The sequence below is a fragment of the Convolutriloba macropyga genome, chromosome 5 (genome assembly GCF_964194025.1).
Source record: "Convolutriloba macropyga chromosome 5, txConMacr16.3, whole genome shotgun sequence".
In the NCBI taxonomy this organism is placed as follows: domain Eukaryota; kingdom Metazoa; phylum Xenacoelomorpha; order Acoela; family Convolutidae; genus Convolutriloba; species Convolutriloba macropyga.
The window spans coordinates 27,987,921-28,120,102 of NC_134472.1; the positions used below are offsets into that span (position 1 = coordinate 27,987,921).

At 35.1% G+C, this 132,182-nt stretch overlaps 3 protein-coding genes across 5 annotated transcripts; 2 read left to right on the plus strand and 1 right to left on the minus strand.

Annotated features, from left to right (window-relative positions):
• Positions 1-29,892: 29,892 nt before the first annotated feature.
• Positions 29,893-74,921, plus strand: LOC142339283 (cyclin-dependent kinase 18-like). 3 transcript variants are annotated; one of them, XM_075389189.1, is made up of 12 exons: positions 29,893-31,611; positions 42,279-42,299; positions 45,846-45,980; positions 46,491-46,547; positions 47,026-47,140; positions 56,133-56,227; positions 61,639-61,701; positions 62,438-62,561; positions 67,530-67,650; positions 67,838-68,041; positions 69,942-70,147; positions 74,326-74,921. In XM_075389189.1, the coding sequence occupies exons 1-12, from the start codon at positions 31,582-31,584 to the stop codon at positions 74,391-74,393; spliced, it is 1,239 nt and encodes a 412-aa protein (XP_075245304.1). In that variant the 5' UTR covers positions 29,893-31,581; the 3' UTR covers positions 74,394-74,921. The 3 variants fall into 3 exon arrangements, with proteins under 3 accessions (XP_075245304.1, XP_075245305.1, XP_075245307.1); XM_075389190.1 differs by lacking the exon at positions 42,279-42,299 and having other exon boundaries at positions 29,896-31,611; XM_075389192.1 differs by lacking the exons at positions 29,893-31,611; positions 42,279-42,299 and adding an exon at positions 42,595-42,690.
• An 8,525-nt stretch (positions 74,922-83,446) lies between these two features.
• On the plus strand, positions 83,447-97,733 carry LOC142339284 (armadillo-like helical domain containing protein 1). The gene is made up of 11 exons (XM_075389193.1): positions 83,447-83,700; positions 84,254-84,322; positions 84,518-84,684; positions 85,281-85,477; positions 85,764-85,848; positions 91,648-91,770; positions 92,739-92,823; positions 93,797-93,842; positions 95,017-95,100; positions 95,480-95,639; positions 97,539-97,733. Exons 1-11 carry the CDS (start codon positions 83,459-83,461, stop codon positions 97,556-97,558), a joined length of 1,278 nt encoding a protein of 425 aa, XP_075245308.1. The 5' UTR covers positions 83,447-83,458; the 3' UTR covers positions 97,559-97,733.
• Positions 97,734-112,340: 14,607 nt separating this feature from the next.
• On the minus strand, positions 112,341-118,979 carry LOC142339923 (uncharacterized). The gene is made up of 4 exons (XM_075390283.1): positions 118,407-118,979; positions 114,068-114,224; positions 113,398-113,514; positions 112,341-112,530 (listed from the first exon to the last, which is right to left on the minus strand). The coding sequence occupies exons 1-4, from the start codon at positions 118,581-118,583 to the stop codon at positions 112,427-112,429; spliced, it is 555 nt and encodes a 184-aa protein (XP_075246398.1). The 5' UTR covers positions 118,584-118,979; the 3' UTR covers positions 112,341-112,426.
• Between the last annotated feature and the right edge of the window lie 13,203 nt (positions 118,980-132,182).

Below are 132,182 nucleotides of genomic sequence, written 5' to 3' on the forward strand. Positions count from 1 at the left end.
TCAAAATAAGCAAAAAATTTGAATTGAAATCGGAAATTAACTTCAGACATTTCAGAGAAAGCGCTAGAAAATCGTATAGATCATCGGACCTTTGGCCTGCGCAGTATCCGGGAAAGGATGAACTAAATAAGTTTAGCAGCAATCTGGTTGAAATAATACACAAATCGTTGGAAGACTCCTATGTCAACAAAAACAAGCTTCCTTACCGTATTGAGACACAAAAATTGATGAAACTGAAAAGGAAAAAGCAAAGAGAACTCAAAGGTGCATTAGACGATGAATTTAGGTCTCTAAAAACCGAGATAAATTATCTGCAGAAAGAAATCAAACGATCAATCAGGCAATCAGAGGAACAAAAAAGAGCTAAAATTTTGGCACGTGCAAGAGACAAAGGCAGCAAAAGTTTTTGGAGAGCAACAAAAGAACTAACAAGTGACCACGAGTCAAAACAAAAAACTTGCGACTATCCCGATTTAACATATAAAGAGTCAAAGGCAGTCACAGATCATGAGAAAAGCGAGCTTTTAAAACAACTCCTAAAAGACACAATGAAAAACCACACAACAGTACCAACAGAAATTGCCGAACACTACGAGAAAATCGAAAAAGAAACCAAAGCATTTCTGAGTACAAAGGTCGACACCGAGGAACTTTGTATTGTGAATAAAACAAAGGAATTCGATGAAATATTGAGAGTATCGAGAAAGTCATGCCCAGGACCAGACAAAATCAGCTACAAAGTGCTCAGTGAGTTACCACGGAGTATAAAAATCCTAGCCTGCCTCCTCATTTCTAGTTCAATTAACAACTCGTATGTTCCAGTAAATTGGAAAGAATCACAGATAACAATGATACCAAAGCAAGATAAAGACAGATCAAAGGCTGAAAACTATCGACCTATTAGTCTTACAAATTGCCTGGCCAAAGTTTGCGAAACTGTTGTGAAAAAGATTGTCTTAGAACATTGCGAAAGTCTAAATGTATTTGGCGAAACTCAGAGCGCTTACAGGAAACATCGCTGTACCACAGACAATCTTATCAAACTCACTCAGCACGTTAGTGAAGCTTTCCAATGGTCTGAAATGGTTGGTTTAGTTTGCTTGGATGTTGAAAAAGCATTTGATGCCGTATGGCGTCTAGGATTGATCCACAAATTGAATTCAATTGAGTTGAAGATCCCAATCATTAAGTAGATAAATTCATTCTTGTCACAAAGGAACGTTTACGTAAAGATAAATACTACTGTTAGCGCCAGTTTCTGCCCGACAGCCGGTGTGCCCCAAGGCAGCGTAATTGCTCCCATTCTCTTCCTTATATACGTTAGCCGATTGCCAAAAATGAAAGCACAGATTTCACAGTTCGCTGACGATTTTGCTCTGTACTACAGATCTCGCTCAACACAACTAATTCAAATCAATCTGCAATGATCACTGAATAGCCTTATAGACTGGTGTGACCACTTGAAAATTAAAATAAATCAGATAAATTAGAAGATCAGAAGATTAAAAAATCAGAAGATTAAAATAAATTAACAAAACTCAGTACATGATTTTTAAAAACCCATCTAAGAAAAAGTCTGAGCTCAATTTAAAAATAAAAGGCGTACCCATCGGAAAAACGCAAACGCTAAAGTTTCTGGGTATTACTCTCACTCCTCATCTCAGATGGAACGATCACTGCAATAGCCTAATAAAGAGAACAAACAGCAGGTTATTTCAACTGTGGAGACTTAGCAATCTACACATCAACGAAGAGAGTCTTTTATTGGTATACAAATCTTGGATCCGGCCTCTTTTTTTGTACTCAAATGCCTGTTGGATTGACCAATCCCAGCACTCATTAATAAAATACAATGTGTCCAGAATAGAGCCTTGAGGATCTGCCTATGATAACCTAGATTTTACAAGGTCCAAAAACTTCATGAAGACGCAAACATGCAAACAATTAGAGAAGTTCAGATTAAACTAGCAGACGGGTATATTAGTCGGGCAATTAAACCCAACACACAGTCTGTAGTGGAACTAATCCACAAAAAGGGCAGTGCCCGCTTAATAATTGCAAAAGTACTCTCGATCACCTTCAATACTAAAAAAAAGAAATGACAAACTGGTGCACACTAGCCATCCAGCGTAGGTAGCAGCTCAAAACACTGATGAATGACAGAATGAGGATCGAGCCCCAGTGCATCCCACACTTCAAGGCCATAAATTGTTTTCCAAGAAAAATCGGCAGCCGAAATGACATCAGTAGAAAACTTGGGAATTGAATAAATAGGAATACGAAGACAAAAACGGGAAAACAAGGAAGTGCAACTTTATATTGAAATCTCAGCGAAAAACATCACACAAATTTAATGACTAGCAAACGAAATAAAACAAAATATTAGCCAGCAGCGCAGTTATGAGGAGCAACGAACACGAAGATCTCTATACCTACAGCTACGGTTCGACTCCAACTTTGTTTATTTATCACTATGCGATTTTGTTTTTTTTTCTTCATATATCAGTCAAAGCGTTTATTACCTACAGCCAACCCAAAACGATTTAGTATAATTGTTGAAGCCAAGCCGATTGGCTCAGCGGAGAATTACGTATACACGTAACTAACAAATCGAACCGATACGAGTTCGAAGCCGAAAAGTGTCACCTTCCTTTTATTTCCTTCTCTTATTTTTTTTCACATAGGCGTCTTTTTATCCGATCAGAAATATTATGAGTGTATGGCCAGCCGCTCGCTTAGTCAATTCGGGGCCAGACACAAGTTATTTTTAATCCACTTCATTCTTTTCATTCTATTCAGCCAGCCGCTCGCTTAGTAAATTCGGGGCTGAACAGATCACCAAAAACGCCAAAACAAAGGCTAATTACGGCAATTATCAATTTAATCAAGCTTCGTTTCCTTTTGAAATCTTCATTTCAATCTTTTTACCATCTATTTCATACTCCACTGAATTAAATTAATCAAGAGAAACACTTAATCATCTAGCTTTGTGCTGCGCGCGGTTTGGTTTCAGTGGTTTTATGGTTAGGTCAGCGTAGCACTTTTAATCAAGCTCTTCTTATATTTCGGCAGTTTTGATTTTTTTATTCACTTTCCTTTATGAAATTAAAACAAAGTTCATTTTAACTTTTTCAGTCCTTCCTTTTCGAACAGAAAATTTTAGCATTTGTTCTCCTTAGACTGACGACTATTATATTATACGAATTAAGACCATTTGTTTTATACTACCTATCTGCTTTAATTGGTTGGAAGTTAATTCGTATTGCGATCGAAAAAGTATTGGAAATATTGGCCATCAAACATGGAACTTAGCGCGGACAGCTAACTCGATATTAACAATGCGAGCGTGGGTTCGACTCAGGATGAGCCAATTTCATCCGTCTCAATTTTTCAGACAGTTCTAAACTGAGAACAATGAAACTAGAATGCCAAACACCTCCAAAAACAGAAGAAAATTTAGTACAATGCACTAATATCGGTTAAAATTCTGACATCCACAAAATGAGGTTCGAGTCCCACCAACGTCATCAAACATTTAATATCCTGAAAATTTATTTTTTTTGTTTTAATTAATTAACAGTACTTGTTACTTACCTTGTGATAATGAAAGTTGCCGATCACACCATCTCCCACGAGGCTAGCCATGTATCCGATCCATTATCTTTTTGAAATGCCAAGTTCAGCCAGTAGAAGCCCACCATGGTGCTTGAAATGGCTGAGTGCGCCTGATGCAAAAGAAGTCTTTAATACAGCAGGAACAGAAACTCAGTTTTAACGAGAATTTTCTGCTTCAATACTTCTTTTTAAACTGAAACTCTTTCTTAATATGTATTAAACTTCTTTTAACGAATGGTTGTACATAAATTTTGTAATTGTTGGGGGGAAACGGGCACAATCGGATAGTAATATAAAGAGAAACTTGACTCCAGTCAGTTCACAATGTAGTGACTGAGAAGTACTGTCGCCCAATCAGTAGTTGACAAAAAGAACAATTTCTGACCCCATTTATCATGTGCAAAAGAATTAAACGTTCTCTTTGTTTATAACGGAAGTTTTGTTGAAAAAATCAAGCTAATGCATATCTAACTTGTTTAAGATATCGTAAAGAGTATTTGCCGATTTTGGATACTTGGCAAAAATAGTGGTCTACGGTAGTAGCAAATATTGATAAATGAGATCTTGTCTGATTGGTCAAAGACAACAAAACGGCAAGAAATAATAATTTGATTGAAGTTTTGCAGACTGCTGAACTGTCTGTCAATGAAATGCCATAAGCGAGTGGCCAAACAAACAAAGGGAAAGGAAAAAGCTGCTAATGTACTTCGCTTGTGTACTAGCAAATAGAAATAAATTTTTCCCCAGGGAAAATAGCACTGGCGAATATGGATTCAAATTTAATTCTAACCCAACGCATTCAAGCTCGACTTAGTTCTGATTCGCAAATTCAAACAATGAATAACTAATGCTATTTTGAAATCAATGCCGAGTATTATAAGTACATGACTACCACCATTAAAACTTCATTGGTCTCACCACAATTGCTTGCAAAAAAAAAGTTTGGTCTTTTTTGCTTGAGAACATTCATAATAAATGCCAAACTGATAACATATTTCCTGAGAGAAATCAATGTTATGCAGAAAAATTCTTGATAGACAATCTGCTCATCTTCTACCCGAAATCTTCAAAAAGAGCAAAAAAGAAGTTAAAAAATGTAAATTTTGTGACGGGCAAGATTCATGGAGTTAAACAACTGCAAAAAAATAGCTGTAAGATTTATCATCATTTTTTTAAGAAACAATTTGTATCAAAAGTTATTCACACTGAACGGTAAAAAAAACTTTCTTCTGCTAAAAAAAAAGTTCAGATTAAACTAGCAAACGGGTATATTAGTCGGGCAATTAAACCCAACAAACAGTCTGTAGTGGAACTAATCCACAAAAAAAGGCAGTGCCCGCTTAATAATTGCAAAAGTACTCTCGATCACCTTCAATACTAAAAAACAGAAATGACAAACTGGTGCACACTAGCCATCCAGCGTAGGTAGCAGCTCAAAACACTGATGAATGACAGAATGAGGATCGAGCCCCAGTGCATCCCACACTTCAAGGCCATAAATTGTTTTCCAAGAAAAATCGGCAGCCGAAATGACATCAGTAGAAAACTTGGGAATTGAATAAATAGGAATACGAAGACGAAAACGGGAAAACAAGGAAGTGCAACTTTATATTGAAATCTCAGCGAAAAACATCACACAATTTTAATGACTAGCAAACGAAATAAAACAAAATATTAGCCAGCAGCGCAGTTATGAGGAGCAACGAACACGAAGATCTCTATACCTACAGCTACGGTTCGACTCCAACTTTGTTTATTTATCACTATGCGATTTTGTTTTTTTTTCTTCATATATCAGTCAAAGCGTTTATTACCTACAGCCAACCCAAAACGATTTATTATAATTGTTGAAGCCAAGCCGATTGGCTCAGCGGAGAATTACGTATACACGTAACTAACAAATCGAACCGATACGAGTTCGAAGCCGAGAAGTGTCACCTTCCTTTTATTTCCTTCTCTTATTTTTTTTCACATAGGCGTCTTTTTATCCGATCAGAAATATTATGAGTGTATGGCCAGCCGCTCGCTTAGTCAATTCGGGGCCAGACACAAGTTATTTTTAATCCACTTCATTCTTTTCATTCTATTCAGCCAGCCGCTCGCTTAGTAAATTCGGGGCTGAACAGATCACCAAAAACGCCAAAACAAAGGCTAATTACGGCAATTATCAATTTAATCAAGCTTCGTTTCCTTTTGAAATCTTTATTTCAATCTTTTTACCATCTATTTCATACTCCACTGAATTAAATTAATCAAGAGAAACACTTAATCATCTAGCTTTGTGCTGCGCGCGGTTTGGTTTCAGTGGTTTTATGGTTAGGTCAGCGTAGCACTTTTAATCAAGCTCTTCTTATATTTCGGCAGTTTTGATTTTTTTTATTCACTTTCCTTTATGAAATTAAAACAAAGTTCATTTTAACTTTTTCAGTCCTTCCTTTTCGAACAGAAAATTTTAGCATTTGTTCTCCTTAGACTGACGACTATTTTATTATACGAATTAAGACTATTTGTTTTATACTACCTATCTGTTTTAATTGGTTGGAAGTTAATTCGTATTGCGATCGAAAAAGTATTGGAAATATTGGCCATCAAACATGGAAATTAGCGCGGACAGCTAACTCGATATTAACAATGCGAGCGTGGGTTCGAGACTCAGGATGAGCCAATTTCATCCGTCTCAATTTTTCAGACAGTTCTAAACTGAGAACAATGAAACTAGAATGCCAAACACCTCCAAAAACAGAAGAAAATTTAGTACAATGCACTAATATCGGTTAAAATTCTGACATCCACAAAATGAGGTTCGAGTCCCACCAACGTCATCAAACATTTAATATCCTGAAAATTTATTTTTTTTTGTTTTAATTAATTAACAGTACTTGTTACTTACCTTGTGATAATGAAAGTTGCCGATCACACCATCTCCCACGAGGCTAGCCATGTATCCGATCCATTATCTTTTTGAAATGCCAAGTTCAGCCAGTAGAAGCCCACCATGGTGCTTGAAATGGCTGAGTGCGCCTTATACAAAAGAAGTCTTTAATACAGCAGGAACAGAAACTCAGTTTTAACGAGAATTTTCTGCTTCAATACTTCTTTTTAAACTGAAACTCTTTCTTAATATGTATTAAACTTCTTTTAACGAATGGTTGTACATAAATTTTGTAATTGTTGGGGGGAAACGGGCACAATCGGATAGTAATATAAAGAGAAACTTGACTCCAGTCAGTTCACAATGTAGTGACTGAGAAGTACTGTCGCCCAATCAGTAGCTGACAAAAAGAACAATTTCTGACCCCATTTATCATGTGCAAAAGAATTAAACGTTCTCTTTGTTTATAACGGAAGTTTTGTTGAAAAAATCAAGCTAATGCATATCTAACTTGTTTAAGATATCGTAAAGAGTATTTGCCGATTTTGGATACTTGGCAAAAATAGTGGTCTACGGTAGTAGCAAATATTGATAAATGAGATCTTGTCTGATTGGTCAAAGACAACAAAACGGCAAGAAATAATAATTTGATTGAAGTTTTGCAGACTGTTGAACTGTCTGTCAATGAAATGCCATAAGCGAGTGGCCAAACAAACAAAGGGAAAGGAAAAAGCTGCTAATGTACTTCGCTTGTGTACTAGCAAATAGAAATAAATTTTTCCCCAGGGAAAATAGCACTGGCGAATATGGATTCAAATTTAATTCTAACCCAACGCATTCAAGCTCGACTTAGTTCTGATTCGCAAATTCAAACAATGAATAACTAATGCTATTTTGAAATCAATGCCGAGTATTATAAGTACATGACTACCACCATTAAAACTTCATTGGTCTCACCACAATTGCTTGCAAAAAAAAAGTTTGGTCTTTTTTGCTTGAGAACATTCATAATAAATGCCAAACTGATAACATATTTCCTGAGAGAAATCAATGTTATGCAGAAAAATTCTTGATAGACAATCTGCTCATCTTCTACCCGAAATCTTCAAAAAGAGCAAAAAAGAAGTTAAAAAATGTAAATTTTGTGACGGGCAAGATTCATGGAGTTAAACAACTGCAAAAAAATAGCTGTAAGATTTATCATCATTTTTTTAAGAAACAATTTGTATCAAAAGTTATTCACACTGAACGGTAAAAAAAACTTTTGCAGTGTAATATATCTGTGAAAAAATCATTGCACAGCGAAACTAATTTAGACTTTTGTGAAGAAGCCTTCTGCTATTTCAACCCATTTTTTCTGAAAAACTATAAATCCCAAAATAATTGAAACGTTGTATGAAGTTTTAACAGAGTTTGTTTTACTGGTTATACCGCATCTGATTTCAGTTTCGACAAACCACCCAGCATTGAAGTCAATTGAGAAAGAAACTTTGGTTATAAGTTTAAATTGAATTAATTTTTGATTAGTCAATCTGCATAGAAAGTTGCAAACTGTAGCTGACTGAAAACTGGCCCCATTGCACTCCGGCATTGGCACTGAAAATTTTGACTATATATAAAAGAGTTCAGTTTACTAGCTGAAAAACTTATAAGGAGTCTTTAAATGGTTTTTCAATTGAAGGTTTCATGATTTTCTGTACGGCGGAAAAAAAGTATTTTTCAGCGAATCCACACAATTACTCATTGTGACCGACTGAGTATCAGGTCATTCAACGGTATTATATAAAAAATTGAAGATTAAAAATCAAAACAGCCATGCTCATGACACCTGGACAGGTTTGAAAAAACTACAAAAAAAACCAAAAATGGGAGACCAAAGCTTCACAACCCGCGTTGCGTTTTGCTGTGCATTGATTTAGAAAACAGACAGCCTGCTATGTCATCCCAATGGCAAAAGATTGGATTGCTTCAGCTCTCCAAATTACACTGAAATGCACTTGAATCCTAGTTAACCATTTATGTTTTTTAACTGAGCAGTTGAACAAAACAAATCCAAGCGTTTTTTACAAAACCGACCACCAAAAAACCTAAACAAAAAAATTGCAAATACTCTGTCACAAAAATTTTGTTGAAAATCAATCAAAAACAAAGTAAGGTTCAAGATTGCCAAAGTCCTTCACATCATCCTCTCTTGGATTCTGGAATTGGGTTCCCATAATGAAAGCGCTGTTATTTGACAAAGATAAGCCAGCATTTGAAACTCGCAAGGTCAAAATATGACAGCGATATTTCAATAACAAATACTCTGTTTAGAGAACTTGCCTGCTTGATTAATTGCGACTTTTTCACCGCAAAGAGACAACGGCCCTTCGGGAACCTTCGGGAAACTAAAAAAAAACAAGACATGGATGAATTTGATGAGTTAAAACCATAGAGCCGGTTAGGATATTGCTTGGATATAGCTTTTAAGATCCGTTTGACAGCATGAAAAAAGCGATTTTCTGTAGAGTGAAACGTTAAAAGCGACGCCACAATTCAACTCACAAAGGCAGTCCAAAAACCAACGCAACGCATCTAGTAATCAATCTGAAAAATCTGAAATTAAATGCTCCGCCCTTCTAAGTTTAAGAAAAAAGAAATAAAACTTTCCGAACGAATGGAAAACATCATCCATCTGTAATTAAGGCTGAGGTGTTGAGAAAGTGTTTGATATCATATAACTCCTTCTCACACAAATCCTTCTGCCGTCGGAGAATTTCGTCTGAATTTCTTGAATTTTTATAACGCTTGTCTTCCTATTGTACTTCCTTAATATCGGAGATTTGACCAACGGCCCTTGACAATGTATTGAAAAGATTTATGTGTAGGATCAATTTCATGTGTGGTAAACGAGAATTTCAACTTGTTGTAGGAGATTTGATGATGTGCCTTTGCAAAAAATTGGCGTGTATCAAGCTATTTTTGTTTTCCGCCGATATTTCGGTAAATATAAACCGAAGCAATCATTTTTGTTTAAGCCAAGAACGCATTTTATATCCGAAAAAAAATATTGCTCGAAAGAACAACAGAAGTTTTTACCCATCAGCTGATACGTTAATCAAAACATGTAAAAGACACCACCGGGCCTTTTTCTTTGTGAAAAGCTGTCAAACTCCAAGAAGCTACAACATAAGGTGATTTTTACTATAGCTTTGTACAGCAGAAAATGTCATCACCTTTCAAAATAAATATCGCCGGAAAGCCAATAAAAATGCCTAGTTCTGATTTCAATTTTTTGATAAAGACAAATTTGAGCATACCTGATGCTGCTGATTGAAAACCAATAGTTTGCTGAAGGTTGTAAATGTCAGCAAAATTGTTTGTATCTGAGTTCGTGGCTGAGTAATTGAGCCGTTGTTCCTGCAGATTAAAATGACCATGTCCAATTGTAGAATATGGGGATCTGAGAAATCGCAAATCGGAGAGAACGAGCTACACGGTTCTATCAAGGATATTTTATAAAGGAACTTCTCCAAAGACATAACTATCATTCTTAATAGCTATCAAAACACCTCTTTGCTTTGATATTTAATTATTAGCCTTTTATTCTGATTGAAAAAATGCGTAAATGGGGAGAAAGAGCTCGTAATAGTTAGGTCAGGTCTCTGTAAACATGGAGATTACTGGACTTCCTAAACAGACGTAAAAAGCAACTTTGGTGCTTTTTTTCGGTTATTTATTTTGCGTATTTTGAATTAAAATTACTTGAGATAGTTCTTGGACTGTTGATCGAAAACTAATTGCCATTGTGATTCGTCAATATCAGTCATTCCTTCTGTTTGAGTTCTTCTTCCGTGATCACAGATTTGCTCAAAAAGTCTTTGTTTCATTGTTTTCATTGAGTGATTTTGTGAGTATTTGCCAGCAATCTTCTATCGTCCAGGAATTGCTGAAGTTCAATAAGAGCGGTCCCAATAAGAGTTGGAACTTGGTAAGGTGAATTTATCTAATTGGCTGATATTTGAAACTCTGTTTTCTTTTTCCGTGAGAAAAGGGATAACTCGCTGAGCCCTTTAATTTTATGCTGCTTTATGTCCCAAGATTTTGAAGTCTGATGCTCGGGAAACTCTGTTATAATTGAAATTTCAATTTGCAAACTTTTATCTATCTTTGGGAAGCGATCAGTTTTGACAAACAGCACTTTAATTTTGATTCCAATGTAACTTGTAGTTTCATCAACTGATGACGAGCAATATTGACTTGCTAATTCTTAACCGATTCAGGCTGACTTTGTCCTTGCCTTTTTCCGCCTAAAATACATGAAAATTTCTATTCTGATAAAACTTAGTGTGAGTAAAAGTTAACGATTATGACGTTGCATTAATGACTTTAAAGCAATCAAGCAGTTTCTCTCGCAGGAATTGAACGGTCCAATCTCACCACAGAAGGGCTGATAAAATAAGAAGCATGGAAAAGAATTCACTGCAGAATTTGTACCTAAAGCAGTGCCAGACGCGGTTGAAAATGCAGGCACCCAACAACCCAAATTTTTAGGCAAAAGTTGTCCTGGTGAACTTATAGCATACAAACGGTGGTACGTTCAGGATTATTTTATGTAAGTAAACAAAAAAACTGATGCAGAAGCTCATCTGCATATGAATCAGTTCAGCGAAAGAATTAGATAACAGCTCAGACCACTCGTGTTCAGAGGAGTTTCACAAATCCATAAGTTCGAGGTCGGTCAATTGGCCGAAATATAAATTAGCCGTCTTACCTTTTAGCCGACATTAAGATTTTGAAATCTGATGCTCGGGAAACTCAGTTATATTTGAAATTTCAATTTGCAAACTTTTATTTATCTTTGGGAAGCAATCAGTGTTGACAAACAGCAGTTTTATTTGGGTGTGGAACTATAGATTGAGTTGACTTAGCTTTCAGATCTGACGGTGTGGATTTGATTTTAATTTTGATTCCAATGAAACCTGTAGTTTCATCAACTGATGAGGAGCTATGTGGACTTGCTAAGTCTTAATCGATTCAGGTTAAGTCTTAATTGACTTTGTTCTTGACTTTTTCCGCCTATAATACATGAAACTTTTTATTCTGAAAAAACTTAATGGAGTAAAAGTTAACGATTATGACGTTGCATTAATGACTTTAAAGCAATCAAGCAGTTTCTCTCGCAGGAATTGAACGGTCCCATCTCACCACAGAAGGGCTGATAAAATAAGAAGCATGGAAAACAATTCAGTGCAGAATTTGTAACTAAAGCAGTGCCAGACGCGGTTAAAAATACACCCACCCAACAACCCAAACTTTTAGGCAAAAGTTGCCATGGTGAACTTATAGCATACAAACGGATCAGGATCATTCTATGTAATTAAACAAAAAAACTGATGCAGAAGCTCATCCGCATATTAATCAGTTCAGCAAAAGAATTAGATAACAGCTCAGACCACCCATGTTCAGAGAAGTTTCACAAATCCATAAGTTCGTGGTCGGTCAATTGGCCGAAATATAAATTAGCCGTCTTACCTTTTAGCCGACATTAAGATTTTGAAATCTGATGCTCGCGAATATCAGTTATATTTGAAATTTGAATTTGCAAACTTTTATCTATCTTTGGGAAGCAATCAGTGTTGACAAACAGCAGTTTTAATTGGGTGTGGAACTATAGAGTGAGTTGACTTAGCTTTCAGATCTGACGGTGTGGATTTAATTTTAATTTTGATTCCAATGAAACTTGTATTTTCATCAACTGATGAGGAGCTATGTGGACTTGTTAAGTCTTAATCGATTCAGGTTGACTTTGTTCTTGACTTTTTCCGCCTATAATACATGAAAATTTTATTCTGAAAAAACTTAATGGAGTAAAAGTTAACGATTATGACGTTGCATTAATGACTTTAAAGCAATCAAGCAGTTTCTCTCGCAGCAATTGAACGGTCCCATCTCACCACAGAAGGGTTGATAAGATAATAAGCATGGAAAACAATTCAGTGCTGAATTTGTAACTAAAGCAGTGCCAGGCGAGGTTAAAAATACACCCACCCAACAACCCAAACTTTTAGGCAAAAGTTGTCATGGTGAATTTATAGCATACAAACGGATGTACGTTCAGGATTATTCTATGTAAGTAAACAAAAAAACTGCTGCAGAAGCTCATCTGCATATGAATCAGTTCAGCAAAAGAATTAGATAACAGCTCAGACCACTCATGTTCAGAGAAGTTTCACAAATCCATAAGTTCGTGGTCGGTCAGTTGGCCGAAATATGAATTAGCCGTCTTACCTTTTAGCCGACACTAAAGCACTTAAACTAGGCGAAAATCAGTGTTCATGATAATTATCAGAGAGCTAAGCGGGAAAATTAGCGTTCCCTAATTCTAAAACAAACATTATTTGTATATAACTAACAGATGTTTTGGCAATGCCTCAGCGTACCGCGGGACTTGACATGAAACCATCACAACCGAATTAAGTATCACCACCGACAATATTTAAAGCAGAACATTATTTGAATTCAAATAATTTTATTTGAAACTCATTGTCTTGATTTCTGTCATTTCTGCATAGTCGTGATGACATCTGTCAATCAGCTAATTGACGTGTCTTCTAATTTCGGCGGTGACTAATACTTCTAACCCGGCAAAAATTATTCAAATTACCCAAACATCCGTTTTGTAGTGACCCATAAGATCAAAATGTATGAAATGCGTTTAAATAACAAAATGAAGGTGTCATTAAAAAAATCATCACGTATTTTGATTTTGACAAGATACGTCAAAGAAAGTTTGTTTTTGGCGGTATTCGCCATGCAGATAAACCTGTTATCTGTGTGTTTAACTAACATAAACCCAAAGGAGTGAACAAGAGGAAATCCTAATCCAATTTGAGAAAATGGTAATAATACCCCGAGATAGATTAACTTTTAATATGACCCGTACCAACGATCATATTCGAAATCTTGTCTTGGCTGAGTTCTTGGCTGTGTAATTGCGCCATTGTTCCGACAGATTAAGATGACCATGTTCAATTGTAGAAAATGGGGACTTGGGGGCATATAAACAATTTTGTAAAATATCCAAGTGGTAAATCTGAGAGAACGAGCTACACGGTTCTATTAAGAATGTTATAAAAAGGAACTTCTCCTGAGACGAATATTTTATTCCTAATAGCAATCAAAACACCTCTGTGTTTCGATATTCTAATAATGGCATTTTTTCGAAAAGAAAAAAATTAGTAATTGGGGAGAAAGAGCTCGTAATAATGAAGTCAGGTCTCTGTAAGTATGGAGATTACTGGACTTCATATACAGACATAAATAACGACTTTGCTGCTTTTTTTCGTTCGATTAAACTGCATATTTTGAAAACAAATTACTTGAGATAATTCTGGGACTGCGAATCCAGAATTAATCACAATTGAGATTCTTCAATATCAGTCATTCCTTCTGTTTGATTTCTTCTTCCGTGATCAAAGATTTGCTTAGAAAGATCTTTGTTTCATTGTTTTCATAAAAGTTCTTAATTTTGTGAGTATTTGCAAGCACTTTTGCTTTGTCCAGGAATTGCTGAAGTTCAATAGGAGTGGTCCCGAGTTGGAAATTGGTATGGTGAGTTTATCTAATTGGCTGATATTTGAAACTCTGTTTTTTTTCCACGAGACAAGGGATGACTCGCTGAGCCCTTTAATTTTATGCTGCATTATGTCCCAAGATTTTGAAATCGGATGCTCGGGAAACTCTGCTATTTTGAAATTTCAATTTGCAAACTTTTATCTATCTTTGGGAAGCGATCAGTGTTGACAAACAGCAGTTTCAGTTGGGTGTGGAACTAGAGAATGAGTTGTCTTAGCTTCCAGATCTGACGTTGTTCATTCGACTGTAATTTTGATTCCAATGTAGCTTGTAGTTTCATCAACTGATGACGAGCAATGTGGACTTGCTAAGTCTTAACCGATTCAGGTTGGCTTTGTCCTTGCCATTTTCCGCCTGTAACACATGAAACTTTTTATTCTGGTAAAACTTAGTTGGAGTAAAAGTTAACGATTATGAAGTTTTATTAATGACTTTAAAGCAATCAAGCAGTTTCTCTCCCAGGAATTGAACGGTCCCATCTCACCACAGAAGGGCTGATAAGATAATAAGCATGGAAAACAATTCAGTGCAGTATTTGTAACTAAAGCAGTGCCAGACGCGGTTAAAAATACACCCACCCAACAACCCAAACTTTTAGGCAAAAGTTGTCATGGTGAACTTATATCATACAAACGGATGTACGTTCAGGATTATTCTATGTAAGTAAACAAAAAAACTGATGCAGAAGCTCATCTGCATATGAATCAGTTCAGGAAAAGAATTAGATAACAGCTCAGACCACTCATGTTCAGAGAACTTTCACAAATCCATAAGTTCGTGGTCGGACATTTGGCTGAAATACAAAATAGCCGTCATATCTTTTAGCTTTCAGTGTTCATGATAATCAGTGTTCAAGATAATTATCCCTACCCATAAGATAAAAATGTATGAGATGCTTGTAAAACACAAAATGAAGGTACCATTCAAAAATTTCACAATTAAAAGAACATCAAAAAAGATTGTAAACAAGAGTCAACCTGATTAAACATGATGAAAAGCAACATAATTTTTGATGGGAATCATCACGGATTTTGATTTTGACAAGATGCGTCAACGAAAGTTTGCTGTTGGCGGTATCCGCCATGCAGGTAAACCTGTTATCTGTCAGTTTAACTAACAGAGACCCAAAAATATGATAATGAGAAAATGAGAAAATCCTAAACCAATTAGAGAAAATGCTAAAAATACCCCAAGAAAGATTAACTTTTGAAACCAGAACCAGAACCAACGACCATATTCAAAATTCTTAACTCATAAAATCGAGCTCCCCTGAAGAAATTAAAACTCGCCCATCTTCGCATCTATAACAACTTTCTTATAAATTTCAGTTTGAAAACTAAATGTAAATTTACTTTGTAACAAACCGCTGAATATTTCTAGAATGCATTATAAATAAACGCTTTGCCTCTGAACTTTTTCTTCACTTTTCACTCAAGACGCAAAGTGTTTTGGAAACCCACCCACAAAAACTATTACATCTTAAATAGCATGGATATTGTAGTGGCGACAGAGGTTTTATATCAACAAAGTAAATCAAAAACGTTTACAAACTTGTCGAAAGCCACAAACAAGAAGCGCTCCTTATTTCGAGAAAATTGAATTTGAAAATTGAATGGAAATCTGAAAAACACCAAGATTCAGGATAACAAATCGGAATTCAAAACAACTCATCGTTATTCTCGCATACGTTACTGGTACCAATTTTCTTCGAATGTCAGTTTCCCAACGAAACCCTAGTGATAATTTATTCGTGAAGGAATTATCACTTACTAGTTCTTTAATTCGTTTAACTCCTGGGGGTAGAGGGCAACCTTTCAAGTGAGTTGAAATAACAAAATCACACAGTTGTTGTTGTTTATGTTGAAAACTTAGAGTGCGCACTACTCCGGTCGTTTTGTTAGTTTTGGAAAAATTTGGTCGGCACTAGTTGTGACTGTTAGTAAATGAGTACGAACAACAAACGAAAAGAACCAAAATCATGAAACTGCACGATAAATTTTTTCTGAAAAGAACTCGGTTCCTGAGAACAAAAAACTTTTGAAAAACAATCAACTATAAAAAGAAACGGAGTATTAATAGAAAAGTATTGCAACTAGTTTCGTTCTAAATATAAATAGAGCAAAAATAGAAACAATTTTTTTCTTCCTGATTGTGAACAATCAGACTGGATTTCAGTGGAAAGAAATCTGAAATTTTACGCCTAGGGAGAGTCATCAAAAAATATTGTATAAAAAAATTTTTTTTTAAACAACAGAAGAAATAAGATAACTTTGAATATTAATATAAATCATTAAGCAGAATTTTTCAAAAAAAAGGAGAGATCAGACTTCAGTGACAATCAACTCACTAAATAATTTATTGAAAAAAGTATTTTGAACAGCAAAAGAGGGTCTTGAAAAGCATAAAATTCTAGCGTTACAATGTCAAAGAGCTCAGCTTTAAGAATTCCGGTACCAGAGGCGTTCAACGGTTCAAACAACTCGAGGAGCTACGTGACGCACTGTGAGCAGCTTGTGGAAATACAAAAGCGGGGAAAAATAGAAGAAGATCCAGCCTATCACGTCGACGATCGGACCGCATTACTTTGCACTTAGGGTACAAAAATATTCCAAAGAGTTCTATGGGAAATTACGTTGCAACTTTTGGAATCCATTGCAACTTTTGGAAACAACTATGACCGAAATTGGTCGGTTTCGGGAAGCAATTAGCTTGCCGCGTTTATCAGCCAAGAACAAAAATGACATAATTTTTGGGAGATCTGAAGCAGTTCGCTTTGAAGAGGAAACCAACGGAGTCGCAAGATTTTTGAAATCTTCTGGTTTTGAGAAGATTTCTTAGGAGAATCAACAATAGTCAGGTAAGGTTATAGATCTCAGGCAGCAAACTGGTCACAGAGATAAGAAATTGAAACAGTTTAGGAACGAGTGTTTCATCTGAAGGCTGTTACCGGAATAGAACAAGAAGAGCAAACACCAAAATTGCCGCCAATAGACGGGATGGAACGAAGTAATTAATGGAGGTTGTCACCCAGCTGTTGAATCAATTGTCAAAAGATGTCAAACTGCATGAAAACCGTCCGAATCATTAGAATCGAAACCGTCCGAGAGGAGAACGAAGCAGTTCTCGGGGACAGTGAGTTGAAGACCGACCCGACATGGTTGAAGACAGCATCGAGATTGCCGATTCAGCGATAGGGGCCTTTTCCAACGCCAGGAGCTGGCGACAGGGACAAATTTTTTGGAAGAGATGAACCATCCAGGATAAACGACAGACTGTGTTTCAATTGCAGAGATTGTGGACAATCAGGACATATCGCGATAAAATTTCGTAACTGTTCTCTATGTTGAAGTTCCAAACACTTGAAACAAAACTGCCACTTAAAAAAACGAGCCTCAGCTCGTTTTTTGAAGTGGAAGTTTTGTTTCAAGTGATGGGAACTTCCACATCTAGTGTTGGGAACGCTGAATCGGCGATCTTGATGCTGTCTTCAACTGTAATGTCATTAGAGTTTGTTCCACCAATGTTAAATGTCAAAAAGAAATCTTACTTCTTGTGAACAGATGCGTTGGATTAATAGACAACAGAAGTAGTATATCGTTTTTGAGCTGGTCTACGTTCGAAAAATTGGGAAATCCGGTAAGTGTGCAAACGTACACGAAACGAGTGTTAATAACAGCCATTAACTCAGCTTTGAAAACTTACGAAAAGGAATTCTGTTGGTACGGTTACACTCAAGGCACAAGCAACAAGAGTTAATGGTAGCGGCAGACAAATTTATAGAATATCTGCCCGGAATTTATTTTCCGAAAAAACGAATGTGTCTTGACTATACACGATGAGAATTTGTTTAGTAGTCAGTTTAAAACTTCAACACCCCTTACAACAGTGAAATTGCAAGGTACTCAAATTGTTTCGATTGCGCGAGAAAACACTTATATACAGAGTAAAAAAGAATGTTAGCTGATATACAGAGTAAAAAGAGAATTAAGTTAGCTGATGAAAACGGAGAAAAAATCCAGAGTGGAAGGATTATTGGAGGCAATGGATGATTTTAATCTAAAAAACCGGCTTGCTTTTAGCCGCTTGTATGATAAAAGAGAAAAATGGTGCAAGTTTTAAAAAAGTGTTAAATCTAACGGACGCACCGATGACCGCGTATAAGAGCCCAAAAAGGGGAATCTATATCAAAAAAGAAGACAAATTTTAGTTGTGAATGGAATTTTCACACCTCAACATAAACCAAATCATTGGAAAATTCACAATTGGAAAACATATCAGTTTGGATAGACCTAACCTAAATCATCAGCAGAAAGAAGGTATAGAAGTTGTTCATGAGAAATCGACAAGTACTCTCCTGAAACAGGAATGACATGAAATATTATGACAAAAATAAAGAAAAAATTTTGTTCAGCATAGATGTACAAAAGAAATAAATTCAGTGAGAGATTTGATTAAAAAACATTGAAAAAAAAATCCGTCGAATACCTAGTGGATGCAAAGCTAATGGAACCAACCCATTCGTATTTAGCCGCACCATTAATATTGGTGAAAAAAGATGCTAGCTACAGACTAGTTGTGAATTACATGGCTATGAGGGAAACCACCAGCTGGCTGCTACTAAGAATAAATGACGTTATTGCTCTCTAGGCCAATTTTTTTCCATAATCAATTCAACATTGGTTAAAATCAAATAGAGCTGGATGAGGAATCCCAGAAGGGGACAGATTTTTTAACACAAATGGTACTCTACCAGTGGCAGAGACTGCTTATGGCTTTTTGAAGGCTCAATGGAGCTGATCACGGCCAAACCTTCCAATAAATTGGCTTTAGCATAGCTGGACAAGATAATCATCTTCAATAGATCCTTCGAAGAAGATCCTTTGAGAAGCATCCCAACCGTCTAGAGCACTCAACTTTCAGTGATTGATCCAGAGAAAGTAGCGGCAGTCTATAAAATGAGAGGACCACAAAGAAAAATTGGAGAGCTATTTTGGAAATAGTGCGTGGGTTTCTATAGAAAATTCATAAAAGAATTTGGGAAAAAAGCAGTGCCCCTTTATAAGCTATTAAACAAAAAAGAACTTATGGAGCGAAGTGTGTGAAACGTCAGTTGATCAACTACAGCAAGCACTAAAAAGACCAATGTTTTTGGATTATCCGACTGATACTGACCCCTATACGTTGATAGCAGGCGCCTCTTTCTCGAATTTGCCACAATTATATCCCAAGGACAGCAATGGGGTGAAAGAGTGATTGAATAAGCAAGCAAAACGCTCAGTAAATCCAACGAAACTACTCTGCGACAAAGCAATCATTTTTCGCAATAATCTATTGCACTCAACATCTCAAAAATTATCTTTCGGGACAAAACTTTATAATTGTTTCTGAAATTAGGGCCCTTACGTGGTTATATAGTTTTGGAGAAGCAGTCGGACTGTTAGCGAGATAAATAGAAAAAGTCGGACATTTTCATTTTCAAATCAACACGGAGCTTAAAAAAATTCCTCAAGCAGACTGTCTGTCTCACAGACTGAAGAAGAGGACAACGATTGCAATCAAGTGAAACAAGTAAGCACGGGATGAACAAACATTTGGTCCACTGGACTAGGGCAGCCTGAGGAACAATTAGTTGAACATCAAAACCGAATCCGAACTTATTGTAGTGAGAATCTGGATTGAATGCGGGAAACGTCCTCAAGAAAAACATGGCAGGAGCTTCCAGGGCATTTTGTAATTTTTAGAATACTTTAAGAAACGTCGCAAAAGAAATGACCTTATTAGAAGAAAGAAACGTGTAGACGAAATTAATAATAAAGAATGAACAGTGATTCAAAGACCACTTTTAAACGAAATTTTACTTTTCTTTCATAGACATTTAATTGGGTTCGAGAGCGTTTCCATTGGCCGGGTCGTGAAAAAAAAAATTCACCATTTGGGGATTTGTTTCGAAGTATTTAGCCAAAAGAAATCTCCACGGCAGAAAAACATACAGAACCTGGCAACTTGGAAATAAAACTACGGTTTCTGGCAAGTAGCCATGGACATTATTGTACCTTCAGCTGTGTCAAATGGGAACACATACTTTCTGTTAATTGGAGATCAGTTTACGAAATGGTATGAAGCGAGTCCAATTAGCAACCAAGACACCTCAATGGTAGCTAAAGTTTTTTTAAACACATGAATTTCAAGATTCGGTTGTTCGGTAAATCTCCATATTGACAGAGGCAGTAAATTCATGTCAAAGTTTTCAAGAACATGTGTGAAGACGTGAGATTTAACTGAAAATCAACACCAGGTTATCTATCTCAAGGAAACACAATGATAGAGCGTACTGATTGCACAATTAAAGAGAGTTCGGCAAAATAAGTGGGCAAACATTACAAAATCTGGATTGATTAAATTCTTGCTAGTAATGATGGCGTATTGATCATCAATTCACTAAGTGACCAGTTATACACTTCTTAGCTCTTTTTTGGAAGATCATGAGCTCTGCCGATTGATTGCTTGTATGAGACATTACAAACAAAATTCTACCCGACATTGAGTGATTATGTTGGTTTAATGTAAGACGAACAACTAACGTACCATGAAACTGGTACAAGAAAGGATGAACGTGGCGCAAGAAAGACAAAACGCCTACTATGATCGTAGCACGTCTCAGGTGCAATATGTAGAAAGTGACTTATTAATGGTGTCCAATCCCACCATAAAAAATGGTCAGACAAAGAAATTCAGATCTTTTTTTAATGTACCACAAATAATAAGTGAAATAATCAACAATCTTAATTTTGTTTTTTAATTTGTGAAGACTAAAAACAACAAAAAGTCTACCAAAATCGACTCAAACATCTTAACAGTAGAAGTGCTAACACTGACAAAAAAAACTTAGAAGGCAAAGAATGAATCTACGATAACAGAAACAACCTTACGGAGGACAACCTTTTTGTGAAACTTCAAGTAAGCACTCCAGGAGTGATTAAATTAAAAAGAGCTTATGGAGCGAAGTGTGAGAAAGGATAGTTGATCAAATAATGCAAGCACTCAAAAAGCAATAATTTTTGATTATCCGACTGACATTAACAACTATACGTTGGACTAGGGAAGTCTGTGGAACAATAATTTTGAAATCAAAAAAGCGGCCAAACTTATTGTACTGAAAAACTGGATTCAGAGCGTTGGTATTATTGGACTTCTTTCAGAAATTCCACAAACAGAAAATGATCTATTTAGAAGAAAGGAATGTATGGACGATTTTGATAACTAAACACGAAAACTGATTAAACGACCGCTTTTAAGTGAATTTTTTTCCTTCATTGAAATTGCGGATATTTTGGAATGGCTAAGACCTTTCATTGGGTTCGAGAATGTTTCAATTGGCCGGGACGAGAAACGAATTTCACAATTGAGTCATTTCTTGAAAAGTATTCAGTCAAAAGAAATCTTTACAGCAGAAAAACAAACACTACCTGACAACTCGGAAACAAAATTACACTTTTTATGCAAGTTGCCATGGACAATATGGTACCGTCAGCTGAGTCAAATGATAAGAGAATTTTTCGTTAAGAGGAGATCAGTTTACAAAATGGTATGAAGCGATTCGAATAAGCAACCAAGAAGCTTCAACGTTAGCTAAGGCCTTTGTAAAGGTATGAATTTTAAGATCCGGTTGTGCGGTAAATCTCTGTAATAACAATGGCAGTAATTTTTTGTCAAATTTTTCAAGGAATTGTGTGAAGATATGAGAATTAACTGGACATCAACAGCAGATTATCACCTCAAGGGAACGCAATGATAGAGCTTACTAAGCTCAAAAGTTGAGAGATTGAGGCACAATATTTGGGTGAACATCACAAAATCTGGAGCGATTAGCTTCCACTAGTAATGATGGCGTACTGATCGTCAATTCACTCTGTGACAAAGTATAGCCCTATTACCTTTCCTTCGGAAGTTCATGAGCTCTACCGATTGATTACATTTATCAAAACAGTACAAACAAACTTCTACCCGACATTGACTGCTTATGTTGATTGCATGTAAGACGGACAACTAACGTACCGTGAAACTGGTACAAAAAAGCACGGACGTGGCGCAAGAAGAACAATATGAAGAAAGTGGCTAATTATCGGTGTCCAATCCCATGATCAAAACTGGTCAGACAAAGAAATTAAAAACCTTTCTATAGTGGACCACAAATAATACTCGAAACAATCAACTATCCTAACTTTATTATCGAATATGTGAAAACTAAAAAACATAAAAAAGCACTATGATTGACTCAAACATTTTATCAGTAGAAAAGCTCACACTGATAAAAAAAGAAACTTAGAGGGCAAAAATTGAACCTAGAATAACAAAAAAAAACTATACGGAGAACAATCATTTTGTGGAAGTTGAAGTAAGCACGCCAGCAATGATTGAAAAATAAATCAGAAAACTTACTCCTGAAGGGGATAATAGTCAAATTTACCATAGTACTGACACTCGTAATGAGACAATCAAGATGGACTTTTGAAAAATTACGAATTGGGAGTACAAGAGAATGAATAGTTACTAACACAAACAACAAGAGCAGAAGCACAAAGACACCTGTGCTCAAATTAGCCAGTTGGCAAAAGCTGATTACATAGCGGAAACAATCAAAAGAAGTGAGGGCGAAGAATTTTTGAATAGAAGCACGGTTTCTTCTTGGCAAAATGTTAGCGAACCACGAAATCAAACAAGAAGTGCGTCAAGAATAATTGGACCACGTAATTTGATTATTACTTTTTACTCAATGATAACGGTTCCGAGGAAAAGTTTGATTATGACGTTTTTTTAAACAAATGATACGACAAACTGATATTGGAATCTGCAGTTGGACTGGAAACTCCTTCGCTTGGTTAGCATTTGGTTTTCTCAATATGCTGAGAATGTGGGGTATGATTTTGAGAACATTCTGCAGACGCAAAACTCCTATTATCGAATGAACGAAATGTGAAACGTTACATATCAAAGAGGAGCAGGTATACTAGGGAGGACTCAGCTACTCTGAGAACAGCATAATTAAATTAAAATACAGCATACACAAAGAGCTGTCACAGAGAATATTGTAACTGCGCTGAAAATATGGGTTGGTAGGATGTTGCAACGTACCTAAACGTAAAAACACTAAAATTGCCGAATTTTAACCCAAAAATCCGTCTGCGTTAGCTTATGGCAGGGACATAAAACGTTGTTACCGGGGCTAGATTATTATGAATTCAGTACTCCTAAAGAAATCCTTATCGCAATTGGTGCTGGCGGAAGCGACTCAGAGTTCGTGAGAGAGTATCAAAAATATTCAAGCATGACGGAGATGATAGAGGAGAGGATTATCTGTACCCCGTGGACCGCGTCCTTCCAACAGGTGAAAAACAAAAAGGTGACATTATAAAAAATATCAAAATTTTAATTGAAACACTGTTCATTGAAACTATGGAAAAACTAAAAAATATGGATATAATTTCAAGACCCTCTGAAACAAGAGCAAGCTTTGTTTTCCCACGGAGCCACAATTGAGTAGGAATCATTTCAATTTTTTTAACCAAGGCTTAAAATCAAATATGTTTACGACATTTAAATTTTTGGACTCGACGGAAAAAGTAGTCAACGATTGAAATATTAGATATTTGGCCAGCAAAATAGACGGGAAAATAAATTCAGTTGTTCATTTGAAAAATAATACCAAACAGGTGAAAAATTTCCAACGTTTTGAAACAAACCACAGAGAAATTTTTTTGTACCGCGGAAACACAACTTAGGGTGTCATCTGACAACAATTCAGGATCAGATACATGGACACTGTTTCTAAAGTGCTCAACAAAAATTTACAGTAATGGATTGGAACTTCTTGTACCCAAACGCACTTGAATTATACCTTTGAATTGTTTGACGGTGACACAAACATTGTGCTTGTAAAAACAAAAAAACTAAATCTCTTCCCGAATCAGTGAAAACTGATATTGATTCACCGGATTAATTGTATTTCATAATATATAGGAATGCCAGAACCAAAAACGGCGACTACTGCTCTTTTTAGCTGAATTATACGAAGTCAATTCAATAGAGTGGCACCAGGTTTAGTGGATTGTCAGAGTGATGTCCAATGAAAGTTATGTGAAACCATTGATTCAGTTTCAGCCCACTAATATTGTGGACAGAGCTCCAATCAGTGTGATGCAGGTGAATGAGCAGCAGGGAAAAATTGAAGAGCAACAGAGAAAGATAGACAACACCAAAATGCTAGGAACTGCCAGAGCTCAACTCGAAGAAAAACTCCGACAGTTAAAATTGGAAGGTCATAGTTTACGTGACCAGCTTTTCTAGAGACTAATTTGTTACTAAAAAAGGCTGGAAATTAGCACAAGTCCTGCAGGAGGCGAATTGAAATGTTGAACGAGGAGTTGGAAGAGGCTACAAACGAATCAGAAACCAAAACATTTATTATCAGCTTCTATTCTGGCCTCAGAGTCAACAACGACCACAAATTTGAAACATTTGAAAATTTTATGATTGCTTTATGAACCGTACAAATGTGGTCGAGAGGACGTTTCTAAAAACATTTGGTGGACAAAAAAAATGTGATAGACGGGAAAGCCCGGAGCAGAAATGATGAATACGGAATAGAAAAATCAGAAGAATAATTGAACTCAAAAATGGACCTAAAAAATCAAGCTTCTGAGCGATTGGAAAACACATTTTTTTAAGAGGAAGACAATGTAGTAACCTATAAGAAAAAAATTTATGGCATGCTTAAAAAACACAAAATGAAGAGACCATTCAAAATATTCACGAATATTAAGAGCGACAAAAACAGATTGTGATCAAAAGGAAAAGAGAATTTAACAAAGCAAAATAAAAAGCATCCTTAATTGTGATGGGAATCATCACAGAGTTTGATCTGGACGAGATATGTCAAGGAATGTTTGTTCTTGATAGGATTCGTCAAACAGATAAACTTGTTATCCGTATGTTCAACTAACAGGGACACATGTGGTTAAGAATGAGAAAATTTAAAACCCATTAAAGGTATTGGTCGAAAAAAACCTAAGATGAATTAACCTTGATATGACCACAACGAACAACCATAAACAAAAACTTTATATTATAATTTTGAGCTGCTTTTTTCTTAAGCAATAAAACCATTTCATTGCATCTGTAACAATTTTCGTATAAAACCGATTTAGATTTAAATAGATCTTTTTTGCAACAAACCGCTGAATATATTTATTTCGCAAATTAAATGAAGGCTTTGACTAGTTGAAAAGCAAAAACCAGCAAGTTGAAACAAGCCAAAGAGAATTTTGGCACACAAATGAAACAATGAAAATCACCGAAAGTAGTTTGTCGCCAACAGAGACATCTGAGACAGACGTCAGGTACACAAAGCTAGAGCAAGTCTTTTCGTGAGGTTCTCGAGGTTTATTTAAAAGATGAAGTAAATAGAGTTGTGAAATTGTTGACTGGAACACTTCAGAGAGCTACCATTCTAACTACAACGATTAGTGGAAATTTTTTGAATTCAACGAAACAATCTGTGGTTTCACGCGGAAGGACCAGGAAGAGTAATTTATTTCCATAATTGCGCTACGATTATCGACCGTGCCGTAGAAAATTTGTTTTGTACCGCGGAAACACAACTTAAGGTGTCTTCTGACAACAACTCAGGATCAGATACATGGACCCTGTTTCTAAAGTGTTCAACAAAAAATTTACAGGAACGGATTGCAAGCTCTTCTACCCGAACGCACTTGAATTACAAAACGGTCGTGAGTTACAGATGGCCGACAACTTGAACTGATTGGTGAGCCCAATGACAACCCCAATCACAGAGTTAACGTCAACTGGTCAAGTACTGATGCAATGGTAGGTTTTTTTTCAATGACCATTACCTTAACTTAAGACGACAGCCCTAAGGTTAAGGCATTCGAGAAAAACGAATAAAGGAATAGATATTTTCCTGCAAGAGGGTGGCTTATATGAACATGAGACTTATCGTATTTTAACATGGACTTGAGATACGGGCGCCAGACGAATAGAGTTTTTTGTAGTAAAGTGAAAACATTTTGGCAGGTTGACGACTGTTTTCATTGGATTGATAATCAAATTTTGTGTCATGCATGTGTTCCTGTCAATTGATATGCTACGCGTTGGCAACAATCGTGTGCTTTTACTACAAGCTATAAACGCAATGAGGGAATTAGGCTATTTTCGTCATCTCAAACAATGTTATGGGGAACAAAATTTGACATCAAAAAGAAACAATGTTGAATTGTGTGACTGCTATACAAACATAGTGAGTGTGAAAACAAAAAAAATAAATCTGCGCCAAAATTAGCCAAAACTGAAATTGACTCACCGGACTGATTGTATTTAATGATATGTAGGAATGACAGAACCAAAGTTGGAGACTAATGCTCTGTTTAACCGAGTTATACGAAGTCAATTCAATAGTCTGGCACCAGGTTTATTGGATTGTCAGAGTGACGTTCATTGAAAATTAGGTGAAGCCATTGATTCACTTTCAGCTCTCCCCCCCCCCAATTATGTGGACAGAGCTCTAATTAGTGTGATGCAGCCGAATGAGCTGCTGTGAGAAAGTAAAGAGCACAGAAAGATAGACAACAGCGAAATGCTGAGAATTGCCGGAGCTCATCTCAAAAAAAAAGTTTTGGCAGTTACAATTGAAAGACCATGGAGTACATGACCAGCTTCTTGAGACAAATAGGTTACTAAATGGTTGGGAATCAGCAGAAGTTCTGCAGGAGGCTAATTGAAACGTTGAATAAAAAGTTGGAAGGGGCTACAAACGTAGCAGAAACCAAAACAAGAGAATGTATCGCAATGGTAGATTAGCGGGATTTTTTTAGCTCAGGAGCTGGAGAATGCCGTGGAAGATGTCAGAGAATTTATAAGTAGGTTGAAAACGAAAAAAACGTCCAAAAGTTATACAGATGAGTCTGGAAGCAATAAGACCACGGATTGCGTTCAGTTATCCTCAAAATCATTATGAGCCTCTATTCCTGCCACAGGGGCATCAACCACCAAAAATCTGAAACACTTCAAAATTTTATGAATGCTGTTTTGTTCGTGCAAAAATTTTCCGGAGGACCTTTTAAAAATCATATTGCTCGTAAAGAAGATCGTGAATGGCGGGAAATCCTGGGCCAGAAATGATAATTTTGGAACAAAAAAGCCGAAGAAAAATTGAACTCATAAATTGACCTATGAATATCAAAATTCTGAGTGAGTGGAACACATATTATTTTAAGTGGGAGGCAATGTAGTAACCCATAAGAACAAAATTTATGACATGCTTGAGAAACAAGAAATGAAGAGACCATTCAAAAATTTAAGAAAGAGCAAGAGGAAAAAATAAATTTTGATTAAGAGCCAACCAGATTTCGACATAACAAGAAAAACCATTATTAATTATGATGGGAACCATCCAAGAGTTTCATCTTGACGGGATTTTTCAAGGAATGTTTGTTCTTGATGGAATTTGTCAAGCAAGTAAACCTGCTATTTGTTAGTTTAACTAGCAGTGACCCGTGCAATAAAGAATCGACATGGTAAAAATTCAAACCCGTCAAAGATATTGGTAAGCAATAACCCAAGGTGAATTAACCATTGATATGACCACAACCAACTACCAAAATCAAAAACCTCACCTTATAATTTTGAGCTGCCTTTCTCTTGAAAAAAAAAGAATTTATTCGCATATGTAATAATTTTCTAATATATTCATTCCACACTTTATTCGATCTTATTTTGCAACCATCCGCTGAATATTTTTGTTTTGCACATTAAACAAAGGCTTTCACTTTGAACATTTTCTTCAATTTACCCTCGAGAAGTACAGTGCTTTAGAAAACCCCAAAGAAAAATATACCAGCATAAAATGCACAAATACGATAGTTTCATGTTTTAGCTGTGTTTTAAGTTTAATTCTATGTTCAAATAATTTTGAGCACTCAAATCAGCATAAAATTGAGCCTAATGTATAATTCATTCAAACATATTTCTATATTGGCGTAATCCACATTCTTTTTTCAGTAAGTTTTAAAGCTATTTGTAAGTCTCACCCCTGGCAAAACTACACAAAAATTCATGTAATTAGGTTAATTAAGTGATTGAAAAGTAGAACTTGTGAACAATTTTTGAAGAAAAACGTCCTTATCTTTATGCTATCTGATTTAATAAAATGCGTGTTCTTCTGAGTACTTGAGATAAACTATAATATATTTCCTGTGTATCTAAGGTCTTGATGAATTTGGAATTTCAAAATGCAACTAAGATGGTGTCTTTTTGTTAATTTCAAAAAACGGTAATTAAAATTACGAAATGCGAAAGTTAATTAAAATTAAGTATCCATCCCAACTTTTAATATAGTTTGATACTGTTCCTCTTCGTTGTTTCCTCTTCATGTCAAACTTTTAGAGCTAGTTTTGACAATGGTGTCGCATCGTTCGAATACTGGAAAGTTTAATAGCATAGATTTAACAAATGGATTTATTGAAGGAGTAAAAACAAATGAACAGTTCGTACTGCATGGGAATTGAATAGTTTTTAATGATTGTTTCATCTGGAAATTTAAATACTTTATATTTAAAGACTTCGCATACTTTCCAACAACAAAAACAAATTAAATATTTTGAAATTCGAAAATCTGAAACTGAGAAGAGTTCTTTTCATAATCATAACAAAAGTGAATTGCAAAATTTTTGAATTGGAAAATTTTTGAGACTACAAAAACATTCAAGTGTTTCTTGATTTCCTCTTTTGGTTCTTTTCCGTTTGTGCCCCCAGCTTAGTGGGTGCATATTATTTGCACCCCTCAGAAGCACGTGCAATATTTTACATAATGTTTTACCATGCAATGACACGTGCTCTGTAATTGGGGGGAGCATAACGTACTTGGGGCACAAACGGAAAAGAACCCTTTGTTTAAATATAGTTTTTATAATTTATCGAGTTTTTTTAGAAACGTTTTGATTTATATGTGTGGGTGCAACAACTGCATGAACGTGAATTTTGTTATCTAATAAGCTGAACGAAACAAACGGGTTAATGTAAAACCCTTGGACTTTTTCCTAAATTTTGTTTTATTATTATTATTATATAAGTTATATTTTTTCCTGGAATGTGAGACTCAACAGCGATGAAAATCAAACATTAAGAGATTTATCAGAAAGTTCTGGAAATCAATTTGACAATTATGTCTTCCGGCTTAAAAAACGGAACGAATTTAGCTGAGCTCGGCATATTTGAAATACATTATTTCAATGAAACCGGTTGTCTTCGTGAATTCTACTTTAAATTTGATTTGCCTGGAAAGTGTAATTGCATTTAATAACAGAGGGGTTCATTTGAAGCTGCAAAATTTTCTGGAAATTTAGCTCTTCTATTTTTTTCTTCAAAAAATTTATTCTTCTAACATGCGGTTACAAATAAAATAAATTTCTAAAAATGATCATTTGGCTATCAAGGGGGTTGTTACATGTTGCTGAAAGAACAACGTAATGGGCACTTCTCCAGAGAAAATGCAACTTTTCCAATAATCCAGTAATTACTTTTTCGCATACAACTGAAACGTAGCATAGAATGTTCCAACTCACGTCTCAAGGTTGGCGTTAGAATATTCTATGTTACGCAAGTCGCACGAGGCATGTTGTTTTGATCCCTGCGTAATAATATAGAAGAATTGTCTCAAGTCTTAAGAGTAAACACATGATAGAATTGATAGCGTGCTGCCGTTTTTCCGTGCACCATGAGAGTCATAGTCCTATTTATTCTCGTAAGTATTAAAGTACTTGTGTAAGCCGTATGGATATCCCAAGCTGCAAAAATTGGATGCTAATATTTTTTAGGACTTGTACTGGAGTGCGTTGCCCGTATTTCTAGTTTTATGTTTTGGTGGCATTGTCAGTAACATTGCCCCTTATTTACCGAAACTAAGTTGTGACAAAATGCTGTGTTGCGTTGAATTTGCTGCTCATCTGTAAGGAAAATAGACAAATATGAAACATAGTATACATAATGATGAAAATACGGAAGTGAATTATCCATTCGCTCCTTGCAGAGAGGATGCGTTTAAAAGCGGTAAATGTAGTTAAATGGGACAGCGGGAGATTTTTGTAATAGCCGTGATATTTAAATTCATTTTACGCTACTACCTCATTGTTTAAAAGGTTTAGATGGTCCAACGGTCGCCTGTTTGCTTGTGCTGCAACATTGAAAAATTGTCACTTAGAACGAAAGTGAACGTGAGCAGTTTATCCATTTTCATTAACGATTTGCGCAATTTTTGACAGAATTTGAGTTGTACTGAGCCTGAATTACAGTTAGCATTTTTGTTGCGTTATTTTGCGTTAACGAGCAGGAATATTACATTACCTCCTGACATTTTTCCTGTTCATTTTGGCAAAATGGGAGGTTCATTTTCCGTTTCAGTATAGTCTTCTTTAGCACTGCTGTTTGAAATATCACCGCTGTACTCTGACGCTTTTAAAAGTCTTCTCTCGCTCTTGCTGCTTTTAGCGGATTTGTTTGCAATGGTATTGAAGGAGGCTGAGGTGGAGTGAGGAAAGGTTTTTGTAGAGCAAGATTAGCAAATAGCTGCAGAGAATGTTTTTAGGGTTGCTTTACTGGAACACGTTAATGTGTTCCTAACCTCGTTATAAACTGTAGTGGCCGCTACGTACCAACCGAGTAGTGTTTTGCAGTTTAAGCTACAACAATCTTTTCCCTCAATTATTATGTTAACCTTATAGCCTTAGGAGCACTACTGGTAGAGCATTGAGCATCACAGCGCCACTATTTATACTGACGCGCACAATTTGATATAAAACTGTACCTAGATGTAATTTAAAAATTGATGGCAGGAATGAGTAAAATTGTTTGCATGTATTGGTGGTTATTATAAAAGTTGGCGCTGCCGTTGTATTCGTTTGTGCGCTACACAACAGCACAGCAACATTGTTTGCGCTCTTTTCCCCGCTCTTCTGTTCTATTATTGTTATTTTTCTTACCTCTTCCGCCTAATTTATCTGCTTTTTCTCAATTTGAATCCACTCTACCCGTCTCAAAGTGAAAAAAAGGGCTACTATCGCAATGCGCCCCCACTCGCTGGCCAATTGATAGGGCTTAACTGTTGTGGTAACTTTTCCACCCATTGTGACGGTGCCGGCTATTGGTCCCATGTACGCCTGGAGGACCCTTGGGTAGTTGCCCCACATCCCTAAACTCACCAGACCATGAAAAGTTACCTCTGTTGGCAACAGAACAATAGCAACTTCATCCCGTCACGCGTCCCATCACCCATTTTGCCTCTTACAATTAAATTGTTGTGAGAGATTCAAAAGGCTTTATAAACAGTACCTGAATTAAATCAGGGTAGAGCATTTAAGTACAGTTTTACTCCAATAGGGCACATGTACATATAGTTACCACGTGCAGCAATGGACTACATCCAAGTTCCAGAATGGCTGGTAAGTCTATAACTTTCCTAATTTGGTAATTCAATTAGACTGGCCTGTTTCATTTCTGAAGGGATTGCGTAATGGTACATGAAAGCGCATTTTAGACCATTATATACTGTGGGTGATAAGGATTAGCTTATAGGAGTTGCATTGTTTCTCATTGCTGTCGAAATTTAGAGCGTGGGGAATGTAGCCTTGGGGACATTTTTATGCGAGATTCTTCGCTGCAAAAAAATTCAAAATGAAGAATTTAACAATATATAATGGACTAAGCTGTATCCGTTCTTTTTTAATCTTTTAATAATAAGAAATGAGGTTTTTGAACGGCTAAAAAGCTATTTGTGGAAGGATTGAGATCATTTTTCTCAACAACTGCTTAGGCAATCTAGCTTCTCTTTGCATCAAGTTGATCAAATTTTCCAGTGACACTCCGGCAGTTGTTCCGGTCGGTTAGTTTCTGAAGCGGTTTAAAATTCACCGATCTATGTTAAACATATTTATATATCTTCCTGTAACACATTTTCTGGTTTTTGTAGGCGACGAAAAACAGTGATTGGTATAGTAACCTTTGATGTTCAAAGCAATTCAAGTCAAGACGTGGAAACCTCCTTGGCTCGATACTTGTATGCGGTTTTTGTCCTTTGAAGTCGCAATTTTTTTCTCAAGTTGAATAGCATGCGTTGTGTTTTTAGTGATCTGCTTTATCAAAAAACTAGCACATTTTTTGTTCAATTTCAAACCGCCGTTCCGTGATTTCCCAGTAGATGGCAGTCTATTGCAATACTCTCAAGCGCTATCTTAAAAATTTATTGGTTAGCACGATCTTTTTTTTTAAAAAAGGCCACCATTTGCATAGCGAGTTTGTGAGGAATACATTCTGTCATGTTGGGATATTTGATCTCTGAAGACTTAATTAGCATCTTAAATGGTTCTTCTCTCAGAGCCCCTGTGGTCTTTGGGGGTCGATAATTGAAAATCGATGATTGTGAGTGAACCCGATTGTGAGTTGCAGGTCATTAGTGCGAGTAAGCAAAAGCACTCAAATGCAGTAGGAATCTGTTCAGTTTCAAAGCTATGTCCTTCATTTTATGGCGTTATGTACTGGTACAATGGCTCGATTTTTGACGTCACTTAATTTGATTCAATTTTTCTTGCATGTTTTAAGTTTTTTAGTCACTTAGAACAATGTAGGTGAGGAACAATGTACATCAGTTTTAATAAAATAGTGAAGTGAAAAATTAGCGTTATCAATCAATTGTACCTGCGGTGTTAGTGATCTCAGTTCATGAAAAAGCACTTTAACTAAAACAGCAATAATTAAGTTTGATGTTGCGTCCTCGTTTCTTGGCTCGAACACAGCCTACTTCCCGAGGAAATGCAATTTGATTTTCTACAAGATCTCCTGCCTAGTGAAGCTATTGCAGTCATCGTCGTAGTTTTTTATAGGGCATCATTTCAAAAGTCTTTGAGTTTAGCAGCTTTTTTCACTATTCGACTTTTTGGAGTCTTGAGCCAATAAAATTTTCACACTTCAATCACCCAGACAACAAATGTGAAATACATCACTTTAGTTGCTCACAATCAACACGGTATCAAAACCGTCATATTTTGCTATTTGGGGCTGTTTTGTCTGAGACTGTTTTCTCCGGGTACAGCAATACATTGCTATATGATTGCCAACTAGATGCAGCAGCCTCGTTAGACTTAATGCTACCGGTCCAACGCTGTTAGAATACACATTTTTGATTTCTTGCTTCTGAGCATGGAATAGTTAATCTGAGGGTAGCCCCATAACCTGGGCAAGGAATGGGGTTTTAAGATGAAAAAACTAGATTTAAGTAAATTTAGTGCTATTAAAATGTTTTTATGGGCTTGCAGAAAAGTGAGAAGTGGAAAAATAGATCAAAATCTTTAATTATTTACAAACAATTAACATGGAAATTGACTGTAAAATTTCTTTGTATCAATACACTCAATGTAGAACGACTAATACGTTTTTGCAATACAAAAGTTTCTGTGTACGAACAGTATCTTGGAGAGAGTTCATAGTTACTTAGATGAGTTTTGACACTGAAATTAGTTTTATATTTCTAAATACACGAATTTGCAGAACTTTTTTTATCATAGCTGCTGTGGAAGTTAAAATAATCAATGAACAAATTATCCCTGTTAGCATTTTTTTACTTCGTCAGAAAGAAGTTAGTTTCGCAATTCGTTCAAAGATTGTTTTTGCTCTGACAATTACTACAGTTATCCATGATTCTCCGCAAATTGGCATCTGTTACTCGAAAATCTTGCCAAGAGTTTGCATCAATTATTTTTGCCCATGAAACCTTGTCATACAGTTTTTTCCTGTATCATTGATAGTATCATTGATGGACAGTAACCAGATGCCAGTATCGACAGCAACTGATCGGCAATAAATTGTTCACAATGATTCTAACAAAAACCAAATTGTTTCTGACTAATACGAGAGTTGGATTTTAGAAGAAAACCATTTGGCGCTGTAAGAATTTTTGCCGTAGTTTCCTATCACTTCCGTCACTTCCCCTTGCAGTCAAGTCTTATTATAAATGCGTCGGAGAAGAGTTGTTCCGCCCTGTCAGCTGCTGAGGACAGGAAGTACGCCCAGAAATGTAGTGAAGTCGGAGTTCAATTCATTCCTCTGGCTTTCGAGTAGTTTGGGGGATTTTCAGAGACAGTTCTCAAGACCCTCAAACTAATCGCTACTGTGGTTGATAGCAGACGTTTGCAGGCGGCGGGGTTGTTGTTAGTTTTCAGTAGGATATCTTAATCAGTCTCTGTTACAGCAATTTGGGGGTCCGCAATCATGCTCCTTGCAAGGGATGCGAGATTATTAGTCTTGATAAGTTTTTCGCGACATATGAAACGCGAGCAAGTCTTTGAATCCTTATCCTACCAGTTAAGAGGCGAGTCGGCTTTGAGAAATGGGTCACCCATGAGCGGAGACAATCTATACTAATAAGTTTTCACAACTCACCCAATGAGTGGGGAACTACTCAAAATATTTTAATTTATCATACGGGTTGTAATTCAGTGGCGGGAAAATTCTGAATGCAAGAACAGGAAGTATTACTTCAAACAATTTTTTTAAAGAAGGAAGCGACCGTGATTCCATTGGTGATTTGGGCTGAACTCGTGTTATTAACAATGGTCGTTTATGAACCAAGATTTTCTAATTGTTAATAGTACCCATTTTCCTATGGTTACTGATTGACCTAAAATGTTCTGGTACAATGAAGAAGCCCTCGTGCCGTTTTCGTTTATTGTTGATAAATTCTGTGGTATGCAGTAATTCAGAAGTTCAAATTTGGATTTCTGGGTTTGCTTTTCAGGAGCTACTATTTCGATTTTTTTCTGAAGATACCATTATGATATTCATTTGTTTATTTTTAATTACTGAATTATGATACACCGACAATTGGGCGTACAATACATTACGGCTAACTTGAAAATCACTGGCAGCTGCTCTCAACGTTTACAGATATGAATTTACAGGTATCAGAAACCTGTCATAACGCTCAAAAAGTACCTTTCGGAACATTCGAACTGCAACGTTTACGATCTAGCGCAAAGATTGGCAGTCTAAAAATTTAAGATGAACTGTGTCAATTATAGCGTTATCTTAATTTTTGTAGGAAATTTTACTGATACATTACCAATACATTAATATTAGGGTGTTATATATACTCAGCTCTCTTGATATCTCTTCAAGGTCTTGATCGAGGCAGAAAAGCTATGTTCCAAAATTTTTATCGGAAGAATGTTTGATTTACTTCTGTTGTAAATGATCGACACGAAATGACAGTCAATCTAAATGACTGTACAATACTTCAGCTTCCTAACAAATTTAAGAAACTGTAATGATCATGAAATTTGTCGATTTTTTCTTTTCATCGATCTTGATGAAAACACTAATTGCCCTAAAATGGCGTCTGAATTCTTCTAACATTCTGCTGACTATATTGATCGCAAACTGCTAATTGGCGATTTGTAGTGTACAATACACAAGTTGATGCTCCACAGAAGCTGGTTGATCTTACTGAATATAAAAATGCGCTTTCTTTGCAGGTCGCTTTTGGATGCGAACTTTTCCAAGTGAAGCATTTAGTTTCTTCCAACCAAAATTTGTAGTGGTTTCAATAGAAATTTTGTCACGTGTAGTATTCCGAGGATATGGTTGTAATGATGGCACTTACGAGTCTGTCTTTATCATGTTAACGTTCAGCATGCATAATTTTGTTTTATCTTGCTCCTTGTTTTTCAATTTTTGGGTCAGTGAAAGTTCTACTTTCGCTGGTCAGAGTTAGTGTCCGCGTGCTCCGATGCTTCATAAAATTTTGAGATATTATGTTAAAGTCGACCCAAGTCTGTGTTTTTACGGTGAGGTATGTCTTTTGTGACCCTCTGAGCGCAGAAACAAATGTGGTAATTGTAATTTTGACGGCTTGAGTTTGACTGTTGTCGTTGAAATAATGTTTTTAACATTTGTAGGAAACAGCAATTAAGCTGTGGAATGAAGGGTGAGTTCATGTTTGCTGTGGGTCGTTGCTGAATCTTGTATTGCTGAAACTTTTATTCGTTGCTGAAACTTTTATTCTGATCGATTTAAATTAACCATGATTTGTTATTGTGGGATCAAAATCTGGAACATTTAGATTTTCTCAAAGTACATTGTCCTTAAACGACACCAGAAATAATTCCACTTTATGTTGAATAGTTTTAAGAAAGGCTTCAGCTATTTTGGGTAAATTTCCTTGTTCTTACAATTCTATATTTTCTGTTAGCATGTTCAAAATAACGAAAAAGAAGGTCTCATGCTTAATTTTTCAGCAAATTTTGATCTTCCCAAATATTCATAGCAGAAAATTTTGAGTTAGCAGTTCAAATTCCTTGAAAAATAGAATTTTAAAGCAAAGCAGTATTTTGGTTTTGTTTTCTAGAGAAAGCAGGTTTTAAAAATCTGTTGAAAAATTTTACCTATAAAGTTTGAGATAACTATAGGATATTGCCCAAATAAAAATGCGTGAATGCTAACAGTTTTTAATTAACGGGCAGAAAAAAATCTATAAGCTCTCAGATTTTATGTCCTCAAAATAATAGAATGGCATGTTTGCTCGAATTGGAAAAAAAACTTTCCAACCTAATTATGTTGAGAATTTTCCTTCACGTGTTCAGAGCGTCCTGGAACTATAACGATCTTCAAAACTGTTGTGAGGAAACCATCTCCTTCAATGAAAAGTTGTTGAGTTAGATCAAGTTCAAATAGGTTACCCAGGCTTTATTTATAATCATGCGGTAAGTCTTTACTGAGGTCGTCAAAGTTTCCCAATCAATTTCTCTAACGATTGTCCCAAAAATTTGGTGATCAAATTATTATAGCACATATGCGAAGAAAGAAAACAAAAAAGTCCTAATAAAATGAACTCAATTTCCTAAAAAAAAGTTGTGTGCCAAATTTATGAAAAACGAAATACAACTATAGCCAAAATCTCAGCTCTTAATTTATTGTTTATTTGAATGAATCAAAAATATGCCCTATATTGAGATACTTCTGTCGAGATAGCTATTTTAACACTGGAATTGCTAAAATTGTAACCTTTTAACTATTTTCCAAATTACCTTTGAGGGGAGGGTTGGAAATAGTGGTCGAAAACTTCAGATATGCGAGTCTTGATGAAGATTTTCAAGTTAAATGGTTGTGTCGGTATGCCCTCGATTATGATTTAAATAGATTTTGTGTACCTTGTCTTCCTTCAGATAGAAGCTGCTAAATTTTGAACAAAGAGGCTTGCTAATATGTGATAGCATAAAATGTCCTGACTCTGCTCATCCACATTTTTGTCTCAATTGTCGACCAATCGAAGCAGAGCCTGTCTTAAGGAAGTAGTTCATATTTTGTTATCTCAATTTTGATAGATTCTTCAAAAGGAGAGTTTTATATAGAAATTGATAAATCTTCTTTATTTCATTAGAATTAAAAAAATTGACCTCTGCACTCATAAATTGAGAATGCACTCTTCATTATCACGCGGTTAGTCTTTACTGTTTAAATCAAATTTGCCCATTGAATTTCTCAAACGATTGTTCCAATAATTGTTCCGACCCCTCTTGAGGGGAGGGGGGAGGAACTATATACTCAAATGGGTTTTTTTTTGTTAGTCAATTTTGGCCGATCGATATATTCATCGTAGAGAGTTGAGACTGGTATCATCAGAAAGCTTGTCCAGCGTAGAATATGGAAATAAAAAGATTTTTTGATTTTCGTTTTCTACAGGGAGATATCGAGGTTTAAACTTTCAAGAAAATAGTGAATTCCGTTGATTTTATTCACCTTTTTTTTGGAATTTTGCCAATTTTGCTAAAATTTAATAATTTTTTCAAGAAAATGTTGTTGATTTTGTTTTTAAAGACAAAATATATTGTCGGCTATTTTATTGAATTTTTTTGTCACAAGTTCCGGCTAAATATTCACAAAAATCAGACTTTATCATCAAAAACAGCACGAAATAAGTTTTAGTCCACTCTGATTAAATTTGCAGGAAGTGCACACTCACACACCACTAACACAATCTTTGTGGACTGAAAGGGGGCAAATTCTACTTCAACTTCCGTTTAGAGTGCTCTGTAATTAAAACTTTGCCGGTTTTTGCTAACTTTATTCATTGATTATCAAAAACGCAGCATTTTTTTTTGATTTTATAACTAACAAAATATCTATATCTATGACAATCGAAAAATTGAATATTCCTGATGTACAATCAGCATTTGGAGGAATAGTTTTGTACCAATCTTGGACCGTTACAATCCAAAAATAATTCGGATTGTCATCAGTCGGTTTTTTATATAAAAAATTAAATCTTTTTTATATTATTTAAATAACAGAACATCTCAAATCAAAGCTCACTAGTGATAGGTCATATTGGCTACCTAATAAGCTCCAAATTAATTTATCTAGTTGATTGTTTGAAAGCTTATGGTCGCTTTGACTTATAAAATATTTGATTTTTAAATAAAAATGGCTTATTGAACTTTGCCTACATTTTTCTCTTAATTTAGTCAACTTGTAGCTTGGTATGAGCAATCAAAGAGTGCTCCTTCTTTCTACTGATTGTATATATTGCTGTTTTACGCTTTGAGTTATGGTGTTCTGGCTTTGATACTACTAGATTTCACATTTTTTTTTAATTTTTAGGTATTTGCCCATTTTTCATGTTTTCTAGTTTTGTCAAGTTGTCGCGTTACTGGCAGTTCATATATCACATTAATCGCGTTAATAATAACGCACAATTGATTTTGATTAAATCCTTAAAGATATAGATTGTGGTTCTTTACCGCTTCGACAATACGTTCTCGAAGAACTTAAATGAATTTTTTAATTTTGTCTTTAACTGTAGTTTTTACTTTGTCTTTTTAGTCTATTTAATTTTCTGTTTATTGACCTGGTTTGATTGGCTTCTCATGGAATAGTAGATGAGCCGATTTTCTGATAATAGTAGATAGCTGATGGCTTTCATGACTTTGAAAACAATTGTTTTCCAAAATGAAAAAAAAAACACTTTGTAACTTCGCATTTTTGTTCCTTCTATTGTCTGTTTGTTACCTCGTCTCATTAATTAAAGTTTAAAGATGACTTTATTTTTGTCAGGGGAAGGTGTCAAAAGTTATTGATGTAACAAAATCTAATGTTTTTAAAGAGTTCGTTATGACTTTACTGGCTTCGACACGGTTTTTTTTTTACAAAAAAAAGTAAATTAATTTTTGATTTTTGTCACATTTGACGTTCTTTTTGTCAACGTAAGACATGTTCTGGATAATTGCAGGTCTCAAGGGCTTCCTTTGGAAGAATAAACTATTCTATTCATTTTTCATTTTGTAATTAATGGCTTTTCATGTCTTTGGAAATAATTCTTTTTCGATAAAAACAAGTATTACATAATCTTGCCTTTTTTCTTTGTGGTCTATTTGTTACCTGGTTTCACTTAAGAGAGGTCACATAATACATTTCAAGGCAAGTTGTCAAAAGGGATTGGTGTCACGAAATCTAATGTTTTTAAAGAATTTGTTATGACTTTACTGGCTTCGACATGGGTCTTTTACAAAAAAAAAGTAAATGAATTTTTGATTTTTGTCACATTGACGTTCTTTTTGTAGACGTAAGACATATTCTGGATAAATGCAGGTCGCAAGGGCTTCCTTTGGAAGAATGGACGAACCTATTCAAATTTTAATTTTGTAATTAATGGCTTTCATGTCTTTGGAAATAAATTTTCTTGAAAAAAAACAAGTATTATATTGCATTTTTTTATTTTTTGTGTAATTATTACCTAGTTCCATTAATGAGTGGTCACATAATACATTATTGGTGTTCGACGAAGGTGCAATCGAACATATTTTGAGGGCCAAAGTAAGGCTTTACGTCTTCGAAAGCATTTTCTGGTAAGTTTTAATTGATTTTTTGTTAGTTGTCTATTTTTTGTTCTTTTTGCAACTTAAAAAAATTGAATACCGACAGTTTTTAATTCCCTTCTGTAGAAGCATTGATAATTGTAAACGTATGTGATATTTTAGTTAATTCCTAATGGTTTTCGTTTCTTTGAAATTAATTTTTTTTCAAATTCAGCGATTTTTCTAACTAAAGTTTCTGTTCTTTTTTGTCTAATTATTACAAAGCCTTATTATGAACTGGTGCATTACAATCTGACGCTATTTTGACTTTGTTATTAAGTTTTGTTTTTTAAAACGGACATAAATTTTTTGATGTAATTAATGTTTGTTGTTGTTTGATTTTGCCGTTCGTCTTCGCTCTTTCTTAATATCGGCATATCGCATCAATCTAAAGCATCATGTTTTACTCCACTGAGTTATTTGATTTGGAGGCTATGTTTTCGTTCATACACCAGTTTTGAAAAATATTTGAATTTTTGTGTTTTTCTATCTGTTCCTCATTTGGTAGACAATTATGCCAAAATTGTGGTTGAGCGGGGTCGGAACCTTATGTGCGATCGCACATTACCGAACCTCCTTGTTTGGTTATCAAATCGTTAACTCACATGCAACGAAAGAAAACCGAAACTGTCGTAATGAAAACAACTGCGATTTCTTCAAAGGGTTTGGTTTCAAATCTACTGTAAACAAATGCAACTTTAGAGAAAACTTCAAAAACCACTAAACGTGAACGCATGTTTCAGTATGGAGCAGCTGGGATGTCTTGTTAATATTATTTCCAAGTCGGCCAAACAATTGTGAGGTTCAAAATTTTTTTCTAAATTATATTTTTGAAAAAGTTTCAAACCCATTCGTTTTCAAATGGACATTTTCAGACGTTTCAATTATGCCTGTTTAGAAGGTCATCTGGACCTTCAGCAATCGGACTAATTGATAAGTCGATTGTATGCACTCGAACTTAAGAAATAACCAAATATCTACAGATTTATAGAAAACAGATTTGCAGAAAAAGCTCAGCATGTGTTTTATCAATTATCAACTTTTGAAGACTAAATAAATAATTTTGAGGGCAGTATAACAAAAATGGCCAGATTTCGTGTCCAGGAAACCTGTCAGAATTTTGGAATTCAGGAGCGATAAAGCATAAAGGAAATATCGAACAAGTTTTATTGCAAAAATGCCCACAGACCAATTCAAACAGCATATATGCATCATTTAAACAAATGCACGCCATTTATTATACTTCGCCGAGAAAAAAGAATAGAAAATGGCTGTAAAAATCTAGATTTGTTTTTTGAATTAAAATCACGATGAGACAGAAAAATAGCCTCGATATCGCTTCTGGGATGTTAGTGTAATGAAATATTGAAAACGTAACATATTTGGGAAAAATTAACCAAAATTTTAACACAATTGGCCCAAAAAGTAAAAAATCAAGGTTATAATCACAAAATTTTTAAAACTCGAGAACTCCTCGACAAAGAACTCGAAGTTTTTTTAAAGAGCTCCTCAATGTTGCGCTCTACGCTTGGTTGGCTTTCTAGCGACATCACTCACAGCTCTCTATGATAATTATATCGATCGGCCAAAATTCACTGAATAAAGAACCAAAAAACAGTTGATTGTATTTCCTCCACCACCCCCACTAAACTGGGGTCGGAACAAAAATAATGGTCAAACTTTTATTTTGCATTGCAGAGTACTTAGCACTTTTCTTCAAGAAATCAAAAGATAGTCATGGTCAACAAAGATCAATCAAATTGTGCGATCCGAGAATGAATCTAATTCGTCGAGCCTGAAGCTTGTCCTATTTCCTAATTCTGTAAAGAAACTGATAACATTATACCAATCATTCTTAGTAGCGGATATTAGTTGCTTCTTGGTAACTGGTATAATCAAAATCCTATCTCTTAAATTATTGTTTACTTCAATGAATCGACAATAGTGCCTTATATTGAGATACCTTTGTTAAGCCAGCTAGTTAAACGCTCAAATTTCTAAAATTGGAACGTTTTAACTATTTTTCAAAATACCATTGAGCGGAAGGTAGAAAATAGTGGTCGAAAACTTCAGATGCGCGTGTGTTGATGAAGGTTTTAAAGTTTTATGGCTCGGTCGGTATGACCTCGATTATGATTTATATTGATTTTGTGTACCTTGTTGACCTTCAGATAGTACTAAAGTTATTACCTTTCCAATGTTTAAAGGTTCCACGAGCACGAGAAACGGTTGGTTCATCATCAATTGCTGCAATTGTTTGCTTCGGCCTATTGTTTTCGTAGTTTGTTGTCAATGATAAATTAATTTTGAAAATTAAGATGCAGAATTTTATAACGTCATTTTGGAAACGTAAATTTTCATACTGTTGCTTATAACAGACCGAAACTAAACGTAGGGAAGAGAAACTTCAGCATTGATGCTTTTTAAATACTGTAAAACAAGCACCCATTGCAGATAAAATTTGGTGCTTTGCAACTGTAACCTGCTTAAATCGATCTAGAAAGTCTGCTTTGTGCTTCATTATTAGACCAAAACCGGCTATATTTAGAATCAATATTTACTATTGTACAGTTATTGCAAACTATGGGTTTACTGCAATTTCTACCATAATAAATGGAGGTTATTATTTTACTATAATCAAAATAGGAAGCTAGTTTTGTTATTACTTAATTTTGAAGTGTCCGTTTATCAACGTAGGGGATATCATTAAAGATTGATTTCATCATCCCTTGTCAGTTATTTCAACATTTTATTCTTAATGGAATGGTTAGAGCCACCAGAAACCGAAATTAGTTGTATTTAGTACTTCCAGTGTTAGTCAGAAGAAATGATCAATTTATTAATTGCTTCAAAAGAAGTAAGCTTTTCATCGCTTATTGTTCCCACTCTTGGGGGGGGGGGGGGGGGTGGAGCCGATAAAAAACTATGAATGCTATCATTAGAGAGTTCGTGAGGTGTAGAAATTTTAATTGGAGGTTTTTCTAATATAATTTGGCTAATATTATTTTGTTTATTTTGGTCAAATTTTGACATATTTGGCACTTATTAATTTTCTGCCGCCCGGATCACTAACAAATGCTACCTGTTAGGCACGAAGCAGCGTGTACAGTTTGGGCCTAATTTGTAGCTAAGTTAATCAAAATTCAGATAGTTTGGCGACAAATCAGCCAATTTCAGCTCTATTCGTTTAATTTTGTACCAGGATTTACCATCAAACTGCTGATGGTATGTGCATGAACGAACAGTTGGAATTTCGGGGTTTTTTTCCAGCTGCTGCTGCTTTTGCTAGGAATCTTTTAGTGATGCTTTGAGCCTCATTTCAGCAGTTTTTTTAATTCTGATTTTTGTGTGTAGTGAGGTTGTCAGCGTAATCTTTATTTTTATGCTCCTTCGTTTCGACAGTTGACATTAGCTTATACTGTCAATTGACATTTATATAATTTTTCTGTATTTATTGCGTGCTTTCAACTTATCGCAAATTAAAAATGAAGTTTGAAGTTATTTGCAAAATAAACATCTCTTCTGTTTGATCTGTAGACGATTCTTTAATTATATATGACCATTTATAAATTCAGCAGGTCAAAAAAATAGGACAAGGATTCGAGCTGAAGTAGCTTTTTTTATTATACAATTCTTTTTCCAAGATTTTTTTCAAAAATTTGAAATAATTGGAGGGCTTACTTAAGTTTCTGGAAAATGGTGAATTGGGTAAATTGTCAAGCCAATTTACCCAATTCCATTATACCAATGCATTTTGACTTTTTGGTTCAATAATCACACTAAAAATTAACAGTCGCTAATACACTTATGTTTTAACATACTTTATGGCCATGTCCATGCCTCAATGGCCCGTGGCACTTGATATGAAACTTCACAACCGAACATGGGATTAAGTTATCGCTTGAGTGTGGATTGAACGACATTATTGAAGTGCATTGGGTATAATGGCATTGGGTAAATTGCCAAATAGCCGAAACAACAAAAGCGAGGATACTTGAAATCTAAAAATCTTGAAAATATTTTATTTCAATTAAGCATTTCCATTTCAGATTAATTAGAGCTGGTGACAACTCCGTGCTACAAAAGCAATGATTTGGTGATTAGCAGCTTCAACCGACACGCTCTCTAAAACACTAAGTGTGGAAAATTAGATAGGATATAGAAAGAAACCAAATGGTTGAAAAGAATCAACGACCATTTATCGGACAGTTATTGTTCATAAGGCATTTAAATTATGCTTTTGTGTTCATTGGTTAACCCATTGCAAATGCATCCGATGCGGTTTAAGTCAGAATTGGTGAACTGTGTGCAATATAAGATCCTTCTTTTTGCAATACAGGCAGATTAAATTTTTGTCTTTTAAATGCCAGTTTCCGTTTGGTTAGTTTTCTGTCGTTGGCTCCAATTATTGTAAACGTCTCGGTCACAGAGATTTAAGCTATGTTGTTTGTTCCGGTTTTGCTAAGATATGTGAATTTCCATGATCATTAAAAAATTGTTTGTCCTTTTTGATTTTTTATCCTAGAATTGTTTGTTTTTCATATTTGACAATTGAGTATTGCTGCCTTGTTCAAAATTGTTTTTTATCTAGGAAACGTTTAGCTAAATATCGATATGTTAAGTTATGACGACTGAGCACGCGAAAGAGTTGATTTATTTAATTTCGAAATCAAATTAGCAATGTACCGTTTTCATTTTTTTTCAGAAAATCTAATATACTGTCTATGAAAGCTCCAAAATGCTGAAGAAAGCTGCTGTTTTGTTTCTCGATACTACTTCAAGGGGAAAAATGTTACACTTTTCACTCGATAAATGTCTCAATTGTTAAAGTGCCTATCCTTTTTCTAAGAGTGTCTAGCTTAGATTTTTTCGATTGTTCGTTGATCAACTTCAGTATCTTTGTGTCTCTTCAGTTTCTTCAAAAGTCGCCCTGTTCCATGTTAATGAAGTTTTTGTAATTGTAGGGCTTCCCAAATTTGCCTTGATTTTGTAAAGTGACGAGACTTGGCGCGTGTTAGTGTTCAATTTATCTCCAACGAATTATCAATTGATGTTGTTCAGAACATTAAAATTTCCATAAGGCTAGCTGCAAAGTCAGTGCACGGTCACGCTATTTGTGTTGTTAAAAAGTGGTTTTTTGCTGTCCGGATTTGAGTCTCAGCGCGTTTCAGCGCTGAAATCGCACATTTCAAGAATACAAACAATTCAGTTCTGAAGCATTGCATCTCCAGAATATTTTAAGTTTCTGTATGAGCAGTTTTTCCTTCATTATGACTGTATTGAAATCATAGAGTTAGCCCAGGCTAACCTTATCCTTTATAGCCGGAAAATTACTCACACCCCAAAATTAAGAAAAATAAAGACTGGCCGGTGTAATTTGTGACATGAACAGAGTACTGGCCATCATAAAAACAGAATATCTCTAGACTGATTGAGCGCTGATCTACTCTGCCACCAACCTCCGGGTGGCTATTATCCTATTAGTTTTATGTAATAATTATTTAGTAATTATATATTTAGTATTAATATAATAGTGTTCTTTAGATTACATATGCCCTAACGAAGTATCTAAGGGTCTCGTTCTAGCTATTCCCATCAATCGGTTAGGATTGAAAAGCTGCCATAGTTTGAAGCAATTTTTAATATGAGTCTGCTACCTCGTCACATTCACATTGAGCCTGATCTTGTCACGCGTGCCTTGTTTTTTTTTTAGAAGTTTCGGTATACAAAATTTTTTGGACATTCAATGTTTTCATTTTGACGTCTATTTTCAGAATGTACAGAAAAGGCTTTCTTTGCCCTTTTCGATGCGCATATCCCAGAGCAGTCTGGAAAAAGTGGCCACCAAAAGTCCGGAACTGCTCGATGTGGAACAGCCGCTATCTTACACTGTCCGGCGAAATTCACTGGTATGCGTTTCTAAATTTCTAACTGGTAGTTGAACGCTTGATATATAAAACACAGTTGATTAAGATAGCATCCTCAGTAATATACGGGACCAGAACCAGTTCGTTATCTATTCTACGATTCGAGATTTTTACCCCCAGAATTTTTAATTGACTCGTGCGGAGTCACATTACGTTGCTGAAAACACGCGTTTGTTCATTCACGGAATTTTAAAGTCTGGCTACGCATATTGGAACTATCTTTTTCTCTCTCTCATTGTAATATCTGGCTCCAAAGACTTTGGCGAAAACGGAAAAGATCCCTTTCGCCATTTGAAAGTTTGCGCGGGTGTTTTTATTGGTATTGAAGAATAGCGAAGCAACTGCCGTTTTCGTCTTTATTGTGCCATAATGTAGATTGTCGTAATCATTATTTCTGTCGATTTTTTTTGACGAAGAACAGCGTGGATTAGGTAGAAAGTATTTTCATTAAATCATGTTTATGAACAGTGATCATTCAGAGTTTTGCTTTAGCAAGAGCTGGGATTTGGAAAGTCAGAGTCCTACTGCAGACTGGAAAAGCTGGGAGAGGTACGTAGCATATCAAACAAGGAAATTTTGGTCATTATGGTAGAATTAGATTACATGTACTATAATGTGTCAAGCGCATGCTGTACCGTGTCTACACGGAGTCAGGGGATATAATTAAGATAACGCAGTCCTGAAAAACAATTCGTCCTTTTTGTTTGTGCTGTGATGCGTTGTTTCAGTTCATTCCGTCCTTAAAATTTGTCAAAAAATTGTGAACTTTTCACCTCAGCCAAATTGTACGCTTTTGCGATGTGCATATATTTGCTACTTTCTTTTAGCCCTTAAATCAATGCTAAAAGGAAGTGAGATTTTCTTAATATGTCTTATAACGGATCAGATGGTTTTGTTTCATAAATCATTGACAAGATGACCTGAGAGTTTCTTAAAGTGTCTTATTACGGTTTAATGTTTTATCATAAATTATCATCGCAAAGACAAAGTGAGAGTTTCTTAGAATGTTGAAATGATTGTTGTTCAGGGCACCTATGCGACAGTCTACAAAGGAATGTCTCGTCTCACTCAGTCGATGGTGGCCCTCAAGGTGATTCGAATGGAGAAGGACGAAGGCACGCCTTGTACTGCCATCAGAGAAAGTACGTAGTACCAGAGGTCACGGTTCAATCATTAAGTTCCGCGAAATGACAGAGCCAAAGCAAACAAATGACAGAATTTTTCTGGTTTAGCACCAAAGGTATACGTCAGAATATTGGATCAGATATTAGTCATCTCAACCTCACCCCGATTGGCTTTCACCTCAATCTCATTCGTTCCTTTTTCTAATGCACTGTTTTCACGAACTGTTTGCAAAAGTTTTTTTTCCAACACTTCGAATTACAAACGGACTTGCAAAAGTTGTACTCAATTTTTGTTCCAACCTCATATAATAAGGCAAGGAAGCGTTTGATTATTTGGCTGTTTTCTTTCATTTTAATGTTTAAATTTTCATATGAGAAAGATATCGTTAAGCCTTAGCCTAGAAAATGTACACGAAGTTGTTATTCGAATTTCGTTTTGAAGAGATTTTTGAAAATTCAAGTTTCGCTTTAAAGTGTAAGTAAAAATCAACCGAAGAGATGACGCTCATTAGAATTCTCATATCTTAGGACCAATTTCGCTCCATATAGTAAATATCAATTATCGCTCTGCGTTTTTAATTTATACGAAAAGCTTTCATTGCATGTCCCATTGATAAGATGTAGCCTGGTTATATTTATGGAATTAATATTAAAATGCTTTGCTTTAAAGTTATTTCCTAAATCCTGTGCTTTGGAAAAAAATGGTTAACATAAATTTTTGATCCAAAATCAATCCTTTTGTAAACTGTATTTAGTCAACACTTTCAAGTAATTGTTGATGTTGAGATTTTTGACAACTCGTGGATTTATTATAGACTCCCTGGGTGCTCATAAAATAAAAACATTGCATGTCAAGAGTTCTTGAATAAAACCATCTTTGTTTTAACTATTGTTTAACAGTATTCAATGTTCAATTCAAGAATAAGATTTCAAATTTTCTGTTCTTGGTAAGCAGTTGTGCAGTTTTGTTCAAAGGTCTTGTTATTTTAAGAGCTCTAGGGGGTCAAAAACGAAATTGTTGAAAAGCTATCAAATATAGTATAATCAGTATCATAATCAAAATCAAATATAATTTTTTTGAACGCAAGTAATTTTATGAACATTTTTTTAGCTGTAAAAATATCAACCATTCACACATCTTTAATTGCGCTCAAAAAAAATTTGTAGCAATTATATTAGCCATGCGGTCTTTTTTAAGATATGAGTGATATCATTAAAAAGCCTACCTAAACAATTTTGCACGAGGCTGTTATTCGAATTTCGTTTTGAAGCGATTTTTGAAAATTTAAGTTTCCCTGAAAATTTATGTAAAAATTAGCCGAAACGATTGTTTGTGTGACCGATAAAGCGAGAAGGGCATTGAGTGTCTACGCAGCTTTCTGCGAGCCTTACTAGTTTCTAAGTTTGTGGTTCGCCAAAACTGTTGACGAACCATAAGTTCGTGGTGATGGTGTGAATGGTGAAGAGTGGTTCCTTAATATTAATACCCCACCTTAGTCACCCCTCCCCCCATGAGCACTCTTCTCGTCCACCCTTCTCCACCTGGCGATTTTTCCCCATCTCGCCTTGCCCCCCCCCCCCCCCCCTCCCTTACTCCGCTCCGCTCACCCTCCCCCGAATGCGCTCTAACGTTAGCATCCGTAAGCCCTAGCTGGCTTCAACCGAAGCCTACCATTCGCTGGTCCTTTGAGAGTAATTCGACCGACGTTAGTATACCGACCTTATTCGTAGCCTGCGAGAAGGAAAAAAGTCGTAATGTAGAAATTTTATCAGTGACCAACTTACTAGTTTTGAACCAAATTTTATCTTCCATTTTAACGAAATATCGCAGAGGTTACTTTTTCTTTTGTCATAACCTTCGTGAATCTTACGCGTTAATTTCTGACAAAGAACTCTTTGAAATTGCTTCTTTGGTTGTATTTAAACTACAGAGAAGTGGAGGCTCTCAGCGGACTATTAAATAATTGTTGTTCGGTCCCAAAGTGTCAAATAATGTTTTTCTAATGTCAAAAATATTGAGAAGTTTGCCTTTTATGCTCTATTCGCTGGAGAATCAGGCAGAGTTTGGGGTTCAGAGGGATGGGAATATTAAATGCAAACGCTTATTGACGATGTTTTTATTGGCATCTAATGCTTAATTGCTTATGCATTTTATTTTACTGTTTTTGTGCTTTGCAACTGCTTTGCATTCTTTTTTTGAGTTATTACAAAATTTTATGGTTGTGTTTACGCATTCTAATTTCAGCTCGAGAATGTGTGTCTACTTGAACTGGCGATTGAATATTGCTGTAAATTGTTATAGACTGCAGATACATAAACATATGTAAAAATCATAAAATATATTTGAAATGTGCAAGTTATGTAAACGGCACAATCATCCTGAGTTGCTTAAATAATGAAAAAAAATCGGAGTGGAAAGTGTTACAAGTTCTCATAATTCCGAAAATGGCAATCGAATCTCTTAACTCCTGTTCTGCTTTCTAGGCTTCGTTTTGACCCCTGTTAGCTGTAAATATAAAAAGATTTTAATATCAAAGCAGTCCATTGCCTGCCTGTTAAAAATTTGCGTAACAACACTCAGTTGTCAAACTTCCGAACTGAAGCAACAAATATCTGCGTCATTGTGTTCTAATCAAAATGCAAGTTCTTATTTTTGCATAATTGATACATTTGCATAATAAATGTCGCACGTACGTATATACTTATTTGCTATATGCGACAAAAATTCTGGCGGACTGTTAATTAGGAAATTTTTACAGCAGCAGTGACTTTTTGGGGGTTCAATGACATATGGGGGAAATGTATATGCTGAATAGGAAATAATTGAATTTTTATGATAATGAATTTTATTATTCGGTTTCCCAGCATATATGTGAAAATGTAAAGAGGCCCTTGTTATCTGTCAAAAAGATGGTTTTAATCAGTATTTTAGAAAACCGCGTACAAAATTTGTCTTGACAAATAAACGCAATTAACTTTCCAATACGGAAAAATGCATTTTTGCCATTTTCCGTGTCTTTTTGTGGCATTTTTCTCTGCTTATTATGCCGTTGGTTTTATGCGGAAGATTCAAATTGCATTAAATTTAGGCTAATAAGATTTCTATTTGTTTTGTATTTGAGGCGTAAAAGTACGCATGTTACGTCATATGTAGGTAAACAAGCTTTGAGGAAAATGTTTGACGTCATTTAATGTAAGTGCAGCCAAATACGCTGATCAAGGAGCCAATACAATCAGCAGCAGAAGCTCTTGAGGAGTAGAATCAGAGGAAGGATTTAAAATAAATCTGTAGCACCTTTGAGGCTTGTTCAGAATAGTCCTTTTGAGGCTTTGTTAGCAGTCGCTGCAATTTTAATGGAGATATTTGTTTGATAATGCCTCGCCTAAGAGGACCGACGGTAGCTACTCAAGTTTTTTTTCTAATGAATGTTGCGAAGGTCTCCAAACTAGAGTGGTCGTTATCGATGTGAGTTATAAATGCAATTCAATGGTTTTTAATTCTAACTTAATTAAAGACACAGACAAAATGTTCTTCAATTTTGTCAAGTGTATTTGCTAGTCGCGAACACAACCTTATTTAAAAGATGAGTTTGTGAATGCTGCCATTCTAGACTACAATGCATAAATAGGAAAATTGGCTCCGTTGGCTTTGATGACGTATATTACTTAAGCCCGCGAATTGAACGTGTGACGTATTTTACGATGCTGACAACAGTAATCTTTTTGACCTGTGGCAGCTTTTCGACGTTGTTGTAAGCGTTGGGAGTTGATGCTAGAGTATTGCTCGGTGGTCACATGTTTTGTGAACTATCTTGGAGCAAAAATAATTTAGAACATAAATCGTAAATTTTTGGTGCAATGATTTACACTTCTCGAGTGACTACTATGAAAGCTCGACCAGCGTTCTTTGCGACACATAAGTTGCTCTCCTGTAGAATTCGAAGGAATTCAACTAAATTGTGATCGCTAGTTAGGTGGCAGTGGCACTACTAAAAGTCAAGTAAAATTGAACAGTTGAAAGAGTCATTTCACCTTCATTTCGAATATTGAAGGGTCTAAATCTTGTGAACTTTTTTGAAGCCCTGTTTCGTGTTAGGTTGTAGCTTACCTCCCCTTGGTGAATTTTGGTAATGCAACATCTGGTAGACAGCGAACATTACCCGGGTCGAGACAGGATGGCTAACTTACATGAACTTACAAGTTTCTTACGAAGAATGGTTAACTTGTAAGAACTTACAAGTCAGATCTCTAACTTGTAAGAACATACAAGTCTGATGGTTATCTTGTAAGCTTCTTCCAAACTTCACCATAAGGGTAGAAATAGTGATTTTTTTCATTTACGTTTTCAAATATTATTAAGTCATTGATTCGTGTGATAAAAAACATCAAGAAGACATGACTATTTGGATCTTTTCCGTTTGTGATCCCAGCTTAGTGAGTGCAAAAAACAGCACATGATCATAATTGACCTTTGTGCGCTCTAAGTATTGTTAAAAGTTGCTTATAACGTATTAATTTTCCCGAATTTCGTCATGTTCACTGATGCGTCACAAAAGCCAACAATCACAAGGAGGCTCAGTAATATGCGTTCGCACATAATGTTCCGACCCCGCTTATCCACAAGTTTGGCTTAATTATCTACCAAATGAAGAAGAGATAGAAAACTTTCAGAAAGTTCCACATATCGATAAAAAAAATTGGTGTTTGAATTTAAAAAATGCTTCCAACTCTTTTCTCTTAGTAAAAAAAATAATGCCACTTTAGGGGGCTGATGAGACCTGCTGTTATAAGGACTACGAGACCAGACAAAAAATCAAATAACAACAAAGATTTACATCCCAAACTCCATGTCTATGTATTTGAAAAAAAACTACATAATAACAGTCAAAATAGTGTCGAATACAACCTAGACTAAGCAAACTTGTTTATGTTTCACTAGAAAGAACATGGGACCACTCTTTGATGAGACTCGGTAACAAGCAGACAAAAAGAACAAAAACGACAAAGTTAACAAAAATTATGTTTGCTTGAAAACAAATTATTGCAGTTAATGAAAACCATTCAATAGCAATTCAAATTTTTCAATAGCTTTATGTTTATTCATACCTCAATATGAAGTCATTGAGACCGGTCATTGTCTAGAATATGTCGTACGTCTACAAAAATAAACGACAGATGCAAACAAAAACGAATTCCATTAAATTTTACAAGAAAACGGCGTCGAAGCCGTTAAAACCATAATCTAAGCAATTGCGATCCGTAAAAATTGCAATCCGTAAAAAAAAGTTATGTTCAATTGCGCCAAAAATAATTGCATTCCGTAAAAAATAAGATATGATCAATTGCGTCTTCTTTGAACACCAATAATGCGATATGTGACATCTGAATAACGAGACTAGGTAACAATTAAAAGATGAAAACAAAAGAAAAAGTTTTAAAATAATACAATTTCATAGTCAAAAACATTAGCTAGCAACTGAAATCATTAAATATTGAATATGTTTTTTTCATATCTCAAAAGAAAGCCATTGGGATCTTTCATTATTCAGATTTTGTCATATGTCTACAAAAAGAGCAATAAATATACAAAATAAAAAAGCGAAAAACCGGTATCGAAGCCGTAAAAACGATAAGCGATGCACTAAGAACATTCGATATGTTCAGTTGTGCCCTTCTTCAACACAAATAGTTGATATGCAACCTGTAATTAGTAGACAAAAAAGTACAAAAATCAGTACATAGGTTCTTTGTTCATCCATAGGAAGCCTCTAACACCTAAAATTATCTAGAATTTTTCAAACATCAAGAACGACAAATAACTGAAAAAATAAAAAAAATTCCATGAAATTCTGCTAGAAAACGGTGTAGAAGCAGTTAAAGCCATAACATGTTCGAAATAGTTTGTTCAAATTGTGTTTTAATACCAATTGTTTCCCGAAAATTTCATTTTGTGGTCTTCATTTTTGACCAGCCAAAAAATATATTGCAATGTGAAAATTAGCTCATTCAAATTCAAGAATTATGAATGAAAACCGGCTCTTTTTCCGCAGTGCAAACATGTGACAATCAAACATATTTTGTAATTGCTATGAAATTCTTCCGATTATATGTTGCAATTGCTATGAACTTCTTACCATTATAAGTTTGCGATTCAGGACGAAGTTGTAACGAAACTCAATTTATTCTCAACAAAAACTAGGTTTAAAGAAATCTTGGTGTTTAATAAAAAATGTCAACAAACCCTTATATGTGCTGGCATTTTAGCGTACTGTTCAAAGGATGGCATTGCAGGATTTGTCTGTTAAAAAAACAGCACGTAAACAACGACGTCGTGTCGAAAGTGACTAAGTGAAGAGCACGAATTGTTTCTGACTTCCCATGGTGATATGGAGGATAATCGTGATTTGATTTTTAGTTGACCAGAGTTTTGTTGACCTTCCACTGGACTCTACTGTGTTCCATAGTTTTCTCAGCCAACCAGTTTTTCAGAAATTGCCTTGAATAGAATTATAAGAAATTTGAAAAACAGATTCTAGAGTAAAGTTTTTCTTTCAACAATTTTGCTCTTTCATTTTTGATGTTAATTTGCAAGATGAACAATTAATTGCTTTTTCTTAATGTCTTATTGACATTTCGAACCTCAATAGCAGACACAGAGATGATTTTAAAAACCAAATGAATCAAAAAGAGCTAATTTGAGGTTTTTAATTGCTCTCGAATGAGAAGCGAATATTTATAAACGTGTGTGTCTTTTTATGCAGATTTATTGCTTGATAGTGTTTGCGCTTTTCTTCTACAATAATCTTTGACTTCTCGAGTGATTTTTTCACGCATTTCTTGATATTAAAGTGATTTCAATTGCTCTCACTCCGAAATAAAAATTGTTGTTCAAACAGAACCGATTGTTAGAGAAGCGATGACAAGGCTCTAATAGCCGTGTGGTTAATGCCTCTGTCGAGGTGAAGGATTGGACTAATGAGGGGTTCGAATCCTACCTTTGTCTGATGTTTTTGAACCCATGAAGAAAATTTTTCGCGACGCCTGTCATTCGAGAGCAATTTTTTCGTTGTTAGTCGGTTTATGTTTTCCTTTTTGAAACTATGCATTGGCTTCGAAATAGGTTAGCTTAGTTTTTATTAAAACTGCAAGAACCTGAACCGTTTTGTATTCATATCCGCCAGCTAAATTCTTTGCGCAATATTTTTAGCGGTTGCTCTTAAAAGGTAATACGTGTGTGCTACTGGCGCGCCATGATAGTTTTTCCCGCCATGTTCTGTCCCATTTATCGTTCGTTTTGTTCTTTTGTAACGATAAATTTAAAGACATGTCAAATGTGTGAAATAAGTCAGATATGATGTGAAGCATAGTTTTTCTATTTGAATGTTGTTTTTATACAATCCAAGCTTAGGATTACTTTGAATACATTTATTTTCAAAAAATTTGCGCTATTTTTTGTTTCGACTCTGACCTCATTTGTTTTGGAATTTTGGAGTAAGCTTTTGTGTTTTTTTTTTCGAAAAGAATTCCATATGTAGATGATGGTTCCAATGACCTTGATAGCTTTTGTTCTCAAGAATATCCCTTTTATGCGTTTGGCCTCAAATCTTATCGTTACTTTTTCTCTAATTGTTTTAAATAGAAATGTTTTAATGCTAGCAATATCTAGTTACATGTTTTACGAACTTTGAATATCGTTTTCTGATATTTCAAATACGTTTGTGACTGGTATTTTTTCCCTGAGTTCTTTTATTTCTTTGCTCTTAATGTTTATTAAACATGTTTTCTGTGCTTTTAGGAGGCTCACTATTTAAAAGTTTTGTAGCATAGATTTTTGGGAGTTACTTTCGTTTAATTTGACAGCATTAGGTGTCCAATGAAATTGTTTTTTGTTAGATGTTTTTCACATCTAATTTGAGATCGCTCAGAGTTGTTAACAGCTTTTTATTGGACATTTTGCTATGATTTGATGTATCTTCAATTCTTTTTCCATTTTGTTCTCGTTTTCTGTTGACACAAGTCACACTCCAGACATCTTGATTGCTTAGACACTCATTCTACTGTATGGAGTTTAGCATTCGTTCAACAAATTTGTGATTTGTTGGAAATACATTTAATGCAAAAAAATTAATTCCAAAATCGAAAGAAAAATAGTAACCGATAAATGCCGGTCTTCAAAGACATAGCGTTAAGTTACCATTGTTTAAAAAAGTAATTGATTTTGAATTTTATATTTAGGTCATTTTCCTCGTATTTAGAGGCTTAGTTACGCTTATTATCTTCTAGTACAACTGCGTACCAAATTGGAACAATTTTTGTGACGTACAATTTTTGTATTTGTTTCAATCTAAAGAGTGGTCATTTGGGGTTATGCCGGCAATTTGACGGCTATGATTTATTTTGCTCCAATACAGCTTTCTGCGCAGACTCTCAAGAAACTTTTTTCACGAAATTCAACATATTCGAACCTGTTAGGCCTACTTTTTGTCAGTCATTTAATCATGTATTAATTTTTGGTCTCTATTAACGCTTTTGACTCTCAATAATGACCCTTGTTTGTTTTAATGGAAAGATTCAAGTTGACTGAAGACGCTGTACTCGAGTTCATCTGAAGTATGCAGGCAATCCTAAAGCTATTCATGCCCGGCGCAGACTATCTATTAAAATGTGACTGTTTTTTCATTCTTTATCACTAGCTTCTGTGTTTTTTGATTCCGCAATCGCACCTCTTTTACATATTAATTTGTTAGATGTGCCTGTTTTTTTCCTTGTTATTCTTAATTCAAAAGTGATGGGTTTATGAAAATTGTATGGAAAATAAACATCGGAATAAAGTGAAATAAAGAACAAAAGTATTGACGTTGAACTTATATTATATACCTGGATTCTATCTCATAATCTGGCTAAGGAAATTATCTGCCAACTGATTATATGCCAATGCTAATAGTTTGAAGAGTTTTCCAGCATTATCAGTGGAAATCAGCAAATAAATTCCAATGATTGATTGTTTCAGTTTCTATCCTGAAAAACCTGAGACATGCCAACATAGTGACCCTCCATGACGTCATTCACTGCCAAAGCTCTCTCACGCTCGTGTTCGAGTACTTGGTCAGTACCTCATTTCAGACTTTCCTGTTCTAAAACCTAATGTTTCGTATTGTGGTTATTGTGTATCGATATTATCTCAAGCAAATCAGGAGCTTCTTGCTTGTTACCTTTTTTGGTATTTTTGCTCATGATTTTGAAAAATGAAGCGTTTGAACGCGATTCCTCTAAAGTTTGAACCATGAGAACACGTTAGCATTATGAAATTGAAAGAATCATCTAGCGGGATTTTGTTTAATTATTAGTTTCAGAAACGACTTAAATTATATTTGGTGTAATTTCAGTATCAGTTAGATTTCTTACCAGACTTGAAACCCGATTCCGGTGCCATGAATATTGAATATTGTTGTATTAATTGAGTGAATTTTAGCTCGTTATCGAGTATACCAGTGTTTTTCAGTTTCGTAACTGTTCTTTTTATGCATCATTATGGAAAATTACGTCTCCGGGATCGATCGGGTCATTTGATTGACAGCGCGCGCGCATTAATTAGAGGATATTTTTAGCAACAGTAAAATCAATCTGTCGCCAAGTTAAACGTGCCCCAAAAATTCAATGATAGACTGTTGTTTTTAATGATTAGACCGTGTTGACTTTGAATTAAGCTGTAAAATTGTATTATAAAAAAGAAGAAATGAAATTACTTGTAAACCTTTAGAAAAATATGAATTTATTCGACTTATTTGACCCTCCGTTTACATGTAGCTAATTGTTGAAAGTCTGTGTTTTGCTTCCCGTAGGCAAAAACAGTGCTTACAACTGAGATCAAGTAAGAACACATGTGCCCTGTCACAACTGAGGAGTTAATTCTTTTTCATTGAATGTCAATTGATCACCATGGTACAAAGTGTTCTCATAGAAAGTGAAAAATTGTAGCCTAGGATAGGATGATGAGGATGAAAGTGATCAGTCATCAGGAGTTGTGCCGTTAGTGTGCAGTGAAGATTGAATGAATCTGTGACCAGTTCAATCTCAATGTATAAGTTCAATTCATTCGGCTACGTAAAAGATTCAGATTCTGTTGTCTATATAAATCTAATGAAACGATAACGCCAATGGAGATGTTTTCCATCATAGCCTCCATTATAGTATGTTTCCTATAATTAGAGGGAGTGGGTCTATAATAGAAAAGACGCGCAAATTTGAAGTAAGGATTAACCAAACCAATCCTCCTAAGAGAAGTCCACAAGTGACTGAAAAGTCGGAAAACTGTGTAAAAGACCTGACTCTGAAGCTCATTTGAACCGTAGTCGTCGGAATTAACAACGAATATTACCATACAGGAAAACAGGGATATAAAATGAAAAATATTTGAAAGAACAAATTTCTTCTTTTTAAGATAACTGTTTTCAATGACACTCAAATCAATAGCAACTTTGAAAACTTAGCAGACCAAATTAGGCACTTTCCATTAATAACGTTTAGAGATAAAAAGAACAAGGCGGCTCGCTAATATTTGATGGCACATAATGTTCCGACTCAGTTGATCTAGTCTTGTGTCACTAATTGAAGCAGAAACTGACTGCTTTTTTAGTAGTTCAGATTTTGTTATTTCATTTGATAGGTTCTTAAAAAAGGACAGACCTCTATGCAAATGAACAGTTCATACCAGTGAGATCAAAACTTTGTTTCAGTAGAATTAATACTCGAACAAATGAAACGACGACATGAAATCAACTTTAATGCAAATTATCAAGTAGAAAATATTGATTTTAAGAGGGGAGCAACTAATTTTTTGCTGAAGTGAAAAATTTATCTCTGCACTCGCTTACCTTATTAATCTAAACAGAATGCAAATCCGATTAAATTGAAATACAGGTTATTCAAACTAAATAATCAAGAGCTAAGTCGCGATTGAGCCTAGCCCTGGTTGACATTGGAAATTATCGAACCATTGTTCTAGCAAATTGTTTTTAAAATCATATAAACCCACATATGCAAAAATCCTGAATAAAATGCATTTCGAAAAGTTTTTGGTGGTAAATTTTTGGAAAACAGTTAAAAGCAGTAATTTAAAGCAGTAAACATGGATTGAGGTTTGATTATTAACCAGCTTGTTAATGAGAATAACTCACAAGTCTACAAAACGATATCGTGGAGCATTTATTTCTCCAAAATAGTGCACTTTTGGACAAACTTTTAAACCATTCGCTGTCAAATGAACAAGTTCAGACTTTTTAAATATACCTCTTCAAATGAAGGCATTCAGGAGTTTTAATTATACCTATAGAACCAATTGCACTTGTAAGCACTCGAAATAATTTTAAAAAAAATTAAATGGCAACAATTTTAGTTCTATTGTTAGCTAACAATTGAAAAAGATGTTCGGATTCAGATTTACCTCCTTGTTGAATTGTGGATTGAAATAAATGATAGCAAAGGCACGGCAACAAAAATAGTATCAAAATGGTCAAGCACTCAAAAGTAACTTATATTTTTGAAAATTATCTAATTCCGGCCGTAAAAACCATTAGCTATGAACTCAATCCATTTATAAGCTTCCTTTGTTCAATTGCTGAAATCAACCAGAGTTTTCGTTACTCATTCTGCGACAAAAGTACACAACAATAACGTCTATAGCCAAAACTCAAAAATTTAATAAACAAATAATTTCAAACTAATCGATGACATAAACTAAACGCCGAGAACATTTATGTTAATTTAGACCTCGTTAGAACTTCATTGGGACCAGTCGCTTTTGGCACTCGGCAATAAAACAATGAAGCGCAAAGAAATGGACAAACTTTAGAGTTCATTTGAAAACCCATCGTGTCAAACTCAACAAATTAAATGGCTTCCCAAAAGTCCAAATCAGACAGCAGCAGATATTCACTTTTGAAACAACTTCATCAATTTAAAATTCTTGGCGAGAAAGTCACACTGAGAAACAAAAACGGAAGTCAAAGCGCAGAAATTAGAAACAAAAATGGCTCTAAAAACCTGAAAATCGAGATCCGAATCCAAATCTGTTATTTTTTCTGAAGAATCACGATGAGACAAAAAAAATAGCCTCGATATCTATTCAGGGTTACTAAAACCCGTAAATGTTGAAAATAGTTACATAATTAGGCAAAAAATGAGAAACACTAAAAATGGCCAAAAATGTGAAGAAAATCAGTGTGAAAAGCGAAATAATCACAAAATGTTCACCTCGAGAAAGACGAACTTTTGAAAAATCTTTTCAATTTTACACTACGCATCACTCTCAACTCTCTTCGATAAATATATCGACCGGTCAAAATTGACTGAACAAAAAAACGAATTGAGCATATAGTTCCTCACCCCACAAGTGGGGTCGAAACAACCAGAAACGCTGGCAAAATTCGTTCTTTCCGAAAAATAGTGTCTGAGTGACTGAAATCAATAACTACCAATTGGCATTGTTCAATCATACAAAAATAGGAATCATCAGTTAGCCTATTTTTATTTGGTTACGGCAGGCATGGAAAAAAGTACCAGGCAGCAAGAAAAAAGCATGAAGTTTGTGCATTTCGAAAAAAATTTGTAATCAAAGTTATTGAAAATTATATATACGCGATGAACAAATTAGAATTTTACTATTAGGAAGAGAATGCGACCTTTCATTTATGCGATTAAGCCTCAAACTGGCTAAAAAACAATAAATGCTGACTGAACTCCGTTTTTGCTGCTGTCTATTAGTTTTTCAATTCATTAAATCCAGGCAACCTCGGAAGAAATATACCAGCTCCTATTAGCCTTTGTGGGAAATATCAACAGCGAAAGCGGATGCCATAATACGCATATGAGCAAATTTGAATTCTGTCCTTCTCACTCTACCTTAAGGTAATTGGATTATCAAAAGATCCAGTCTGAATGCTGGATTGTTTAGAAAATCTTTCTAAATCTACTTTGCTATAAAATTGACTACTATTTTTCCAGGGTGTTTTTTTCCGATAATTGTGGAAAAACTCAAAATTTCAAGTAGATCTTTTCAGCTAATGGCTGATAAAATTCACATCGATTTGCAAAATTTTAATCTTGAAGATAACGCAACATTTGCGTTGCTTTACCTATATTAAGGTACTTTTGTATTCAATATACTGAAATATCTTGGCTGAGGTGAACTCAAACAATCATTGCTTTATAGAGACTTTATAATTTGTGTTTGGTGTTCTTGGTAGCATTCTGAATAGGGAAATGTGACAATATCCCACTGAATCTCAGGTATGAAGATATTTAGATGTCAAACTTCTTAATCATTGATTCGTTATATCCTCAAGCATCAAATACTCTCAAGAATGCAGTAATGCACTAATTTATTTGTTAGTGAGAACGACGGGGTGCGCTACATCTCTTGAAAGAAGCAGGATTGGCGGCTTTTATTAATCTGAAACGATCTATTTTTAGTAAAGCTGTCGTTATAGCTTATATCCGCTTTTACTTCATGCTTTTTATTTTTTGGTTCTTTTCCATCTGTAATTGGAAATTCGCAGTGAATAATGACAAATTTAAAGTTTTGATTAAAACTAGTTTATGGGCCCGTCTGTGCTATACCCTCCCCCCTCCCCTCCCCCCCCCCCCCCCCCCCAAAAAAAAGCAAAAAAAAATAAACGGAACAGATTAATATAATTTTTGAAATTGTGCCATTGGGAAATATTAAATTTTAGAATTTATCCTACGCTTGATAGATGATGTGCCATTTTCCATGAGCAATGGCAAAACACGCCTTTGTAATTAGGATACTCTCCACTCTTTTGTCGCCACCTTTGCCGTATAAGGAGTGGCAAGAGAAGAGTTACAGAAAAAATGGTCCAATTAGCTACACTGTGGTGTCATTATGCTTCTGTTGTGATTGCAACGCGAATTGGATGAAAACACTCCTACGCGGTTATTATCTCCCTCTTAAAATACCCCTTCCAGTCTGTGTGAACATTGTTGAAATATTGGCCGACATTTTCACTGTGTGGTCAGCAAAAAGTTGTAAAATCTGCCACTTCAGCAAGCTTTTGTTAATTCTGTCGATTTTCTAAAGAGACTACCTTTGCCATGTTTACGATTTCCCAAGGCATTGAGTTTTCTGGTGATGCTAGAACTTGGTGACTATCTGTGGGAAATATATTGATAAACCGAAACCGTCTGAAGTAAAAACTGCCTGGAAACCCTGATTTTAAAGCATATTGCTTGCCATTTTTTAAAAATCATTTTATACGCTCAGTTACTGTTCTAAATGGTCCTAAAATAACCGAATGTTTGCTTAATCGCTGAAAACAGCAAATTCTGTGCAATGTTGCAATTAGATTTGCAGTAACTCAGGCGTGGAATCTCTACTACGGTCATTTTACAAGACAGATATCGGCTATCATATGGTAACAGTATACGTCAATTTCCACTTCCCCCCTCTTGCGTGAATATTGGGCCGGGTAAAATGAGATCAGCCCTTCTGCTGTGTTTAGGAAAACGACCTGAAGAAATTCCTTGATAACAGGACGGATCTGCTTCCTGTGGAAGACCTACAGGCAAGTTGTGAGGCTTGGAACAGCACTGCCCATCCGTGATACATTCTCCTCTAAAATGTCATTTGGGAATTATTTTAATTAGTTGGAGCTAAAAATTTGAATGGTAAAACAGATTGAACAGATCTCCCTGAAAACGCGCGTCTGTCTGTAAAAAATGGAAATTGATGGTTCTAAAAATAGAGTTCAACTGGTGAGCTGAAGGCGGCGTGGTCTTTTGTATTAGTTTGAATGATGGTTGATGGCTTGGGGTATTGATATTCTAAATATAATGATAGAATATTGTTAACAGTATGGCTGTCTAAATGAAGATTTGTCCAAAGCGTCCACGAGGTTGAGCGTATTTTAGCGAGAGTGTTTCTTCATAATAATTAATGGTATTCCAGATTATGTTGATTTTCATCCGCAAAAAATAAGATGTCAGATGTCTGTTGTTACCTAGCCAAAATGACCTCTAGGAACAGCTAATAAATTATGACTTCGTATGAAGGTAACATAAAGATGTATATATTTCTCCTACGGCAAACAACCGAGCATAAAATCTCAATTAACACTATTTAGTGGCCATCACTGCGAGCCAACTATAATAGGGTAAATACAAATTTGAGAGAATATTGAACTTCCAACTGGATTGAGCGCAGAAAATAAAAATTAATTTGCAGAGCATTCCGATGGGTGCAATTGCTTGAGAAGCTAGCTAATTTTTTGCCAATGATTTAATGAGAGGGTTCTGTTTTAGATTTTCTTGGCTCAGATATTGCGAGGGCTCGGCTACATTCACGAAAGAAACATTCTACATAGAGATCTCAAGCCGCAAAACTTGCTCATCAACAGTCGATGTGAACTGAAAATAGCCGACTTTGGTATGTATTATGTATAATCATCGTTCAAAGAGTTTTTCTCAAATGCTGCCGCAGAACCAATCGTGCTAGATAGTTGTTATTAATCGCTGAAATATATATAGCTCAGCTCACCGGACTTCTCTTGGTCATTACGTCTCGTTTTTATTTGGCCTCGAACAAATTTTGATGTAATTTTAAGTTGTGTCTTTTTGCTTGACCAGAGCTTTCCTCTTTTTTCCAGAGCATGTTTCGCTCTTGAGCGATTTTGATATTCTGAGTGACTTTTTCACGCTTAGTTTTTGTGTGATAGAAATTTATCTTGATCAGAATTTATACCGCTATCTTAATTTGCCAAAGTTTACTGTATAGGTATAAAGTTTACTATATATGCCCGGATAAACAGGTAAAGCCCGGAGGGTATTAAGTGGCTGAGCATTGCTATTAGATCGCTACGCCTAACTAGTCTCTCAGTATGCGATTTACCAAAACTTTTTGAGTGAGGAGACAATTTCATTGAATGAAGGGCAGTCCTTAATCATGAATGTTTGACCACCCCCCCCCCCCCTCGATTCACCAACCCATCTCCCACCCAAAACTCCGACCGTCCACATTCCTTCACCTGGCACTCTTCTCCAACCACGTAGGTTGCTTGAGAGCAATTTGTCCGACGTTAGTCGGTACTCTTCAAATTAGTTTACTCCACGCCTATCGTTTGAGACCAATTTGTACGACGTGACAGTTTTGTCCGATTCTTAAACCAACTTGGTTGTATTCATTTTTTTCATGATGGTTTCTCTTTGTCTTGCATTCTAGTATATTTTGCTTTTCTTTTAAATTTAACATTAAAGAATGCAATATTTTTTGATCTGACAAAGTTTTCGTGAAGTTTTCTCATTTAGGTGAAAAAAAATTGTTTAATCAAACTGACATCAGAGCTGTTGATAAAATTTTTATTCTGAATTAATGGGCCAATTTCGGCAAAAATATCAGTGCTCATTACAAAGAAATTTTTATGCCTGTTCTTTCACAGTTCCGACAAATTGCCCACAATAAGTGGAGAAACGATTTCCAACATAAATTTATTCCGCAAAATTTCTTGCTAATTTTGGACGCTAATGGTGGTTTTTCATTGGCAAGAAATTTTGGAGCATTGTTTTGCACCAAAAAATGAGTGTGCCAGCGTACATGGTTGAGAGAAAAGTGGACAAAATGACATTTTCGCAAGTTCAGCCCAACTAAGGTTAATTAGTTAGGTCTGTTTTTAAGAAAGAGAGACAGCGCATGATTGCCAGGGAACGATTTGATTAATTCGATGCCCTAAAAATTGAAGACTTTTGCTCTATAAATTTTTAGATTTGCCGCAAACAATCATAGAGGTAAATCTTTTTGATCTAGTCGCAGACTATTAGAATACAAATAAATAGCTGGTAGTAAACATTTGCGTAATTTCGCGCCCAGTAGTTTTTGATAACTCGTCTTCCAAACACAATAATCAGATATCGAAATTAATGGATTTAAATTTTGAAAAGAACTTTTGAGGTGGCGTCTGAGAAATTCTATGATTTAATGTGCTCACAGTTCAAAAACTATTTTTTTTGTTGCGGAGGTGAAAAACCAAAATTTTGCTAAGCAAATAAGAATATCTTATACTGTCGACTTAACAATAGAAATTGATTGGTTGTTCACAAATTGGTTATCAGTGGTTACGAGCTAACAAATAATGTAATTTTTGAGAGTTAGTTTTCGTTTAGTTTTAGAGAATTTTTATTAACCATTTGCTCTAGACATGAGAGGCTTATCTAATTCATTGGAAATGTTGTTTTTTTTAGAATTGTGGCGCATCCTTTTTGAAGTAATGTTAAGGCGGATAAACTTTTCAGCTATAGGTTAGGATGATCCAGCTATGTTCTTTTTAGCGTACAATTTTGCTTTTTTTAGTTGCTCTCGAACGAAGTTTGAAGCAATAATTGTAAACGTGGTCTTTTGTTATGCAAAATTTGTGCTTGACCGATTTGACTTTGGTGAATTTTGACTTAAGCAATTAATAGCAGGCTGAAATATATTAGAGCTCCCACTAGTTCCGTTTAAGAGCAATTCTTCCGATGTTAGTCAGTTATGTTTATGCTCCTTTCTTGTGTTGCATTTTTGTCATTGGCTATGTTAATTGTTTTTGAATTAAACAGTTTCATTCTGCGCTTGCATTTGCTTCCATGAGTTTCAAAGTTCGTCGTGCTGGTTTCCTGCTCTTTTCCTTAAATTTTTGCGGTCTATTTTACGTGTATTTTATTTAGTTATCTAGTGGTTGAGATTTCTTCGGCCTAAATTTTTCGGCTGTGTCAGGTTTCTGCTACCAGCTGTGAACACAGACGAAAACGCTCCAGTTCAACCTATGGCTTCTTCTTTAATAGAATTTTTTGAGGGATTCTTGAGCGTGACTTCATTTTGCACGCTTTTGAGCTTTGATTTTGTTCTTCGATTCTTTTCGATTCTTGATGTCATTGAAAAGTCAAATTTGATTAACTATTATGACGGTGATAACTTGAGCTAATAATTGAGTTTGAGTAGTTTAAGGCGTGCTTATTGCTGTGATTTGAACAATTTTAGTATCGCATGTGATCAGAGGCCTAATTTTGCACAACTGATGATTGTGTATTGTAATTGTGAATATTAAAACTGCCCTTTTGTAAACCACTATTTTATGGAAATGATATTTTTACGATGTTGGGGTTCTCGCAATCTTTTTGGAAAGTTTTTTATAAATCTTAAACAGATTCCATTATTACGACTAATTTGGTTTCAGTATATGACTCATGAAGCGGTGAATTGGATGACAAGAAGTTGCGTTTTCCAGTAACTTGCATTTGTTTGTGAAAAATTGTGGACCATACTGCTTCTACTTGGTACCTTACCCCTAATATGCTAATATTGTGGATAACTTTTTAAATCAATTGTATTTTGAAAGTCTAGTTTAGATGTCAACCATAGCTTGGTATGCTATGAAGTTTAGATAAATTATGAGAGTGTGTTATATGTGAAATCGTTATTTAAAAGTAAATCGTTAAAGTAAAAGTTAAATCGTGATTTAAATTTCTGTATTATCTTAAAATTGGGATATCTGAAAAAAGTGGATCATATTGAGTGGCGTAACGCGTCCTCGGAACAGCGCAAACAGAAATGACAAGTGACAGTCGCAGATATTAAGGAACACAGACGAACACAGATGTAAAATGTATTATATTAAGGAACACAGATGTTAAGGAACCCAGATGTAAAATGACTTCCCCAAATTTTTTAACCGTAGGATTTATTTTCTAGCTTAACGTAGGGTGCACATTAAATTTTTAAATTGTTCAAGGTTACAGATTTTTAATTACTCTCGAACGAAGTTTCGGGCAATTATTGTAAACGTGTGTCTTTTCTATGCGCAGTTTTCGCTTGACCGTTTTTGCGCTTTTGTTCCCGAACATTCATTGACTTCTCAACCGACTTTTTCACGCTTCACTTCTTCATTTTTGAATGATCTCAATTGTTCTCACTGTTTGTTGCTAAAAAGCGATGGTGAGCGGCTGAAGTTCAAAGCCGTTATAGCTTAGTGGTTAATATGTCTGACTGATATCTACCAGGTCCGGGTTCGAACCCCTATGAGTTAGGAGTTTGCGAACACCCATAAAAAGTTTTAAAGCTGCACCCCTATTTTATTTATTTTGTTGCAAAATGTAAATTGAAATTAAAACCATATGGTTAAATATACGTGAAACAAACAATAATTCAAAGCATTCAAGCAAATTTATAAACATCCATCAATTTTTTGAAGAATCACATTAAGAATCACATTTTAAATCGTTCCCCGCCTGTCGTTCGAAAGCAATTCATCTGATGTTAGTGGGTTTTTATGTAAACCTTGCGTTTGTAACTAGCGCAACTCTGAATGATGAAATAAATCTTAATGCGAATCTAAATCTATCCTCAATTAAAAAGTCAATATTGTCAATAGTCTCTCACGAGATGTAAAATCAGAAGTTTTCTGATTTGATTTGGCTATTCAGTAGCATATTTTTTGTAGTTTTCCTCTTATGACTCTCAGCAGGCTGGTCAAGAAGATTGATAGTCGCCTATTGTAACAAGCTGCGGATTTGATTATGATGCTATTGCTTAAAACTTATTCTGGACTTAATATTAAGTCTACAATTATCTATTGTTTTCTTAAAGTTAGTTATTGCTATAGTTATCCTTAAAGTTAATGTTAAAGTTATAATTATTCTTAGTGTTAAATATTGCTTTTTACTCTATTGCCTCGGGGACATTGGCGCTAGTGAAAATGGCAGGAGTACCAAATTATAGAAATTTTATTGCTGGCCAATCACAATTGAGAAAATTGAATATTGCTTTCTGATTGGCTGATTGGTCAATAAATTCTCCGTGTTTTATGTCAAATTTAGGCTGATTGAACGCATAAATGTACAGTGTTTTAAATTTCTCATACAATCACATTCCTTGAAATTTCTACATTTTGTACGTCTATTTGTTAAGACGTCGCTGGGGACATTGGCATGCGCATTTTTGGTTAATAATGGACTACACAGTATTTCAGTTGCAAATTTCACCTGACCGTGGCGAGAACGCTGCAAAAATCTCCAAAAAGTCACTAAAATAGTTTTTTCTTAAACCGCCAGTTTCCCCCCGTTGAACAAGATATTTGTTTCATTATCATATGTTAATAAAGTAATGCATGTTTTGAGCTAATAATAGTTCATTTTAGTGCCTAATAAGAGGTCAGAGTAGCCATAACCGTTTTAGGTGTAAAAATAGATATTATGGAGGGCCATAATCCTAGTCGTAAAGGCCATTGCAGATAGGGCTACGCAAATTAATTGTATTTTTTCTTGACAAACTTAAGAACGACAAGTTCTGTTCTCCTCGCCGGATCTTTTCCGTCTAATCTTGACTTAACTTTAAATTAGTTGAACTCATTAAATGCATGATGTTAAGGTCTTGCTCGTGCTACGAGTGTTCCCTCGAAGCTTTTCTCAAATGAAGTGGTCACTTTGTGGTACAGACCGGCAGAAGTCCTCCTGGGATCCAATCAGTACAATTACTCCCTCGATATGTGGTCAGTAGTAAATCTCTACTTCCATTCCGAAGTATAAACAAACCAAGAAAAACTCTTAATTAACTCATGTTATATCTCAAAATGTCGGAAAAATTGATGATGTTCCGTGAAAAGATTTAAAATTAACTGAAATATCAAAATATCGATGCATGAAATGACTAAAGTAGGACTCTACTCTTGTCTTCAGGGGTGTTGGTTGCATACTGTACGAAATGGTGACGGGCAAGCCCATGTTTCCTGGTCAGAACATAGACAATCAGCTGTCTGAGATTTTCAGTAGACTGGGCATGCCAACTGCAGAGGAGTGGCCCACGTTTGATGAAAAGAAGACAAGAGCTAATTTTAGGATCAAAAGTTTGACCAGGACGCCTGTCCAAGATGCTTTTAAAAGGCCAGTCAATCTTCAACTATAGGAAACTCTCGATTTGATATCAGTAATGGTATTAATATTTAATAGCGGCGAAATTATAGCGGGGCTATTATTGAAAAGTAAGAATTATTTGAAATTAGAGTCTCGTGTATTTAAAAGTAGTTTTTGTCGTTGGTCTTGGTTATTTTTTCCCAGCGGTCAATTTCGCAGCTATTCCGGAAATTTTCGCTATGTTTCTGACCGCTTAATTATGAATCGTCATATACGCTTGATATCAAATTAAGCAGATATGATTTGATGTCAAATAACAATCGTCATAAATATGTTCCTCAAATGATCCGATCGTAAAGGCTTAAGCTTCATAATGTGGACAACGCTGAGTTTTTAACAACGCTGAAATCACGCTTTTGGAAAATGAAGAGTTAGACTTTTTCAGTTGCTCTAAAAGTGTTGCTTGTTTGATCTTCAATAGTTTCAAACTATTTCACGTTTTCTCATTAAATTGTTCCGCGCATGACGTGATAAAAGTTTCATTCAACTGTTAACATCAGCAAAATGCTCTTTTCTTTACGCAAATTCTATCTGATTTCAACCCAAAATTGGGCTGAATAAATTTTAATCCAAATTAAGCGATTAAGAATACCGCTTGGGGTAGTTAATTGCTCTCAAACGAAGTTTGTAGCAATTATATTAGTCCTGTTGCTCTTTTGTAATGGGATTTTTCGCTTGATCGATTTTTCGTCTGACCCATTTGACTTTTCGTCCTTAAAAACGGGATAAACAGGTGGCGAACAGCGGACATCAAGTTTAATTAGAGGCCCTTAGCAGCGTTTAGTATTCCCTCAAGTGCATAGTGTTCTGAAGCTATACAGGGAAGGCCGTAGTTTAAGGTTAAAATGTCATTTTTAGGAGTTCTTGAGCCCAAAATGTTGCAGTTTTTCGTGTTTTTTTGTCATTTTTGGAAGTTTTTGTTGGACCAGTCTACAACTGAGGGTGGTTAAAGTTGATAAAAGTCTTTTGCAAGACGCAAGTACTTTTTATGACCATTTTAAGAGCTATATGTTTTGGTAATCCAAACACGCAATTTTATACTATTCACAATTTAATTTTTTTTTTGAAAATTTTTGCCATTTTTTGAGTTTTATCAGCCTAGGTGTCATCAACTTCTTAACATCACGAGTTTTTGCTTTTTTCTGCTTCTTAACATCACGAATTTTCGCTTTTTTTCTGCAAACTTGCAAATTTTTTTGACATTTATTTTCATTAATCAGATTTTTCCAGCGCCAGGGTTCAGAAAACCTCCTCTAGGGTTTGATAAAAATTTACTGAAAAATTGTATGGGCCATGGAATAGTTTTCATCTTTTTAATATCACAAATTCTAGCAATTTTTCAAAGGAACTTGCTATTTCTTTGAAGTTTTTTGAAATTTTTGTTAAATTTTGCAATTGTTTTAAAATTTTTGAATATTTTTGTCCTTTTCTTGTTAACGATCATTAATAGCCAACGAAACTTTTTGGGTCTTGAAGAGGGTTTACATGACAGAACTCCAGAGAGAAAAAATGTTTTGAACATTTGTTTCACTTCGAAATCTGCTAAATTTTCTTTTTGCACTTTTCAGTTTTTTCTAAATGATTTATTTACTAACAAGGCTAGAAAACTAGAAGTTGCAAAGTCGAATCTCATCATAGAAAATATTTCCAGCTCTCTGTCGGTTGGGATTTGTCCCTCTCTTTCTCGTTCACTTTTTCTTTCCCACGCACTAGTTTTGAAGTTTACAAAAAAATGAACGCCCCTTCCACAACGCTCTGCCCAAGCAAGAATTTGAGTTCCGCAGCTTCCTCCTTTTTGTTTGGTCAATTTGACTTCAATTTAGGTATTTTCATTGTTACAAATGTAATGATTGGTTGTTGTTGGTTACAGAGTTAACGAGGAAGCCCTGCAGTTAATCCGACTCCTGCTTTCCTTCGATCCAAGCAGTAGGCCTACTGCCAAAGCTGCCCTCTCAAGCGACTTCTTTTTCTCCATGCTACCGGAGCTATTGCAGCTACGCGATGAACAGTCGATCTTTGCACTTAGCACAGTGAGAGAGCCAATGAATTTTGACGAAGTCACCCTTTTTGTACCAGGTTAGTTAGAAGCGAATTCTGGTGTGTAATGCTGGACTCCCACCTGATATACAAATCTCGTGTCTACCTTAAAGACTATTAATGATTGATTAGTGGTTACTGCGAGATGCACTTAAGTCATCAATATGCAATTTTTCTATCCACGAAATATGAGTATAGTTTACCGATCATGGAAATTATTGTTTTCTGGTCGTGGTTTTTTCTTAAACAAATTTTTTGGCAATTGTTAGGGTCCTCTCGGTGCTTCTATGCAATTTGTTTTTGATCGTTTTTTCGGTTGAGCCCACAGGCTTTAAGTTGCTATGCAGTTCAGTTAGATCTTTAGTGGGCTGTAAGTTTGTTTGCAACAACTTCTAAACCTCTGAGGAGACATAATTTAATTGTGTTAGAGGCTATTTTGAAAGCTGTGGACATCCTCTCGCTTAGTGAATGACGCTTCCACATTCAGTGGGCCGGCTACAACCACAACTAATCCCATGGCATTCATTTATGAATTTAACCGACGATAATTGGTCGTTTTTAATGGCTGCTTGAGCGGCTTCTTTTAGGCGCTATACTTTATATGACCCTTCAATGAGTTCTGTTGTAGCATCTTTTCATTAATAGCCGCACAGCGATAGCTGGGGCTATTATTGGCCTTCTCTTGGTTTTTTTTTTATTTCGTCGTCATGATTTTTGTTACGACCATATGACGTCACAGCCACTTTTTGTTCATTCGTTCATGCAATTTCAACTGAATTGCATGTGTGACGTCATTTTTCGCTCTTAGTGGAGCGAGTTTTTTTGTTCATGCGCGTGATTAAATTTTTGGTCACACTTGACTTACCTCACTCTCAAAAATGACTTCCTTTATTTGAAATTGACTTTTATTTACTTTAATTCAAAGAGATAAGGTCAAATGGGTGTGTGTCACTCTAAATGAAGGTTATTTGAGATCAGCTAATAGAGGCAGCAATAACTTATACAGATTTTAAATCAAAATATAACAGATCAGCCTTCAATGAAAAGACGAATTTTTTTGGTCTGTCTTTTTTACTGTTTTTTTTTAGACTGCCGGTCTACAAATCTATTGCGGCTATTTTCTGGCAATCTGCCAGCTATGTTCAGTAAATTTGATCGAGTAAATTTGAAACGTGAAATACTGCCCGTTAAGCAAAAGCTATTTAGTCAATCTGCTCAAAAAAAAGCGAAGAGATGTAAGGAGAGTGTGATTATCTTTAGTGCTTTTCATTAGAGAAACAAAAAATAAGTCTAAGTTTTTTTTGGTAAAATCTCGTCCACGTCGACAGCTAGATAGCAAATATTATAGCATTATAATGCAGCAGAAATGTTCACTGTATTTTTAAAGCCCTTTGTTTATTTTTGGTCATTCTAGATTTTCTGTGAAAAAATTTGTGTGTCACTGTATGTTGATTTTGGACGTGATGATATCTTAATCCTTATGCATTTGAATAGCGTGCAGTTTTCTTGCCAATTTCTTGGAACCATTTTTTAAAATTGTTTCTCAAACGAAGTTCAGAGCAATTATTGTAAACTTGTTTTTATTCAAAGTTTTTGCTTGATCGTTTTTGCGCTTTTGTTTTAGAATATTCTTTGACTTCTTGAGTGAATTTTTCACGCTTGAAGTCTTCATTTTTGTGATTTAAGTGGCGCTAATTCTGAAATAAATTTTGTTGCTATGCTACTATAAAGAGATTGTATGAGGAGGGAATGACAATGAGAGCCACTGTATCTTAGCGGCTAAGATGTTAGTGTTATCGTGGAAGTTGTGGGTTCGATTCTGGGGTTGAAATTTTTGCAACCAGAAAAACTTCCAAGCAAAACCCCCAATACATTTAAGTTTTTATAGCTGCGAAGCTCTAAGCAGCGGAGCCATATTGTGGTGATCTTGATTTTTTTTGTTTTGTCTGATGCTCTTTTTTGTTTAATAGCCGCCCTCATCTTCTCAGCCGGCTATTATAGCGCTCCTATTTTTTTTACTTCGTCGAATAAAAAAATGTTTCGCTTTACCTCATTTTGCCGCTTTTTCAACATTTGGCGTGATATCTTTTTGACTTCTCTAGGCTAGTTTCTTTCTTCTCTCATTCTGCTAAAAGTGATTTTGAACATCAGTGGCTCAGCAAAGCAATTCGAAATGAACAGAGTCTGTATAAAAAATTGAAGTCAGAAGTAGAAACGGGATAAACCCATAAAGCCCAATTTTAGATGCCCGCTATTTGAGCGTCGTTCCTATAAGTCTTAGTTACCATCTCTAATGCTTATTGGTATCGATAGTAGCCCCTGTAGCCTCTCTCTAAGAAACAGAAGTACGTTATGTTCAACTACGAAATGCCATCAAAATAAATCGGTCTTAAAAAATGTTTTTGTACGAAAATCTTTTTTTTCATTATCTTCTATTCTTTCAATCCCAATCATGCTTATTGGAATCAACGGCGGCTATTTTCCGGCAATCTGCCGGGTATGTTTTACATTTGTTCACACAGCAAAGCTAAAAAGTGAAATTTTCTGAATGACTTCTACCTCGCACTAGCGGCATTTGCGCGCGTGAGGTCATCTGTTTCTATCTGTATTTTACGGAACGCAAGTCTGTTTCCTCCTCAGCTATTCCAGCAATCTGCCGGCTGTGTTCCATCTGTCAGTCGAGAGCAATTCTTTCAATGTTATGTGGGTTACGTTTTGTAATGTGTGCCCACACCTTATTTTTTCGACTTTTTGCTGTCATTGATAGATCAAATCGGAGTAGTGATTTTAGTCGTAAAAAGAGAGAAAAATGGTATGTTAGGGTCTGAATTTATTTCCAGCTGTAATTAATGTATAGTGCGAAATGCTTCAACAGTTTCCAGTCAGACCTCTTTCGAGTGCGACAATTTGACGTGTCTTGACTGTATCTTCTCTTGAATGCTAAATGTGGTGTAATGAAGCATAGATTCAATTGTCTCGTTTCAAATTAAAGTTGAACAAAGTTTGAAGCAATTTTTTCAACGTGTTTTTATGGAAAATTGCGTGACCGTTTTCTCGCTTTTCTAGAAGATTCTGTGACTTCTTCACACTTAAGTTCTTGATATTTGAGTGATATAACTTGCTCTCATTGTGAAATAAAATTCCCTAGTAAAAATGATTGTGAGCGAAAGGAAATCAAAGGCATCGTGGCTGAGTGCTTAAGATGAAAGACTGACAACCTGGTGGACAGTGGTTCTTTTTTTGCGCCCATAGATCATTTCTATGCTTCACGCCCTCTAAATTAAATTGTCCCGCCTATCGATTGATAGCACTTCATGGGACGTTAGTTTGTTTATGTTCTCACTGGGCAGCTTATAGTTCTGATGGCCAACACTACTCAAAAAGTATTAGTTTCTATGAATTTTTCCATACTTGCTGTAATTTTTGGTCGTTTCAAATTTTCAAATGAATAAATTTCCTATAGCATTTGCAATGAAGCACTAGTGGATCTTTTAAATGGTTCCAGTTTGTTAACTACTGTTCTTAAGACTTTAACACTCTTGCTTTGAAACATTATAACGGATTTTGTTTAGTTTCGCCCGTTTCTGTTTTCCTCTCCGAGTCAATTTGTGACAGCGCTTAGAGGGTTTTTAATAAGGCATTAGTTAACTTCTTCATCGATGTCCGCTAATAGCTAAGGGTTTTCGTCACTTCTACATTTTGTTTGCGTGAAGTTCTTGAGGTTTGTACGTATTTGTTCTTCTTTTTTTGTCTGAGCACTTTTTTTAATTGCTCTCGAGCGAATTTTGAGAAATTGTTGTAAACGTGTTGGTCTTTTTTGCTTGATCGTTTTATTTAACTTTTCTAGGTTTAACTGCTGTCAAACGTTTTTTGTGGCTTGTGTTTTCGGTGGCTCTTTGTCCTGTGAAATTGAATAAACTCGTGACGCCCGAGGTCAATAAGTTGCTGAACAGTTCTCCTTTAGGCTTACTGGTCTCTAAGCATGCGATTGGGCACAGTCTAGTCGAGTTTGGAAATCTTTGAAAACAGTTTTCAAGATTGTCGTAGTTTTCGAATCTCTTTAATTAAGCATAACATTTTTACAAAGCTCTTTCAGTATTGCTGTGTTAATCGAAGAGTTGGATATATTAGCTGTTGTGGTCAAGACTTGAAACTAGTTCATTGTTCAAAAATGTGTGGTGCAAAGCTTGATTTTGATGTAATCTTGGTTGTTTCAGATTTGAGAAATATCAAGCAGAAGAAACCCAAAGGTCGACTGTCACTGACAACTGCTCTGATGAAGTAACTCTATTTGTCAAGAAGCCATCTACTTGCTGCTTATTCCTCCTAACCATGCCATTTTATCCACCGATAATCAAATCAAATAGTGCAATATATTTGTTGTGATTGTAAAAGTAATAATAGTTAACTTACTTCAATGTTTAGTTCAGATATTCTATTGTCATCAGTTGAGAAACACGTCAAAACCAGTCAAGGTGTTTGGTTTTGTTTCACGTTCTATTTGGATTTATGGTCAACCCGAGTTTGATTTAACGTTCAAATTTTGTGTCAAAGTTGAAATTATTCATTCGTTATGGGTCTCATCAGTTATGTGCTAACAAATTGTCCGAGGTGTAGAAAGCTTTGTTTCCTTGAAAAATCAGTGACTATTTTAACCTAAATGGAATTTGCTGCCAATCAAAAGCTACTTGTGCAATAAATTCAATATCTTAAATTTTCTCGTAGTTATGTATTATTTGATTATCCATTTAAATTAAGTAATCAGTTAATTGTTTTCAACAGCTTTTTAAGAATTAAAATTCCTTCGATATGATTTTCTGAGTTTTAGAACTTGTAGAAATTCATCACTCGTATTAGAATTGTTCATTTCTTTGATCTGGGTAGTTAACCGCATTCGGGTAATTAACGAATTTTTTAGCGATTATATTATTCCTGTTGGTCTTTTTAATGACCGCAAAACTAAGTGAAGCGAAACCTGTGTTGGCAACTCATGATGGCATTTTTTCGTCATCTTAATCTTTTGTCCTGAAATCGCTCATTTTCAGAGCTATGAGGACCGTTTTGTGGTCATACAGTGGCGTATAGGAATAGAAACAATGTGACAGCTGTCTGAGTCTCCTAAATTGTCGCGCCTTTTTCAAGTTCCTTCCAAGCCACTTATGCGTCGGTCTTTAACAAATATCTCCAAAACCAACAGTCGAAGGGACTATTCGATTATAAATATGTTTCGAAGAATAATTCCCTTCAATCAAAAATTTTCAAAATATTTCAGTTTGAAGTCATCTTTTAGATTAAAATACCTCATTTTGCCGCTTTTTCAACATTTTGCGTGAAATCTTTTTGACTTCTCTGGGCTATTTTCTCTCTTCTCTCGTTCTGCTAAAAGTGATTTTGAACATCAGTTGCTCAGCAAAGCAATTCAAAATGAACAGAGTCAGTATAAAAATTGAAGTCAGAAATAGAAACAGGATAAACCCATAAAGCCCAATTTTAGATGCCCGCTATTTGAACGTCGTACCTATAAGTATTAGTTACCTCTCTCTAATGCTTATTGGTTATGATAGTAGCCCCTGTAGCCTCTCTCTAAGAAACAGAAGTATGTTCAACTACGAATTGCCATCAAAATAAATCGGACTTAAAAAATGTTTCTGTACAAAAATCTTTTTTTTTTCAATATCTATTCTTTCAATCCCAATCATGCTTATTGGAATCAACGGCGGCTATTTTCCGGCAATCTGCCGGGTATGCTTTATCTCGTTGGTCAACAATTAGTTATCACCGTTTCTGACTTTAAAATTGCAACAATTTCAGAGTTTTGTTATTGTATACGTGTTGGTCTTTTTTATGCAATTTTTTTCTTGACCATTTTGCGCTTTTCTAAAAAATGCTGACTTCTGAAGTGACTTTTTCACGCTTTCGTTTTTCATTTTTGAGTGATCTCTATTGCTCTCACTCCGAAGTAATGCGTAGAAAAAAGGGCCTGATAGCCGAGTGGGCAATGCATCCGGTTAGTGAGCGGGAGGTCAGTGGTTCGAAGCCCGGCGTGGGAAATTGTTTTTACACCCTTAAAGAAAAATTTGTCTAGGCTACAGCCCCTGAATTAAATTGCCTCGCCTGTCATTCAAGAGCAATTCTTCCGACATTAGTCGGTTTATGGTTTTTATGGGCTAAATTATCTCAAAATGCGAAAAGTTTTACACTGGACAAACCTTTCAGACGTGCGTTTTTTAGGAGGTATGTTTTAATTCTTAATCATTGCAAAGTTTGGCCTCGTCTATTAAGTCTGTTGTTAATTGCTCTTGAACGCAGTTCATAGCAATTATTGTAAACGTGTGTGTCTTTTTTTTATGCAAAATTTTCGCTTGACGGTTTTGACTTTTCGAGTGACTTTTACGCCCTTGACTTTTTGCATTTCGCGTGATCTAAAATTCTCTCTCAATCACAATTTCAAGCAACTGAACTCAGTTGGCGGCAATTTAATACTAAGAGTCAAATAAAAAATGCGCCGAAACTGGTGTCATTTTTTTACTTTAAATCTTAATAGTGGTATATGTTAACCTCTAATGTGGTTATTTGAAGCCCACTATAGAACTTCTTAGTCCCATTTAGGCTACCCCTCCCCCCCCCCACCGACTGAAGCAGGCTGCAATTGATTAGAGCTCCCACTAGTCGTTCAAGAGCAATTCTTCCGACGTTTAGTCGGTTATGTTTTTAAGACTGGAATAATAATTGATGGGACATGCTTCAAAATTGTTGTCTTTTGAAGTGTATTCCAAACAGTGAAAGTATTTAGGACCACTTACCCTCGTATTACTGTAAATTATCACAATAAATATGACTTTAACGTCTGTGGAATGTAAAATTTTGACAGGTACATCTTTTATTCTTCTCCACCAAAAATTTCTGATTAACCATGTTCACTGTTTAGTTTTTGTTAATTAATTTTCCTGTCATAAATGATTTTGAGTCTTTTGGTTCCCAAAACCTATGGATTTGCGTGGATTTTCATTTGCATGGATTTTTAATTTATTTCTCTCAAACGAAGTTTGTATCGATTATATTAGTCTTTTTATGCGATCTTTCGCTTGACCGATTTTTTGTCTGACCGATTTGACTTTGCGTCCTTAAAAATGGGATAAACAGGTAGCGCCCAGAGGGCATTAAGTTTTCTTAGAGAGTTTCAGGTCACTAGTCTCCAAGTATGCGATTCACAGAAAGAAACGGTTTTGGAGATGTATTTTCATGGTGTGAAGAGCGGTTATTAGAGTTTGACCCCCCCCACTTCACCCCTCTCCCACATCAGCGACCCCATCCCTATACATCTTTCAGAGCGTAAGGACGTGGCTCCGTGAAGCCAAAGACCACTCTCTCAATGCTATTGATAAGAGTTGAAGCAGGTGATGAAGTACTGAGCTGCTTCTTGACATTTTTCATTTGGATTGAATAATCGAACTATGAAAGGACCTTCTTCAGATAAATAGATTGCCAAATGAAAATTACATTTTTGTTAGAACCGATCTTGGTCTCCCGTTTTTCAATTGAAGGGAATTTACAATTGAAAGGAAACATTGATGACGGATACGTGCAAGAGAGCCGACATTAGAAAGCGCCGAAACTTGACTTGATTTAAAAAGAGCCGAAAGCAAAAAGTTGCCTTTCATTGCCCTAAATTGTTAGTTGATTACCAAGAAAAGTACTTAAGTGGGTGAATTGGCCTCATTTTCGATTGTGATAGTTTCATATCAAGCCCCATAAGCGGCTGAGGCATGGCCATGGCCCGCGATAATTTCAAGATAATTATATATTAATTCGCTTTCAATTTCTTTTACTAGAAAATATTAAAATTTCATTTCTCAAATACTCCGTTATGATTGGCTGAGAATTTGGTAGTCTCATTTCAGAAGGCAATTTAATTGGCTGCAAAATTTATTGACTAATAATTTAAATAAATTTTCGGCTCTTTCAATCGGCTCTTTTCACTTTGGCTCTCTTACAAGTCACCCTATGGCTATGCTAAGCGCAAATATGCTGATACCATTATTTATTCCATCGCTGCATTTTCGCTGCCTTTCTTGACACTGTTTATTTGTACACAATTCTTATCTTGGAAGTTTTTTCTTAGTTTGTTTTGCTATTAAAAGTTAATATATGTGCGGTAAATAACGGAAATTGCTGACAACGGAGATAGTTGTTTGTCATTGTTTTTTTCGCATTGCTGGTATTTTTGGTAGTGCTTGCTTTTATGGTAATTAGCCATGTTAATTAGAATGCTCGAAGCATTGTCGGAGGGAAGATTGACATTAAAGCGGAGCCAAAACGCGTTTGTCCTTTGGCAATTGTTTGTTGACAAAAATGCTGATAATTACAACTTGCCGTGCTATTCTTGCAGCCGTTTTTAATGAGTCGAAGACGGTATTCTTTTTCATTGCCGCAAGGAAACATCGATATTAAAAAAACAATCAATATATCATTTTTTTGACAAATACATTTGCAGCATAAGTTATTTACTTTTGCACGTAGAATTGGAGTGATATGTTTTGATTTGATAAAATTAGCTCTTTACAATTTGGAGCTCAGTTAGGAAGAGTGGGTTGGTTACTAGTTGCAGCTCTTGATAAGCAGTTTTTGTAACCTGACTCAGTTTTTCATAAGAGTTATGTATTCGCGTATGAGAGGTCATTTGTCTGTAAGTTTTTAGAGCAATTGACTTGATATACTTCCGTTGATCAGTCCAAAGATAACAATTATATTGTCCGAAAATTTTCATACAATGGTTAAACTTTTATATATTAAACTTTGTCATGAATGAAGTTTGATTGAATAATTCATCTTCGTGCACACCTCTTAGCTCAAAAATCAACTTTGATCTTTAATTGCTCTCGAATGAGGAATCACTAGCATATTGTCAACGGAATAACAAGAAATCATTGAAACGCCAAGAATAGCAATACCCTCTTTTCGGTTCTATTTCTAATTGACATTTTTCGGTGAATGACTTTTCTTGCATCCCTGCTTTTTTTATTGCGGCGCGTAAACCTTTTGGCAGCTGGATTATCGGTCATGGACTCTTTTTGCATTTAGGTCAATGACTTTTTGCATTTAGGTCAATGACTCTTTTGCAGTCTGCGCCTTTTCGGACATTGACCTTTTACGAGAGCAATTTTTTTGGTCATTGACCTCTCACAACCTGCCCTCTTAACCATGCTGCTCAACAGCTCTTAAACATGCTCTTCGATAGCTCTTAAACATGCTCTTCAGAGGCCTCTTAAACATGCATTTTCGCCTTTCGCTAAACACGGTGCCTTATAAACTGTCATGCATTTAATATATAGGATTGTAAACGTGTGTGTCTTTTCATGCAAATTTTTTGCTTGACCGTTTTTGCGCTTTTGTTCTAGAATAATCTTTCACTTATCAAGTGACTTTTTCACGCACTTCTTGATTTTTGAGCGATTTCATTGCTTTCACTGCGAAATAAAGTTCAAACAAAACCGATTGTTAGTGATGCGATGACAAGACCCTGAAAGCCGAGTGGTTAATGCGTCTGTCGAGGTGAAGGAATCGGACTCAGGAGGTCAGGGTTCGAACCTTACCTTTGTTGTTTTTAATTTTGTGCAATGCCGTGTACGATTTCTTATTTTAAGAATTTCGAAATTTGAAAAAGTAGTCAGCTACTTCAAGAATTTCAAAATTTAATGCAAATTTTGCCGCTGCAACTTTTAACGGATGTTCTTGTAGTATTTTTGTTGCAATAGTATGATTTTTCAAAATGTAGAAACTTCTTGCCAAGACCTACTTTCCTCTAGACATGTTGGGTCTTCTTTCGATGTCAATCAGTATGGTATAATTTTAAGCTTTGTTAATTGCTCTCGAACGAATTTTGAAGCAATTATTGTAAACCTATTAGTCTTTTTATGCAGAATTTTCGCTTAACTTTTTTGCGCTTTTGTTCTAGAACATTCTTTGACTTCACAAGTGAGTTTTTCTTCATTTTGAGCGAATTCAATTGTTCTCATTCTAAAATGAAGTTTGTTGATAATACAAGTGATTGTTGGTGGTCAAATAACTACACAGTTTTGGCTTAGTGGTTAACATGTCTGACTGCTATCCGGGAGTTCGCGGGGTCGAACCCCTGTCAGGTGCAAGTTTTTGCACCCATTTACAAAAATTACGTGAGATTTTGTTTTTATCGTGCAAGACCAAGCTTCAATTGTAAGTTCTTGATGCACTTTTGACAGCGTGTCAGACAACAGGCTTTGACTTTTAAACTCAATTTTAATTTCTTCAACATCGTATGACAATTTGTAGGTACTTTAATTTGTCGCTAACTTTGAAGCTCCTGTTTAGTTCATCAACAAAGGTCTATTCGAAGGGAAAACTATTGTACAGCTGAAACCCAAAACATTTTTTGGTGTAATAGTTTAATCGTTTCTAAGAGGTTCCTCTTCTTCAACACTTTGGCCTGGGTTCTCATTTTTTATAGTGATGACGGTATTAGGCTATGCCCCTTTTGAGAGTTTGTGGAAACTGTTAGCCAGAATGTGACAAAAAGTTTGATCACCTTTCATCTAAAACGTTCCATATTTACATTTTTTTTTAGTCTAGAAAACTTTTGTGCATTAAAAGTAAAATGAAAAAGGGGCATCAGTTTTGCTATTTTAGCGTACTTCTCAAACAATAGGTTGAAAAGTGTTTTGAAGTTTTCTTTGTAGAAAGTAATTTCGATTTTTAAGTCAGACTGTTCCCATTTTTGCTAAATACTGATAAAAAACCATTATTTTGGCATTTAATGAAGTCACATTGATTAGTTTTGGACTGAAGCAATTAAGGAAAAACATGGAGTAATAAAAAATCATAATTCAGAGCTCTTGTGGTATCTAAGTAGTATAAAAAATAAGTAGGGAAGCAGATTAAAATACGCACTATAAGGACTTGCACCCCACATGCCATTAAATTTACGCTTCTGAAACTGATAACCAGTATGGAGACTTACGAGATGTTAAACATTTGCCTTCTCGATTTTTCCCTGCTTATCTTTATATTTTTTTCAATATCAAAATCATTTTTACGTAGCGGCTATGTTGCTTATTTTCAATAGCGGCGACGCGATAGAAAGGCTATTATAGGTCTCATTGTTGCTCATAATTCGTTGTCTTCTCTATTTTTGTTACTCAATAAATTAACCTAGCACCCATATTTATTAAAGGCAAATTTAAATTTTAAACTCTAATTGAAATTTAATGTAACTCATTCAAATACTTTAAGTTAAAGGCTTTTTTGCTTGAAAGAAGTTAAATGCATTTCATTTTTATTAATAGGCATTGTATTGGAAATCAATCTTATTTTTTAATTTTTGAGTCTTTTCTCTGTAGTCTTTTGAAACTGGAGTCTCAATGGTCTCTTTTGCGACTATTGTCTGTTAATCTGTTGGCTATGTTTTTGAAAACTAGAATCGAGGTTACTTCATTTGGTTGAGGTAAAATTTTGATCCTGCTTTTTTATCAATCGGTTTTGCGTCATTACAATTATATTTGTACCAACGCAATCAATTATCTTTGTGAAGTGCTCCCGAAGTTTGAGTTGTCAAAATCTGAAAACAAATTTTGAACTGAAATCTGAGTTTAACCTTTTCTGCTATGTTTACTTGAATTTTTACATTTTATGTAGAAATGTATGTGGAACAGTGGCTGCTTTGAATTCTCAAGAATCAGACATCGAAGTCTAAACAAACTTTTTTCACCTTTATCATGTTGTAGCGTTCATGGTTCTTGATGTCATCTTTAAGCGAATTTGTTTCCATGGTATATGTAAGTATTTAGGGGCTATCGTAGATTGTTAAAGCATAAAAGAAAATATGAAAAAATTAAAACTATCTTTTCTCGGATGTTAAGGTTTTAAGCAAAAAAAAACTTGTTTCTAAAAATAAAATTTTCAAATTCGCCATTTGTCAATTTTTGTATAATTAAGAAGGCGGTATCTTTCTATGTGTTTACTTAGTGAAAGTTTTATTCATTTTTATCGGTCATTTATATTTTAGAGCATGTATGATAGTTAAAGAATAATTATTTATTTCTTGGACTTGAATGAACATATACATACAAATATCAGATATATTTACCGTGCCACAAGTGGCGATGCCCTGCTGATTCTCTATTGGAGCAAGCCCAATTTTCAGCTCAATTTCTTCGACGTTTTTAAATTTTACTATATTTCAAATATATAATTCTCCAGCTGTTTGTTAATAATGAGATAAGAATCCTTTAACTCATGGTATATATAGGTACTTTTCTACGTTTTCAGGTAGAAGATAAGTTATGATCCAGGATTGAAAATCTCATTTTTGATACAATTCAACATTGCTTGGTTAATGTTTTTACATGCTCAATATGGCTTATAAATAAATTTTTTGCATCAATTCTTACATCAAAGTACCTGAACATAGGGTGAGTTTGGACAACTTGATCATCAAACAGATATTCACTTGCATCTATTTTGGAACCAGCGATGTGCATTTTCATTAAAATTGTCTTGTCAAGATTCAGTACCAGTTTATTTGATTTCAACCAGTTATTTATCTTCGAAAGTTGGAAACTGATTTAAGCACGGCTGTTTCCTATTGATGTAATATTAGTGTCAGCAAACAGCAGGAAATTGAGATTTCAATTGTGAGGCAGATCGTTGATATAAATCAGAAGGAGTAGAGGACCCAGAATCGGACTTGTGGGACCCCGCAGCGAGATAATTCCCAATCAGAGAACACACCGTTAAAAAAACTTTATTTTCTATTTGTTAAGTACGATTGAAACTACATTAAGCATCCCCTGATACTATATCTTTCATGTTTTTTCAGCAGTAGTTGATATTTTATACTATCGAAAGCTTTCTTCAAGTCCACAATGACGGAATTTTTTCTGTGAGTTCCACGAGTGCGTCAATGGTGCTATACTTGTCGCGAAAACCATTTGATACCTTGGGAGAATTTCTAGTTCTCAAAGTAGCCGTATACTCTATTAAAAATGACTCTGAAAAATTTTTTTGAATTATAAAGTTATCAATTCTGACAGATTTATTAAATCTGTTCTCCCTACGTACCCTTGAAGAAGAGATGAGACCATTTCTATCAATTCAGAAAAAAAAATCAACGAAGGTAAAGACGAAGGGAGGAAGCTGTTGAAGAGAACTTGAACACGTTTTCGCAGATTAAGATTGAAATGCTGTTCAAACATAGCCTCTTTAATTTGCCCTAAATTGCGTTATAAGTGACGAATGGAAGTCGACCTAGATGAAAAAAGCAAACTCTTCTGAAGCATTGTTTTGCTATTCAGAAAATTGGGTCTAATTTTGCCGTACATGCTTTCAGAATCGTTTTTGAAGTGGGGTGTAGCAATGGCTAGTGGCAAAAAGAGCACGGCCACTAACCGCGTGCTGAGTATGTTTCAAGAGTGGGATAATGGGACAAAAGCTAGCAGGGCGGCTGTTCTAGAAGACTTCGTGAAACATCACCAGAATCAGACGGGCCCGGAGCTGGAGTTAGAGTTCGCCCAGGCTGCTAGTCTCTTCTTTGCTAGGATAACAGCGTGGATGCGATTGAGGTTGGTCTTCCCGTTAATTTGAGAGACGTATACCCCAGGTGCATGTGATTACACAGATGCATGATAAAAAGTAATAACGTGTTATAAACGTCTTTGGCGGGTGAGGATTGTGGATGACAGGAGTGGTGATATAGAAAATTTGTTGCAAAGGTTGAAAGAAAATTTCCAACAGAATAGTTTGGGATTGATTTTTATTACGAAACCTAATGTTAGGTTGTTATCAAGAAAATTGCTGAGAACGATTTGGGCATTTTTAGGTGTTGAATTTCAAAAGTCTGCTGGGTTTCAAAAGTTGACTAAATGAAATCTGTTCATGTGATAGTTATCTAGAAATTGATTGACACACTCAGCTACACATGGCTTGAGGGACGCTAAATTCCGAACAATGACTTATAAATATTGTTTTGCTACTGAATTAGTGTTTGGCGAATGATTAAAAGACTTGATCACGTCAAAGGAGATGAAATCTCAAATAATTTCATGAATATGTCTCACGAGGACCTAAAATTTCTTTCATAACTGTTCATGTTTTCAACCTTGATAATTGTTATAGTTACATCAGTGGAAGCTATCTCACCATCCAGCTCAAGTCTGTCAACATTTTTCTCAATGCCGCTAGTGGGTGAGTAGTGTATCAGAACTGCTTTACTTTCAGTAAAATTTCTGATTGTCTAGAGAAAGTTTGTAGAGGTTTACAATTTTGACCAACTGAAAACGTCGTTGAAACTTGGATTTAATGAAACAATATCCATGGGCTTTGGCTCTCTTACGGTTCTGTTGGCATTTAATTTCAACTTATTGTTTTGTTACATTTTAGTCACCGTTTTCTGCTGGAGTTTCTTGAGGTTGGAGGAGTGTTGACGTGTTTGGAGATTCTGAACCTAAAAAATGCTACTGAACAAGACAAGCTACAGTCCCTATTGATCATAAACAAAGTTGTCAAAGCAGGCAGAAAGTACAAGGAGATTATATGTGAGAGCTACGGTTAGTCCCAACTAAGTTGCCTTTTTCGGTTTTGGTGACAATACTGTGATGCTGCTTCAAATTATTTACACGGCTTTACTATACAAGCTATACTGTACATTGGTTTCTATTGGCTGCCTTTTTGTTTGATTGTTTGGCAGGGCTAGGTATATTGATGAGCAAAAATTGGGACCATAGATCGAATATGAAACGTATTCAAACAGAGATGTCCGATCTGATTTAAGAACTTTGATTCTATTGCGTTTGTTTCCGGATTTTGTTTGGTTGTGAGTCATATTAAGTCACAAGGGCAGCTGAGGTCTGCCCATGGCTCCGGAGGCATAGCCAAGTGTGCTAATCTCATAAAAGATTGCAATTATCTCACTTTCAGGCAATGTGAATAATCTCCAAATTACATATCGATATATTATCCCAATTTTAGTGTTTTCGATGTACTGTACGGTCAGCGTCAATTTTTTTGTGGAGTAACGTCTACATTTTACGAATATGCAAAAAGGAGCTGCAGTTGATTGAGATGATTCTATGGGCTGTTTTGGTTATATGTTAACGAGAAACTTCGAGAGTCGAGTCGAGTTAACTTTGGGGTTTTTCCTCAGGCATCAAAGCAATTTGTGAGTGTATTGCTCGCAGTGGGAGTGAAGACACTCAGGAGAACGGACGCCAGTTGTTACAGGAGTTGGGACAGGGTAACCCTAAATACCAGATGCAAGTTTACAAGGGACTGATAGCTCTGTTGCCCTCTACTGCTCCTAAAGCACAACAAGCCGCCTTGCAGGCGCTCAGATTCATGCAGGTATAGTTGAAACCCATAGATGATTGAAAAGTCGTGTATTTCTTGAAACTTACCGTAGAATTGAATTCAAAGTTTTGATTGTTATTGTTAGATCATCTATTTAATGACTAAAAAATTATAATCGAATTGAGAATGTTTTTTGGTCTAGTATGTTTAATACGCACGAAAAAGATTATCTCCAATTGAGAGTCATTGCGTTTTTTGTTATGAATGTTCATGATAACATCAATTTTAATCTATAATATAGCTTAATTTGGAATTTTCTGATCTAATTCTTTGGTTTCAGCCTATCGTCAAAACTAGCCATGTCAGCATTGTAGAACCATTGTTGAACCTGCTGAGATCACTTCATTTGGAGGTACAATTTGAAGGTTAGAATTTTTTCTAACGTTCTATAAGGTTTCGTTTCGGCCATGAATTGTTATCACAGTGTCAATACCAGATTATCCCTTGAATATTTTGACAACTCCAGTTGTACTTCAATTGATATTTGAAGAGCCCAAAAGATACCAACAGAATTTATTGCTTTTTGTCTCTTAATGGGACACATCTATTTTGAGAAATCTTCAAAGATAATCATCGGAAACCAGAGAAATTCGAATGAAGGCGGACAATTTTCACTGCTCTCAAACTAGGATGGTAGGAATTTACTGGATTTTATATTTATCTCTCTGCTAATGAAATTTTTTTTTGCTTGATCGATGTTTGTTAGAAGCTTTGACTTCACAAGTGACTTTGTTACGCTTGACTTTTTGATTATTACGCGAGCAATATGAACAAAGTGATGGCTGGAGCTATTATTACCTTCTCTTGGTTTTCACAATTAAATAAATTTGAAATGTTTTGGTGCAGTTTTACGACTCGAAAAATTGGTGGGGCGTCTTTTTTGTCGGTTAGTGTGTTGGAGTGTATTTGAAGCTTTAAGTGAATTGCATGGAAATAAGGTAATTATGTTAAATTGCTAAAGAAACCTGAACAGCATAGAGAAGAGGAAGTGGCTTTCTGATAAGTCGAATTTTTTGGTGAGATGAGAGAAAAGTAGATATACAAAATTTAACTACGCGATCAAATTTTTTGGATCCAATGTGGCTTTATCGAAGCAGTTTAAGTTTTAATTTTTTAGGTCAATGATTTGTCTCCCAATTTTCGAAACTATTAACTGTGCGTTTGAAAGCATTTTTGACCATCTGAATTAATGAATACACTTTTATGTGCAATATTGAGCTATTTTTACTATTTAGCTATGTTGTACGCCTTTGTAGCCGTTTTTATATTCTTTTTCTATTTTACAGCATGGGCACATTTTTGGTTGAAATTAACCGTTCTAGAAAATTTGTTTGTCTTGCCATTTGATTGACATTAATTTTGAGTTGTTTTTCTCAAAGAAAAAGTAATAAACAAATTGGTTTTCTCCTTGTTGCTGTATTTTTGTGTCGACTCCCTTATTTTAACGCGTCTTACAGCTGTTGCCATTTATAGGTTCCATGGAAGACTAGACAGGACAATACTGATTTATATAAATGATAGAGGTTTCTACTTTATTTGTTTTCCTTTTTTAATAGCCGCACAGCGATAGCTGGGGCTATCATTGGCCTTCTCTTGTTTTTTTTTATTTCGTCGTCGCGACTTTTGTTACGACCATATGACGTCACAACCACTTCAAATCTGCTTTTTGTTCATTCGTTCATGTTATTTCAACTGAAGTGCGTGCGTGATGTCATTTTTCGCTCTTAGTGAAGCGAGTTTTTTTGTTCATTTGCGTGATTAAATTTTTGGTCACACTTGCCTTACCTGACTCACAGAAATGACTTCCTCACTTTGAAATTGACTTTTAATTACTTTAATTCAAAGAGATAAGGTCAAATGGTTGTGTGTCACTCTAAATGAAGATTATTTGAGAGCAGCTAATATAGGCAATAAAAACTAATAGAGATTGCAGATCTAAAGCTTTTTCAGCTATTTTCTGGCAATCTGACAGCTATGTTTTTAATTGGGCTGATCAAGCAGACGAAATGAGAGGTTTTTCAGCATTGTGCCTTGAAATAAGTAGCATTTTGTAGACAGTTTTGTTCGATTGCTGCACAGTAAATATTTTTTTGAGTTTTATTGCATTGGCACAGTTTTGTGGTTGAAATTAATTGTTCTCGCAGGTTGGTTTGTCTTGTAACTTGATTGATATTAATTTTGAGTTGTTTTTCTCAAAGAAAAAGTAATAAACAAATTGATTTTCTTCTTCTTGCTGTATTTTTGTGTCGACTCCCTTATTTTAACGCGTCTTACAGCTGTTGCCATTTATAGGTTCCACGGAAGACTAGACAGGACAATTCTGATTTATGTAATTGATAGAGGTTTCGACTTTATTTGTTTTTCTTTTTTAATAGCCTCACAGCGATAGCTGGGGCTATCATTGGCCTTCTCTTGTTTTTTTTATTTCGTCGTCGCGACTTTTGTTACGTTCATATGACGTCACAACCACTTCAAATCTGCTTTTTGTTCATTCGTTCATGTTATTTCAACTGAAGTGCGTGCGTGATGTCATTTTTCGCTCTTAGTGGAGCGAGTTTTTTTGTTCATTTGTGTGATTAAATTTTTGGTCACACTTGCCTTACCTGACTCACAGAAATGACTTCCTCACTTTGAAATTGACTTTTAATTACTTTAATTCAAAGAGATAAGGTCAAATGGGTGTGTCACTCTAAATGAAGATTATTTGAGAGCAGCTAATATAGGCAATAAAAACTAATACAGATTGCAGATCTACAAAGCTTTTTCAGCTATTTTCTGGCAATCTGGCAGCTATGTTTTTAATTGGGCTGATCAAGCAGACGAAATGAGAGGTTTTTCAGCATTGTGCCTTGAAATAAGTAGCATTTTGTAGACAGTTTTGTTCGATTGCTGCACAGTAAATATTTTTTTGAGTTTTATAGCATTGGCACAGTTTTGTGGTTGAAATTAATTGTTCTCGCAGGTTGGTTTGTCTTGTAACTTGATTGATATTAATTTTGAGTTGTTTTTCTTAAATAAAATTTAATTTTTTCTCCTTGCTATATTTTTTTGTGCTCTCCTCCTTACTCTGCTGAGGAATGGATGGATGACTGATCAGGTAAAAAAAATAAGTTTTTTTTTGGATTTGTGTCTGGAAAGTGTAGCTGTTTAGCATTTTGTAAACAGTACTGTTCGATTGCTTTACATAGTTCATTTTTGTTATTTCACATTCCCATTCTTCGGATTTCTATTGAGTTTTTTATTAGTTTTCTTGTCAATTAACGAATGACACTGATTGTGTTGCAACGGTTTTTGCCAATACTTGTTTTGGTGCCGCAACTTATATAAAGAAAGTTTATTGAGTTTTTGTTTTTGCTCAGATGCTTTTCTCATGTTAATTTTCGTTTTGTTATTTCAAATTGACTAGTATAATAATGTAAGAGGTTCTTTATGCCAGCTAGATTTGTCAATAGTCTAGTTCGAATCCTTTTAAGAATCCAGTGAGAATTCAAATTCTAATGATTTTAGACAAGATGGATTAGTGAAGGTAGCGAAAAGCGTGTTTTTGAACGACTAATTTTTTTCAAGCTGCTTTTAATCGGCCGATTTAATGGTCTATATTACTAAAACACCGGTTCTGTTATTAAAAAATCCGTGATTTTGTTGAGTTTGTGCATTTTAGAGTTCTTTTTGTTTCTCTGTTGACTGGCTGTCTTGGTTATTTAATCGGTCGTTGTTGAAGACCTTTAATAATGATATCTAGTTTGTTTTAACTACTATTTCCGTGATTTTTCTGAGTCTAACGCAGTTTTGTTTTAATTGTTGTTGTCTTGACGTTTGGTCTCATTAATGACAAGATTCGCTGGCGCTCTATTGATGAATAACTGAAGCTATTTATTAGTATCAATTGATATCTAACCTTTTTAACAGCTGTTTTTAAAAAATGTCCGAGTATTTTTTAGTGTTGCCCGTTTTTGTAGTTTTTGGTGTCCACTGAATTATTTTCGTTAACGAAATGTTTCCTTGTCTCTCTGGTGAGGCATATTTAATTTTACATAAAATTTTTAAAAGATTAACTGTTTTGCTTGTTTTTTTTTGTCTTGCTGTTTAATCTCAGTAGTGACAGATGTCATAGACTTTCTGATTAACACTAATCAAAACACAGTGCTTCATGCTTATGGTTGATCGGTGCACTTCGCTTGAGTCCTTTTGTCTTTAAAAATTAACAGTTGGTTTTTTTCAGTTTTGCCTGTGCTTGTTAATGGAATTAGTTTCTGGTCTCATAGTCACACCACATCATTGACAGATCTCATTGTGTCTTCTACGTGCCACAAATTTGAATCCATGTATTTCCAGTTTTTAGTTGTTGTTTTCTTAACTTTTGAAACACTCCCTTGAAAGAAAATGTGTCAGTGAGGTTTTTGTTATCTTCATTTGTTGTTAGTTTTGACACATTATTACTTGGTTGTACCTCTAACATATTTTAAATACGTGCTAGTTAGTCAGCAGGTGTTTTATCGTCTAAAGATCGGATGGTTTAGTTCCGTTTTGATCAAGGTTGTGCTGCTTACTTGCAATGGGTTTAGTGCTATTAATTGTCTCCGAAATTGCTATCTGCCTACTCACTGATCTACTCACTATCAAGGAGATGAGGTAACTGAGTGTGGTCTCTCAAAAATATAACGTCTCAGCATTTATTAAAAAGAAATTTTTTTATTATTTTTTCGAGACTGCAGACGGCAAGATCTACGAAGCATCTACGGCTATTTTCTGGCGATTCGCTGGCTATTTTACTTGCGCTCATTCAGAGAACAATCCATTAACCCAATTCTTCAAGACAGTTAGATACTAGAAGTCAAATCAAAGTTGGCCGGATTTGGTTTCATTTTAAATCTGGAGTGGTCTAGAAGAATCTCTTAACATCATTGGAAGCACATTAGTAAAATTATGCTCTTTGGCTAAAAGGTTGAATAAATTGAAGTTTCAATCCTAGGCAGTGACTTTCGATTAAACAACTATGCAGATTGTTACCCATAAACTAAAAAGAGGACAAAGAAGACAACAACTATCTGCAATATCATAACTAACCTTTGTACAGAGGGAATACTTGACAGTTTTATGTTAAACATAAATTGCAACAACCAACAAAGGTCGGTCGAATTTCTCAACAAAGGTATCATTTGAAGCACAGTAAAATTATGTTCCCTCCTTGGCTAACTTTGGCACAATTCACTCCCTGCCTGACTCTGCGAGAAATACGACCGACCTTTGTTGGTTGTTGCAATTTATGTTTAACGTAAAACTGTCAAGTATTCCCTCTGTACAAAGGTTAGTTATGATATTGCAAATAGTTGTTGTCTTCTTTGTCCTCTTTTTAGTTTATGGGTAACAATCTGCATAGTTGTTTAATCGACAATCACTGCCTAGGATTGAAACTTCAATCTATTTTTCTCTTTTAGTTAAATTTATTTGGTGAAGTTACATTTAAACAGTTTGATTTTTTGTTCCTCTAAACAGTTTGCTTAGATTGCTTAGTTTCTTTGATATAGTTGGCCATGCCTTCTATGATTATGTCAAGTTGGTCTCTAAAAGCTCGATCTCAACAGAAGTTGACAAATTTGTCGCAGCTATTTGCCGGCTTTAAGAAAACTGCCTTCTGGACATTTAGCGTACTTTTTTGCTAAGACGTCAATTACATTTATTGTTCATTGAATCTAGTTTTGCTCTTGTGAAATCACTGCTGAAGAGAAAATCAATAGTTATGCAATGTTAGGTCACCTTTTAAAAATCTATTAATTGGTTAAAGAGCACCCGCGTTTACACTAAAGCAGGTTAAAATCCTCTCACCAACACCGCCTCTCCAGAGCACGCCGCAATAGAATCATGCAAGGGCTGTCGCTTATGACTAATTAGTTTTACGTTAGTTGGGTATTTTTTAGAATGTAGTGCCGATCCTCAGCTGTCAAAATACTGTTAGCTTGGAAATATTCAATTGTGTATCAAGTTTTGATTTGTGACTGAAATTCGAAAAATTTTCTTTTTGAGGAATCCGTGTCAAATGAATTTTTAGTGGACCATTTAGGGGCGCAAAATATTTGATCAAAGCTCTAATTTCTCAAAAGAAATAAATAGATTATTTCCAAGCTGTCCCAATATAATGGTTTCAGTTTATAACTTTATTTTAGCCATTGAGCTGATCAAAGACCTTGTCTCATACGATGAGATCCAGTACCCTCTTTTGAGCAGCATGGTCAAACTCCTTGTGCCAGAGAAAGATGTGAAGATTGACCGAACTGTCATATTTCAAGGTAACTTATTGTTTTTAATTTATAGTATCTCTCCTTTCCTCGTGAACTATAGCCATCTAATTTTCACGTTTCGATATCTTTAACGATGTATTTATTCATTTTAATGGTAGTCAGAACTCTTGTTATTCTATGCAAATCATTGTCTGCACAAAAATAATAGCCAAAATTTTGTGGGAAAGAAGATGGATCCCAGTATAATCAAGCCGGATCGTGATGTATGAAAATGTACGTAAGCTCAAATGAATATCTAGATGAATTATCAACTCACTAAATTGTAGGAGTAGTGATAGTTCCTAGTATGATCCTAACTGTACCAATAAAGATCAATGTTGAGGGTGATAGACATTGCTATTGAGGATACGAATTAAAAGATTTGTAGATGATTTTCGGGCATCTGATCATAGACTGTTCAAAAATAGTTGGATGTACTAATTGCGAATTTTTAATTGCTCTTGAACGAAGTTCATAGCAATTATTGTAAACGTGTGTGTCTTTCTTATGCAAAATGTTCGCATGACAATTTTTCGAGTGACTTTTACGCCCTTGACTTTTTGCGTTTCGCGTGATCTAAAATTCTCTCTCAATCACAATTTCAAGCAGCTGAACTCAATTGGCGGCAATTTAATACTAAAAGTCAAATGAAAAATGCGACGAAACTGGTGCCATTTTTTACTTTAAATCTTAATAGTGGTATATGTTAACCTCTAATGTGGTTATTTGAAGCCCACTATTGAACTTCTTAGTCTCATTTAGTCCCTCCTCCCCCCCCCCCCACTGATGCAGGCTGCAATTCATTAGAGCTCCCACTAGTCGTTCGAGAGCAATTCTTCCGACGTTTAGTGGGTTATATTTAAATTGACAAAACACTTGGTTAGAGAACTCATGGTCGAAATCAGTTCTCCATGGTACCCACTTAATTGAGTCTAATTACTATACTAAAGAGTTATCAGTACTAATTACTGTTCCAGATTCAGATTCGGCATCCCATGTGTTGCAATCAACTGGACCCCTTCCTATCTATGTGCAACAGTCGGCTGTCGCCAAAGCCATCGGGTTAGCACAGACAATCTTTGCAATAGCTCTAACTTTACAACTGTTCTGTTGATACTGCGTTGTCATCTTCATCAATATTCGTGGAAGTACTATGATTTTCTTCTCCTTGATGCTGCACTAGATTCTATCTCGAAGCATAACCGTGGATGTAATGGTTACGTGATTCTGTTTGAAGTCAATGAGAACTTCTGGCGTTTATCGAGAACCGCGAAGCGGATCAAGATATTAAGTCAGAATTTCGAAGTGACTTCTGCAGAGTCACGTAACCATACTTAAAACACGAAACGCGCACGTTTTAAAATGAAAAAAGTCGACTTCTGGCTAAGTGGGAAATTCTGGCACTGTAGACTTTCGGCATTTTAAAATGTGCATGTGAGTGTTTTAATTGTATTTATACTATTTGTAGCCGTTATTCTGCTCCTTTCTGCACGTCTTTGAATTAGGTATTTGTAGACATCAAATAGAAGGTTCTCAGTCGCTATCACAGTTTTGCAAGGCAGCCTGAAATAGGTTTATTAAATTAATTTAAATCAATATTAAATTAATATGGGAATTTCTGTTCAGATGTCCTGTCATTTAATCTTATCAGTATCGAAATTGACGGTTACATGACAATTTACACAATGCCAATAGACCCAATGCACTTTGAAAATTTCGTTTAATAATCCGAATACAAATTAACAGTCGTTATTACACGAATGTTTTAACATACTCAAGCGGATAATTTAATCCCATGTTCGGTTGTGATAGTTTCATATCAAGTTCCATGGGCCGCTGAGGCATAACCATTGCCCTTAGATATTGCAATGCTAAATAGTCGTTCTAGTAAATTTAACGATAGGGTAAAACAAAATTGGCACTGGGTGAAATAACATTAGTCGAAATGTGAGGTTGGGTATAATGACATTGGGTATGATGGAATTGGGCAAATTGTCCAGAGACCAAAATTGACGTTACAATGAACTTGTTTCAGGATTTTGTCTCATGACTCAATCGAGGTCGCCGAGAAATTTGTCCAGGTTAGTTATATAGTAATTATAGCTGCGAAGCTGTAAGCTGAGCGGAGCTATATTGCGGTGCTCGTGGTTTTAACAATTCAAAGAATTTAAATTGTATGGGGGCGCTGTCTTTTTTAAGATCTATTCACACATTTTCATGATTTTTGAAGTCAAATTGGAGTAGTGATTTTGGTCACGCCGAAACAGGAAGTGGAGCCAAAAAGCGAGTGATTTTGCGGCGTGAATTTATCACTCCAATTTTAAAGTAGAGTGAGAAAACGGTGTTTGAACAGAAATCCGCTTTCTCGCTTGATTTTTTTTCAAATGCGGCAATTTTACTTTGATTTTTACTGTTTTTTCAATTTTTTTCTAAATGGTTTTCCCAATCCATTCATAGTTCATTCTAGGCCTATTTTTTGAACCAAATTTATCTTTCTCGCTTCTGGTTTTTTGTTCACATGCTGCATTTTGACATTAATTTTCTGTTTTTTTATCTGTTTTTTTAAGAAATAGTGTTTTACTCAATTTACTCATAGTCCGTTCTAAGTCTATTTTCTGTTTAGTCAATGAAAATTCTTTGAATTGTGCGCCAGGACTTGTCCTGCTATGTTTTTTTGTTTCGTCGTCTGACGCTCTTTTATCGTTTTACATTTGATCACATCAAAGCTGAAAAGTCAAAATTTTTGAATGACTTCTTCCTCTCTCTAACTGCTTTTGCGCGCGTGACGTCATTTCCGCGTTTTTTGCATGATTAGATTTTGATCATAAGTGACTTACCTCACTCAATAAAATGACTTTTGCACTTTAAAATTTAAGTTTATTTTGAATTAGTTTAAGGTCAAAGGAACTCATATGTGTAATAAGGGTCCCTAATGAAAAGGCTTCTGCGCAATGAATTTTAACAAGCTTTATTAATTTATCGTTTAATTTTTTACATAGCTTTTTGAGCGGTGTCGATAAATTTTCAGCTTATATCTGTATCTGTTTCTATCTCTATCATACGGCACGCAAGTCTATTCTTTCGCTGCTATTCCGGCAATCTGCCGGCTATGTTATATAGTAGTTATATAGTAATGTAATATCTGCTTGTTTCAAAAAAGGGAAAACATGATTCGGTCCGCAGGCGAAAGCTAAGTGTCCCTAGCAGCCTCCTATAATGACAGTTCTGTTCATTAATGGGTTTTTGATTGTTTAGCTGGGCGTGACTCACAATTTGATGATTGCGATGGGCAACAGTGACTACGCGGACAGCCAGAGACAGGCATCTATCACATTAGAGGTACGTTAACGTCAATTTTTTGAAAGCATTTGGCGCGTTATGTATCGGGAAAACTTTAAAGAAGGTGGTACGATTATTAAGTGGGTCTAGAAAATAACCCCCCCGCGGAAAATAACTCGCAATCTGATTCTAGTTGAAAACAACCCCCCACGTAATTAAACCCTCATGTTAACAGTGAACTTCGGTCATGATAATTTTTTGGTTGTGATTGTTTCATATCTATTACCCGCGAGGCATGGCTAAATGACCTGGAGATGCAGCTCTTCAATAGTCTAGTGGACGAGGGTTTATTGGCGTGGCGGTATTTTTCCTGGGGTTTTTCTATCTAACATTAGATGTGGGTTTGTTTTTCCTAAACTGGAATAGTTTTATCGTGTAGATAATAGCGAGGACGTTTCCACTGGTGAATGACATCATAATGGAGGCGATGGGGGAGACACTGTACCACATCTTTATGTCAGACCCAGATAGTCTCTACCTCAACATAGACACAGTCCAGGCAGACATTCTAGTATCAAACAAAGTCGACATCCCCAAAAGTGAGCGAAATTGGATGTTCTATTTTCAGGTTCTGTTGAATCAACGGAGTAAATTCTCGAAGATTTAAGAAGTAAAGAAAATTGTTTTGATCTGGAACAGTTTAAGGAAAGTATTATTAATAGCCGCCCTCATCTTCTCAGCCGGCTATTATAGCGCTCCTATTTTTTTTTACAATTCAAAGAATTTGAATTGTATTGGGGCGCTGTCTTTTTTAATAGCCGCACAGCGATAGCTGGGGCTATTATTGGCCTTCTCTTGGTTTTTTTTTTATTTCGTCGTCATGATTTTTGTTACGACCATATGACGTCACAGCCACTTTTTGTTCATTCGTTCATGCAATTTCAACTGAATTGCATGCGTGACGTCATTTTTCGCTCTTAGTGGAGCAAGTTTTTTTGTTCATGCGCGTGATTAAATTTTTGGTCACACTTGACTTACCTCACTCTCAAAAATGACTTCCTCACTTTGAAATTGACTTTTATTTAATTTAATTCAAAGAGATAAGGTCAAATGGGTGTGTGTCACTCTAAATGAAGGTTATTTGAGATCAGCTAATAGAGGCAGCAATAACTTATACAGATTTTTAATCAAAATTTAACAGATCAGCCTTCAATGAAAAGACTAATTTTTTTGGTCTGTCTTTTTTACTGTGTTTTTAGACTGCCGATCTACGACTCTATTGCGGCTATTTTCTGGCAATCTGCCAGCTATGTTTTTTTTTTTTAAGATCTGTTCACACATTTTCATGATTTTTGAAGTCAAATTGGAGTAGTGATTTTGGTCACGCCGAAACAGGAAATGGAGCGAAAAAGCGAGTGGTTCTGCGGCGTGAATTTTTTTCGCTCTAATTTTAAAGTAGAGTGAGAAAATGGTGTTTGAACAAAAATTCGGTTTCTCGGTAGTGGTTTTTTGTTCACATGCGACAATTTCACTCTGATTTTTACTGTTTTTTCGATTTTTTGGATCGGATTTTTTTCTAAATTGTTTTCCCAATCCATTCAAAGCTCATTCTAGGCCTAGTTTTTTGTGTGAATTAAATTTTCATTTCTCGTTAGTGGTTTTTTTGTTCACATGCGGCATTTTCACATTGATTTTCTGTTTTTTTTTATCATTTTTTTATCAGAATTTTTTAAAAATGGTTTTCTCAATTCACTCTTAGTCCATTCTAGCTCTGGTTTTTCTGTTTAGTCAATGAAAATTCTTTGAATTGTACGTCAGGACTTGTCCTGCTATGTTTTTTTACTTCGTCGAATAAAAAAATGTTTCGCTTTACCTCATTTTGCCGCCTTTTCAACATTTTGCGTGAAATCTTTTTGACTTCTCTAGGCTAGTTTCTCTCTTCTCTCATTCTGCTAAAAGTGATTTTGAACATCAGTTGCTCAGCAAAGCAATTCAAAATGAACAGTCAGTATAAAAAATTGAAGTCAGAAATAGAAACGGGATAAACCCATAAAGCCCAATTTTAGATGCCCGCTATTTGAACGTCGGTCCTATAAGTATTAGTTACCTCTCTCTAATGCTGATTGTTATTGATAGTAGCCCCTGTAGCCTCTCTCTAAGAAACAGAAGTATGTTCAACTACGAAATGCCATCAAAATAAATCGGACTTAAAAAAATGTTTTTGTACGAAAATCTTTTTTTTTTCAATATCTTCTGTTATTTCAATCCCAGTCATGCTTATTGGAATCAACGGCGGCTATTTTCCGGCAATCTGCCGGGTATGTTTGGTTGAAGTACCGTATTGGTTGAACAATCTCGAAGTATATTGGTTATCAACGCCTACTCAATTAGGAAACTCAACAAATAATCCTGAGATTGTTAGAGATTATAAGATCTTTAACACCAACCTCGAGGGCTCTGCTCAATGACAATAATGTATAGATTTTCCCGTGTTTCAGTTCTCTCGGACCAGAAGTAGTGATCTTATCTGCAATCGGGATAATTTATGACGCCATCGATGTCAATACACTTCTATCGACTCACGTTGAACTCTTTGATGAAAACTGAAAATTGTAAATAACTTCAGGTTGTAAGTAATAAACCTAATCATGTGAATTGAAAATATGTATAGTTCTAATACAATTTCAGCTTTTCTTGTTTTGAGTCAATTGGGAACTGTTTACTTTTCCCCGGATAAATTAATGATAATCTCTTTTTATAGCTGCGAAGCTGTAAGCTGAGCGGAGCTATATTGCGGTGTTCTTGGTTTTTTACAATTCAAAGAATTTGAATTATATTGGGGCGCTGTCTCTTTTTTAAGATCTGTTCACACATTTTCATGATTTTTGAAGTCAAATTGGAGTAGTGATTTTGGTCACGCCGAAACAGGAAATAGAGTAGTTAGAAAACGGTGTTTGAACAAAAATTCGCTAGTGGTTTTTTGTTCACATGCGGCAATTTCACTTTGATTTTTACTGTTTTTCAAATTTTTGGATCGGATTTTTTTTTCTAAATGGTTTTCCCAATCCATTCATAGTCCGTTCTAGGTCTAGTTTTCTGTTTAGTCAATGAAAATTCTTTGGTACTTGTCCTGCTATGTTTTTTGTTTCGTCTGACGCTCTTTTTTCGTTTTACATTTGTTTACACCTCAAAGCTGAAAAGTCGAATTTTCTGAATGACTTCTTCCTCTGACTAACGGCTTTTGCGTGCGTGATGTCATTTCTCACTCGCTCTCGCTGAAGTTTTTCGCGTGATAAGATTTTGATTATACTTGATTTACCTCACTCAATAAAATGACTTTTGCACTTTAAAAGTTAAGTTTAATTTGAATTAAATTAAGGTCAAAGGAACTCATTTGTGTAATGAGGGTCCCTAATGAAAAGGCTTCTGCGCAATGAATTTTAACAAGCTTTATTAATTTATCGTTTTTTTCATAGCTTTTTCACCGCTGTCGATAACTTTTTCAACTTTTATCTGTATCTGTTTCTATCTCTATTATACGGCACGCAAGTCTATTCTTCTGCAGCTATTCAGGTAATCTGCCGGCTATGTTCGATATTTTCAAAGCTTTTAAATTGTAATGACTAAAGTTTGTTGCAATTAGTTTAGTCCCCCGTAGTTAAAGCTTCTGTGCATTTAATTGCTGAGCAGCTCTGCGTTGCTCAGAAGTGTTTCGTTTAATTCGTGGGGCAATGCTTGATTGGAGTTTCAGATCCCAACCAACCAACAACGATGCTAGTCCATTATGTAAAGTCATTGCTATAAAAACCGATTGTCTATTGTTTGATGCACGATATTAAAAATGTTTGAGGGTCGGAAGAAACGGTTTCAAAACAAACGTATTCATTTAGAACAATTTTTTGCTAAGATGGCTCAATTTTCCAATATACGACTACATGCCTATTTATTAAGTTACATATTCACACGGTGGTGAAAATTCCGTTGTTCACAAGCAAAATAGCGTCTACCTGGCAGTGTTCTGTAATGCAGAACAATGATTTTTGTAACATTTTTTGTTTTGTGCATTCGTTTTCTGATTAATAGCCGCTCTCATCTTCTCAGACGGCTATTATAGCGCTCCTATTTTTTACAATTAAAAGAATTTGAATTGTATTGGGGCGCTGTGTTTTTTTTAAGATGTGTTCGCACATTTTTCAATGATTTTGATCTTTCCAAACGGGATAAACAGGTAAAGCCCAGCGGGCATTAAGTTTTATTAGAGGCCCAAAGTGGACGTTAGTAGTCCTTCAAGAGCCCAGAGTGTTGCAGCTGCTGGGATGGCCTCAATTCAAGGTTAAAAGGTCATTTTTGAGATTTTGGGCTCAAAATGGTGCAATTTTTCACGTTTTTTGCGATTTTTTCAAAATTTTTTTGCTTGATTAGTCTTAGGTTGAAGTTTTTGAAAGTTGATGAAGGCCTTTTGCGAGACAGAAGTACCTGTTATGACCATTTTATGAGCTATATGTTTTGGTACTACAAACACACAAAATGATACTAGTTTTTGAAAATTTTTTCATTTTTTGCGTTCCTTCAGGGGCCAGGGAATCTCCTTTGAGGTTTGATAATAGGGCTTTGTATAGTTTCTAGTAATATTGGGGTGTTTTTCAACATTTTAATGTCTCGAATATGTTTTGGTACTACAAACACAAAATGGTACTAGTTTTTTTGAAAAATTTTGTCATTTTTTGCGTTTCTTCAGGGGTCAGGGAATCTCCTTCGAGGTTTGATAATAGGGCATTGTATAGTTTCTATTAATATTGGAGTGGTTTTCAACATTTCAATGTCTCGAATTTTAGCATTTTTTAAAAAAAATCTGCAGTTTTTTTGAGGTTTCCTCAAGTTTTTGTCAATTTTATGTATTTGTCCATTCTCAAGTGCCAGGAAACGTATTCCACGGTCTGCAAAAATTTACTGGATAGTTGTTAGGTTCAATGGAATTGTTTTTAACAGTTTAACTCTTCGAATTTTGAAAATTTTCTGATAAAACTTTCAAGTTTTTAAAGTTTTTTCAAAACATTTGTCTTTTATTCAGTTTCTCTTGCCTAAATAGCCAGATAACCTGTAGATAATATGTTATTAAATAGTTTTTAGGGGTTAATTGAATTGTTTTTAGCATTTTAATACAAGGAATTTCTGTTTAAATAAAAAAATTTTTATAAAAATTATTGCCCATCGATCTTTGAACCAATTAATTTTTTAAGGCTTAGAATTGGTTTACTGGATCGCCTCTAGAGACACTAGAATCATTTCTTAAGAAATGATTCCTAAGATATTAATATCAAGATTTTCAGCAACATTTCATTAAAAATTTAATTGATATCATTTTTTTTTTAATTTTTGAAAATTTTCGATTTAATCGATCAAGGTTAAAAGGTCATTTTTATGAGTTTTTGGGCTCAAAATGGTGCAATTTTTCACGTTTTTTGTGATTGTTTTAAAAGTTTTTTGCTTGATTAGTATAAGGTTGAAGTATTTGAAAGTTGATGAAGGCCTTTTGCGAGACAGAGGTACCTGTTATGACCATTTTATGAGCTATATATTTTGGTACTACAAACACACAAAATGATACTAGTTTTTTGAAAATTTTTGTCATTTTTTGCGTTTCTTCAGGGGCCAGGGAATCTTCTTTGAGGTTTGATAATAGGGCATTGTATAGTTTCCAGTAATATTGGAGTGGTTTTCAATATTTTAATGTCTCGAATTTTAATGTCTCGAATTTTAGCGTTTTTTTAAAAATATCTGCAATTTTTTTGAGGTTTCCTCAAGTTTTTCTCAATTTTTGGTATTTGTCCATTCTCAAGTGGCAGAAAACGTGATCCACGGACTGCAAAAATTTTACTGGATAGTTGTTAGGTTCAATGGATTTGTTTTTAACAGTTTAACTCCTCGAATTTTGAAAATTTTCTAATAAAACTTGCAAGTTTTTAAAGTTTTTTCAAAACATTTGTCTTTTATTCAGTTTCTTTTGCCTAAATAGCCAGATAACCTGTAGATAATATGTTATTAAATAGTTTTTAGGGGTTAATTGGATTGCTTTCAGCATTTTAATACAAGGAATTTCTGTTTAAATAAAAAATTTTTTTTAAAAATTATTGCCCATCGATCTTTGAACCAATTAATTTTTTAAGGCTTAGAATTGGTTTACTTGATAGCCTCTAGAGACACTAGAATCTTTTCTTAAGAAATGATTCCTAAGATATTAATATCAAGATTTTCAGCAACATTTTATTAAAATTTTAATTGATATCATTTTTTTTTAATTTTTGAAAATTTTCGAGTTAATCTATCAAGGTTAAAAGGTCATTTTTATGAGTTTTTGGGCTCAAAATGGTGCAATTTTTCACGTTTTTTGTGATTGTTTTAAAAGTTTTTTGCTTGATTAGTATAAGGTTGAAGTTTTTGAAAGTTGATGAAGGCCTTTTGCGAGACAGAAGTACCTGTTATGACCATTTTATGAGCTATATGTTTTGGTACTACAAACACACAAAATGATACTAGTTTTTGAAAATTTTTTCATTTTTTGCGTTTCTTCAGGGGCCAGGGAATCTCCTTTGAGGTTTGATAATAGGGCTTTGTATAGTTTCTAGTAATATTGGAGTGTTTTTCAACATTTTAATGTCTCGAATATGTTTTGGTACTACAAACACAAAATGGTACTAGTTTTTTTGAAAAATGTTGTCATTTTTTGCGTTTCCTCAGGGGTCGGGGAATCTCCTTTGAGGTTTGATAATAGAGCTTTGTATAGTTTCTAGTAATATTGGAGTGTTTTTCAACATTTTAATGTCTCGAATATGTTTTGGTACTACAAACACAAAATGGTACTAGTTTTTTTGAAAAATTTTGTCATTTTTTGCGTTTCTTCAGGGGTCAGGGAATCTCCTTTGAGGTTTGATGATAGGGCATTGTTTAGTTTCTATTAATATTGGAGTGGTTTTCAACATTTCAATGTCTCGAATTTTAATGTCTCGAATTTTAGCGTTTTTTTAAAAATATCTGCAATTTTTTTGAGGTTTCCTCAAGTTTTTCTCAATTTTTGGTATTTGTCCATTCTCAAGTGGCAGAAAACGTGATCCACGGACTGCAAAAATTTTACTGGATAGTTGTTAGGTTCAATGGATTTGTTTTTAACAGTTTAACTCCTGGAATTTTGAAAATTTTCTAATAAAACTTGCAAGTTTTTAAAGTTTTTTCAAAACATTTGTCTTTTATTCAGTTTCTTTTGCCTAAATAGCCAGATAACCTGTAGATAATATGTTATTAAATAGTTTTTAGGGGTTAATTGGATTGCTTTCAGCATTTTAATACAAGGAATTTCTGTTTAAATAAAAAAATTTTTTTAAAAATTATTGCCCATCGATCTTTGAACCAATTAATTTTTTAAGGCTTAGAATTGGTTTACTTGATAGCCTCTAGAGACACTAGAATCTTTTCTTAAGAAATGATTCCTAAGATATTAATATCAAGATTTTCAGCAACATTTTATTAAAATTTTAATTGATATCATTTTTTTTTAATTTTTGAAAATTTTCGAGTTAATCTATCAAGGTTAAAAGGTCATTTTTATGAGTTTTTGGGCTCAAAATGGTGCAATTTTTCACTTTTTTTGTGATTGTTTTAAAAGTTTTTTGCTTGATTAGTATAAGGTTGAAGTATTTGAAAGTTGATGAAGGCCTTTTGCGAGACAGAGGTACCTGTTATGACCATTTTATGAGCTATATATTTTGGTTCTACAAACACACAAAATGATACTAGTTTTTGGAAAATTATTGTCATTTTTTGCGTTTGTTCAGGGGCCAGGGAATCTCCTTTGAGGTTTGATAATAGGGCATTGTATAGTTTCCAGTAATATGGGAGTGGTTTTCAATATTTTAATGTCTCGAATATGTTTTGGTACTACAAACACAAAATGGTACTAATTTTTTTGAAAAATTTTGTCATTTTTTGCGTTTCCTCAGGGGTCAGGGAATCTCTTTTGAGGTTTGATAATACGGCATTGTATAGTTTCCAGTAATATTGGAGTGTTTTTCAATATTTTAATGTCTCGAATATGTTTTGGTACTACAAACACAAAATGGTACTAGTTTTTTTGAAAAATTTTGTCATTTTTTGCGTTTCCTCAGGGGTCAGGGAATCTCTTTTGAGGTTTGATAATACGGCATTGTATAGTTTCCAGTAATATTGGAGTGTTTTTCAATATTTTAATGTCTCGAATATGTTTTGGTACTACAAACACAAAATGGTACTAATTTTTTTGAAAAATTTTGTCATTTTTTGCGTTTCTTCAGGGGTCAGGGAATCTCCTTTGAGGTTTGATAATAGGGCATTGTATAGTTTCTATTAATATTGGAGTGGTTTTCAACATTTTAATGTCTCGAATTTTAGCATTATTTTTAAAAATATCTGCAATTTTTTTGAGGTATCCTCAAGTTTTTGTCCATTTTTGGTACTTGTCCATTCTCAAGTGGCAGAAAACGTGATCCACGGACTGCAAAAATTTACTGGATAGTTGTTAGGTTCAATGGATTTGTTTTTAACAGTTTAACTCCTCGAAATTTGAAAATTTTCTGATAAAACTTGCAAGTTTTTAAAGTTTTTTCAAAACATTTGTCTTTTATTCAGTTTCTTTTGCCTAAATAGCCAGATAACCTGTAGATAATATGTTATTCAATAGTTTTTATGGGTTAATTGGATTGCTTTCAGCATTTTAATACAAGGAATTTCTGTTTAAATAAAAAAATTTTTATAAAAATTATTGCCCATCGATCTTTGAACCAATTAATTTTTTAAGGCTTAGAATTGGCTTACTGGATAGCCTCTAGAGACACTAGAATCTTTTCTTAAGAAATGATTCCTAAGATATTAATATCAAGATTTTCAGCAACATTTCATTAAAATTTTAATTGATATCATTTTTTTTTAATTTTTGAAAATTTTCGAGTTAATCGATCAAGGTTAAAAGGTCATTTTTATGAGTTTTTGGGCTCAAAATGGTGCAATTTTTCACGTTTTTTGTGATTTTTTTAAAAGTTTTTTGCTTGATTAGTATGAGGTTGAAGTTTTTGAAAGTTGATGAAGGCCTTTTGCGAGACAGAAGTACCTGTTATGACCATTTTATGAGCTATATGTTTTGGTACTACAAACACAAAAAAATGATTTTAGTTTTTGAAAATTTTTTCATTTTTTGCGTTTCTTCAGGGGCCAGGGAATCTCCTTTGAGGTTTGATAATAGGGCTTTGTATAGTTTCTAGTAATATTGGAGTGTTTTTCAACATTTTAATGTCTCGAATATGTTTTGGTACTACAAACACAAAATGGTACTAGTTTTTTTGAAAAATTTTGTCATTTTTTGCGTTTCTTCAGGGGTCAGGGAATCTCCTTTGAGGTTTGATAATAGGGCTTTGTATAGTTCCTATTAATATTGGAGTGGTTTTCAACAATTTAATGTCTCGAATTTTAGCATTTTTTTAAAAATATCTGCAATTTTTTTGAGGTTTCCTCAAGTTTTTGTCAATTTTTGGTATTTGTCCATTCTCAAGTGCCAGGAAACGTATTCCACAGTCTGCAAAAATTTACTGGATAGTTGTTAGGTTCAATGGATTTGTTTTTAACAGTTTAACTCTTCGAATTTTGAAAATTTTCTGATAAAACTTGCAACTTTTCAAGTTTTTTCAAAACATTTGTCTTTTATTCAGTTTCTCTTGCCTAAATAGCCAGATAACCTGTAGATAATGTGTTATTAAATAGTTTTTAGGGGTTAAGTGGATTGTTTTTAGCATTTTGATACAAGGAATTTCTGTTTAAATAAAAAAATTTTTATAAAAATTATTGCCCATCGATCTTTGAACCAATTATTTTTTAAGGCTTAGAATTGGTTTACTGGATAGCCTCTAGAGACACTAGAATCTTTTCTTAAGAAATGATTCCTAAGATATTAATATCAAGATTTTCAGCAACATTTCATTAAAATTTTAATTGATATCATTTTTTTTTTAATTTTTGAAAATTTTCGAGTTAATCGATCAAGGTTAAAAGGTCATTTTTATGAGTTTTTGGGCTCAAAATGGTGCAATTTTTCACGTTTTTTGTGATTTTTTTAAAAGTTTTTTGCTTGATTAGTATAAGGTTGAAGTTTTTGAAAGTTGATGAAGGCCTTTTGCGAGACAGAAGTACCTGTTATGACCATTTTATGAGCTATATGTTTTGGTACTACAAACACACAAAATGATACTAGTTTTTGAAAATTTTTTCATTTTTTGCGTTTCTTCAGGGGCCAGGGAATCTCCTTTGAGGTTTGATAATAGGGCTTTGTATAGTTTCTAGTAATATTGGAGTGTTTTTCAACATTTTAATGTCTCGAATATGTTTTGGTACTACAAACACAAAATGGTACTAGTTTTTTGAAAAATTTTGTCATTTTTTGCGTTTCTTCAGGGGTCAGGGAATCTCCTTTGAGGTTTGATAATAGGGCTTTGTATAGTTTCTATTAATATTGGAGTGTTTTTCAACATTTTAATGTCTCGAATTTTAGCATTTTTTTAAAAATATCTGCAATTTTTTGAGGTTTCCTCAAGTTTTTGTCAATTTTTGGTATTTGTCCATTCTCAAGTGCCAGGAAAAGTATTCCACAGTCTGCAAAAAAAATTTACTGGATAGTTGTTAGGTTCAATGGATTTGTTTTTAACAGTTTAACTCTTCGAATTTTGAAAATTTTCTGATAAAACTTGCAACTTTTCAAGTTTTTTCAAAACATTTGTCTTTTATTCAGTTTCTCTTGCCTAAATAGCCAGATAACCTGTAGATAATGTGTTATTAAATAGTTTTTAGGGGTTAATTGGATTGTTTTTAGCATTTTAATACAAGGAATTTCTGTTTAAATAAAAAAATTTTTATAAAAATTATTGCCCATCGATCTTTGATCCAATTAATTTTTTAAGGCTTAGAATTGGTTTACTGGATAGACTCTAGAGACACTAGAATCGTTTCTTAAGAAATGATTCCTAAGATATTAATATCACGATTTTCAGCAACATTTCATTAAAATTTTAATTGACATCATTTTTTAACTTCGGAAAATTTTTGAGTTAATCGATCTTCAAGGGCCAATGAATTTTTTCAGGCCTTGAAGATATAATACTGCACCAATCTCAGAAGCAAAATTTGGTTTTGAACGTTTTTTTTGTAATAGGTAAATTTAAAGGTGTCAAGTTTTGCCTTGCTAAAAGCTTCAAAATTTTATCAATGATTTTTTATTTGTTTAGTTTGTTTGATTGTTTGTTTGTCAACTTTTTGATGATTTTGTTTGTGTTTTGGCTGGCATCGTTGAATTGATCTGCTGGTCAGGTAGAGTAATTCTAAGTTTTTTTTCAATTTTTTGAATTGTATTTCAGGACTTGTCCTGCTATGTTTTTTACTTCGTCGAACTTTTTTTTTCGCTTTGCCCATTTTGCCGCTTTTTCGACATTTTTCGTGAAATCTTTTTGACTTCTCTAGGCTAGTGTCACTCCTCTGTCACTCTACTGCTCAAAGTCTTTTTAAACAGCAGCTGCTCAGCAAAGCAATTCAAAATGAAGAGAGTCAGTATAAAAAAATCAAATTCAGAAATAGAAACGGGATAAACCCAGAAAGCCCGTTTTTAGATGCCCGGTACTTGAACTTTGTTCTCATAGGTTTTAGTTACTATCTATAATGCTTATTGGTATTGATACTAGACCCTGTAGCCTCTCACTGAGAGACAGGAGTATGTTCAATTACGAAATGACATCAAAATAAATCGCACTTAAAACTGTTTTTATACAAAAATCAGTTATTGTTGATATTTTCTCTTCTTTCAATCCCAATAAAGTTATGGGAATCAACGGCGGCTATTTTCCGGCAATCTGCCGGGTATGTTTCATTTTACAATCGTTTTAAAGTTTCATTGAGAACTTTTATTAGATTAACAATAGCTCATTCATGCGTCCAAAACACGAAAATGTAAGTAGCAATTAATTTGTCTATCAAGTAGTGAAGCGCAGGCATCTCTTTTTTACTATGTTGTATTGTAAGAAAAGAACAGTTTCATATGACATTTGGAAACAGGCTGAAAATTCGTCCAGACTGATTCTCAGACTCATTGAGAAAAATTTTGGATTCTCATTTAGAGAGCTGCACGTTCTTGGGCCGGACATAGATTCTTCTGCAGAGCTATAACCGAAAGCAAACAGAATTTTTCCCTCAGATGAATTAAAAATCCCTTTTTAATCACCCTTTATTCTCCGGGAGAAAACACGGATATTGGTTATAAATTTTATGGAAGTTTCTAATCGAGAGCTTGATCTTTTCCTTCAGTTTTAGGACTATTTGAATTCAATACTTGAGAACTAAACTGTCAGAGTTTTGAATGAATTATTCTTGACTTTGTAATTAATTATTGCACTTTGTTAAGTAGATGTTCACCATCTATGTCATTTTTTCCTCTAATTCGACTTTATATAATTAAGTTGAGCAAAAGTTCGAGGCCCATTGATTTTATTTCAGAAAAATCATTCTGTAAACTATGTGTAACAACCCTACCCGTCTTGGGTTGTTACATATGCATTGGAAAAATATTGGATCAGAATACAGGCAACGTAAAGTCTTTAAGTGTTAATTTATTACTTTCGAAAACTGGAAAAGTTCCTTACAAAACACAATCAAATTTTTGCGATTATGAAAACTCATAAACCTAATTTACGCAATAACCGATTTTTGCAGATTATTACGTGAAGCAAGGTGTTAAGTGACGTTAGGCTTTTTTTCTGAAGAGCTGTTTTTTAAAAAAAAAAGAACAATTGAATTTATTTCCAAGTCAAATTGTGGTACGGATTTTCAGACCACAAGAATACTACTAAATGTTCTTTTTTGACAAAATATAAAGTGTAAGGAGTTTCTAGCTTGTGAATTCAGCGTTACAAATATTTTGAATTTATAAGAGTTGAGTACATAAATTGCAAAGAAGAGCTGGCGACTAACTAATTTTGTTTGCATCTATGGTAGACTGATATATGAGACACCACAAGTCGTATTTTCGTTTTTTTGCAAATAATGGAAAGGCTACTGATCAAAACATATGAAGGTCTAACTTAGTGTTCAATCAATGTGTACAGTCTAATTAGTAATTAATTTTTGTCTACTTTGTTTTGTCGTGTTCTGCTTGGAACAAAAAGTCACCACTTGCTATTATTTTTTGCTAGTTAATCTAAAAGCAAAAATTATGAATTCTTAGAAAGCTGCTCTCGGACGAAATTTGAGCAATCATTGTTAACGCGTGTCTTTATTTTTTATGCAATGGTTTTGATTGATATTTTTCTTCATGAATGTTCAACTTCTTCGAGCTTGATTTTACTTGTTTGATTGATTTGAAATAAAAACCGAATGCGATTGATGAACGTACATAGCACGTGTGGCGTAGAAATTGATGCATTTGACTCTCATCGGAGAGGTTACGTGTTCGATCCCGACAGTAATAAGAATTTTTAGCACTATTTAGGTTTTTCTAGCCTATACTACTTTATAAATTGATTACTTCGATTTTTGTTGTTCATAGCAGACATAGTGACCTCAATGATTACACTCGTACAAAAAAGATTTTTGATCAATTAACTGTTGAACGGTGTCCCAACCTAAAGTAAGGTCTTAATATCGAAAAATAATAACGGAACAGCAAGAAAACAATTCATTTAATCTTATTTTCACATTGATTTGAGCGCTGGTTTTAAGGTATGTTCATGCTTTTATTCAAGTCTCTGCTGTCGATGGCAAGTCAAACTGAGATGGAAAATTTAGTTGCTAAAAACAGAAAGAGAGCAGAAAAATTAATTTTTTACAGCGGTGTGAGAAAACAGGTTTGAACAAATTTTCGGATTTTGAGAGATTTCTTTCGGCAAAATTTTCTTTTTGAAGTCATATGTCTGTCCTTTCACTTTTTCATTATGACAGTTTTCAAAAAATGATTTGCGTCTATAGGCTGTCTAATTGTAAATGTTCAAGTTCCTCAATTGGCTCTAACCAGTTTTTTAGTTCACGCTTTTTATTTTAATATATCAGAAAAATCAATATTTTCCTACTTTTGAAGTTTTTTGTTGTCTTCTCAGTTAGCATAGTAAAAAGGGACCCAAAAATTTTGTTGAAATACTTTGTTCCTAAATCTGTCATTGATTTTGTTTTGCAATTAATATTCATTTTGACAGTCAATAACAAAGTTAGTCAGTTTTTGGAGCTGCACCCAAGTTTTTGTTTTCTTTGCTACTTCATCCCTTAGTTAAACTATTGACAAATTATTTCAGGGTTAGTTTTATTAACAGTTTTATTGTATAGTAGCTTTTATCGTACAAACAATTCTCTCCAAAAAGCATTAAAAAGTTATGCACTTGGCTTGCATTGTCGTTTCTCTAGATAATTTATAACTCTCTCGAATTATAAAAAGCTCTCAAGAGCTTCCTATTGGTTTTTAGGCATTACTTTTTGAAAGGTGTTAGCGAATTTTTTTTTCTTGCGTAATTTGTTGTTATTTTTAACAAATTTTTTGTTTTCACGAGGAAAAAAATTTTTTTTACGTTTTTTTACCCTAGAAAAGAACTTTGCCCTAGAGTTACTGAAAATTGATGCGTGCTCATTATGACATCATACTGGTTAGGGATATATATCAGGTCTGTGTTTGTTTTGATGAATGTGCCTCCACTATCCTTCTAATCTGAAAATGACAAGAAGAATTGCTCTTACCAATAAACAGATGCATATAAATTGGACATCTTCATATAAATTGCTCTCTTCAGTTCACAATCCACCAATTTTCTGCTAAAAATTGAGGAACGGGTCTCTACTATGTAAAAAAATTTTTAATAAACTATGTGGAACCCGATTTTATTTCAATTCAAAAATTTTCATCAATTTCTGTGCTTACATTTTCAGTATTTATGGATCCAAAACAAAAAATCAATTTTAAAGGCGCCAATAATCACAGCAACAGATATTTTAGATTTTTATCTGACACTTTGTGAAACAACTCGTAATCATTTTTAATCAATTACTCTTAGCTTCACATTGAATTGGGTGCTGTCTTTTAATGTATGTTCTCGATTTTCTTCAAATACTTCCTGTCGATGAGAAATTAAATTGATATGGAAAAGTCAGGTGCTCGTAAACAAAGGAGAGCAAAAAAATCTAATTTTTTTTACAGTGGTGTTAGAAAATAAATTTGAACAAACTTTCGGATTTTGAGAGATTGCTTCTGACAAAAGCTTCTTTTTGAAGTCATATATCTGTGCTTTCACTTTTTCATTATGAAAGTTTTCAAATAATGGTTTGCGATAGGAGGCTGTATAATTTCAATTGGTCGGGTTCCTTAATTGGCTTTAACCCGTTTTTGACTTCACGCTTTTTATTTTAGTATATGAGAAAATTTTAGTTTACCTATTTTTAAAGTTTCTTTTTTTGCCTTCTAAGTTAGCCTAGAAAAAAAGGATTCAACCAATTTGTTCAAATTTTTTAATCGTTAATCTGTCATTGATTTTGTTTTGCATTTCATATTGTTTTTGACAGTCAGTTTCAAAGTTAGTCAATTTTTAGAGTTGCACCCAAGTTCTTTTTGGACTACTGAAATATTATTTAAGTGAGATATTTACATATTATTTGAGTGTTAGCTATGTTAATTGTTTTAATGTTTTGTAGCTTTTATCGTAACAACAGTTCTTTTCAAGAATCATTAAAAAATTATGCACATGGCTGGCTTTGTCGGTTTTCTAGATAATTTATAATTCTCTCGATTTATCAAAAGGGCACAAACGCTTCCAAAAGATTTTTTTTCAGAATTCTTGGACGATGCAAGCGTTGTTCCCATTGAATCTAAAAACATTTGTCGTCAACGAAAAGGTACAACGTTTTTAGGTTTTGCTTCTTGTTTTTTTTGTATACAATTCTGTCATTCAGGCCCGTTAACGATAGGTTTCAAGGTACTTCTAATTTCAAGGTTTCAAGGTACTTCTACAGAGTTCCTGAAAATTGATGCGTGCTCTTTATGACAGCATACTGGTTAGGGATATATATCAGGTCTGTGTTTGTTTTGATGAATGTGCCTCCACTATTCTTCTAATCTGAAAATGACAAGACGAATTGCTCTTATCATGTGAACAGTATGAACACATGCATATACAATGAGCGTATGCTCTCATCAGATGACTGTCGATCAATGTTCTGCTTAAAATAATAGAACGGGTCTTTACTTTATTAATTTTTTTTTTAATAGTCAATGTGGAACTCGATTTTATTTCAATTCAAATGCTTTCAATCAGATCTGTTCTTACATTTTCAATGTTTTTGGATCCGAATCGGAAAATCGTTTTTAGTGGTAACAATTTCTACTGTGCAAGTTTCTTAGAGTTTTATCTGACACTTTTTCAAACCACTCGTAATAATTTCTAGATCTAGGTTTTTTGTTTATTCAAAAAAGTTTTGGATTAGAATTCAGGACTTCTGCTGCTAAGTTTTCCCTAATTCATGATCTCACTGATTTTTGTAACAACCATTTGACCAGACGCCAGAGAGTCAAAGTGATGCTTCTTTGGGTAACATCTAACACTATGCAGATGACTTCTTGTTTGTTGCTGACGACATGATTTACCTCACTGAAATGAATTCTGCACTCAATTATTCAATCCAAATTCAGGATTTAAGCTCTAAAACAAAGACCCCCCTAAGCTAGGTAATAATAAGGTGTGTTGCTTTGGTGTAGAAAAAATACACTTCTAATCAGAATCTCGTAATTTTAGATGTCAATTCTTTTTTGTTTTAGTCGCGATAGTTTTTTTTAAAAATTTGGGTCGTCACAGCTGTTTCTGGTTTATCCTTTTTAAACTTATTATCGATCATTTAGATAGCAAGCGAAAATTAAAATGATTATATTTATCAAGTTAAATATTTAAAGACTTGTTGAAAATTTATCGGGATTCGGTTCATTAAATCGCACTCACTCTTCGAGTTCTGAGATGATCATGAAAAACTACGATTACGATGACAAAAGTAATATTCAACATGACATAAGCCAGTTTTTCTTGATCATTAAATTTCACTCACCGAGCTCTGAGATGATCATGAGAAATAATGATGGCAATTCAATTTCATTATATGCTATAGCTTTATTTGCATTGTTTTGCAAGCAAAAATTACGAGCAGTTCCTGCATAGCGAGTTTAAATGCTAAAACCCTTGGATTGATTCAACAATGGTTTGCGCTCGATGCTATAAATATTTTGTGTTCAAACATTAATTGGATAAATAGAGTAAAATGTATTTTCAACAAAAAACACTCTGTAATGTTTTTTAGTAAATGAGTTTTAGTAATAAAACAAATCCTTTTGTGTGGCTCCTTTGGCAGTCTTGGAAGTCGACACTTTCGGTTTTCTCGTTGTTGTCACAAGAAGTTTTTTTCCTTTTCGAACTGAAACAATTGGCCTGTTGTATTTGGCATTCAAGGACCATTCTCCGCATTCACAGTCCACCAATTTTTGCAAAAATATGTTAGATAAGAGTTACTCAGTGATACTAAAATTGATAGCCGTTATAGGAAACGTAATAAAACATGGTTGGTCTGGACACGATCTTGCAATTTTGACTCAAGATAACCATCAAGGTTTGTACAAGCTTGCAATATCTTGGTTGGGGGTATCAAGAAACAAGATCTTGGCTAGATAACTGTTAAAACTAGCGTCTGAAAATTGGAGTTTTTGACACAAAATTCTTTCAGTAACTTGCGGTGCATTCGTTCAAATCGTAAAAAATAAAGATCAATGAAAACATTTTAACCTTGATGTTACATAAATTCAGTGCTCTTAACAAGACATTAACCGTATAAATCATTAAAGATTCTTACTTGTACGTTCTAACATACTATCCTATCATTAATTCTGGTACCCCTCCCCAAGTACGTTTAGCGGCCCCAACTTACAAGCTATGTATACTACATAGCAGATATCCATTATATGCGAAAATACGCACTCACTAGGCTGGAGAGCCAGTGCCAAAAATTTAGCAAAGAAGAACTTTTGATTGTTGTTGTTGTTTTTCTGTCTATTGCTCTCGTTATATATGTATTGACCCCCCGCCCCAAAAAATAGTAATCTACTATATAAAAATTCCATTAGCTTCATTAGCCTGTACTAGGAAACAACTTTTACTTGAATTATGAATTCAGATTTGACACCTTATACATGTCATACGAGGTATCGACTGACACCTTATATTTGACTCAAATTTTTATTTCTCAAATTTTTATTAGAACTCAAATTTTTATTTCGTAATAACTCACCCTTCTTTTTCCCCATTCTTGCTTCTGTCTCTTTGATCTCGACAGGATCTGGGATCTCATCATCTAGCTGGTAGAGATGCGCTCTTATGATTTTTTCAGTATCCGTTTTGCTAACACCTGAAACAGGTAAGCCTCAATCAACTCTAACTAAGCCAAAATTTTGGATCAATTTCTGTGTCACGGCTCTCATTATGTCGCCCATTTTTTAAGCCTAAGACTTTTGTCTCAAAATTATCTTTTTGCAAGCTGATCGAGTTAGTTCATTGTCAGAAATCGGATTTTATTAATTTTAAGACAGTATATCCGAAGAATTCTGTTTTAAATTTTGGCATGACATACTACTTGAAATAAAGCGCTTAAGGTGTCATACAAAAAGTGGTCTATAATTTTAATTATCGAGTTATTTCTTACTAAACTTAAATATTTTGCAGAGTTTTATTATTTATTCGGGGTTTTCGGATTTTATTTTGGCTTTGCTTCTTGCCAATCCAATCTTTGTGACTTTTTTCATTGAAATGTTAATCTGCTAAATATGCCTGGCATTGCATCGTCAAAAACAATAGAAAAACTAGAGCAACTGATTACTGAAGAGATTTTTTCCGGCATCCCCTAGGAGACATGAGCATCGCAAATTAAGACATGATATTTTTGCCAAATGTAAGAAACCAGCCTGTCACTCCCAGCATAGTGTTGAGAGATTGTCGTCTGTTTCTACTGGCCTCCTCACTGTTTCCCTTCGCAATCGCTTTCTCCTTCTCTTTCTCATCGCTATTGATAGAGGACGAAAGAGCAGCTGAGAACGAGGAGGCGTACCACGAAGCACTTGCCTACGACAAAAGACAAAAAAAATATGCGAAAAGTTAGATACTCAGAATCAGTTACCCCAATTTGCCAGAAAATTCTCTTTAAACCTCTACATCCTCATATAATTTTCTGGTCCAGTCTTCTTCCCAGCAGATCATATCTTCGTTCACTCTTTACTGGTTTGCACTCTATTATGGGTGTAAAACAATTTTCACCGTCTTCCAAACTTCGGTGGGTTTGATCTCTTTTTAATGCATTTATAGTATAGCTAGCTCATCGTATAAAAACTACAAGCCTTTTGCTGTTTTTAAAAACTTACATAAGCAAAATTTGTATTTTTGAACTGATGCAAACTTAGCATATTGATTGTTCTAACAAATACCGTCGTTTTTGATTAGGTTAACAGCGCCAAATTATGAGGACAGAGGCGCCTCCTAATTTTGTATAGATTTTTTAACAATTTATTTTTTGTATTTCTGTTTTCCTGTGTCATGAAAAGTGCAAAAAAGGTGTTTTCAATGTAATAATAATTTTGCTTTAATAACTAAACATCAGTAAAGATTGATCAAATGTCAATTGAAAGACAACTGATATATTTCTGATATCGAAAGTGCTTTTTTGAGGACACAAGCTACGAAATTTTTGAAAGGCTTGATAAAGTAACTTTATAGAACATGGTTAATATTTCCATTCTTCAATAACAAAGTTACATAAATCTACAGTTTTTGAACAGCATTCAAACTCGAGTAACCGAAATCTCCTCAGAAGCCCATTGTCGTTATCCTTATCCCTATCTCCTTGGTTTTCTATGTAATATTAACTAATACTTGATTTTTTTGGTTTTTTGATACTTAAGTGGAAAAATTTCAAATACATATTTTCTGTGCCACAAATTTCTGACATCCAATAACAAAACTGCTCAGCAAAATCTAAAGAAACACGTCAAGCGTTTTTCGAGGACAAAAAAATCAAAATGCAACTCTAAAGACAAGCTAATCAACTCTTTTTTTGCGAACTTTCACATTATATTTTTCTCTTTGGTTGACACAAACAAAGAATTGTTGTTACGAAAACAGTGCGACTAGATTTAAAAGCATTTTGTTTTCAAGTCTAACTCACTAAACGATCATAACTGAAATACAAAAAAGCGTCCCTTCTAAACAATTTTAAAAAGGAGCATCATTTCGAAAATCGCCAAAATTTTTGAGCTCAAATTGTTTTCAAAAAATTAAAGAATGACAGTCAATGCATTTAATTCGCTGCGACACGTTATTGGTTTTTGCTGACCACTTATATTCAAAGACGGTGGCTTAATATGAGAGTTAATTTTATGACCTGACGTTGATTGGTAGAACACTCGTGTCTTTTTTTAAAAATAACCCATTGTGCGAAAAATTGGCAGATTAAATTTTTAAAATTTTTTAAATGGTTTATCCGGAGGAATACGTAACAAGTATCTATATCTTCTTCAAGATTTCAAAAGAGGAAATCTATTTGAATGTTCTTCTAAATAGGGTAGAATTTGGTCGTATTTAGTTCATCTGCTATAAACTTAGATAACAACATAATTACAATGCTCTTTTGGAAGCAGTATAATTTAGATAAAAATATATTGTACCAGAAGATATTGTAGAGAATATTTTAAGAAAATGTTCATCTAATATTTACGTATTCTGTTGAACAACTCGAAAGTAACCGTCAAGAAGTTTAAGTTTAAGTTACCGTCAAGAAAAAATAGATCAATTTTGAATCTTTTGTTATATTAAAATGTTATCAGTGTCCTCTTCCACCTAACAGCTTCATTTTCATTTTAATTGCATGTGAACTCTTATTGTAAGTGGTAGATTATTTAAATCAATATCTCTAATTTTACACTAAACATGAAATTTTAAATATTGAATTCAATGATTCAATTCTTCAAGTTTTCACCGAGAAACGAGAACTGGATTTAAAAACGTTTGACTTGAACTGGCATCAAGTGAGTAGAACTAAGCCAAGGAATCTAATACAAACTGTGATAAAATCAATCGGTGTAAATAATGCAGAGAAGAAAATTTTTTTCTGAACCTAGGTTATGCCTTCACTTTAATTTTGCCTCAAAAATGAATCAAATGAAAAGGACTCTATTCGAAATGGTTTTAAAAGATTTTAATCGAAAGATGCCTTGAAGAGCTTCTCAAAAAGTTTTTCCAATTTTTTTTCCAAATAATTTAAACAAAAAAAGAGATCCTTCCAGTCTGATAATGAGCATTAACATTCACGAAAAAATAGTTTTTGAATTTAAAATGATTAAAGTTTTCCGAGTTCTCATTGCTCTTTTTCCTCAATTGTTTGTACTTTATATATGATAATTACAGAACTCGTTTCGTTTATTTAGCTAGATAATATTCGTAGCGTTTGTTAAAAACAATGATGTTTACTTTTTTTGATGACATTTACTTCTTTTGATCCTCTCGTTATTGCCCCCTTACCATATGCACCCCTCTCCCCATTGCAGAATGCGCGCAATTACAAATTAAATTATTGTAAAAAAAAGTATCTGTATCACCTGCGCTTGGAGGTTTTTAATCATATGAGCTCACCACGCGTTGGGAGGGGGAATGCATCGTATTCCCCCATTTTGTTAAAATGAGAAAAATCGAGAAACATGATTTTTTTTAAAGAAAAGTCAGTTTTTTTAAATTTTTCTTCGAGAAATTTAGAAAATGGAAATGGAAAATGAAATCAAGAATTGATTCTGTTTGAGATATAAGCTTGTATGGTTAAAACAATAATTAGGATTGAGCGATCAATAAATCAATGAGCTTCAGCTTGACGTCAATTACGTTCAATTACTGTCAAGGCTCCTTTTCCATGAGAAAAAGAGTGATTTTTCTCTTTCTAATTACACATTTCCAGTTCTTCATTTAATAGCCCTCATTGAGAGATCGGCCATATGAAAAAAAAATAACAGAAAGTTCGGGTTAGAGTAAATTGCCTATTTTTATTGCATAGTTGTAACTTCGGCACGGTTACGTGACAATTCGCTCAATTCCTTATATACCAATTCTATTTATTATACCAATTATACCATTTAATCCAGTTCCATTATACCCAACTGGCTATTTTTTACCTAATACAGTTTGATGTTTTAGTTCAATAATTCGGTTGCAAACTAGCAGGTCGCCATTACAAGGATGTTTGAGCATACTTGAGCGGATAATTTGGTCTCATGTTCGGTTGTGAGGCTATGGCCATTAGATATTACAACGCTAATTAGTCGTTCTGGTAAATTTAACGATAGGGCAAAACAAAATTGGCATGGGTAAAATGACATTGATGAAAATGGCAGGTTGGGTGTAATGGCATTGGGTAAAATGGAATTGAGTAAATTGTCCTGACACCTCCAACGCCGAAGGTCTCATGCATCGACTCACGGCTTTCTCATACCCAATATCCGTTCAGGTGGCCGCCGTATTGGCCGACAGGGCGTTTAGCCGACAACCAAAAAATTTAACCGACAATTTATGGAAAATGAGCAATAAAGCTCATTCTAAAGCTGTGATTGGCCAATTTAAAACACTTTCGTAAGCGGACAAATACACCGCAGTTTTTTCATCAACTAGTGTAACGAAGGTCTATCCGTGGTCGGACCGTATTTAACCACATCTGGCCATGCCTCGCGGGCCATGGCCATGCCTCAGCGGCCCGTGGGACTTGATATGAATCTATCACAACCGAACTACTGATTTATGGACCAATTATGGACTTTTATTACCAATTATGATAAATCTGTCGGCTAAATTTCTCATTTTTTCCTTGTCGGCTAACGCCCCGTCGGCCAATTTTCCTAGCACCATCCGTTCAACACGGTCTCTTCATAGCTAATATTTGTCGCATTAAAGGCATGTTTTGTCATAATTAAGTAGATAATTTAATCCAACGTTCGGTTGTGATAGTTTCATACCACGTCCCACGGGCCGCTGAGGCATGGCCAAATGATTATATTGCTAATTTAATAATCCTGATTTTATAGAAAGATTAAAATCGGGGAGAAATGATAGAGGGATTAAAAGATAGAGGGGATAAATGATACAGGGGTGAATAAAGCGGGGTTAAATGATAGGGGGTTAAATGAATAGGGGTGAAAAGCGGGACACCTTATAAATCGACCCCCGTTCATTTATTGGACAAAATTGACAAAATCATGTGATTGCTGTAATTACCTTAATCTGTTTCATCCGGTTGTCCTTAGAAAGCCAGTCATTTGTAGTGGTGACTTTATTCCACTGAGGTAGTTTGGCATTTTCTGCATCCAGTGTATTGCTATAGTGATAATGAAACATCTGGGCAAGGTTGCGGGGACCTTTGGGTGGCTGCTCCGTACTCGTCTCTGCAGCCATATTGTTATAACTTTAGGCTATCAATTATAACTAGCAAATTAAACCCCTTCGTGGACGTTTAAGACCTCTGAGTTTACAAGTATGACAAAAGAATTATGCTCAAAGCAGTGTAGAATGTCAAACATGAATTTTTCTCAAATGCTGACAACTGAGACGCGTTTATTTTTCAATAAAAAGTGGTTGGTCCCATTCTACGATGTGAAAGGTTTGAAATCTTGATTGATCTAACTATGCGAGTTATAATCAAATTAACAAAATGCTTCACTGCTGTTTTTGTTTGAGAGATTTTAAATCGGTTTGAGTGGTTTAAGTCACGTTTTGTTGAAGTTTATTCAAAGTGTGGCTGCTGCGAAAATGGTAAATTAACTATAATGATAAAGCACTTACAATTCTTGAACGCTTGAAAAGACTTAAAAGCTATAAAATCCTCCAGGCATTATGGAAGAATTGCCGCGGTCAGCTTCTGAAAATCAAAATAAAACTTATGAATTGACCGCAACTTTGCAGCCAAATATCATCTGTTTTAAACGTAGGAAACAGTTGGTATGGTATATTCGGTTATAGACAAAAGCGACGAAAACCATTATAATATTGTGTCGGCATTGTCCGTATGTTCGGATATCGAACATCGATGTTGACCACGAAGACAAGCAATTCAAAACCTCTCTTAGTTTGAAACCAAAGAACTCTCTCAAAAAGAAAATGTCTTTTTCCGGTTTTTTGTACAAGTTGAAAAAAATGATACGCCCAAGTTTTCTAGCTTGAGATATTCCTTCCACGTTCATTTTTTTTGACGCAGTTCTTGTCATAACGCCAGAACAATATATACTAATTATGAGGTCTTCGGCCCCCAACGGGTCATAGACAGGCAGGGGATAGACAGGGCATGGACCAGGGCATAGACAGACACACCGAATGTCAGGTATGGACCAATGAAACAGACTTTGATTACACTTGGCCAGACCGAACAGACATTGGTCACCCAGGGCAAAACCGAACAGTCCCGATATCGGTTTGCTGCATTCTCTTCATAGCTAAGACAAGTCGAGCACGGTTGTTGTTGTTGTTGTTGTTGTTGTTGTTGTTGTTGTTGTTGTTGTTGTTGTTGTTGTTGTTGTTGTTGTTGTTGTTGTTGTTGTTGTTGTTGTTGTTGTTGTTGTTGTTGTTGTTGTTGTTGTTGTTGTTGTTGATGTAGTTGTCGCACAGAGCTCCAATTTGCGGGATATTTGCGCTTACTGCCGTTTTTAACTAATTGCTTTTGTATAATAATAAAAATAGATATAATAATAGTATGACTGCCTATCCACAATTTGTTTGTGGTGCTGTGACCTTTCTTTGTCTACGCCATGATAGGTGACATGCAGTCCCCGGGTTAACGGACCAGGAGTGGCATCGTCACCATCAGCATCGTAGTGGATAAAACAGCTTAAAGAAGACAATGGATAGTTACTGATGCAAAATTTGATTTCTTTTAGTTTTTCGCTGTTCGAACTTTTGCATTTATAATAGTGCGTGGGGCTAATTTTTTAAATCATATTTACTACACCTTAGATAATACATGACGTTAGCAATAAATGGTGGCTGTATTTTTATATCATCTCTCTTTTGTGTTCTCTATATAAGCATCTTCCCATATTTACACATTCGACGAGAGCTCATAAAGTTTTTGAACATCGAGATTTTCGTTAATATGTTATAACATTTTAGGTAACTGGCATTTCAATTCATGAATTGCGCTGCATTTTGATATGTTAGAGTTATAATAGATTGCACTTGGCTACCCGGTTCGAGACTTTTGGGTTAATTTTTGTTAGAAATGCGGTGAATTTGATGAATTTCTGTAAGAAATGCGGTGAATGCGGCGAATTTTTGAAAGAAAAGCAGTAATTGCGGTGAAAAAAATGCACCGCATTTCACCACATTTATTGTCTAAAAATTCACCACGAAATTCACTGCATTTTTAAAAAAAAAAATTCAGCGCATAGACGTCTGTTGCAAATTAGTGAAAGGTAGCGGTGATTACTTTTTTTTTCACCGCGTTCTCTTTTCGTTGAATTTTTTCACCGCTAGATGCGTTGAAAAAGAAATTTATCAGATCAAGCGGTAAAAAAAATAATTCACCGCTACCGAGAGCGCGGTGAAAACGTACCCCACCGCGATTCACCGCATTCACCGCAAAAAGATGTAAGAAACACGCTGTAAAAATTTTTTTTTCAACTCATTTCACCGCGTTTACGAAAATTCATCCCCAAACCTCGACCTGGGTAGATCAACCATTAATTGCCTGTAGTTCACCAAAGTTCAGTTTAATTGTATTAACCTACGAAAAAGCACCTCAAGCAAAGTTGCATAGCAGAGCAAATGTTCCAGTGTATTTCAGGAGCTTTTATAATAGGAAGTGAATTTTAGACCCATGTCTTCGAACACGGGTCGAGGAATTCGTCAAAATGTATGTAAAAAATGCGCTGACAATCGCTGAAAAAAAAAGTATTTTTCAGCGAATAAATCTTACATATTAATCCACTTAATCTGCTGAATTTTCAGCACATTTCTTACATAATTTCAGCATTTTTCAGCACATTAAGCGGATAATTATGTAAGATTAATCCGCTGAAAAATATTCTTAAGGTAAGGTCCTCTACCCAGGGTATTCATTTTGGACCGTTAATTGTACGTGTATTTTCAGTCTATACTATTTCATTTTAAAATATTCTTTTTGCTCTCCGTATTTTAGGAAATTACCAAAAAGGCATAAATTGATTGGGTAGATATGCCACTTGAGAGCTCATCGTCGCGTTCATCCGACGACCTATGGAATTGAGTTATAACCTGTTCGATTTCGCATCGATCGACTTATTTGAGGTCCTGAGTTGCACTTGTTGCGGTACCTCTGGCATCTGATTTAATATGGACAGGAGACACTATCGGTAACTATTAATCAGAGCATCACATCATATTTTTAAAATGCGATCGACATTTTGAGAACCATTCGACGAAATTGCAAAACTTGACGTTCTATATCACTTATTGTAATTTTTCTTATACCCTGGTAAATATTATTTCAGTCAATATACATGCTTTTTATATCATTTTGACTAACGTGGATCACACGTTTCCGGTTGGGTCACACTGAGCAAGTCCCTGGCCCAGAGGGTGACATAATATTTTTGAAGTACAATCAACTTTTGGTTAACATTCAACAAAGTGTCTTCTTTTGTGTCTTCTTGAGTCTTTTCATAGCTTGAAAGAAGCATAACTTCAACGAAGTTGGATTATGAATTTTTTCTCATAAGTTGACAGAGCGAAAGTCTGGATCACATAGAATTTTGGTCTGGACCGGTCTGTTCATTAGAAATTTTGAACTTGCGCATGAACGCACTGAAACTTTGAACGAGCGAAACTCTGGATCACAGGTGATTTCAATCTGCATGGGTATTTCTATAAGCAAAAGGGATCGGTAGGGGTAGTTTCGTAAGTCGTTTTAAGAACTTGGGAAAGCTTAAATTCTTCTTGAACGTACTGCTCAACTTCTGGACTGTTTTGCTAGGCCTCTGTCGTCAAGTTTTTGGGGTGAGGGTTTCTTTTTCCTATCTACTGAGCAGCGTACTGTTGCGTTTGGGGAATAGCGTTCTTCAACACTTTCAACCCATAGCAAAAAGCATGATTTTTCCATTCGCATAAAGCATAATTTTTTAAACGTGGCTCTTTTGTTTCTTTTTTTCCAGCGAACATATGGCCACTTACTGTAGAAAACTCGTGACATTTGTAGGATAGACGATTACCACCCGGAACCGGCCTCTGATCACACCATCTCCAGACAGAAAAGACCTCTGATCATATTCTCGTGCGCTTGAAAGGGCCCTATGGTCAGATCATTAACACCGTGTGCCTTGGACTTGGTCTGATCAGCCTGGGTAACACAATAAGTTGTGTAATTCTTAATAATAATTTATCTGGGACTTTCGTTACTGACGAATTACTGGTGCTTTTTGGTGCTTTTTATGAAGGTTGCCGCTCAATTGCTTAATAAAGGATGATTTCGCGCCAATTTTTTTTTACTTTTTTAAAATTTGAAGTTGGGCTTGCTAGGATGGTGTTGTTTTGGCTAAAAAATTAGAATTTTTGTTGCCGAAAAGGCATGATTACACTTGGTATAAGGGAAACCTCCCAAGATTGAATATTTGAATAGAATTGCGATCAAATATTTTGTGCTTGTCTAATTGGCTGAGTTGTTCGCTGCATTTTCTAGAATAATTTTGTTGTCGAGAAGTCCTTGATCGCGAGCTTTCTGTTGTGTGTTCTTTCACATTTTTGTTCATTTGGAAGCAAAACTGTTTCAACCCTGCACAAATTTGGAAATAACCTTCTTTTAGCCCTGCTCATATTTAGGATGGAGATTTACCTATTCATAATTCCGCAGAAGTTCCTAGAAGAAATCCTTAGAATGAAGAAACAGCTGGGCGGTGTATTAACTTCACAAACCTACTGCTCTTAATTAGACTGAAGGGTCAAACGAATGTTTTTACCAATGGGATAAATTGGTGACTCTAAGATCGAGATTTATACCAGGTCCTCAATTCAACTAGCCGATCGATCACCCAATACACACTTAAACAGGATAGTAGATGGCGTCAAGAACTCGTCGGTGTGCACTCTCCAACCCAACCAGACGAGTAATAACCAAATTAATAGAACGAAGAGACCTTTGATCATACTGTAATGCACTCGAAAGTGACAACTGATCAGACTCTCCCAGGCGAAATTGATCTCTGATCAGACCATAACCACCCAGAAGTGACCTTTAATCAGACCACCCCAGACTGAATTGATTTCTGATTGTACTTAAGTGCGCTCGAATCAAATTCCAGAACCTATAATTTTGGTCTGACAACACACTGTGTGCATTGAATTGGTCGTATTGGAGGTCTCTTCCGGATTGCACATCAACCTTCGTAACACTCTTAGCTGCGTAATTCTTCAGACCAAATTTGCTGTGACGTTCTTTACTGACGAGTTACTGGTATTCTTGATGCTTTTTACTAAGATTAACGTTCAATTGCTTGATAAGGGTGGATTTCGCTCCAAATTTTTGACGTTGCTTTCAATTTTTGACGTTCAGTTTGCTGAGAAGGTGTTGTTGTTTATGCTAGGTAATTTTTGTTTTTGTTGAAGAAAAAGGCATGACTCAACTTGGTATAAAGGAAAGCTCCCAAGATCGAATATTTGAACAAAATTGCGATCAAAAATTTTTTGCTAGTCTGTTTAGCTAAGTTATTTGCTGCCTTTTCTAACTCAAACCTGTTGTCCAGAAACCCTTGATTGCGAGCATTCTGGTGTGTAATGGCTCAATTCGGACATTTTGATTCATTTGGAAACAACATTGTTCTAAACCTGCTTGAAGATGGAAACAACTATGTTCTAACCCTGCTCTTGTTAAGGATGAAGTTTTACAGTATTCAGAAATCCACAAGTGCTACTGGAATAAACACTTAGATGGAAAAAACTACTGAAAGGAATAGTAACTTCAAAAACCTACTGCTCTTGATTAGACTAAATGGCCATACCACGCCTTTTGTTCAAACCCTAAAAAATTGTTTTCAGGAGCTAAAAAACTATACTCAAATACAAAAAAATGATTTCAGAATATGTTTGAAAGGCCTCTCTATGTTATATGATTTTTTAAATCATAAGAAATGTTCTAATAAAAAAAAGGATAAATCTGGTGACTCTAAGACTGAAATTTATTCCAGGTCCTTAATTCAACTAACTAATTAACCGATCAACCAATATAATTAAACAAGATAGTAGATGGTGTCAAGAGCTTGTCGGTTTTCACTCTATAACCCAGCCATACGAGTATTAACCAAATACATTTATAGTACTTTAAGATATTGCCCTTCAGCTACTTCATGTTAATGTAGACCGCTTTAATTGTCTACTTGGTTCTACATTGAAAACTTCCTGGGTTGACTTTACTCTTCAAATCTTCTACGGGCAGGCAGCCCTGCCCTCAAATTGGTTTCCTTATGCAGTCTCCTTCAAGATGTTGTATGACCGACCTCTGATCAGACGATCTCCAGACCGAAGAGATCTCTGATCGTTCTCTCGTGCGCTTGAAAACGCCCTATGATCAGATCATTACCGTCCGGAAGTGACCTCTGATTAGAACATCCTCAGAACGGAGTGAGCTACGATCATACTGTAATGCACGTGAAATTGGCCCCTGATCATACTGAAAAGCGCTCGAAGTTCAGCCGTGATCAGACTCTCCCAGACGAAAATGATCTCAGATAAGAGCATTACCATCCGGAATTGACCTTTAATCAGACAATCCCCAGACGGAATTGACCTCTGGTTAACTTAAGTGCGCTCAAACCAAAATTCAGAACCTGTAATTTTGGTCTGAGATTACACCGTGTGCAGTGAACTGTTCTGATTAGAGTTCTCTTCCGGATTGCACCTCAACCTTCGTAACACTCTTAGTTGCGTCAAAATTAAGAAACATTTTCTGGGATGTCCTTTACTGACAAACTACTGGTATTTTTGATGCTTTTTACGAAGATAGCCGATCAATTGCTAAATAAGGAATGTTTTTGCGCCCATTTTTTTAAACATTGCTTTCAAATTTTGACGTTCGGATTGCTAGAAAGGTGTTATTTTGGCTAGGTAATTATAGTTTATGTTGCCCAAAAAAGGATGACTCAATTTGTTGATAAGGGAAACCTCCGATGATTGAATATTTGAAAACTTGGGATCAGATATTTCTTTCTTTTCGTTTTGGCTAAGTTGTTTGCTGCATTTTCTAGTTTGATTTTGTGGTCGAGAAACCCTCGATCGCGAGCATTCTGTGGTGTAATAAGTGTTTTTGCTCAATTTAATTTATTTGGAAACGAATTTTTTTTAACCCTGCGCAAATTTGGAAACAATCTTGTTCTAACCCTGCTCTTGTTTAAGATGAAGGTTCACCGTATTCAAAATTCTACAAGTGTTGCAAGAATAAATCTTTAGAAAAAAACAAACCACTGGACGGGTTAGTAACTTCACAAACCTATTGCTCTTAATTAGACTAAAGAGTCAAACTACGCCCTTCGTCCAATCACTAAATGAGCTGTTTTCAGGAGCTAAAAAACTGTACTCAAATGCCAATAAAAAGATGTCAGAGTATGTTTGAAAGGCCTCTCTATGTTATACGATATCTTAAATCATAAGGAACGTTTGGACCAAAAAGTCTAATTTGGTGACTCTTAGATTGAGATCATGACAGTTTCTCAATCCAACAAACTAATTAATCGCTCAACCAATATATTTATACAAGATAGCAGATGACGTCAAGAGCTTGTCGGTGTCCATTCTGCAGCCTAACCAGACGAGTATTAACTAAAGATATTGCCCTTCAGGTACTTCAGTTTAATGTAGACCGTTTTAATTGTCTACTTGGTTCGACATTGAAAATTTCCTGGGTTGACTTTACTTGTCAAATCTTCTACGGGCAGGCAGCCCTGCCCTCAAATGGGTTTCACTATGCAGTCTCCTGGAAGAAGTTGTATGACCGACCTCTGATCAGACGATCTTCAGACCGAAGGGACCTCTGATCGTTCTCTCGTGCGCTTGAAAGGGCCCTATGATCAGATCATTACAGTCCGGAAGTGACCTCTGATCAGAACATCCCCAGAACGGAGTGACCTACGATCATACTGTAATGCACTTGAAATTGGCCCCTGATCAGTCTATCTTCAGAGGGAAATAACATCTGATCAGACCATTACCATTCGGAGGAGACCTATGATTATCCCCAAACTGAAGTGACCCCTGATCATACTGAAAAGCGCTCGAAGTTCAGCCATGATCAAACTCTCCCAGACGGAAATGATCTCCGATCAGAGCGTTACCATCTGGAATTGACCTCTAATCAGACAATCCCCAGACTAAAGTGACCTCTGTTTAACTTAAGTGCGCTCAAACCAAATTTCAGAGCCTGTAATTTTGGTCTCAGAACGCACAGTGTGCGTTGATTTGTTTTGATTACAGGTCTCTTCCGGATTGCACCTCAACATTTGTAACATTCTTAGTTGCGTAAATAATAATAAAAAAAACTTTCTGGGATGTCTTTTGCTGAAAAACAACTGGTCTTTTTGATGGTTTTTACAAAGGTAGCCGATCGATTGCTTAGTAAGGGATGTTTTCGCTCCCATTTTTTACATTGCTTTTAAATTTTGACGTTCTGTTGGCTAGGATGGTGTTGTTTTGGCTAGGTAAGTATGGTTTATATTGCCGGAAGAAGATGACTCAATTTGATAACAAGGGAAAGCTGCCATGATTGATTATTTGAATAGCTTTGAAAATTTCCTGGGTTGACTTTACTCTTCAAATCTTCTACGGGCAGGCAGCCCTGCCCTCAAATTCGTTTCCTTATGCAGTCTCCTTGAAGATGTTGTATGACCGACCTCTGATCAGACAATCTCCAGACCGAAGGGATCTCTGATCGTTCTCTCGTGCGCTTGAAACGGCCCTATGATCAGATCATTACTGTCCGAAAGTGACCTCTGATCAGAACATCCCCAGAACGGAGTGACCTACAATCATTCTGAAATGCACTTGAAATTGACCCCTGCCCTGATCAGTCTATCTTCAGAGGGAAATAACCTCTGATCAGACCATTACCATTCGGAGGAGACCTATGATCATCCCCAAACTGAAGTGACCCCTGATCATACTGAAAAGCGCTCGAAGTTCAGCCATGATCAGACTCTCCCAGACGAAAATGATCTGAGATCAGAGCATTACCATCCGGAATTGACCTCTAATCTGACAATCCCCAGACTAAATTGACCTCTGGTTAACTTAAGTGCGCTCAAACCAATTTTCAGAGCCTGTAATTTTGGTCTGAGAACGCACAGTGTGCGTTGATTTGTTCTGATTACAGGTCTATTCCGGATTGCACCTCAACATTGGTAACACTCTTAGTTGCGTAAATAATAAAAAAAAATTCTGGGATGTCTTTTGCTGAAAAACAACTGGTCTTTTTGATGGTTTTTACAAAGGTAGCCGATCAATTGCTTAGTAAGGGATGTTTTCGCGCCCATTTTTTACATTGTTTTTAAATTTTGACGTTCGGTTTGCTAGGATGGTGTTGTTTTGGCTAGGTAAGTATAGTTTATATTGCGATAAAAGATGACTCAATTAGATAATAAGGGAAACCTCCAATGATTGATTATTTGAATAGAATTGCGACCAAATATTTCAAGCTTGTCTGTTTGGCTAAGTTGTCCGCTCCATTTTCTAGAATAATTTTGTTGTTGAGAAGCCCTTGATCGCGAGCTTTCTGTTGTGTGTTCTTTCACATTTTTGTTCATTTGGAAACAATATTGTTTCAACCCTGCACAAATTTGGAAATAACCTTCTTCAAACCCTGCTCAAATTTAGGATGGAGGTTTACCTATTCACAATTCCACATAATTTCCTAAAAGAAATCCTTAGAATGAAGAAAAGCTTGAATCATGTTTGAAAATCCTCTCTATGTTATACGATATTTTAAATCATAAGGAATGTTTGGACCAAAAGGGCTAATTTGGTGACTCTGAGATTGAGATCATGCCAGTTTCTCAATCCAACAAACTAATTAATCGCTCAGCCAATATACCTAAACAAGATAGCAGATGAAGTCAAGAGCTTGTCGGTGTTCACTCTACAGCCCAACCAGACGAGTATTAACCAAGTTGATAGTACGTAAAGATATTGCCCTTCAGGTATTTCAGGTTAATGTAGACAGTTTTAATTTTCTACTTGGTTCGACATTGAAAATTTCCTGGGTTGATTTTACTCGTCAAATCGTCTACGGGCAGGCAGCCCTGCCCTCAAATTGGTTTAACTATACAGTCTCCTGGAAGAAACTGTATAACCGAGCTCTGATCAGACGATCTCCAGACCGAAGGGACCTCTGATCGTTCTCTCGTGCGCTTGAAAACGCCCTATGATCAGATCATTACCGACCAGAAGTGACCTCTGATCAGAACATCCCCAGAACGGAGTGACCTACGATCATACTGTAATGCACTTGAAATTGACCCCTGATCAGTCTATCTTCAGAAGGAAATAACCTCTGATCAGACCATTACCATCCGGAGGAGACCTATGATCATCCCCAAACTGAAGTGACACCTGATCATACTGAAAAGCGCTCGAAATTCAGCCATGATCAGACTCTCCCAGACGGAAATGATCTCCGATCAGAGCTTTACCATCCGGAATTGACATCTAATCAGACAATCCCCAGACTGAATTGACCTCTGGTTAACTTAAGTGCGCTCAAACCAAATTTCAGAGCCTGTAATTTTGGTCTGAGAACGCACAGTGTGCGTTGATTTGTTCTGATTACAGGTCTCTTCCGGATTGCACCTCAACATTTGTGACATTCTTATTTGCGTAAATAAAAAAAAACTTTCTGGGATGTCCTTCACTGAAAAACAACTGGTATTTTTGATGGTTTTTACGAAGGTAGCCAATCAATTGCTTAGTAAGGGATGTTTTCGCGCCCATTTTTTACTTTGCTTTTAATTTTTGACGTTCGGTTTGCTAGGATGGTGTTGTTTTGGCTAGTTAAGTATAGTTTATATTGCCGAAAAAAGATGACTCATTTTGATAATAAGGGAAACCTCCCTTGATTGATTATTTGAATAGATTCACGATGAAATATTTCAAGCTTGTCTGTTTGGCTAAGTTGTCCGCTGCAATTTTTAGAATAATTTTGTTGTCGAGAAGCCCTTGATCGCGAGCTTTCTGTTGTGTGTTCTTTCACATTTTTGTTCATTTGGAAACAATATTGTTTCAACCCTGCAGATATTTGGAAATAACCTTCTACTAACCCTGCTCATATTTAGGATGGAGATTTACCTATTCACAATTCCACAGAAATTCCTAAAGGAAATCCTTAGAATGAAGAAGAGCTTGAAGTATGTTTGAAAATCCTCTCTATGTGATACGATATTTGAAATCATAAGGAATGTTTGGACCAAAAGGGCTAATTTAGTGACTCTGAGATTGAGATCATGCCAGTTTCTCAATCCAACAAACTAATTAATCGCTCAACCAATATACCTAAACAAGATAGCAGATGACGTCAAGAGCTTGTCGGTGTCCATTCTACAGCCTAACCAGACGAGTATTAACTAAGTGGATATTACGTAAAGGTTTTGCCTTTCAGGAACTTCGGGTTACTGTAGACCGTTTTAATTGTCTACTTGTTTGTTCCAACAATCAAAACTCCCTTGGTTGACTTTACTCAGGGGCAGGCCGCACTGCCATCAGAATGTTTTCCATATACAGTCTCTCGGCAGAATGTTGGCCGATTAATACTCTCAGAAATCAATCCTCTTGTGTTTTCCCCATCCTCAGTGCTGACCTTCAGTTTCGTTGCTTAACGTGATCTAAATATTGATTGGTTAACCACTATTTTAAATAGTCAGCAAAAAAAGATATATTCGCCTAATTAAAACTAGAACTATATATTTTGTTTATATCTTTAAGGATGTGATCGGAAATTACCAAATCTGTAAAATTGTACGCTTTTGATTTGTAGGAGAATTAAAATTAATAAGCAATAAACTACTATGGAAACTAAGTTCTGTTTCTGTAGAACAATTTGTTTATGTTTTCCATTAGTCCCAAGAAACGATACGTAAAGTTTTTATTTAATAGATACTGGTTTTAGTTTCTACTAAGTTATACGAATAGATCCAGAAAGAAAAAATATTTATCCATTTGAAATTAACTTAACGGAAAGTATAGTTACCTGAATACACTAATCTCAAGCAAATATTAAAATTTTCAGTTCCGCGACAGATATTTCTCAACTGACTGGTCAACTCAAATTTATTATGCAAAGTTAGGCTATCGCAACATTTTAGTAATTTTCAAATTGATTTTGTTACAAAAATTGGCCAACGCTGAGCCTTATATATACTTCTTATCTATGCTTGATTCTGGTAGTTTGGTCTTTTTTCTACCAACAGTTGCTAATTTTTGTGTAAAGTTTTCGGACAGTCATTCATAACTTTGATACCATAAGTCACTACTAGGGGTTTCTAATCCTTCATTACGTGCGTGAGATTTTGGGAATTTGATGGTAGATCTATCTAAGAATTTGTATCAGAATCAATATTTAATTATTTAACCGTTCTCCTCAGTTTAAATTTCTTCACCATTATTATCTTTGTACGGTTTGAAATTTAGAGTTTGCTTTCAAGTTAGGAGTAATTCAAGGTCAGTGTTAATTTGATTTTTTTCTAAAAGCGCTTCAAGTTCAACCTTCCGTACCTCTATCCTATCCATTTGGACAAAACTATTATCTTAATTGGCACAACGCACTTAGAGTGTAGGGCAAATTAGGGAACACCTTGATTACCATAATTTGTGGTACAATATTTGTAATCGATTTGATTGCCTTCGATTCGCAATCTTTCTTTTAGGTTAAGAGTTTCTTCCGTGTGAGTTGCATTTCCATTATCTGTGATTTGATCAGTTGACGAAATGTTAATTAATCTTATTTTTCTCTAATTCACGTAGATTTTTCTTGCTAGCCAAACAGCCGCAATTATGAGTCCCAGCAGTCACAAAGTGAATGCGAGTAGGCCAGCTTATTCTGATAGTGTATTCCTCCAGGAGGGCTGGAGACGAGGTTCTTTATTGCTATTGCTTTCCGTTTTCCACTGTAACTGTGTCTGTAATTTGAGGGTTGAACGTTTGAAAGTTTTGAAGCTCTGATCTAACCCTATGTAGCCTCATAGTCTACTTCTTGTTCGTTGAAAGATTTGTAGGGCACTTGGAATTGAAAAAATTGCCTCAAGAATATCTGTAGTGTTAATAGTGGCTATTGATTCAAACTGCTCTACAAATACTGCAAGGTTATGTAACATCACTATCCGTTAGTTGATTGAAGCAGTTTTCCCATGCGTGCAGGGTGTACCAAGCAGCTTTTCCAACCTTTCACCCTGCTAGAGGTTTTCTTTCCATCTGAGTTCGTTAAATTGTACAGGAATTGCTGTTCATATGCCGCTCATAGAACGTGAATAGAGTTAAACAAGTAAACTGCAGTTGGCAACAAATTGGCAATTCAGTCACTTCTCGTACACTGGTCTTCAATGCCGCCACCTCATGGTCGTAAAGCAGAACCATTAATATTAACTAATCTTGTGCGCTCACCAACGCCAATAGTGTCGCGCAAAGTTTTAACTGTGGCGTTATGACGCATCATATATACTCTACACTGTTCATTTCTCGTCTTAACACAATTAAAAATTCTGGTTTAATCTACTTGTTGTTGCAGGAGTTTTTGATGGCTGGTGTTAGCACGATTGCTTTGTAGGCGTCGTGAATGTGCTCTCCACTGAACACGGAAATCATCACTGTGATCAGGAATCCATTGACATGCACATTGCTGTGACTAGTGGTAATCTGTAATTTAGACTGAACTTTTCCGGAGAAATTGATAACTGCTTTCCTCTTAATTTCAACTTTGAGAGTCTTTTCTGTAATTCCATTTAAACTATCAGTGTTGCAGGTAGTTTTCCATTAGCTAGAACACCCATACTTGAAACAAACTGT

What these genes read in the sequence shown, in the direction of transcription:
- LOC142339284 (XM_075389193.1), top strand. Translation starts at nt 83,459, where the DNA reads ATGCTTTCAGAATCGTTTTTGAAGTGGGGTGTAGCAATGGCTAGTGGC. An exon ending in ACAGCGTGGATGCGATTGAG is followed by an intron (nt 83,701 to 84,253) that starts GTTGGTCTTCCC and finishes TAATTGTTATAG; the next exon opens with TTACATCAGTGGAAGCTATC. An exon ending in AGGCGCTCAGATTCATGCAG is followed by an intron (nt 85,478 to 85,763) that starts GTATAGTTGAAA and finishes CTTTGGTTTCAG; the next exon opens with CCTATCGTCAAAACTAGCCA.
- LOC142339923 (XM_075390283.1), bottom strand. Translation starts at nt 118,583, where the DNA reads ATGGCTGCAGAGACGAGTACGGAGCAGCCACCCAAAGGTCCCCGCAAC. An exon ending in ACCGGATGAAACAGATTAAG is followed by an intron (nt 114,225 to 118,406) that starts GTAATTACAGCA and finishes CTTTTGTCGTAG; the next exon opens with GCAAGTGCTTCGTGGTACGC. An exon ending in AAGAATGGGGAAAAAGAAGG is followed by an intron (nt 112,531 to 113,397) that starts GTGAGTTATTAC and finishes CAATTGTTTCAG; the next exon opens with TTCGAAAAGGAAAAAAACTT.
- LOC142339283 (XM_075389189.1), top strand. Translation starts at nt 31,582, where the DNA reads ATGGACTACATCCAAGTTCCAGAATGGCTG. An exon ending in TTCCACGAGCACGAGAAACG is followed by an intron (nt 42,300 to 45,845) that starts GTTGGTTCATCA and finishes GTCTATTTTCAG; the next exon opens with AATGTACAGAAAAGGCTTTC. An exon ending in GTCCAAGATGCTTTTAAAAG is followed by an intron (nt 68,042 to 69,941) that starts GCCAGTCAATCT and finishes TGTTGGTTACAG; the next exon opens with AGTTAACGAGGAAGCCCTGC.